The sequence below is a fragment of the Lissotriton helveticus genome, chromosome 10 (genome assembly GCF_964261635.1).
Source record: "Lissotriton helveticus chromosome 10, aLisHel1.1, whole genome shotgun sequence".
Classification (NCBI taxonomy): domain Eukaryota; kingdom Metazoa; phylum Chordata; class Amphibia; order Caudata; family Salamandridae; genus Lissotriton; species Lissotriton helveticus.
Genome location: NC_136071.1, coordinates 1,212,251,827 through 1,212,396,005, shown reverse-complemented (window position 1 = coordinate 1,212,396,005; position 144,179 = coordinate 1,212,251,827). Strand labels below are relative to the sequence as shown.

Sequence of the window (144,179 nt, the reverse complement as noted above, 5' to 3'; positions counted from 1 at the left end):
TACGTAGCGTTTATGGACCTACGTGCGGCGTTCGATCTTGTTCCATGCTCCCTTCTTTGGGATACTCTGAGGAAAATGGGTGTTCCGGGCAAACTGTTAACAATCCTCATAAAGTTACATACAGATAACTTTGCAAAAGTAAGGTGGGGAAGAAATGGAGAATTGACTAAGGCTATACCAGTAAAGAGGGGGGTACGGCAAGGGTGCGTGCTGGCCCCCACTCTTTTCTCCTTATTTGTGAATGACATCCCACCTTTCCTGGCACAATGTAACCACGATTCTCCAAAATTGGGCAATGAGGCAATTACAGCATTGCTATTTGCCGATGACACCATTTTAATATCCCAAACCCCTAAAGGACTACAAAATTTAGTAAATCAATTCTATAGCTACTGCGAAGCAAAGGGGCTAGAAATTAATTCTTCAAAAACTAAGTATATGGCCATTAATCCCCCAAAAACTTTTAAAAAGAACCTAGTCCTAAAAAACACAAAATTAGAGTATGTGGAGTTCTTTGACTACCTGGGCATTAGGCTAGACAGCAAAATATCCTGGAAGAACCAATTATAAACAAGCATTTGCAATGCAATAGGTCTCGCATTAGGAAAGTTTGAGCTATTGGCATTGTAAATGACAATATTTTTGTATGTGTTGGTTTTGAAAATGGATACATTAATAGCATTGTTATTTACAATCCCAATAGCTTAAACTTTTGCAAATGTGACACCTATTGCATTTGTAATGCAATATGTGTTGTGTTGAGAGTGGGAGAGCGGGACAGTGGGAGAGTGGGTGGGAGAGTCAGTGAGTGGGTGGGTGGGAGAGTCAGTGAGTGGGTGGGAGAGTGAGTGGGTGGGTGGGAGGGAGAGTCAGTGAGTGGGTGGGAGAGTGAGTGGGTGGGTGGGAGAGTCAGTGAGTGGGTGGGAGAGTCAGTGAGTGGGTGGGAGAGTGAGTGGGTGGGAGAGTCAGTGAGTGGGTGGGAGAGTCAGTGAGTAGGTGGGAGAGTCAGTGAGTGAGTGGGAGAGTCAGTGAGTGGGTGGGAGAGTCAGTGAGTGGGTGGGAGAGTCAGTGAGTGGGTGGGAGAGTCAGTGAGTGGGTGGGAGAGTCAGTGAGTGGGAGGGAGAGTCAGTGAGTTGTAGGGCTGGATTACATTCCATGGCTTCCAATTAAAATTACCATCGGACAATGAATCCAGCAAATAAGGACTTTGGCTAAACAGCTCCCCCATTACCTGTTAAGACATTTTTCATCAAGTATCACTTGGACGCTCATGGACTGTGTGCTTGTGGCAGCTGTATGGGGCATTTGTTATTAGCATGCATAAGCTACTGCTGAAGGTCTTCGAGCAGTTTCCGGTTTTGCTTTATTATGCCTGAACATTAGTATGCAAACTACTAAAGATATTTCAATGTGATTCTCTCGAGGCTCGTTAGTCCCTTATCACATCCCCAAATTCTCCTACAGACTTTACAGACTTTAACTTAGAGATTACTCTCCAGGTTAAGAGGGAAAAAAAAACTAAACATACACGGCGTTCCTGGCGATCAGAATCACGGCAGTAATGGTAACTGCTTTTGCTACTCGAAATGCGAGCCTTAGCGATTTTATTTAGGAGTGGCTATAATTAAACATAATGCATTTTATTTTTCTTGACTGCTGTACTGACCTGTGAACAAAAGAAACTAATTCTGACTGCCAGAAGAGAGCATCATAGTTGCATCCCAGAATCATGCAAGGTCAATAGCCACTGCACAGTATGCCTTTTACAGTAAAATAACAAGGAAGTGTCAGCACAGAAAAGCGGGCGAATAAAATAAAACACAACTTTTACACATATCGAAGTCCTATGTGCTGACGCGGTGCCCAGGGTGATGTGTCTACAGACAGGAAAGGGTTAAAACGCAAACTCACCGCAGCAGCCCGGCTTCAACAGGAAGCCAGGCAACCTTTGTTGGGACGGGGGCGGGGCCGGACACGCGACCGGAGCTTCCCAGGAGGCAGGCTGCAGTGGCTGGCGCATGGCTCCGGTGCAGAGAGAGGAGAGCCCTGCGTGCAGCCGGCGTCCGCCCGGGAAGCCAAGGAGCGGAGTGCCGGTGTCCCTGTGCCCGTTGACGTCGGAAGAGTCCTGCGGAGTAGAAGTCCCGGTGAGTGGGGCTGCAGCGTGTGTATGTGTGTGTGTACGCGCGCGCGCCTGTGTGTGCGTGCGTGCATGCAGAGGGGTGGGGGCTGGATGTGTCCGGTGAGTGGGGCTCCGTGCTTGCGTGTCTGTGTGTATGCAGAGGGGTGGGTGGGGGGCGGCAGCGTGTGTGTGTGAGCGCCCGCCTGTGTGTATGCGTGCATGCAGAGGGGTGGGGGCTGGCTGTGAGTTACTCTGCGCAAGCGCGGCTCAGACGCGCGCTCCCGCGGTCAAAACTGAGACTGCAAAAGCGCGCGTCTGAGTCGTGTCCACTCTCCTGAATACGGGTCACATTAGGTCTGTAGCAGACACTCTCAATGCTCACGCATTGAGAGTACGTCTGCTCGACCTAAAAAGCAGGCTGATATTTAAACATAGTTCTCTTCCTATTTAAAAAATTCGCGGAGGGAGTGCTTCCAAAGCCATAACCCCGGCGATGGAAGTATTCAAAGCTAAAGTCCAATCTGCAGCCCTATACGGGGCAGAGATATGGGGACCATATTCAAAAAAGACTTTTGATATAGATGAAAATGTGTTCTTTAGGCGCTTGTTGAGATTACCCTTAAGAACGCCCCTAACTCCCGTATATCTGGATATTAATATAAAATGTACAGATTTATTATGTTGTTTAAGACCATTGCTTTACTGGGTAAGATTATGGTCTACCCCTGAACTCGGTGACTATAGACTTGGATTACTGGAAATCAAGGGTTTGGATACATTTAATTCAATTAAATGGCTGAGACACATATCAACTTGGTTCACCAAAATAGGATTATTACATTTTTGGATTACCCACTGGCACTGACATCTAACTGCAAAGAACAGGCAAAAGCTGCTTTTTGGTCTTACGTTAATAGTGGACAATTACATGATCCTGGTATTGGTTCCTTAACCTTAAAGTTTTTGCAATTTAAGGATATAGCCATGTTTGAGCAGTTTATGGATGAGATTGAGCCACCATTGGCTAAAACTGTATATTTACAATATAGATATGGAGTTTTACAATTAAATGCAAACACCTGTAGGTGGGGACAAAGCACAGGAAATGAGTTGTATATTTGTAATCTGTGTGATCTCAAACATAAAGAAGATGAGGCCCATATCCTCTTCTTTTGCCCGGTGTACAAATACCCACGCATGAAATGGATCAAACCTCTTTGTAAAAACTTGGGCTTAAGATCATATAAAGAGGCGGAGAGGATACTTAAATCTACAAACTCTCAGCTGGTAGCTTTTGGAGTCAGTAGGTACCTCTTCAGTGTCTGTTTGATTAGAAAGAAATTTGGGGTTAAAACAAGCTGAAACCATTGCCCCAGGCCGAACCTGTTTGGTCAGTTCCTCTCCCAGTGGCCGAACGAGATAGCATCAAGGCAAAACATGCCATAAATCCTTTTCATCGCACACACACCCTGCCGAATCTTGCTCACACCTGTCCCTGCTCTTTTCTCTCTCACTTGCTTTATGATGGGGAGGTGCCCGTTTTTATTGGGGGTCCACCGATATCTGATGGAAATGTTGGGCCTTGCCGGGTAATTTGTTGTGGGCTGGACATTCTGAGATGTGGGCTTGTCATCATGACTCTGCTTTTTCTTTGTAGTGAAAATATGCGAATAGGGTACTGTAAATCTGAGAATGTTTGCCTGAAGCACAATATTTTGTATAAAAAGAGAAGCCTGGCTTTGTAAGATTGAGCAGTCTCCTGAGAATATACATCCCGTGTTGTTGTACTTCTAGGACGCCTGTTACCTTGGTTGCAGCCAATAAAATCGATCCTTGACTTCACCTAGAAGACTCTGAGTTTCTGTGGTCTAAATCAGGAAAGTACTCAAGGTCTTTGGGTGTGTACCCTGACACCACTGGGTTACCGGTTCGGTACCGGTTCTGAAAAACCCAGGACCTCACAACTGGCAAGTCACGTATTACACAGTTAATTTGTTAGCATGGACGAAGGGGGAGGGGCTAGGAGTGGCATGAGTAGTGTCCAGAGGAGTTAGGTGAAGCTTTGTGGTGCGTGAGGGCTACTGCCCCCGCCCCTCATTGTCTGAAACCTTGTTGGACTCAGACCTGCATATTCAGGGGGGTGGAGGGGTAAGGTGACCAAAATTTGAGAAGGGAAAACCTAGACAGGTCGGACCAAAAATAAATAAAGCCTGCAGTCTTATTTATATATCTGGCCTGTGCCACTTTTTGCATATCCTTTAAAACAAAAACAAAAAAATCAATCATTAAAAAAAGTATGTATGTGTATGTTGTGTGTGTGCGTTAGACCTGTAAATCTCATATACAGGGCCTGACTGGCTTTGGCGGGCACCAGGCATTTCCCCGGTGGGCCTTGAGGGTGGGGGCTGGTTTTGGGCCCCTGCAGGGCCGTTTATGTTATGGGGAGCTGGCAATATCGTCTCCTTGTAACAAAATCGTCCAAAACTGGCCCTAGTAAACAGCTCGCCCCCACACCCAGGGGGCCAGCAGAGCAGTTTGCCAGGGCCAGTTACGGTTCCCAGTCCGGCCCTGCTCGTATATACACACACAGACTTACAAGGCTAGTCTTATGTAGGGTTATCAATGGCTGGACCTCCACCTTGCGCAAACCCCCCTCCACCTCCAACCCCTCCTCCCTACTCTGTGTCTTTGCTGCGAACAGGCAGCGACCTCCTCATGTAATAAATGGTAGAAACAAATACATTATGTCATACTTCAGAGTCTCTTGATAGGAGAGAATATCTAAAAATGTGTCCGCGCAGTAAGACTTGCCCTTGGACCCAAAAACCAGGACATAGATCAGAAATTTAAAAAAGTGTTGGGAAACCTGGACTGTCCAGGGAAATCCGGGACGTCTTGTCTTGTCACCCTAGGGCAGACATCTTCAATCTGTGGGACACGACTATTGCTTGAAATGGAAAAATTGAAGTGCAGGTACAGCATTTCTCTTGAGAAGTGCCGGTACTCTCCCTCTCAAAATAAAAAAGTGCTGGTACTCCGTACTGGACAGTACGGCCCATTTAAAGCACTGGGTGGGACCCCCAGGGGGACTGTGGAGTCCTGGGAAGGGGGTTTCTCATTCCCCAGGCTCCCTTTGCCTGGATTCTAAAACATTTGCTTTAGTTTTGGTTAAGGACAGCCCTCTTGGGACAGCAAATGTTGCTTGTTGAAAGCTTTATCTGAGTCTCCTGTGCTGTGTAAAGGTTTAGTACCAGGGTGCCTGGTAGCCTAAAAGAAAATACAAATGTGCCCCATTAGTTTATCTGCAAGTTTGAAGTGTGCTTAGGATCCCAGGAAACACTCCAAGCTTTGTGATGACAAAGAGTTGTTTTTTTGAGAGGTAGTGCAAAGAGTTAACAACTGCACCGCAAAGTGTTTGCTTTTAATTATAACTGTGCTTACACCGTCCTTAGTACCACTAAGGAGGTGTTGAAATTACAGTTCTTTAAAAAAGAAATTGCAGTACAAAAGCCCTGGTATTCCTAAAATCTACATTTTGGAAGAACCATTTTATTGTATAACTATTTACACATTTTGTATCAGTCTATATTTCACTGTGTGCAATGCAAGTATAACATAATGATTTACATACTCAATGCTTTCTGTCACAGGCTGTGACCTCATAGCACTAAAAATGAACTATTCTCCACTGAACCAACTAAGATTTAATTCTGTGTCACTCTGGTTACACAAGACCTCTGTAGGGCAATAACTAATGGAGGTTTCATAATGTACTACAGTGCATTTCCCCCTGAGTAACAACTGTTTTCATTAATTTTTATATGTAGGTACCTGATTGTGAAAGACCTCAAAAACATAGAGAATATTTTGGGGCTCATTTATGAGAGGCGTGCGTTGCCAGAGCCCCAGTTTTGGACGGAGCATCTGAATCAATCAAACACTCACACCCAGTCCAAGTGCATTGCATGGGTGTTCCCACGCAACACTCATGGTTTTTGATGCTGCCCCGTATTTACAAAATCACTTAAACCTGGGGAAGTACCAAAAATGTATTTATCCCCAGTGAAAATTCTCCTCATGTTTCCTTTTTCCAGGTGTGCTGCATGTTGTCGCTTACATAGAAAGAGGAAACCTTCTCTCAGGATTGTTTTTGTGCAGGATGGTGCGGAAGGTGCCCTTCCTGCACAAAAACAATCCTGCCTATGTTGGCGCGAGGCAGCAATTTGTGCGCCAACACAAGAGGAAAGGACAGGAATGGACAGTATTTCATAAATATGGCGCAGAAAGAAAACTTGCAGCGCTGCCCTAGCCCAATTCCTCATAAATTAGGCCCTTTGTTTTTAGCTACACCTCTGACCATGCCCCCATGCTCACTGACCTTTAGATGGCTAAACACTGTTTAATATTATTTCCCCACTGTAAAAATTATTTTGTGTGGGAATTGGGGGCGTTTATGGGTGTCGATAATGAGGAGTACCAGGTTCTAGAAACTTTTGTCAGGTGGGGGTCCTTACTCCTAAAAAGGTTTGACAAGGGGGTCTCGGCATCAAAAAGTTTGAAGACCTGTGGTCTAAAGGCATCCTAACACCACTTCCACAGCTATGCTACAGCGGCTGGTATGCTACAGCACCCAGAGCATATCAGTTTACAGCAATCAGCTCACGGTTTAGGCACCCCGAGTGCACCGGCACCTTACCTCAGCACCTTCCACTCTGGTCAAAACAGCACTTTCACACCAGGAGGGGTGAATACTTTGCTTCACACTCCCTGTATAGCACACCCTAACCACCCCATAGAGCTCACAGTGTTACTACACTCCTCTTTCCTACTGTTTTCCCCTTTTTCCCCTTACTTGCTTCAACAGAATCACAAAATGTCTGCCAACACTTCCTAGTTGCAACCGTTCGCAGCCAATAACCAGCGAGCTCCTGCTCATAACCCCTCAGCCAATCAGATGGCAGAATTCCCAAATATCAATATCTGTACATTTCCCTATTTTTCCAAAACTACGGAACGGATTTACAACAAATAAACAAAAGCGTGCTTTCTAGACCAAGACCCTTCTCTCTGCCACATTTGGGGTAATTTGGTTCACCCTTTCAACCTGCAGCCTTGTCTAAAGTTTCCTATGGAAACTTCCAAGGAGAAAACACGTTTTGGGACTCCTCCTTTTTTCTCAGCCCCCCCTTGATGAATCACCCCCCAACTTTCAAGCTGATATGAACAAAGAATTAGTTTGGAAAAATTCATGAAGATTCATCAAACAACGCCAAAGTTATCAGCAAAACAAACATTATCTTCCTAGGGAAACTTGGTCCTACCTATAACTACCTACAGGGGACCGCCAGTAGGGAATATATATATGTATATATATATATATATATATATATATATTCACTGAAAAAACCATAGGTTTCAGGCCTTATATAGTTAGGAATTAGCATTTAAAAACCTTTAAAATTCACTCAAAAAACTATAAGTTTTAGGGGTGTTATAGTTAGCTGGACATTTCACTCATACAAAACCATTGAAATTGCTCCTATATAGTTAGTTGTACTAACTATATTTCGCGCACCCGCAATCCACTGCTGATGAAGTTACATATTACATCATTCATGACATGGTCAGTGGCAATTGCAAAAAACAACAAGTGATGGACTGAATGTGGATCAATGTCACACACTCCCCCAGTCAAAAGATCTGGGCCCAAATCCATCGTTTTTTTGCACTCCACACCACCCTGGGTCAGATAATGGCTTTATGCAAATCAGCTCTGACCCTGTTGCCCCATGGGAACAGTCCAGTCCGAACTACAACAGCCATATCTTTCCCAGACCGGAATCAAGCATCCGAGGACCAGACCGGTTTCGAGGTAACACCTCTCTTCAGCCCGGCTAGCTTGACTCCAAGTGGTGTGGAGTGCCTGGGACCCACGTCTGGGCATCCCCAGCGCACTTAGGGCGGCAATTGCAAAAAACAACAAGTGATGGACTGAATGTGGATCAATGTCACACACTCCCCCAATCAAAAGATCTGGGCCCAAATCCATCGTTTTTTTGCACTCCACACCACCCTGGGTCAGATAATGGCTTTATGCAAATCAGCTCTGACCCTGTTGCCCCATGGGAACAGTCCAGTCCGAACTACAACAGCCATATCTTTCCCAGACCGGAATCAAGCATCCGAGGACCGGACCGGTTTCGAGGTAACACCTCTCTTCAGCCCGGCTAGCTTGACTCCAAGTGGTGTGGAGTGCCTGGGACCCACGTCTGGGCATCCCCAGCGCACTTAGGGCGGCAATTGCAAAAAACAACAAGTGATGGACTGAATGTGGATCAATGTCACACACTCCCCCAGTCAAAAGATCTGGGCCCAAATCCATCGTTTTTTTGCACTCCACACCACCCTGGGTCAGATAATGGCTTTATGCAAATCAGCTCTGACCCTGTTGCCCCATGGGAACAGTCCAGTCCGAACTACAATAGCCATATCTTTCCCAGACCGGAATCAAGCATCCGAGGACCGGACCGGTTTCGAGGTAACACCTCTCTTCAGCCCGGCTAGCTTGACTCCAAGTGGTGTGGAGTGCCTGGGACCCACGTCTGGGCATCCCCAGCGCACTTAGGGCGGCAATTGCAAAAAACAACAAGTGATGGACTGAATGTGGATCAATGTCACACACTCCCCCAGTCAAAAGATCTGGGCCCAAATCCATCGTTTTTTTGCACTCCACACCAATGGTCAGTGGCATCACTGATGACATCTCAAATGACATCACTGATGACATCATCCAGTGAATGTGGTTTGCTTCGTTATTTAAATATGCATTATATATATAGCAATTTGCATTGAAGAATGAGTGGATATATAAAATTTAATATTTGGATGGAGGATTTAGTAGCAGTGTAATTGACTGTTTACTTTACAAATATATAGTGTCTCACTAAATATAGTGGATAGTGACTAAACTCTTTGAATATCTGTATCACTTTGTCAGTTGTTGTGTAAACTGGTTCTCCAGTTGGTTACTAGCTATGTGAAAGTCTGTATTAGTTATTGATTAGTTAGCTGAGTATTTGTATGGGAGAGTGAATGTGTGTGTGGTTCGGTGGGGGGTGTGTTACTGCCCAAAGATGTGTGAATAGTTGATTCACTAGATATATGAAGTTAAAACTACATGTTCTAACAGTTGTTTGGATGAGTGAATATCTTTATGGGTGTGGTGATGAGCAAATATATTTCTCAATGGTACATGTCCAACAAACTAGAAAAATAAAAGGCAGTGTATGTGTCAGTTGTTATATATTAATAAGTATACATAAGACTCAATGATTGTATGAGTGACTGTATGGATAACTTTATACTTGTAATAATGATTTTATAATTCACTAAGTATGACTTACTATCTAAATGAATAGATGAAGTTGTGTTTGTATAAGTGTGTAGCTAAGTAAATATGTAAGTATGATCCATTGTTTGCATAAGTGAGTAGGATGAATTCATATGTGAATAGAATGTGTGCTGGTGTGTAATGTCGATTTAGGTGTATAAGTATTTTTGATAGTGTTCTATTGTTCATTGACAGCATGTATGAGTGAATCTACAGGTAAGTGATTAGATGTGTGTATACATCTAAAATCACTGAGTGGGTTTTTAGATACTTGTATTGCTGTAACAATGGATTCAAATATGATACTCTTTATTTTACAAAGAGTGATGAAAGATTTTACTAGTGTATGAAAAGGTGTATGTGATTGTCACGTGGATGATGTCATCAGTGATGTCATTTGAGATGTCATCAGTGATGTCACTGACCATGTCATGAAGGATGTAATATGTGACATCATCAGCAGTGGATTGCGGGTGCGCGAAATATAGTTAGAACAACTAACTATATAGGAGCAATTTCAATGGTTTTGTATGACTGAAATGTCCAGCTAATGTAACACCCCTAAAACTTATAGTTTTTTTAGTGAATTTTAAAGGTTTTTTAAATGCTAATTCCTAACTATATAAGGCCTGAAACCTATGGTTTTTTTCAGTGAATTTCAAAGGTTTTTTAAATGCTAATTCCTAACTATATAAGGCCTGAAACCAATGTTTTTTTCAGTAAATTTGCAAGGTTTTTTAAATGCTAATTCCTAACTATATAAGGCCTGAAACCTATGTTTTTTTCAGTAAATTTCAAAGTTTTTTTTAATGCGAATTCCTAACTATATAAGACCTGAAAGCCCACCAGGAATCTCCAGTATGCGCCAGGGGACTGCATTGCAGAGAGGTGTAATGAAGCCACGCCCATTTTTACACCTCTCTGCAACGCAGCCCCCGTGCATGTTTGAAGAGGGGGAACTAATTCCCCTTGCATACTGGGGCCCCTGGGGGCCAACTAGCCCACCTGGAACCTCCAGTATGCACCAGGGGGCTGCATTGCAGAGGTGTAAAGAGACTATGCCCCTTGTTACACCTCTCTGCAATGCAGCCCCCTGGCGCGTTTGCAGAGGGGGAACTAATTCCCCTTACATACTGGGGGTCCCTGTGGGCCAACTAGCCCACCAGGAGCCTCCAGTATGCACCAGGGGGCTGCATTGAAGAGAGGTGTAATGAGGCCACACCCTTTTTTACACCTCTCTGCAACGCAGCCCCCGTGCATGTTTGCAGAGGGGGAACTAATTCCCCTTGCATACTGGGGGTCCCTGGGGGCCAACTAGCCCACCTGGAACCTCCAGTATGCGCCAGGGGGCTGCATTGCACAGAGGTGTAATGAGGCAATGCCTCTTTTTACACCTCTCTGCAATGCAGGCCACTGGCGCGTTTGCAGAGGGGGGACTAATTCCCCTTACATACTGGGGGTCCCTGGGTCATATCTGCCCAAACGCCGAAATTCCGAACAATTGAAAATGACTTTTCTTGAGAAACATTTGGATTTGGATTATCATGTCCTATACTTTGGAATTTTTGAAAGACTGACTTTGAGGATGCTATAAATTACTCAAGTCTGCCCGAACATCTCGTCTAACATTTGGAAGAAATATCTAGTTAGATGACAACAGGATACCGACATAACTTGAAGGAAATAAGAACGCCCTGAAGAAGTTCTGTTGTACACAGCCCCCTTAAAATAAAATATTTTAAAAAACGGGATCGAGAGGAGGCCACGCCCCCTCCCTGCACCTCTCTGCAAACGCACCCCCTGGCACATTTGCAGAGGTGGAACTACTTCCACTTGCATACTGGGGGTCCCTGGGGGCCCATTAGCCCACCAGGAACCTCCAGTATGCGCCAGGGGGCTCCCTTGCAGAGAGGTGTAATGAGGCCAAGCCCCTTTTTCACCTCTGTGCAATGCAGCCCCCTGGCGCATACTGGAGGTTCCTGGTGGGCTAGTTGGCCCCCAGGGACCCCCAGTATGTAAGGGGAATTAGTTCCCCCTCTGAAAAAGCACCAGGGAGCTGCGTTGCAGAGAGGGTAGAAAGTGGCACCTCTCTGCAGCACAGCCCCCTGGCGCATACTGGAGGTTCCTGGTTGGTTAGTTGGCCCCCAGGGACCCTCAATATGCAAGGAGAATTAGTTCCCCCTCTAGAACCGCGCCAGTGGGCCAGGGGGCTGTGTTGCAGAGAGGTGTAATGCGGTCATGTCCCTTTTTACACCTCTCTGCAACGCAGCCCCCTGGAGCATACTGGAGGTTTCTGGTGGGATAGTTGGCCCCCAGGGACACCCAGTATGCAAGGGGACTTAATCCCCCAACTCAAAAGACGCTACAGTGTGCGTTTGCACAGTGGTGAAGGTAGGGGGTGGGTTTGAGGTGATGTGAGTGCCCTGTGGCACGTTTTAAGTTGGGGAATTAATTGTTCTTCAATCCAGAGGTCCCCTAGGGGGCAACTAGTCCAACAGGTACCTCCAGTAAATACCACCGAGCTGTGTTGCAGAGTGTTGTAAAAAGGGCCCGTGCCCTCTGAACACCTGTCTGCAACGCAGCTCAATGGCGCACACTGGAGGTACCTGATGGGCTAGTTGGCTCACAAGGGACCTCAGGATTGAAGAGGAATGAATTCCCCAACCTAAAACGCGCCACAGGACGTGTTTGCACACATGCTACCTCAGGCCCCGCCCCCTTCCTTCACTATTGAGCAAAATATTCCTGTAAAATCAGCTGAACTACGAATTCCGATTTAATCACCTGTTATCACAAGAGACGTTAGTGCTGCATCTTTGAGCGCACTACTGATCCTGAAAAGTAATTCTAACCATACTTACTGTAACTTGAAATTCCTTCCATAGGCTAACATTGACTAGTTTCACTTGGAAATTTTTCTAAGTGTGGAGTTTTGGAACTTTAAAAAATTCCCCAAAAATCAGCCAAACTACGAATTCTGATTTACTCACCTGTTATCAGGAGAGTCCTCAGTGCTGCATCTTTTAGCCCACTACTGATCCTGAAAAGTATTTCTAATCGTAGTTACAGTAACTTGAATGTTCTTCCTCAATAGTGATGTCTCTACTACTCACTCTCTACTACTCTCTCTCTACTACTTACTCTTTAGTGATGTCATCAGTGATGTCATTTGAGATGTCATCAGTGATGTCACTGACCATGTCATGAATGATGTAATATGTGACATCATCAGCAGTGGATTGCGGGTGCGCGAAATATAGTTAGTACAACTAACTATATAGGAGCAATTTCAATGGTTTTGTATGAGTGGAATGTCCAGCTAACTATAACACCCTAAAAGTTATAGTTTTTTGAGTGAATTTTAAAGGTTTTTTAAATGCTAATTCCTAACTATATAAGGCCTGAAACCTATGTTTTTTTCAGTGAATATATATATATATTCCAAACGTAGTTTTTCGGCATGTCAAGCCACCAAGGACGGCGGGCAAACACGGCCGGGACGCCACTTCCAATTTATGTAGCGAAAGCCAGTTTCAGAGAAATAAAACTCACTGGTGCCGTGGCCTCGATAAGCAGTAGACTTTATTCAAAGCAAACGGGTGCCCAATGCGTTTCGGAGTTACCTCACTCCTTGTTCACAGGTAAAGTTTTACAAGTGCCATTGACATTTAAAGATACAGAGTTCCTATTAGTCATAGACATGGAAAACATATGTTTATCAAACTGGTTTTGTATCATCAAGATTATAAAGTTTGCAGTGATTTCAAAATATATATATATATGTCCTCTAAAAGACTGTAAATACTAAATCAGTCTCATGTTTTATGAAGGCTGTTTCTATGTTAATCCTGCTGAGTGGACTCTAACTTCCAATTTCTTCCTTAAATTGTATTTTTTCTCTTTTCTGTCAGACCTATGAACCATTGAAACTGGACTTAAGGCCAGATTTACTAACATTAGGAATACATATTTCCCTATTGCAAATACACCCAGATTGCAATTAGGAAATTGGTATTTCTAATGTTGATATCAGAGTGAGACACAAATTGACATACCTCATGAATTATCAGTAAGAAAGGTGGAACCAATACCATCACAGGGATGGTGGTCTGCTGAGGTCATCAGACCACCATTTCTATGATTCATTTGAAAAAAAACAGTCTTTATTTTTCTTCTAATGCAAACCATTTTACTTAAAGGACAAATGGATGCATGTAATATGAAAAAATGAAACAGTAGACAGTGGTCCGTGGAACCATTGCTTGCTCTTAAAAAATATTTTGTTTACATTCTCAAAGGAGAAGGTGCTCCTTGTGGACCCATTCCTCTTTGTGGAAGTATTAACGTTTTGTGATCAGAATTCATTTGCAATACAGAAATACATAAGATATTGATTCAGTATTTGAAAGTGACGTCCTAAACATGTCCCTTCCAAATACTGAATCACTAACACAAGTTGCGATTTGGTAACATATTACTGAATTTCAATTTGTGCTTTTGTACTTTTAAAAAGTATTTTTTTGGTCTCAAAGGGCCAGATTCTATAAATCAGGCCATTTCCAATTACGCAAATTCTTTGTACATCTTCTTTGTACATCTGGGCCTTGGTGTTTCCCTACAAAACCTCTAGATTAAGAAAATAAATAGACTATCAAATAACTCATTGTTGAAATATCACTGGGCAGATCTACCCAGATATTTTTCCAAACATCACTCTGTGATCAAGCAATGCACTCAGTATCTCTGTTATTGCTTCTGCATGATGAGAACAGATTCAACTATGCCCTGCCACACCTTCAACACATAGTGCATGACCACAGCCCTTGGCTCTTTGTAACCATGCTCTGCCATGCCTTCCTCTTCAATAAGTTGAGTATGGCACTGTCCACTGGTTAGCCCCAGTTATTGCCATCATGACCAACTCCTGCAACACCTCTCACTTCACTCTGACCGGTCTGCCCAGTGCCAGCATCCAACGCTCTTCAACAGGGGCGGTGTGGTCTCTACCACTGATGTCCATCTTGTATAAATAGCACATTCATTGCCTCAAACCCAGTGCAGCAGCTCTTTCCCTGCATGCTCTGTCTACATGACTAAACTGGACAATATAGTTACCATGTGGTGCATTGATTTGGAACCTTTATGACCTATGACCCACCAAAAAGGCTTTAATCACAACCTCCAGTGCAACAATGAAAGTAGCAGCTTAGTCAGGACCCTACTCTAGGTATTATTGCAATGTGTGGTTATTTATTCGCTGTGTCCTCTTTCCATTTCTCTGGCTTCTTCCAGTTGCATCATTACATGAGGGATCTTCATTTTAAAACTACCTCTGGGGATGAAATCTACTTCGATGATCGAGGGGATCCGCCAACGCACTTTCACATTTTTAGCTGGCATTACCTTGGTTGGGGTAATTCTACAAGAATCAAAGTGGGAAGCTTCCATCGAAGCCCTTCCGGGGAGGAACAGCTCACCATTGATGACCGAGCCATTCTTTGGCACCCCGACTTTAAGCAGGTAATGACTCCTGTCTGAATTGGGAACAGACTTGGAAAAAAGGTGAGAACCATATGGATGTGCAAGAATAAGAATAATCAACAGAGAAGTAATTGTTGCCTCATTTTGAGTTTGTATCAGCAGGTGAATCACAATCTATCACGGTTCAGTTGCCCCACTTAACTCTCAGGGACATATTTACAAGCCCCTAGCGCCACTGGAATGTCACTTTCTTTCATGCTCCAGTGGTGCTCCGTGTACGCCCATATTTAGAAGGCGGCGCTAAGCCACTTTGCATGGATTGACAGTGACTTGCTAATCTGGCCGTCCCCAACACAGTTTTCTGCAGCAAAGGGACGTGCAATGGGTGTTGCTGTGGGCGTTCCCAGCAACACCCAGGGCTTTTTGACACCGCCCCAGATGTACAAGGATCTGTAAATCTGAGGCAGCGCCAAAAATGTGCCTTTCAAAAGGAGGACGTAATGTGGTGTAATCATACAAATCCTAATTTTTGCTCTTTCTATGGACCTCATGTACTATATAATATTTTGATGCACTGCAGCCCAGCAAGACTTCCTGCTAGGAATGTGCAGTATCTGTGAGGGTGCCTGCGTTGATGCATGTCATCCCATTGTGCACCAGTGCAGGGGAGAAGGACAGGAATGCACCACATCTTGTAGATATTGCGCATTCTTACCCTTTTCTTTTGACGCACGGCAGCGCAGCAGGAAGGCTTGCTGTGCTGCAGTGTGTCAATCTATGGTAAATGAGGCTCATAGAAAGAGGTCAAACAATGTGAGTTTTCTACCGGTAGAGCCTAAATGTTCTCAAGTGGCAGAAACCTTTAACCTGATAGCTTGTCTTCCACTTGACCGCCAGCTTACAGTAGCAAATGCCTGGGCTGTATTGGGCAGAATGAAGGTCACAATGTTTGGGCTACCATGTCAGGCTTGGCGACCCATGGCAGGGAAATTGTCAAATGATGCCCACACTCAAGGACAAAATTCCGCAAATTCCAGGACCATTTACTTTATTGTTTTTCATGAAAAAACTCATGAACTATATTATAATATAAAACACAAAAGTTTGTATCTTGCAAGTTCTTATGCCTTCAAAGCAAACACCACTGCAGTGTATGTATGTATGTATAGGTATTCTTATATAGCGCGTATCTGTCACCCGACGGGCATCCTGGCGCTTAGACTATCCTGATGCAGTACACATACAATACATGGTTACACTACCCTGGGAAACAGGTGAGTTTTCAAAGTTTTTTTTAAATAGAGTAAGGTTTTCCAAGCCTCTCAGTCCCAAGGGGAGAGAGTTCCACAGTTTTGCAGCCGCAAATCTAAAGCATCTACCCCCCGTCCGGGACCTCAAAATCCTAGGCACAACCACCAGGTGGGAGGAAGCTGACCGAAGCGGTCTAGATGGAGTGTACCAGGAGAAGAGGTCACGCAGAGGAGGCGGACCCTGCCCATGTAGGGCCCTAAACACCAGGCATAATGCCTTGAACTCAATGCGCTGGGGGACTGGCAACCAATGAAGGTCTCGTAGAGCCTTGGTAGAGGAGTCCGCGCGGCGGCGTGAAAGTGACAATTTAGCAGCAAAGTTCTGCAGCCGCTGTAATTTTCCGACCAAATTGGCCGGCGCTCCCAGGAGTAGTGCGTTGCAGTAGTCAACTCGACTTAATATTATGCTCCGCACTACCTCTGGTCTTACCTGGGGCGGAAGTAGGGGCAAGATCTTGCGCAGCGAGCAGAGCAGTGCCATACAGGTGGACACTGTGCGATTTACAGAGGCATCAAGCTGCAGATTAGTACTAAACACTACTCCCAGATTGCGGACTGACTCTACGGGCGCAGTGGCACCCTGAAAATCTAGAGGCCAAAAATCTGGCGGCAGAGGTCTAGGGACGCGGTCCAGGGAGCAGTGCAGCACCTCCGTTTTTGCACAGTTGAACTGCAGGGAGTTGTTACCCAGCCACTCTGCCGTGGTGTTCATACAGCAATGAAAAGCCTCCAGGGACACTCCATCCTTGCCCTCAAGGGAAAAGATGAGCTGGGTGTCATCAGCGTAGTTGGTGACCGTGATGCCAAAGGATTTAATCAACTTGATCAGGGGGCGGAGGTAGAGATTGAAAAGGATAGGGCTTATGGCTGACCCTTGAGGTACGCCCTGGCCAACCCTTCTGATGTTAGATTTAAAGGGTGGGATGGCCACTTGCTGATGTCTATGATCGAGATAGGACTTCAGCCATTCAAGGGCCAGGCCAGATACGCCCGCCTCCGCCAATCTCCTGATCAATATTGTATGGCTGACCGTGTCGAACGCGGCCGACATGTCGAGCAGCACCAAAAAGGTCGCTCGACCCTGATCGGCCCGCGTTCGCAGATCGTCAAGGACGGTCACCAAAGCTGCCTCAGTCCCGTGCGCTGGTCTGAAGCCAAACTGGGCCACATCCAAACAGTTGTTGACCTCAAGAAAGTTGGAAAGGTGTTTTGTGGCCCATTTCTCATGAATCTTAATAGGAAATGGCAACAGAGAGATCGGTCTGTAATTGGCTGGACAGGCAGGGTCCAAGTTTTCCTTTTTGAGGAGAGGACAGACAACCGCTAGTTTCCAGCTATCTGGGACCTGCGCCGAGCTGAGGGATTGGCAGCAGATGGAATAAAGAGGTGGAAACAATTCTTCCCGGCACAGCTTCCAAAATTTTGGTGGCAACGGGTCGGACGGTGAGCCAGAGGATATGCCATCGCCCAGTGCGCAAAAATCGTCATACGAACGTAGGGGCAAGGTATTCAATTCCGCCGGCGTAGCGCCCTCTTCCACCATCTTGACGCAGTTGGAAAAATGCCCAGTCTGATCCGATGTCAAAGCAAGCTTGTTTAAGATGGTAACAATCTTGTCCTCAAAGGCCTGTGCCAGCAGGTCACAGAGAGCTTGAGAGGCAGGTACAATGTTTTTTGTACAGGCTGGATGGGCCAGATCCTTTACGACCTTGAATAGTGTCTGAGACTTATTTGTCGCGGCCTGCAGAAGTTCTTCCAAATGTCTGGCCTTCGCCACTTTAATCTGGGCTTTATAGATCGCCAGCGTTTGTTTAAAGCGTGCTCTGCATGGTTCCAGATACTGTTTCCTCCAAGCACGCTCAGCTTGTCTACATTGAAGCTTAAGCTGCCGGAGTTCCTCTGAATACCATGGCATTGCCAGGTTTGACTTGGCTCTAATTTTACGCATAGGCGCTAGAGAGTCCAGAGAGGCCGATATCTGTCGGCAGAGTTTCTCATAGCTCCTATCCACCGTCTCTCCCAGTACAAAGCCCTCCAACAATAGCCTAGGGGGTGCGGGCGACACAAGAAGTCTAGACCATTGTCTACCCATTCTGGTGCCTCCCACGTTGCCCCTGGCCGCCTTGCTAGCAGGACAAGAAAGGGAGAAAAGGTGGATGCTCTGAAGGCTTAGAGGTCCCCACCAGGAATGCGGGGGTCTCAAAAGCAAGTGGCAGCACTTTATCAGAGGAGCAGAGAGTGTAGCCTTTGCTGACCCCATGGGTAAGCACATTTTCCACCACAGTCTAAATGCCAGTTGTCATGAGAGCAGGATGGACCACATGCTGATGACGTTGCTAATATAATCAAGTTTACTAACCACGTACAATGGTTGTCGTTAACAAAATAATACACTAGGGGGCATATTACCAAGGGCCAATATCGCCGCTTTAGCTGGACTTTTTCCCACTAATGCAGCGATAATTTTATCGCCCTATTACCTAACTGTCGCTAACACCAGTTAGCGACAGCTTGTAGGCGATTGCGGGCATTTAGGGGCCCACTTTGCATGTCAGCGATAATTATCGCTAATGACATGCAAAATGGGCGTGCCAAGATGTTAGCGACTGAAAACAGTTGCTAATATCGCTATCTCCTATTACCTACAAAGACGTAGTTTTGGAAATATTCGCGCTAAGCGCGAATATCTCCAAAAGCTAACACCTGCCCAGACCAGTTCTTAGCCATGTTATCCAATGGGAGGTGGATAACATGGCTAAAAGCATTGTCACGATAATGTGTGAATATCACTGTATTTCCAGCAATATTCACGCATTTCGAATGATTTTTATCGTTTCTGAGATAAACCTTGATGATAGCAAGGTATCTCAGCGATAAAAATCATTGTAGCGCGGCGATAAAATTATTCCCGTTTACCCTCCTTAGCGATAAATATCGTTATTGCTAGGTAATATGCCCCTAAGTGCCACAAGTACAACCAATTCATGTTGTGACTCTCAAAACACAATTTGCAAGTTGCTAAATAAAAAGTATTGTGTATCAGACACATCTAGCAATTCCCAGTGGGATTGCAGTGACCTATCTCATCCATTTTCATGAGGTAGGTTGCAATTTGTGACCCATTGGGCATGGCCTGTGATCACAGGGATGGTGGGCTACTAGGGTCAGCCGACCACCATGAGTGTGGTTGCTTTATAAATAAAGCAATATTCTTTGGGGCAGATTTATGAAGGCCTTGCGCCGCCGGTGCGTCATTTTTAACATGGGAAAAAGTGACGCACCGGTGGCGCAAGGCCTTCATAAATCTGCCCCTTTATATTTAAATACAGCCCATTTTCCCTTAAGGAAAACAGGATGCATTTAAAAAAGAAAACCAAACAGTGTCCTTTTGCTTTTAGAGTAGGCAGTGGTCCGTGGGACTACTGCCTGCTATTAAGAATATAAATGTGCTACGATTCACTAGGGGGAAGGGGTCCCCTTACTGTTTGCTACTGGCTAGCCACCTACTTGAAGTAGGCAGTAAACTGAAATATTTTGCAGTCGCAGAACAAGTGTACATAGTGGAGTAGTGTGGCTCACTGGTTAGAAGCAGCAGGCCTGAGAGCAGAAGTCAGCCCGGGACCAGGGTTCAATTCCCGACGCGGCAGGGTCGTGGACCTTGGTCAGCAGACTCGATAATTCTCGCTTCAGTGCTTACTCTAATCAGGGGTTCCACTCGGCAACTCTGGGCATTAGCTTGCCTAATCTCCACAACGGCCCCACCAATTCCATGGATGCCTGGCTCCACCTTGGGGACTCCCAGCAAGGGACCATCCCACAGGGAAAGCCAGGACGGGTTCCCCAGAGTTATACAGCGCCGGGACGCCCCGTTGCTGGGGCAGCTGTGCGCTTTACAAGTATACTACATTTACATTTACATTTACATACCCCTGAGACCCATTTTTAAGATGGGACACCCTTGGCACGCTCCTTCCTAATAGCAACTAGCAAACCCTATTTTCCAAGTCAGAAATAGGTTACTGACTTGAAAAATAGGGTTGGTACATGGCAAAAGCCATTTCAGCGGTGGCAAATGGGCCGGATCTCCATTTGCAACAGTTAAAAATGCTCGTATATGTGCCAACTTCTAGTCCTTGCAAATTACTCTTTCAATGAGCCATTTGTAACTGCATACAAATAAACTTAATTACTTAATTTTAAGCTTCAACTATGATTTTTAATGCTTAGCTAATATTTGAGAAACAATTCCTGGGCTATATCTTTAGCTGTCAAGCTTGTGTTTTATGCCAAATATCCAACAATTTGATGGGTGCAGGGAGAGCCCGGACCAGGGTGGGTCTGCTCAGTTTTTTTCAGAGATTCCCCCAAGGAACCAGATCCTCAAATGTTTAGGACACAACAAATTCTTGTAGTTGGAGATTTGGGGGGTTAGAAATTGAGAGTGCATAAGAATCATACTCTTCCTGTGTTTAGGTGATGGCACGAGGATAAGGTCCAGCAACGATCCTATGCGCTATGTGACTGGGAGTAGCAGCTTTATGTTCTGTGCATTCTCTAGAATAGTAGGTGCTGATGGGACTGCTCACTGGCACATCCGGGTAGAAGTCTTACAGATTAAATACAGAGGTGCAGTAGTCTGGTTGACTTCTCACAAGATCTGAGTGGACTGAGACAATGTGGCTCCATGCCTCAAAGACCAACCAATCAGCAACTCCTTATTAAAACACAAAGTTGAGCTCAGCATCTGGGTTGGATGCCAGGCAGCAGCTTTGTCCAAATAAAACAGGGTGGCGAGCCGTGTGGTCATACTAAACATAAACAATAACTACTGCTCTTTGAAATAGAGATGCATGTTATGATATGTTATGATAAGGTTTTGTTATGCTATGTTATGTTATGTTCATCTGTGTAGTACACTAATCACCCATGAGGGTACTGAGGCGCTTGAGCAGACATGTAGGCATGTAGTCCCTGTGGTTTTATTCAAGGTCATAAATGCAAAACAGGGGGTACGTGTTCCTATAGGAAGAAACAATATCAAATATAAAGTGTATATATTAAGAAGAGGGTCTTCCCACATGGAAGTCTGAGCCCTCAAACACCCAGATGGGTATCATGATTCATCATGGGGCTTTGCTCCTCGTGGGGCCAGGGCTGCAATTACGCACAGGCATGACTAGAGGGCTACTTGGAATTAATCTTATGTTTAAGCCGTATAGGTGAGGGGAGGTCTATAAATCTAGGGTTGAGTGTATGTGTGTGGTGGTGGGCCTCAGCAAGGCCTACCAGTGCTAGGGGTTCGCCCTTCTCTGCACAAGTCCCCAGACCAATAGGATAGACGTTGACACAGGAACTGTAATAGAAACAAAAGCTTTATTAAACGTCATGAGGTGGAACTACATTCACACACCACCCTTCGGCAATGTATGAAGTAGCACACTGAATGGAAGGAGCTTTGTCCTTTTATACCCACACAGGGGCTCAAAAGAAGGCGGTAAAAGTACAAAATGCAGGTTTTAGGTACATATAAGTTCATACAAAAAGTGCACAGTCAACAAGTGGGAGGAGCTAACAGCTGCTAATTCAAGTAAACACATCCTGACAGTTACAGACTAGAAGCAGCTGCATGGACAGTTGCAAGCTCAACTGTGCATGTGTGAAGCAGAAGAAGCTAAATATAACCTGTCTCTAGGCAGTTTCCAGGAAGAAACAACAGCAAGGTAGGACAGAGCACATGTTACGCACGTGGTAGCACATGGCAGACAAGATGGCTGCCAAAAATACAAAATGGCTTCCGAAATACAGGATGGCTTCCAAAACACAAAGATGGCTTCAGCTGATGCTAACCCAGATCGGGGGCCAATTTACAACAGACAACCCTTTTAGCATTAGCTGAAGACATTCGTTCATCTGGGGTAATCTAAATATGCAACCTGTACGTCAATGCTCATCAGTTCAGCGACTTCTTTATTTGGCATTTGTTGCGCTTTCATTTCTGCAACATTTCTTTTAGCAGGTGTACAAGCAGTGATGCAAATGGAGCACAGCATGGGACCACATTGTATACATATATAGCATGTAAACAGTATCACCAGTAGTACACATAGAACAGTCAGTAGGTTCCAGCCCCAAGTAACAAGGAGTGTCCACAACCAGTTCAAAAATGTCCATGTACCAGTCTATGGGTGAATCTCTGCAGCAATCGTATGCAATTTAGAGATTGCATCATATACTGAAGGTGAGTGATCTGCAATGAAAACACAACAGCTGCTGCCAATGATGCGACATGCACTACCTCAATCAGCCAAAATCATATCAAGTACCATACGATTTTGGAGTACTATAATCCTCGCAACTTGCAGCTCTTCTGTAATGTTCCCATGTGCCATAGCTGTCTGGTTGGTAACAGCTTCCACAACACGAGCCAATCGGCTTATCTTTCTGATGTTCAATGTAGCACCCACAAAGAAAAAAAAAGCCCTAGTTAAAGTCGACATGTTGTTGTAAAGTGGTGTCAGTTTGGTCAACTCCATCCATAATTATTTACCTCTTCTTTCTTTTCTTGGAAAAGTCATTGTATCATTTTAAGTCCCTGTGATAAGATGCAGGCGCCAGAAACACAGGGTCCAATAGAAAGGACACATAGCAGACCCCTGACCACCCAACAGGTAGTTGATAATATCACTTGTTACCACAGACGAAATACGTATTATCCGATGAAATGAAGCTGCTGTTATTGGTACCTTCAATTGTCAAAATCATAGTACATTAATTTCTCCCCACTGGAATTCTCCCAACACTACTTATACATAAGTCTGCTTTGGCTCTAGTTACAGAAATGACAAAAGGTCCATAGATCTTCATAGTCCTCATATTCGTGAATACATATGGTGCAGAAACATTGTCAGGTTGGTACTCCTCTCATTCCTATTTAGTTCCTCTAGCCTGAGGGTAACCATTCTCATCAGGATAACACTCTTTATTAAGGTGATAATTGATCCATCCTACTGTCATCCTTGCAAAGTTGGCCCTCTCAGAGGCAAACAAAAGTGCAAACCAGGCTTGACAAGAACCATTATGTGAGAATGGAAGAGGAAAAAAGGTGTTCCTCCTTTCTTTTGGTGAACAGGTATCATCCCACACACCCAACAGTCGGTAGTATTCGTGGCATTATGATTACGATGCAACATCTGGATGAATGTGTTGTTTAAGTAGGATTGCCGATGCTTCTGCTCATGGTAGGGAAGCGTGAAATAGTAGTGCTCAACTGGTACTGGAGTAGTGGCGATCAAAATCTTTCAAACAGGAGCCACCTTCTCAACATACCAGGTAATTGCTGCCATAACCACCATAGCACCAACAAACACTACAGCACAAATTATTTTCTTATAACATATATTAGCAACTTCTGATCTCTCGGCAGACATTATCACTTTGTTGTCAAAAACAATCGTTGGAGCTCTAATCCCTGGGCAGCCATTGATTTCTTCACCGAGGGTCAAGACGGGTGTCACTTCGCAGGACTGATCCCCCCCTTGCCACATCGGCACTCTGTTTCACCAACCCAGGGAGGTGGCTCAAAGAGTGCTTTTCAACAATGCAGGCTCTTGCCTTGGTCTCAGTTGGTATCGCGATGCTCCAGTCATCGTGTGGGCAGCTGCAAGCTCAACTAAGCATGTGTGAAGCAGAAGAAGCTAAATATAAGTTGTCTCCAGGCAGATTTCAAGGAGAGTGAACAGCAAGGTAGGACAGAGCACATGGAATGCACGTGGTAGCACAGGGCAATCAAGATGGCTGCCAGAAATACAAAATGGTTTACACAAAGCGGATAAGATAGCCTCTGAATACAGGATGGCTTCTGCTAATGCTAACCTAATCGCTGCCAATTTACAACACTAGCTCAGCCGACACCTAAGGAAACCTAGCAAACCTGTCAATTTTGCAATACTAGAGATCAAGGAGAATCCACGGAGGGGTGATTTGTGTGACTCTCTCCATGTTTTTCTACCCATAAGCCCTTGCAGACATCAAACTCCGACTAAAAACATATTGTCCTCATCTTTCTGTAATGGAAAGTTCTAGAATCTGCTGGAAGCAACTACTTTCCTACCATCTACCATTTAACCAAAAATCCCAATAAAAATGGTACCTAATTGTTATGCTAGGGCTAGTTATCTGTGACACAAACGGCCCCAAAACACAACATGGGCATGTCACTTTTTTCCACTGAAAGCGGACTCGTTTTTTTGCAATCTGCCTAGCCATGGATGTTGGGCACTAGCTCAACCAGCACAAAGGGAAACAGCAATACTGTACATTTTTGCAAACTGTACCCCTAGGATAATTCATTGTTGGGTGACCTGTTTAACTCTCACCAGGTTTTCTTACACACAAGCCCCATAATTATGTTTATTGAATTTATTCTAAAAAACAATACAGAAAATATTAAAATATTGCTGTATATTGAGTCACATTCATATTCATAGCAATGTTGTTACCGTTTGTGGTACCTTACTCTGTTGAACCAAGAAGGAAAAGGGAGAGAGAGAGGTAAGTGGGGAGGAGAGGAAGAAGTGAAGGAAAGGAAGAAGGAAGGGTGGAAGGAAGAAGGGGGTGGGGCGCCACTAACTCAATAATAACTAAGGGGGTCATTTAGATGGCGGTCATCCTGTTGTGGATTGAGACTGCCCGCCATTGGTGCGGGTGTCCCGTTGCTGACATTAGGATGCGCTTGACACACTGGCGGGCGCATCCTGCATTCCTGACATTGCGGCGGGCGGTGCTCTCAGCTCCGCCCGCCGCAATGCCAGTAATGCATGTTGTGCACTTCCATGCACAACATGCAGGCACCGCGCAGTGCCTGCCATGTTGTGCATTGAACTGCCATTTGCACCCCACACCTCCCAGAATACCTGGGGCCCGCAACAAGTCCTCACAAGAGATTCCTGCATGCCTTTCCATGGCGGCACTGCCGCCATGGAAAGGCATGTGTCCGCCCCATCTTAATATGGATGGCGGTGTCTAGCAGACACCGCCACCATATTAAACTCTTTTCTGCCCGGTCGACTTGTCGACCGGGCGGAAAAGCGGCAGATGGTCTTTCCATCCGCCATGGTCCCCCACCATAGTAATATGGCGGGGGAAATGGGTGGCGGACGGGGAAGGATGATTGGTAGATCGCCACCACCATGCGGGTGGTGGCGATTCGCCCCCGACGTCCTAATGGGGCCCTAAGTGTATAATGACTTATAAAGTCCCTAGAAGTCTCTAGTTGTTGCCTCACGAACACTTTTGCAGGCATCATTTCCACCCAAGACTAACAGCTCAGAGTGACCAAAGGCTCCAGAGTGAATATTTCCAACAAAGCACCCTCTTCTGGGGAGGCAACAGTTGCATCACCTCTATTTCTATGTGCGTGCACAGGTATATCTCTAGATGGTACCAGGTATCTTTAGATCTAGATTTTGTAGGCATCAAGTTCCAATAAGTGGATAGCTGTTCCTGACATTAGGCAGCGTCTCGAAGTCATGTCACCTCAAGGGGCAGTGGCCGCCTTTCCCTGTGCTTCGGAACTTGTCACTTTACAAGGAGCAGTAGCATAGGTGTAAGTTTGCACATGTCCAATGGGACATCCATTACATTGCTTACTAATGCAGCCCTCGGCGAGTGGTCCAAAGTAAATCCTGTGATTGCCATAATAGCATCAAAAACCATCTGCCAGAATCTCTGCATGCCAGGTCAAACCCATGCAGGATGAAGGAAACAAGCACTAGGCACAGAACAATACACACAGCGCTCCTCATCAAGCAGGCCCATCTTATGTAGTCCAACAGGATTTCAGTATAGGTGATGCAGGAAATTAAAATGCACCCAGACACAGGTGATAGTTAGGGGAGAGGACATGATATTGAGAGCAGCAAATGTTCCCTTGCTCTTCCGTCAGAAGGCTCCCCAGATCTGCTTACCATTCCCAACGGACACGGGGATGACATACAGGTGTGGTAACCTGCATCTTTCTATAAAGCCTGTTGATTAATCTCCGCAGGAGGGGGTTGTAGGGCTGACTCATGGATTTGAAATGTGGGGGAGGCTTGAGGAAAGTATCGTGCACCAACTTAACTGCTGCCCTAAACTGGTTGTATGTACATATGTCTAGCAAGGTCACATTGGTTCCAAGGATGGCCGGCTGTGGCCCGACAAACATGCCTTCTGGGTATATATCTCCTATGGAAGTTAGCTGCAGAGAATTCAACCTTGAGCGGGTGCCAGCATTGCTCTTGTTTGGTAAGGAGCGGTGACCAATGAGTGGAGCCAAGAGAACACAAATGTTCTTAGTTGGGCTTGCTGAAGGAGGTGGTTCCAGGCCCAAACTGTGCATGCCATGGTGTCTATTCACACTAGTGTGTGTCTAAGGGTCAAAGATAGCACCATATGACGAGAGTATGGTGCTGCATGATCATGCTCATGCATTGTATGTGCCATGTACTCAATTGGAAAGAGCCAGTAGTGGGCAAGCATAGTGCAAATACATGTCAGGGGCACCTAGCCCTCCCTGCTCAAAGGGAAGCATCTACATTTCCCAGGCTATTTATGTGTATTAAATATTTATTGCTCAATTATTAAAAATCAATACAATCATGGAGATTAAAAACAGCAGATTTCTTAAAAGAGAGACGTCAAACATTTCGAACAGATACATTACAGATATTAAAATAACACGCCATACAGGACCACTGAAATCTCATGGAACTTCATTACATATTAGTATTCTGTTCACATCTTAATTATATCATTTCAAATTCTTTATTAGTGATAATGTCTCTATATAAGATAATACCTGCCACAACAACAATCATAGCTATCATACCAAGCCCGGTAATTAAAGTGCTGTTGTGCTGTCCCTTTGAACAAGCTATATTAGTGCAAACACATAGCAAAATATGAAATAGTAAATAGTAACTTAATGCACAAGGTACATCGGTGCCTAATCTCAGTATTGAACTGAGTCCGATTTAAACAACCTACCTGCTCCTATAGTACGGATGAAGCATCATCCTGGATCAATTCCTTCTCAACTATTAGGATGAACTTGACATAACGCACTGTTAGGTTATTGTAATGCCCTAAAAGGCATGCTATCATTCCTTGGTGGAACATTCTCAATCCTGTGTCCTTAAAAGCTGATTTTAACAGTTTATGCCTCTCTTGCGGCGATCTAGGTCATTTACATACAATATGCAGTAATGTTTCAGTGACATAGCCACATAGTCTACAGTGTTGTGATTGACAGTTTTTCACCCATCTTGGCGTCCCATCCTTTGTTGGATAGTGACCAAATCTTAACATGAGAAGTCTCTTCCTCACAACTGGTTTAAAATAAGTGGTTAGGTGTTGTTGGGAATCAAGTTCATTATACGTGTTAATAGTCTACCAGGCATGCTTTTTATGTACAATCGCCTACTGGTCAAATACAAATGATAACAGTTTTGTAGAAAGATTTAAAGTCTGTTATGAAACAATTTTATTTCCACCGAGATTTTCAAATGGTGTGGACTTAAAAGTGTTTAAAATCTCTGTTAAATATAATCTCCAGGTGCTGACTTACTCTTTCTTTTTTAGGTTGAGCCTGAGTCAGCGCGCATGCGCTTCTCCGGCAATCTGCTGTTGTAGAGTATGGAAGAGAAGCCCCGCCCACTCTCTGCCCATATTTGTCATTGGCTTCTGTGTTTGTCCTTCATATATGCAGGCTTCTGATTAAGTAATTGGTTTGTTAGTCCCACCTTTGTACCGCCTTTTCTTTATATGTATCCTGACATGGCTATTGGCCCCTTTACTTGGGTTGTTACACGGTACGTGTTATTCAGTCTTATAGGCAATATTTTCTTCATTGTTTTCTCTTCCTGCAAGCATGACGTGCTTTGCTTACATTCAGTGCCCTGCACCCTTGTTTTAACCTCCGTCTCCATTAGTACCCCGCCCTCCCTGGCCTCATTCCATCCCTGCTCATCTCTTCACTTTTCCACCTACCCCCCCCTCGTCGTTCTTAGGAAAAGCAAAAGTAAGTTCCCCAGCCCATTGGTTAACAAAGTGCTGCACCCCTTGTTACCGTGGTCCGGTGGCGGCTGACCCAAAGCTTGCATGCAATGATGTAAGTAAGTAATTAATTTGTACATGATTAATTAAAATCTTTACAAAACAATAAAACATTGCTATAAATTGTTAAAAATTTCATTTGTGCGCAATTTCCTCGGTTTCCAAGTTTGATTAATGTCAGTTTGTGATTGTCCATAAAATGTTTCAACAGTTGTCAAGCCCTCTTGTGTCTTTTTTCTGCTAAATCAAAAAACTTTTCGACCAGGCAGTTTAATTTTGCTTTGCTGGGGTTAAAGCACAGTTTAACAGCCTGCCTGCATGTCCGGAAGCCATGTAACTTAAAGGAGGGCCATAATAAATTGTACCTCAAGTCCTTTAGTTTAGGACAGATACATATAACATAGACGATGTCTTCCTTGTCAGCTTTACACAGGCGGCACTGCTGCATAAAGTTTTTTCTTACCCAGGGTGGTAAATGCGGGATTACCGGAATTACTCCAAGGCATAATTTTATTTACTTTTCTTTTGTTTTTATATTCATACCAATGTTGAGATATGCTTGTGGCTGAATTCTTCCATAGTCGTCGACCGTGATCCAACCATGTGCTCTTTTTGTTGATGCTTCCTTGTCCTCAAGAGAATTGATGATATGTGCTGATTTTTTTGCAACTTTTTTGAAAGACAAGAGGAGCAAGACCAGTATGTGTCACCACATACAGCTCGCACTCGAACCAAGTATCTAAGATGGTTAATAAGCATTGGAGAATACTAACCAGCGGGACGTTAGACCTAGAGAAACCATTATTTGCCCACAAGAGAGGTAAAAATCTTAAGGACATCCTAGTGCACACACCAGACCACCTAATAAACCCAACGAACAACCCAGGCTACAGGGAATCCAAGGACACAATCCTTGCGGCAATTGTAGTAGCTGCCACCTTACGAAAAAAAGCCTGGCTCTCACCTTTAGAAATGGAAGCAAGTGGGAACAACGCAATTTTACAAATTGCAACAGTAAGACCGTGGTGTACCTCATTACTTGTCCCTGTGGGTTAGAATACGTGGGCATGACCACCAGACCCATAAAAGTGAGAATTAACGAACACAAGAGTAATGTGAGATGTAGAAAATCCACAACGAAGATGGCAGCACATTACCTGGAGAGGCAGCACTGTGTCAATGAGCTACTTTGGACCATTATTAAACAGTTACCCTCTGAAACAGGCCTTTTTGAAAAGGAACAAAGATGGGTTTTCCGCTTGAGCACAGACACAGAAGGCCTCAATGAAGCCATACCATGGGGCCAACTGCGATAACATAATAACCTTCATGAGGTACCTGTGAACCTATGTGATCCTCTGCATCATCATGATCACTGGTATTTGGCTCAGGTTCATGTTAAAATAGCCATATTGCGCAATGACCAGCTGACATTGGCTTTTTCCTACTCTCCATAGCCATTTGCTTAATTAATAGCACTCAAAGGTGCTTCTTGGGCAGTAGTCTTTATTATGTACCTTTACTTTCACATTTATGCCCATTAAAATCTTTAATTCCTTTTTACAACCGGTACGCTGAAATTTCTGATCATGCTGAATGGAGCGTTTCACCAGTACTACAATAACTAACTTGCCGATCCACGATACCAACTGCGCATGTGCAACAGCATAGTCTCAGACCAGGGCGCTTACGCAATAGAACGCCGTTTTCTGAGCATGCACCAGAAACGAACACTGTTCAATGGCGCATTACCGGTGAACGATAAGTATAAAAGCCCGCTAATTGGTAATTTACAGGATACACCAGGGTATATAAAGCACAAGCCTTCCCCACAACGGCACAACCATCGGAGCCGCGTTGAGGGGAAGAAGGCAGATCGTCTCCTGCAAAACCGTGAGTTACCAGCATATCAGACATAAAGGAAGGGTTACCAGTGAATGTAAGTAGCGGAACCTTAACAAGGTTTTCTCATGCCCACAGATCACTGAACTTAGCATGATGGAACCCCCAATAATGCCCTAAAGGCTCATGACACAATGTAACCTAAAACACTAAGTAAGACAATTTATACCTTGTTGTTTTTCATCCACATACTCCATGGAACTTTTGGAACCATTACCAAATCCAACATGTGTGTTATGGTGTTTATATGTGTGTCCTTGTCCTTTTTTGTCACTTTTATCCACAGGGTGTACGATCTTTGGAGGAAATCTGCAACCCTATATATATGCATATTTTTTGTCCTCAAGGTCATTGACACCTATATGACAGTCACAACTACTTAATGAGAAAGGTATTGATTATGTCCTTCTCTCCCTCCAGGTATTGATAAAAACGCCAAATGGGCACAGAGACTACGTGTTCAACAACAATTTAGGTACATAACACCTATAGTTCACGTCACACTTTTTGTATAATACACTTTTACATCTACATCCATGTGAGTAAGGTGGGGATCTTTGTGCATTTCCCGTCCTGAAGAAGGAGTTTCGCACTCCGAAACATGTTCATGTCGACGCACAAAAGAGGTTAATGTACATAATTATACACCAGTAACCTCACACTGCACCCTTTTTAATAATACCAGCCGGGGGCTTAATTAAAGTCTTTTTTACCCCATGAGCCAGGTATTTTTTAAGTATCACTTTCACCACTTCACCACTCACATTTAAGTACCCTACACGCATTCACACATAGTCCACAGAAACTGCTCCCGCATAGTCGTTGGTCGTAGCAAGCCGCATCCCGTAGAGGGGTGCGAAGACCCCGATGATGAAGCATGACACCAAGGGGCCTGTTGGTGTGTGAGGAGTATTTAAACAACACTGTGTGCTCCCCACCATTGTAGGGACCACTACCACCTCCCAAGTGGATTCTATTCTGTTTAGCAAGTACGTTTAGGGAGACTGAATCCACTGTTTCTCTCCCTCCCTCTTTTGTTATTCATATATCCTAAAACTACTACACTCACATTGATAACAATAACATTATATTTTATATTTGTCAACACTATTGTTTTTATTAGTAGTACTGCTTTTAGTGCAATTGTTATGGATGATATAAACAACAATGAGGATGTGGCATTACGTCTGGAGCTGTCAACATTGAGTCACGGCCGGGACACTCAAAATCCTGTGATTCTTGGCAAATCATGTAATCTCCCTGTGCCTAGAAATGAATGAGTCCCTCTATGTCACTCTGTAATGCAACTGGTGGTCATGTAAAGTGCTCTGATATCTTCGGGTCGAGCTAATGCTTCAAAAATTCAAATACATAATAATAACTTTATATGAGACGCTGAATGATCTTTGGGGGCCTAGGTACCCTGACACAAATGGTCTGTGCCTACATTAGGAGGAGCTTCAGTGTTAGAGGGCATTATCATTATTTTCTCCAGATCTATGGACTATCCACACTGACATGCAGATGATGATCTAGAAACACTTTCATCAACCCAGGAACAAGAACCTGTAGAGTGCCATCATGGTTCCTGAGCACTGAGGGTGTGCCACAGATAGGAGTGTGCACTACTTAAAATGTCCTGGGTGATCTCTTGTCTTTATTGCCGAGGTGCAGTGGTTCTGGGCCCAGTGCTGTGCTTAATTTGTCCGCCCATCAGCACTCAACAATAGAACTGTGTGTGAAGCAAGACCAGCGAGAGCAGTCCCCGATCACGAGAGCCAGCCTCTGCCCGGAGACTGGCAGTGCCCATCGTGAATCCCACTCCTCCTGAAACAGTACTTCCTTCTGATTACAGCCCTGCCAATCTGATGGCCGCTGTGCCTCGCATTCCCTCCCCCCAAACTCCCCCGAATCAACACTGCTCTGGAGGGATGAGGTATACTGCTGTAGATAGGACAAGTAGCCTGCTCCCCAGCCGAAGGCAAGAAAAAAGGGGTTGTCACACTGATCAATAGAAACTCAAAGATAAAAGTTGAGAAACATCAACACGACGGCGAAGGGAGACTACTAATAACCCACCTGAAGAGAGGAGACAACACTATAGTGATAGCTAACACCTACGCGCCAAATAGGGATGACATAAAATTCTGGAAGGAAATAGAGAAAAAGCACGAAACAATTGAACACAACCACATGCTAGTATTAGCGGGCGACTTTAACCTGACATTAGATCACACCACAGACAGGCAGTCGACAACACACACCAAGCCCCCAGTCTCACACAACACCCTAAGAAACATATGCAACATGTTCGACCTCAAAGACCCATCGCGGATTCAACACCCCGACATCAGAGACTATACTTTTTACTCCTACCCGCACAATTCCTACAGCAGGCTCGACTATATCCTCATATCAGGCTCCCACACACACTTAATAGAGCACACAGAAATTGCGGCAAGAACAATTTTCGACCACTCTTGCATCACCCTAAAACTAACAGGCAGACACAATGAGAACCCCGCCCGGAAATGGTAGCTTCAACAACGTAGTTTGGTGAAACAGAAAGACAAAGACATCAAAGAACTAGAAACAAAGCACATCAAAGATACCACAAGCTCAGACTCACTGCTACAGATCACATGTAAAAAATATGAGTTCAACAGAATCCTAAGCGAACAAGCGGGGCTATGGATTAATAAGTACAAGCAAATTAACCTCTGCGAAGCAAACAAGGCTGGGAAATTACTAGCATCATACCTGAAGCACAAGTAAAAGCAACACGCCATCTAATCGATCAAAGACGCGAATGGCAACCGCACACACCCAGCACAAAGACATATTGCGCATATTCAAAGACTTCTACCAAGTCCTATACAGAGAAAACACTACATTAGACCAGAGGGGCTCCTGTGAATATCTAGAGAACCTAAAGTTCCCAAAATAACTATAGAAGAAGCTCACTCTCTAGGACAAGAAATCAAAACTAACAAGATCACTCAGGCGATCAACTCACTGAAAGACAACAAAGCTCCGGGGCCAGACGGCTACATAGCAAACTTCTACAAAACATTCCAAATCCACCTAATCCCAATTATGAAGAAAGCTTTCAACCACTGCGAATCAAAGGGGTAAGTAACTGGATCCATGATGGAAGCAAACACTGTAGTCATTCCGAAGGAAGGCAAAGACACGCAACGCCCTCAGAACTACTGCCACATCTCTCTCATCAATATAGACTGTAAGATTTATGCCAAAATACTGGCCACAAGGCTACAAAATCTGTTACCTAAACTCATTAAAAGCATCAAGTAGGCTACCTAAAAACCCGAATGTCTCACGACAACAGTAGGCTCCTATGCCATGTGATCGAACACGCAAACAAAACAGGTAAACCTAGTCGCTGTAACGCTGGACGCGGAAAAAGCTTTTGACGAGTATCCTGGATGTTTCTGGAGCAATGCATGCACACCTACAATCTGGGAGAGAACTTTATTAGGAAGGTAATGGCACTATATAAATCTCCCAAGTCGCAGATAGCAATCAACGGGTCTAAATCACAGCAATTTAAGTTACAGCGCTGCACAAGACAAGGATACCCACTATCGCCATCACTATTCCTCCTCGCCCTCGAACCCCTAATCACAGCCATCACGGCCAACAGCAAAATTAAAGGTGTAACAATCAACAACACCACAGCCAAACTAGCGGCATACGCAGACAACAGACTTATAGTTACGGAAGACCCAGAAGCTTCCATCAAAGCACTCATGGACACCATACAGATATACTCAGCCCACTCGGGGTACAAGTTAAATAGAGACAAATCAGAGTGCCTACCACTAAACATACATACAACCAAAGAGCTTATAATTGACTCCGTATTAGCGTGGCAACCACAGTTTGTCAAATACCTTGTGATACAAACACTGAAATCAACGCTTGAACACAAAGAGAAGATAATAATGGAGAAAATTGAAACACTCCTGAATTCCTGGTCACCCAAATTCATAACGTGGTGGGGGAGAATAGACACCATTAAGATGATGATAACTACCCCTAGTGAACAACCTAGCGGGGATGCTCCCACTCACACTCACAGACAACTTTCACCGCAAGGTAGACCAGATGATAAACAAATTCATATGGCACAGCAAGAAAGCCAGAATAGGTCTTCCTAAACTAAGACTAACAAAAAAACTAGGAGAACTCAATGTGGCAGACGTTAGGACATTCCAAACAGCCTTCATTGCTAGACAGGGTATATACTGGATACTACCAGGACAAACATACACACCGACATGGCTGCAATTGAGAAAGCCATCCTAAACAACACCTGCCCCATGACACTCCTAACACCGAACAAACAGGCAATGCTGAACAACTCCATTCTGAGAAACACAAAACAGGCGCTTCTTAAGATAGACAGAAAACTAGAACACAGTGTCAAACACTCACCATAGGAATCCCTTTGGGCGAACCACAAAATCTAGTACAGAGGAAAAACACTAGACATAGATTCATGGAAACGATTTGGGTTCTCCTTCCCGACACACACGATCACAGGCACAAATATGGTGACAATCACATAGAGATGCTGCAACATGCACCTCCAGACAACAAATGGCATCAGATTTCACGCGAAACATACAACAACAAAAAAAGAACTACATAACCTAAGCGAGATAGAACTATACAACTTCCTGATAATCAAAACAGCAGTGGCAAAAGCTAATCTGTCCAAACATAAACCCACGATCATCCAATATATGGAAAACCTAAACATGGCAGGTCACCAGGTGTCCCATCTATACAAACTCCTCCGCCCCAGTACATCAAAACTAAACACCAAGAGCACCAAACAATGGGAAGCGCAAATAAACATCAATCTCACAGAGAAAGAGACACACTCCCTCTGGGATTACCCTCTCGAAAATCATGATCTCCCCGGTGCTAGCGCAAGCAAAGTTCTGGCTATTACACCGCAGACACTGGACCCCTGCTAGGTTAGCAAGGATGGGCCTCTGAGAAACAGACTGTTGTTGGAACTGTGACTCTGAAAAGGGGGACCTGGCGCACCTCATTTTCGACTGGTCAAAAGTGAGAGGGTTCTGGAAAGAGGACTTCACATTAGCAAACAGAACGCTAGGGTGTACAATAAAAGAATAATTTGCCACAATAATCACAGCAAGCAAAGGGGAAGACAACATCACAAAGCAAGATAGCAGCCTCCTCGATTTCCTCCTAACCTCAGCCACCAAAACTGTCTTTGCCAACAGGAAAGACACTACCAAAGCCACGTTTAAGGGGTGGTTGAACTGGATAACATTCCTCAGAGGTGCAGACAACACAGCACTTAGATACATCCCATGGAAGAACCCCAAAAGAGAGATGTGGTCAAAACTGGATACGTTCCTTGACCCCTACGATCCCCCGTAAAGGCAAGAAGGGTAGAAGGAAACAACATAGTAAAGGAAGGAACGCAAAGAGGGTCTGCCACAACACCTGTGGCAACATCTGCATGTCTTATTTGCATGTTCTGTGTTTTGTGTATAACACGAACCGAGACTCACACTGCAATCACCCGCTTTTTTTTGTGTTTTGTTTTTGGTTTATGTTTAAGTGTAAAAACAGGAAGGGTGTGAGTCCACCAAACTGTAACGCAACTTAACCCCCGTCGAACACTCAGCGAAGTGTCAATTTATGTTAAATGTGATATATGTTGTAATGTACTGTAAAATCTCAATGAAAACAAGTTAAACAAAAAAAAGGAAAGGAAGATGAGGTCACAAAAAGTGATTGAGTTTCACTGTCAGACCCTATTTAGGGGCTAGAGGACAAGCAGGGGTTATTGTGCCTCGGCAAAGGGGGTTGAGGTCATTTCCCTCAGTTGTGATGCGGACCACCCCACTGTGGATTTGCAAACTTTGAACCTCTTCATCACCTGACTTTCAGTGGTAGTGACAGCAAGTAGCTCACTAAGCATGGGCGGATTTTGCGGATCCACGATTCGCGGATTTAGCGGATCCACGGATCGTGGATCCGCAAAATCCGCCTATTTAGCGGATTCAGCGGATTTGCGGATTGGGGGCGGGGCTTCCTCGAGTGTGTGGGCGGGGCCAAACGGACGGGGCTTCAACGCGAGCGCACATGCCTCTTGTGTGTCTAAAAGGTCAGAGCAGCATCGATGGTATATTTGGGAAGAAGGCACATCTGCCCAGCCTCCCAACGCTCACGATTTTTTTGGGGCTGATGCATGAGTCACTGCATTTGCGCTTCAACTAGTTCCAGCGACCAAGTGTGTGTTACTATGCAATCGCGCCGAAGTGCGCAGGGGTCCCTTTAGTGAAATGTCCATCATAGTGGGTAAATGGCGGGAAGACGGTGCACACCTCGAGTGTGTGAGCGGGGCCAAACGGACGGGGCGTCCATGCGAGCATGCCTCTTGTGTGTATAAAAGGGCAGAGACCGATCAGAGCAGCAGATTAATTTTTGGGCTGATCAATGAGTCACTGAATTAAAGCTTCAACTAGGGCACCGTTGAAATAATTTACCATGGCGCCGGCAAGCTGCCAGCGCCTTCCTGCAATAGTTACTTAATTAGCTTCAACAGGAAGCTCCAACTGTTAAAATAAAGCAGGCGCTCGAGCCCCTGCTGTATCTTATCTATTAGAGCTTCCTGTCGAAGCTAATTAAGTAACCATTTGAGGATGGCGCTGGCAGCTTGCCGGCGCCATCGTAAATTATGCAGGCTTGAACTTTTGACCGCAAAATCCGCTCCGATCGCGGATTGCGGATTCTCGGTAAATCCGCGAGAGTTCGCGGATCGCGGATTTACCGAAAATCCGCAAAATCCGCGATCGGAGCGGATTTTGCGCTCATGGGCTCCTCAGAGAGGTAGCTTTCACAGAGGCGACCTTTAATAATTCTTAAACAGATTGTTTTAAATACCTTTTTCCTTTCATTTATATTTAATTTGGGTTATATGTGAGAGCATTAAAGACATTTTGCAGAGAAAAAAAAAACGGTACTTTTCTGAAACCTTTCTTATTACATACTATCCTGGTCTAGTGCAGCAGCCTATTAAATTAATCTTAGCCTAATAATCGCCCTGTCCTTGCGTTCATGCACTCTCATCATTACTGCACACTAATTTTTTGTTAGGTCCAGCTTTGATGACCTGTTACATCTCTTCTGTGGGGTTTGGCACACCCACCAATTGCCATTGGCTGTTGTCTGGGTCATTTACAAATGCTGGCTTGTTACTGGTGCATTTCCTTAAATGTCCCTCCTTTGTGGGCTTAGCTCCCTCTCTGGCAGTTTCACTAAGAGACTTTTTTGTTTGGCCATCACACTGTACAGCGTGTGATGGCCTCTACCCTCTATGCCCTCATGCATTATTTATTTTTTAGGTTGAGCCTGAGCCATCGCGCACGCACTGCTTTGTGAGGCTTCTTGTAAGTACTCTGAACTACTCCGTGTGGGTCTGACTCATCCCACACATAGGATTGGGTTTTGCGTGTGTCTTTTAATAATGAAAGCATGAAAATGACTAAAGGCGGGTGCATGTCCCACCTTCTTTTTTAAAGTTTACTCCCACAGCATTTTGCTCTCAGGAGCGAGCAGTAGCGCGCAGGCCATCTGAAGGCACAGACTGCATCTCCACGCCCGTGTCCAGCCTGGCACCATGCCCCCTCTTTCAATCAGTTGCGTCCCACTCAGGGGTCAGGCAGGGCGGGCTCTGCAAGGCCAGCATTCCGCCATGATGCGGTAGGCGTGCGCAAAGAACAATCCCCCGGTCAGCGCATTATGCAGTCAATTTATGGACTCACAGGCGCAGGGTCTGTTCCAAGTCAGCCTTTTCTGACATCCAAAGTAAGCACAAATGACTTCTGGTTAAGACGGCTCAATGCATAAATGCACCTTTTGCAGGGATGCGCTTGGAAATCTGTAGGTCACGGGTTCACCCCAGAGTTTACAGAGTGGTTCGTCCAGAAGAGTCGATAAAACGAATACCGCTCTGCTGCTGCGGCGCACAGGCCATCCGAAGCCACAGATTGCCTCTCCATGTCCAGCCTAAAAACGAATACCGCTCTGCTGCATAAAACTGTAGCTGTGTTATAAACGCTATGAAGCGCCTAGCTACACAGGAAGGGTTGACTGCGCTAAAAGTGCAGTTATTAATATTATGCAGCACTGAGTCGCAAGACGCAAGATCTTAAATTAGGTTATGCTAGTAAGTATAGGGTGGTATGTCTGAAATGTAGGGTATGCTTATGACTAACTCGATACCTTAATATTTGTGTTTCTTCGGGTTCAAAAAACGACAAAGAGAAATATTGACAGTACACAGTACACAGTCAGTTTGTGAGCCCAATTGAGAGTTTTTTCCCATGCAAGTCGAAAAAACGCTTGGAAATTATCTTTGTGGCACGCTTTACTGTACGACATTCCATTGAAGGTGCTTTTTATCTACGGCTATACAGTGTCAACAGGAAATACGTGCTGGCAGTTATTGTTCACAAAACAAAAACTAGGGCCGAGAGTCGTTTGTGTAAAACTCGTGATTTACAACCTGCGGCGCCGCATTTCTTTCCAGTCCTTGTTGAATGGCCGGAGAGGAGAGGAGTTGGCCGAACGGCTAGGGTTTTGACATATGCAATTTTGAAGTCGCCTCACTAGGTTTTGGGCCCTTGCCTGTCGCGGGTACTTGGGCCTCCCACAAAAATGCGGCACCATTTTTATCGGGAGACCTGGGGGAACGCTGGGTGGTAGGAAATTTGTGTGAGCCCAATGATGCCACGCTTTCCCACACAAAAATGTGTGAAAAAACTGATTTTTTCAGTTAAAATTGAGGTTTGCAGGGGATTCTGGGTAAGGAAACGTTGGGGGATCCACACAAGCCATACCTCCTTGGAAGCCCCCGGGTATCTACTTTTCAGAAATGTGTGGGTTTGGTAGGTTTGCCTAGATGGCCATCGACAACGGGGACAAAAACCCAAGTGACCTCCCTTGCAAAACCAAATTGTTTTGACTTAATTATGTTCAAGTTAATTTTATTGTGTGATTAATAAACATCGTTACAATCTGCGAACAGGTTAAAATTACAAATTTTTGGGCAATATAAAAAAATTAATATTCTGTCACTGTTAAAAGAGACAACACCGATCTTATTTCATCTGATACAGTACATTGTTAAGGTCAAGTTCTTTAGCAAGGTTTTGATAGTATCGTTTTATGCCTCAACGGCCTTCAAGCCTCGATCCGCTCTTTGTGCTGGACTTTAAGAGCTTTTTATCTGTTAAATTTCTTGTAGCCGTTTTGTTGCCTTGGTCATAAATTTAAGTCCACGACATGCCAAGATGGAGGAGGTGCCTCCTAGCCAGCTTGTTACTGCTTGCCGGCAAGTGCGGATCTTTAACGTGATAAAGATGGCCCGTAGGTATCGTCTTCTTAAAGCCAGTAGAGCCGGACATGCACATAACAAGTGCATTAAAGTTTCCTTCTGATCTCCACACAGTCTACAGTGGGGGCTTTCATTTTGGTGTTTCCAAGAAGGTCTTAAATCCTTTGAATAGTGCTGGCCCATTCGGTAAGATACGAAAGCTTTCTTTAAATGTTGACTAAAATGTGAGGCTAAGTATCCCTGTGGGTTTTGATGGGTATAAGTGGTGATTACTGTCCAAGTGGGTGCCGTTTCTTTAGAGATATTTTGTCTTCTAACAGAGATTTCCTTTTCGCTGAACCATTGGCTACCTTACAGAAGTGTACCTGGTCTATTTTTTTTTCCATACTTCTAGTAGGTCCAATTTGGACAAGCAGGTGCTGAGGTAGCTTCCCCATGACTTGGTACTTGGCTGGTTTTCCTGATGATTTATTTCCTTCCAGCAGATGTTATCCATTGACTCACTGGGTGCGGAACGAATTTTATGACAAAGTTTAGCAAAGTTGGACATTGACCGGAATTTTTGGTTTTGTAGGCCAAATTCGAGGCGGACTTGTGCGGGAGAGGCTGATTGTGGCAGGTTAAACACTACTTTGTAGATTTTGTTTTGTAGATTGTTTAAAGTTTTTGCCTCCCTTCCTAGCCACGTGGTTAACCCGTATGACAGGGTAGGAAAAATTAGTGAAGCCATTACTTTTACTAGGTGGGTGTAATTCAGGCCAGCCTTTTTTAATTGTAGTTGTCTATAAGCATAAATTAATGTTTGCGCCTTCCATTTTATTGCCAGAGAGTGCTTCTTTTTTTAATTGCCTTGCCCAAGGGTTATCCCCAAATACTTGTATGAGTCCTGTTCTTCTAAGACTGTGTCGTAGATTGACCATTTAAATTTCAGTTTCTTCCCCTCCACTAGCCGGAGCACTTTTGTTTTTTCTTTGTTCATTTCCAAATTTTCTTGTGCTAAATAAGATGATAACATGTTTATTAGGTGTTGCAGACCTATAGGTGTTTTACTTAGTAGTACTATGTCGTCTGCATACTGCAGAATTGGAACTGAAACATTGCCAAGTTTCGGGGTGTGACTCTCAATTTTTTCTAGGTTACTTCCGATGTCTGCTAGATATAGGTTAAATAGACTGGGGGCTAGGACACATCCTTGTTTTAGGCCGTCCTGGGATTCAATTTTTTCTGTTAGGCTGGACTTGTTCCCTTGTTTTATCTTTGCCCATCTGTCGCTGTACAGACCGATTATTGCGTTTAGTAGGTTATCCGGCAGCCCCCATTTTCCTAACTTTCCCCATAGTCGTGACCTACTTACGCGGTCAAAGGCTGCTTTTATATCAACAAAGCACCCATATAGACGGTGATTCTTTTTTTTGGCGTTCTCCGTTAGTAGTCCCCAGATGGTCAGGTTTGTTAACGTCCCTATCCCTTGTCTGAATCCAATTTAGAAACTAGGGATTATGTTGTTGGATTTTGCCCAATCTTGCAGCTGCTCCAAGAGGCATGAGGCTTAGATCTTAGCTTCAACGTCTATCAAGGAAATCAACCTATAATTCCCCGGATATTTTCGGTCTCCTTTTTTATAAATCGGGTGGATGATGTTTCCTCCCCCCCTTTTCGCCCCAAACTCTATTCCCGATTCCGGGGTCCTGTTGCAGTACTACACCTATGTATAGATCGTTAATGATGCCCCAAAAGTCTCGAGAGTTTGATTTTTTACTCGTAAATACCAGTTTTTCCCAGATCAATTCTTTGTATAATGCCTTCGCCGTCCACAGCTTTTTCTGGTACTTTTTCCTCATACTTCTGATGATGTTATTGTTTGATTTTTGTCCCTGAGTATCCATTCTCTGTTGGATCTTTAACACCCTGGCTATTTTTCTCTTTTCAAGTCTTAAGTCGGAGTTAAACCAGGGTGCAGACTTTACTTCTGTCTTTCTATTTTCCCCTGGTAGAACAGAGTGCTTTTCCTTCAGGTCCTCTATTAGGTTATCCCAGGTTTTTTACGGGGTCTCCGTGATCTAAGCTCCCGAGTTTTGTCACAAAGTTACTGGCTTTGGACTGGATGTTCTTTGTTTCTCCTCCCTTCCACTTTATTTTCCGGAGGTTACATTTTTCACGTTGTTGCAATAACGAGCACAATTTTTCGGCACTGGGAACTGCGACGATCATCTGTGTGATTTGGGGAAAGTCACCCCTACCATGCACTGAACTATTGTGTATTCCTCAATTGAGTTTATTATGCTGGCACTTACAATTGTAAAGTCTATAACCTTGCCGCTCATATAGGTAGGTACCGGCAAAGAATAACCATTTTTTTTACTGTTTAGAATTATTAGGCCCATTGATTTTAAATTGTGCAGTGGAGCTTGTTTGGGCCCATTCAATGCTCCTTTCTCCTGATTAGATCTAGCCTTGTCAGAGCTCATTAGGTTGCAGTTGAAGTTTCCTGATATTATCAACGAGCTTTGTTTGTTGGTTTTTTGCAGGGTTTTGATTAGTTTGGTTAGCGTTCCCATTTTTAAATTTTTTGCTTTTCGATCAGGGTGTATGTAAACATTTATAAGTAGAAGCTGCAGCTGGGGCTTTATTGTGATTTTTATGACTTGCACCCAGTTTAGCCCTTCATCCTGTTCCTCTGATTCCCAGTTAAATGTTTGCAACACGTAAGTTGATAGGCCTCCTCGTGGATGCCCTTAGTTGGACTGTCTCTCTGCTAGTATGTGTTGGTCAGTAAAACCCGGAATTCCAGGCTGGATAGAGTTCCAGGTCTCTTGTAAGAGAATTATGTCTTGTTCGCGGAAGAATGATTGGGTTTTGTGATCCTGCTCCATGCTGCTGAACCCATGTACGTTGCATGAGCATATTTTGATAGTTGCAGGCTTTCTTTCTTCTGTGTGTGGGTCTTGTGTTTGTTCTCTGGCTGAGGTCTTTACGACATTTCTAGGAACTCTTTTGGTTTAGTGTCGTTGGGATCCATGACCAGTCCGGGTTGCTCCAGTGGGGCCCACTTTTGTGTATCTGTTTTTTACAGTTGTTGTTTGGTCCTGTTTTTCATCCTGGGACGAGGCCCGTGCTCCACGGAGGCACGTTTTTAGCTTCAGACTTTGTGGATCCTCCCCCTTTAAGTGGACTAAGTTGTTAGAAAGGGAGTAGGGGTATCTTGGGCGCTTGTGTTGCTTCAGGGTTATTCCCCAGCTCTCGAATGTTGCTTTGTGGGCAAAGATCTTGGCTGCTAGCTCCTTAGATGTCCAGGTGATGACTCAATTTTCAGTGTCTGGATTGGCTTTGTTTTGTTGAAACTCCACTGCTATAATGTCTTGGGAGACTGGTCCGCTTAGTTCCGGGATTTCCTTGATTAATTTTATAACACTTTCTCTGTTTAGGATGTCCTGTCTACCCTTTTTTGCATATTCCGGAATGAAGGTCAGTACTGGTTCGATACTGGTTCGATCTCGTCCAGATCGTTTTTTTGGTTTCCTTCCTGATCAACTTGGAGATCTTTTGTTCTAATGGTCCGAGTGTTTGTGGTTGTGACTTTTTCCTGACCTTTGGTTGCCACGTTCCTCTTTTCCACTGGTTTCACGTTTCCCAGTTGTATGTGTTGCGTAATTTGCTCGTATTCATGAGTGACACTCTGTTGGATGACGCTCCTGTCCCTTCCTCTTGTGGTAATCTTGAGTGGGGTCTGGTCTGTTCCTAGCTGTGCGGGTTTGGTTTCCCTATTTTGCTTGCTTGTATTGTTGACCAGAGGCCCGTGGGCAGGTTTTCGTGCTCTCTTTTTTTGCGCATTTGATAGGGCCGGGCTGACCACTATATTAGCACTTGTGTCTTGAAAAGCTGGCTCTTTTTCGAGTTCCATATTTCGGGGATTTTCCGCCAGTTTTCTCGGAAACTATGTTTGTTTTACTACCCTCTTGGACTAAGGGTGGCTGCGGGTTGTTGTTTGCTCAGCTTCAGTCCCTCGGATAGTATTGATTCTTGTTCATGTGAAGATTCTGCCGTTATCGACTTCTCAAACGAATAGCTTACCCGTTCCGAATGTAGTAGCTCCGGTCTACTGGTGGAGGCATTCAACGAGTCTTTATTCCTTACGAGATTTCGACTTACGTTCTTTGTGAAGATAGGGAAGAGGTGTTTAGTGGCCACAGTTTGCTTGTTTTTTTGTTTCGGCCTTGCCTTCCTAGCTCTCTTCTTTTGTATTTTTGTTAGTTTGTCTTGATGCTCCAAATAAGGGAGGGGCAGTTGTTCGTTTATTTGTACTTCCTGGCTTTCTATTTCACCTTCTTCAACCTCTTTATTTGCGAGGGGGTTGATTTTTCGGACCCCTTCATTGATGGCGTTCTGTTTTGTTCTATGGGATGGGGCTTTTGATGTTTCTTTGTTAAGTTTTTTTTGGGGCTTGCCCGGTTTCCCTTTAGCTTGCTTGAAAACTTTACTGCTCCAAGGATATCTTTTAAGATGTCTGGGAGGGACGCGAGTTTCTCAATTATACTCCCACATTCACAGATGTTTTGTTTGACTTTGTTTGAAAGTTGGTTTATGTTTATGTTTATGATTGTCTGTGTTTGTGACTTTGTCTGTGTTTCCCTTATTGACCAGTAAGGTCATTATTGTATCTGCCTTGGAGCTTATGTTTGCTATATGCTCTGCAATTATGTTTATTGGGTCTATTTGGACCTCCATTTTGTCGGATTGGTAGTTGAGTACTCTTATGGCCTGGTCCAGTGAGCTAATTAGGCTTTTCCCCCAGTGTATGTTGGTTTGTTGACTGCCTCCGTTCCCTAGTGGATGGTCCAGATGTTCAATCCTACTTGACGATGAGATTGAAATTGGTACCGACTGATGGTCTTTGCTTGCGTTACTACCGTCACTGATACTATCGTCAATCAAAATTTTATGAGCGCTGCTGCAAACCGCTAAATTATGCGGAGTTGAAGCCACTGGCCTGCGCTCCGTTGAAGTTGGAAGTGGCGTTGTAGAGTGCCCTGATAGAAGAATCCTCTTTGTTTTTGTTTTGGTTGTTTCCGTCGAATTTAGGACGTTTGGTACTAGAAGGGAATTTTACCAGGCTTCCTCCCCTTCTTGTCTCTGATTTGTCGGGCCGTCTGGTACACCGACTTTGTTCTCATTACGTGGCTCATCTTGGTCTTTGTTGTTTTTATTATTTGTGGATCCAGAGTTAATAAAAATGTTTTCCAGCGACTCCTGTCCCAATGATGCACTAGGTACGGTGGGATTTTGTGTTCACCCTTTGTGTCTTGAATTCTTAGTGGGATTGGGGTTTTGTTATCCGTGCCCCTAGTATGTTCCGAGTTGCTAAGTTGCCCGATTGATTTGTGGACTTGGACCAGAACAGTGTCCGTGTTTTTCCCTTGATGATATGTTTTCTCTATGTTCGCACTTGAGACGGTCGGTGCGGTTGTGCTTTCGTGGGGTGGTAGGTGCTTTGGCTGGTTGTCCTGGTTAAAAGATTCTGAGAGGGCTGGTGATTTTATCTTATTGGGCTGAATTGTGCTCGGGAGGTTTACAGCCTCCTTTGTTGGTGCAAAAATTGCAGAAACTGGATCCTTTAAAAGAAAAGAATTGGTTAATTTTTTGCTGCTGTTTTCCTGAAGTTACGCCGGGGTTGTCTGTTGTTGGGACCGAGCCTCCTAAATCTAACCTCTCTCTTATTCCCTGGTCCGCAGTCTCACCTTTTGGAGATGGGAAGGAGTCCTCTTTGGGAGACCTTATGGATTTGGATTTTTTTTTATTTTTTGCTTAGAACGGTTTGTCGGTTCGTTCCCGATCACATATTGTTGTTGTTGTGTTTCCTTTTTTTTTTTTCTAGTGGCGGAACCTGTAGGCTCCTGTTGGCTCTTTTTGCTCAGTAAGTGGTCCTTTATCTGAAAAGTTTGAATGTTCAAGCACTTGCTGCTTTCCTGCCAAGTTTCCTTTCTCCAGGTTTATGATCTCAGTTTCGGGCTCAGGTTTTTACTGGCCACAAGATTATTGTCTGTTCCTACTGTTCCAGCTGCTGATCTTCATTGTGGTTCACTCTTTAGTGGAGACAAGCAATGAGGGTGGGCAATGAGGGTGGGCCTCTTTTTTTTTTTAATTTCCTATTTGGCTTCTGGGTTGCTTAGTCGGCTTGACCTCCCGTTATTTGCCCCCTATTTCGCTGTTTACAATTGTTAATTTTTGCAAAAACTCATATTACACTGTCAGTGGAGCCGTGTAAGTGCCTTCCTGCTCCAGCTCCAAGCTCCTGGCCTCTTGGTCCCAAAATGGCAATGAGAGTGGCAGATGCTTTCGGGGGGCACCTTGACTTCTTCTGTGATTCTGAGCCAGTGCCACTGCCTAGGGATACTTCAGAAAATTCTCCGTTCTGAATCTGAAACTCAGAGGTTCAAGAGCTCAGAGGTTCCCTCGTCTTTTGGAATGTATTCCAGCTGTGATGCTTCAGCTACGGAGCTCTCAGCACAGCCGAGGCTGCCCAGAGACAGCCGAGGCAAACAAAGCCTACCGAAGCTGCCAAGTGGGCCGCGGACTCGAATGGCGGCAATCCGGCAGCAGCCCCAGCCGCGGCAGAACAACCAACAACCAACAACGGCAGTCAGGCCGCAGCTGAGCCACAAACCATGAGTGAGCAGCGATCAGCGGCAGTGGCAGTGGTGACAGCGGCGGCTGAAGCAACAGAGACCCACTCTCAGGTACCGAAACAATCTACTCAGGGGTTACTTTCAGCTACAGAGTGCATAGATGCACAGATGAAGATGGAGCCCCCCTTGGCTGGGAGGGAGCTGGGAGGGAGCAAGAGGGAGCAGGAGTATGAGCAAGAAAGCGGACTGCTGCCGCATCAACTCCTGTGCTCCTGTGTGATCGCAGCTCCAGCACCGGTCGCAGCTCCTGTGCTCCTTTGCTGCCACAAATTCTGGATACAGCCGCAACCACAGCCACACACTGTACGCTGGCCTCGCCTCACCTCGTCCCTCCACTTCGACAGACTGCAGATCATAGCTCGTAGCTCCTCCTCCTCTCACGCCCAGCAGGCGTCAGGCGTCAGGTCAGTGCGCACTCAGACTGCAGTGTTTATGTGTTCAGTTCTACAGCGTGAGATTTTTGGGACAATATTGCAAGGACATTGTGACAGACATTTTCAACTTTGCAGGACATTGTGGATAAAAAAAAACTTGAAATTCACAAGAGAGACATCACCATATACTCCCATGGTTTAACAATAATATCTACATTTAGTAGGTTATTCTTAGCTGGAATGTACACCTTGACAGAGACACTCAAAAGTCAAACATTCCAGCACAGCTATCTATTCCTCAAACACACACACACATACTCGTAGGATTTGGCACAAGGGCGGGTGATGGTTCAGTACATAAAATTTTATGAACAAGAGATTTCACACAAATGAAATGCTTTGTCAATAATTAAATTCATAAAAAATGAACCAGTGACTCGCAACTCGTGAGCTGTAAAGCCACGACAAGGCACCAACCGTTTTACAGGTCATTCGCGCACCTTTCATACCTGATACACACAAGACCATTCACACCATCCAGGAGCAAAAACAACACATTACAACATTCACAAAAAGGGACAAGGTACACCCTGCTTCAGAAAGAGAAATATTACTGCACAGCCATCTAATCCTCAAGCACACACACATACTGGTTGGATTTGGCACGAGGGTGAGTGATGATTCAGTATATACAATTGTATTAGCAAGTCATTTCACAAAAATGAAATGCACTGTTAATAATTGAAAGAATGAGAAACTGAATCATTGACTCACAGCTCGTGAGCTGTAAAGCCACTTCAAGGCACCAACCTTTTTACAGGCCATTCATACACCTTTTATACGTGTGACACATACGAAACATTCACACCGCCAGCCGCTGGCCCATTACATTACAACACTCACACCAGCAGACAGCGCCATTCAAGGGCCCATCACTTTCACACACCCACATTCCAGACACAGCAACTACACAAAGTGATGGACTGCGTGGAGTGGCGCTCAGTTAGCAGTGTGTGTAGTGACCAACAGAAAGTAACTACTCACACACCACCAGCCGAGCGCCAGTCCACCCACACCACCATCCAAGCACCAATCCACGTACGCCGCAAGCCAAGCGCCACCCCACGCACGCCGCAAGCGAAGCGCCACTCCGCGCATACCGCCAGCCAAGCGCCACCCCACGCACACCATCAGCCATGCACCACTACACACACACCGCCAGTCAAGCACCACTCCACATATGCCACAAGCCAAGCGCCACTCCACGCATGCCGCAAGCCAAGCACCACTCCGCGCATACCGCCAGTCAAGCACCACTCCACGCTCACCGCCAGCCAAGCACCACTACACGTATGCCACAAGCCAAGCGCCACTCCACGCATACCGCAAGCCAAGCGTCACTCCACATACACTGCCAGCCAAGCGCCACTCCACGCACACCACCAGCCAAGCGCCAGCCTACACACACCACCATCACATTTTGATTTTTTTTACAAAACAAAAAAAAATTGGAAATAGATATAAATCTAATAACACAAAATCTGAAACTAAATACATTGCACTAATGCCAACCTTAAAACACAATACAAATTCTAAAAAATACAGACCAGGCAGTTCATTTTACCACTCAAGGATACTCCCAAAAATTATTTTGTGTGTGGTGAGCTCTATAACAAGCAGGCACACACAGCCCAGGGTTAGAAGGACACCCAGGGCAGAAAAGACGAGTCTCCTTCCGCAAACCTCTTCGCCAGAAGACTCTACATCTCCTAGTGGGAAAGTCTTTTGTAGATGTGGGAGGAATGTAATCAGGATAGTGTCGATCTTTCAATCGAGCCACATCCTCCACCACTCCAAATCTAGGAACACTTACTTGGTTCACAACAACAAAGCTAGATATCACACAGTGCTGAAACAGAAGAAATGTCAACTTGGACGCAGAAGAACACTCCTTGAACACAATAAAAGCATTAAAAGTTGCTAAGTTGAAAAAATGGATGGCCAACTTCTTATACCAAACATAAGCCTTCTGAATAGCAGTGTAAGGTTCCAACCTCTGATCTACTCTGTCAACACCACCCATGTGCTTATTGTAATCCAGAATACACACAGGTTTGTGCACATCAGCAACCTTACCCCAAACAGGCACATGTGAAGTACTCTCATCATGCATGGTATTCAGCATGTACACATCCCTCCTGTCCACAAATGTCACAGCTAGTAGTTCTTCACTACACAAGAAACTGCACTGACCCCTCTGAAGTTTTATTGCAAACAAGCTCTTTCGGAAAACCTTTGCGGTTTGAGCGGATTATGCCACATGCAAAAGGGTCCACTTTAAACAATTCCTTAAACAATTCCTTAAACAATTGCATTGCAGTGTGGAAGTTATCAAGGTACAAATGGTGGCCTCTGTTGAACTGCCTTCTAGCAAGATCCCACACAATTTTCTCTGAAACTCCAAAAGTCGACGGACAACCAGGGGAGTCAATAGTGGAATCTTTACCAGTGTACACACAAAAATGAAAAACATACCCTGTCTTACTCTCAGAGAACATATACAGTTTAATTCCATAGTGTGCCCTCTTTCTAGAGATGTACTGCCTAAAAACCAAACGACCTTTGAACAAAACCAAAGACTCATCAATAGATATTTCTTTCCCTGGAATGTAAATCTCTGAAAATCGATCAACAAAGTGATCAAGAGCAGGTCGAATCTTAAAAAGACGGTCACAGTCAGGGTGACTACGTGGCAACGCCAAAATATTATCCACAAAATGCAACATGCGTAGCAAAAGTAAATACCGATCACGAGTCATAACAGCTGGAAATATGGCTGTTGCCATCAAGGGACTGGAAGACCAATATGATGCCAGGTTTGGCTTTCTTACCAAACCCATAAATAAAGTCAAACCCAAAAACTTCTTCAGCTCTTCCAGATTTGTGGGAGTCCATCGAATAGCGCTAGAGTAGGGCCTAAGTTTGTCACTGTTGACCCTCAAAAACTGTTCAGCATACAAATTAGTCTGCTCAACAATCTCACCCAAAAACACATCATCCATATATAACTGAAAATACTGTATAGGCAAAAAGTTTTCACAATCCACTCTACACACTGAATCACCGCTAAAGGCAGGTAACACCGGTTGCACCATGTTAGGATCAACCCAGAGTCCAGCACTTCCAGTAGGAAGACTAGCATCCTCAGGCTTCAATCCAGATGCCTCTTGCACCATCGGCACAGAAGTATCCTCCTCTAAAACAGGCCCTTCATCATCCGATGATTCCATATGGAGAGAAAACTCACTGCCAGAATCTTTGCCTCCCTCCTCTCCCTCAGACGCACTGTTAGTGTCATAATAGGGCTCAGAGAAAGATTCAAGAAGCATACCAACCACCTGCTGAGCAGTCATTCTACTGCTAGCCATAATGATTACTAATAAAGGTAACTTGTCACACAAGTCAACAACAACAATCACTATGTAAAATAAGCAATGAACAAAATTCACCTTTATCAAAAATACCTATACACTGCAAAACAAAACCACTCACTTGCCAGAAGCAGCTAAACTAAACCACCACGTACTCTTCACAGACACAGTATGGATCAACAATATCCCACTAAAAAATAAAGAGAAAAAATAATACACATAAGACAATGCAAAACACATCACAAAGATTTTCATGCACAAAACACTAACTAAATGCCACTATGACACCTCTTACAAAAAAAAAAAAATCATATATTGCAATAATTCTTATTTGGAGTACATACAACAAAAATGTTTTTCTTACCTAAAAAATGCAACTGCACAAAACTGCAGAACAACCACTGCTGAGCAGTCATTCTACTGCTAGCCATAATGATTACTAATAAAGGTAACTTGTCACACAAGTCAACAACAACAATCACTATGTAAAATAAGCAATGAACAAAATTCACCTTTATCAAAAATACCTATACACTGCAAAACAAAACCACTCACTTGCCAGAAGCAGCTAAATTAAACCACCACGTACTCTTCACAGACACAGTATGGATCAACAATATCCCACTAAAAAATAAAGAGAAAAAATAATACACATAAGACAATGCAAAACACATCACAAAGATTTTCATGCACAAAACACTAACTAAATGCCACTATGACACCTCTTACAAAAAAAAAAATCATACATTGCAATAATTCTTATTTGGAGTACATACAACAAAAATGTTTTTCTTACCTAAAAAATGCAACTGCACAAAACTGCAGAACAACCACTGACGACTTTAGACTAGATTTAAAAAGAAGAAACAAAGATTAGAATCACATATACAAAAAATGCACCAGTCCAACCTGCCAAGCTAAGGGGTAGGTGGGCCTAACAGTATAACATCAATAGGGGAGCAACCCTTGCCCTTGAGGCCACCCCCACCAAGACAAAAATTAAAAAAATTCTGGTGTCTAATGGCTTCTGCCCCCCTTGGGGACTAATAGCACTAAACCCATACTGCTACTCTGCCACTCAAAGAGGGCAGAAAAGGCCACAATCATCCTCCCATAAAGGGGAACGACCCATGTCCAGGGACTAGACCCTCAGCATAAAAATAAACCCTGGTGCCCTAGTGACCCATAAAAAAAAAACAGCAGAACTGCCCTTCAAGGTGATACCAAAGGGGAAGATGGACGGAGCGCATGAACAAATCTAACACTCACCCCCAGTCAACTGATCTTGGTTTAATCCGTCATCATTGTTTAGCTCACTTCACCAACCCAGTTCAGACATGGCCATATGCAAATCAGTCTGACCCTGTGCGCTTTCATTGCCCTAAGTTGGCAGACGTGGGTCCCTTGCTCACTTTGCCACTGGACTCAAGCTAACCTGGCTGATAACGGCTGATTAGCCAGTAACCGGTCCTATTATTGTTGTTTTTCTAAAGATTTGACCCCCCGGGGGCAGCCAAAGCCTTACAACATGCCCCCTAAAGGGGAACGACTGTTGTCCAAGGGGTTGCTCCCCAAAACAAACCAAAAAACATTAGGGCTACTCAAAATGGCCCCCAAAAGGAGAGTGACCCTTGCCCAAGGGGCCACTCCCCTGATCTTTGACCCAGTGCATGGTTTCTATACACCCCATCTCTCACTACATACCTTGATGCATTTAGGAATATATGCTGAAGCAGATATAAGCATAGAAAAAAGTTTTTATGCTTGTGTTACGTTGACCCAATTTGGCTTAGAAGCCTATTGGTTAGATTGTGAGGGCTGAACGTCTCTTTTTATTAGAGGCCCACCTGTTGGGCTCATATGTGAGATCTCAAATTCAGCAATAGGTCTCATGGGTCACTCACTGCTGCGTTTCTAGATTTCAAACCATATTGTCAGTTCAAATGCTTCCTATATTTTATCGCAGTTCATGCTGCTAGACTCATATGCATTATGTTCTGTCATGGCACTTTACCGCTCTAGACTTTTTGCTAAAGATGGAAACCAAAAGTTGCTGAAAGCACCTCAGCCCAGTGTGCTGTTACGCAGAGGAGACTCTATCTCACTTATTTTTCTTCTGCCCCAGGTATGCTAGACCGAGAAAGGTCTGGCTCATTCCAATCTACAGATTACTGAGGGTGAGGCAGAGCTCAACGGCACTTAGGGTGCTGTGCATTGACACCAAGGAATCTGCAGTGTGTGTTGTCGACAAATACCTGCACTGGAGCTGGAGTATTAGAGTCAGAGCACTGGGTTAGTAGTATCTTTATGATCATTCAAGGATTGTAAATTAATTTTTATAAGGTCTTTGTAAACTCTGTATAATTGTGACTCCTTCCCGACAGCCCCTTGACCATCCTAATTATTGCCAAATTGATTTTAATGTTTTGTCTTTTCTGTTAATGTATTTCAGATGTTGCACATCAGAATCTTATGAACGTGATCTTTTAGATTCATTTTTAAATTTTAAACGGTTGTTAGCTTTGTACTTTTATGGTTTATTCAACCACATAAAGTATTCTGGCTGATGATGATGATGATGAAGATGATGAATGATTGTCAGTAAGCATGGGCTGAAAATTCGTTCCGCTTGCGAAATGTACAGATTTTTGGCAATTTTGTGTTCCGCGAATCGCAAGAAATTGACAAACAATCTGCAATTCGCAAGTTTGCGAATTTTTTCGCTTGTTAGCACTTCAAAAACACAATCTCACGCGTGCTGCGTTGACTTACCTTGATTCTGAGTTTGCCGAGTTGTTTTCTCCTCCCGCGAACAAGATGGTCGCGCCCAAAAATGACCACATGGGTAAGTTCGCGGTAGCCGCGCTGAAAAAAACCTCAGAATGCTGAAAGGGATGTACGTGCCGCTGACACCCTCAATGGAGGTATGTCATGGGGTGGCGTGGCGTTACCCCCAGTGTTCTCCATATGGGTGGTGCCAGGACAGCCTGGATTTCTCCTCTGCACACAAGCACTGTGGCTGAGGATGGCTCCAGACCTTTGGGAGATCCCCTTCATCTCTACTCCCCCCAAGGACGTATTAGCTGACTGTTACATACACAAATTAAATTGTAAAACTACTTCAACAGTTTCCTCCTTCATTTGATTACGATTTTAATTATTTTTGGCATTCACAAATACTTTCAGAGTAATCCAGAAACTGATTGTCGCACTGTTGCTAATATCAATGTAAAAATCCCATCTTTGAATGAGAAATTGTGCATATGCATTCATCAGAAAAATCCTGAGGAAGTGGAAGCGTACTTTCTCATTTTTTCATTTACTCTATGCAAAAAAAAAATTTCCTAGGGCAAAAATACTTTCTCAATTTTGGGGTTGGTGCGTGCAGATTCACACTTTGCAAATGGATTTCCACCTGCCCGTGACAGATGTGTATCTCCACCACTTACCAGTGGGTTATGGATCAGCAAAATCTTGTCAACCCCTTCAAACAAGAATGTTTACTCTGAAGAAATTCTAATTTCTAAAGTATTTTTACACTTCATAAGGGTCTGTATATGTAAACTACACCTACACATGCAAATAGGTCTGTATATTGACAGCCCTGTTCCTCGTCCTTTGGATGCTGGGTCTCTTAGTATTGTCTTTTAACCTGTGGTCCTCTGACCTCCTGGCTATTTAATAATATGGCATGTACCCTGTGTTTCTTCCTCATGAAGACCCTGACTCTGGTATATCAAGTGCCCTTTATTATTTCCTCTCTGTTTCACTGATGTTATCTCATCTTCCTTTCTGGATCTCTCACACTAACATTATCACACCTCCCCTGGCTCTCTGGCCATCGGATACCTCACACTGAGTTATCACATCTTCCTCACATCTCATTCTCTCTGGACCCTCACACTGATACTGTCACATCTGCCCTGTATCTCTCACTACCTGGATCCCTCACACTGAAAGTATCACATCTGCCCTGCATCTCTCTCTACCTCAATCCTTCACACTGATACTATCACATCTGCCCTGCACCTCTCTCTACCTCAATCCTTCACACTGATACTATCACATCTGCCCTGCATCTCTCTCTACCTCGATCCTTCACACTGATGCTATCACATCTGCCCTGTATCTCTCTCTACCTGGATCCCTCACACTGATAGTATCACATCTGCCCTGCACCTCTCTCTACCTCAATCCTTCACACTGATACTATCACATCTGCCCTGCATCTCTCTCTACCTCGATCCTTCACACTGATGCTATCACATCTGCCCTGTATCTCTCTCTACCTGGATCCCTCACACTGATGCTATCACATCTGCTCTGCATCTCTCTCTACCTGGATCCCTCACACTGATAGTATCACATCTGCCCTGCACCTCTCTCTACCTCAATCCTTCAAACTGATACTATCACATCTGCCCTGCATCTCTCTCTACCTCGATCCTTCACACTGATGCTATCACATCTGCCCTGTATCTCTCTCTACCTGGATCCCTCACACTGATAGTATCACATCTGCTCTGCATATCTCTCTACCTCAATCCTTCACACTGATACTATCACATCTGCCCTGCATCTCTCTCTACCTCAATCCTTCACACTGATGCTATCACATCTGTTCTCCATCTCTTCCTCACTGGTTCCCTCACACTGTTGTTATCACATGTGCCATACATCACTCACTCCCTGGATTCTTGGAACTGATATTATCACATCTTCTCAGCATCTCTTCCTCCCTGGATCCCTCACACTGATGCTATCACATCTGCCCTGTATCTCTCTCTACCTGGATCCCTCACACTGATGCTATCACATCTGCTCTGCATCTCTCTCTACCTGGATCCCTCACACTGATAGTATCACATCTGCTCTGCATATCTCTCCACCTCAATCCTTCACACTGATACTATCACATCTGCCCTGCATCTCTCTCTACCTCAATCCTTCACACTGATACTATCACATCTGCCCTGCACCTCTCTCTACCTCAATCCTTCACACTGATACTATCACATCTGCCCTGCATCTCTCTCTACCTCGATCCTTCACACTGATGCTATCACATCTGCTCTGCATCTCTCTCTACCTGGATCCCTCACACTGATAGTATCACATCTGCCCTGCACCTCTCTCTACCTCAATCCTTCACACTGATACTATCACATCTGCCCTGCATCTCTCTCTACCTCGATCCTTCACACTGATGCTATCACATCTGCCCTGTATCTCTCTCTACCTGGATCCCTCACACTGATGCTATCACATCTGCTCTGCATATCTCTCTACCTCAATCCTTCACACTGATACTATCACATCTGCCCTGCACCTCTCTCTACCTCGATCCTTCACACTGATGCTATCACATCTGCTCTGCATCTCTCTCTACCTGGATCCCTCACACTGATAGTATCACATCTGCCCTGCACCTCTCTCTACCTCAATCCTTCACACTGATACTATCACATCTGCCCTGCATCTCTCTCTACCTCGATCCTTCACACTGATGCTATCACATCTGCCCTGTATCTCTCTCTACCTGGATCCCTCACACTGATGCTATCACATCTGCTCTGCATCTCTCTCTACCTGGATCCCTCACACTGATAGTATCACATCTGCTCTGCATATCTCTCTACCTCAATCCTTCACACTGATACTATCACATCTGCCCTGCATCTCTCTCTACCTCAATCCTTCACACTGATACTATCACATCTGCCCTGCATCTCTCTCTACCTCGATCCTTCACACTGATACTATCACATCTGCCCTGTATCTCTCGCTACCTCAATCCTTCACACTGATGCTATCACATCTGTTCTCCATCTCTTCCTCACTGGTTCCCTCACACTGTTGTTATCACATGTGCCATACATCACTCACTCCCTGGATTCTTGGAACTGATATTATCACATCTTCTCAGCATCTCTTATTCCCTGGATCCCTCACACTGATGCAATTACCTGCTCCCGCTGAACCTTTGACATCAGCCTCTTATTTCTTTCTTCTCTGATCTCTCACATGACAAACTATACAAATTCCTTCTCAGTCCGCAGGATGTGTGATAATGTTGCATGTCCCCTTTGTTTCTTCCCCTGTTGATGTCTCACACATCTCCATCTCTTCCTCTCCAGATGACCCCTACCTCTGTGTGCAGTGAGAGATGTCCTCCTGGATACAGGAAGGTCCCTCTATAAGGGAAACCTGTCTGTTGCTATGCCTGCGCCCTCTGCTCAGAAGGAGAGATTACCAACAAGAGTGGTAGGTGATAAAGCATTGCGTGACAACCAATGATCCTTTTCAAAGACCCAAATGAGAAGATGTTCAATTTGTTCATAAGTGTGAGTTACCTTGGCAAATAACCCTCTTCATTTGAAATATTAACTTTGCATATCTTCAATATGTCAGTCACATGGAAATAAAATTATTACAACAGAATGATAGTATAATTTTAGGATCTGACAAAGCTAGAATTAGTCCATGGTCATCAATTAAACCACACCTTTCTTTCTTTTTTTCACTCTCCCTCTCCATTCTCCCAACCCAATAATAATAATAATCCACATTTGTAAAGCGCGAACAATCACCGGTAAGGGTCTCTAGGCGCTGGGGGCCGTCGGGAAGATTAAGCAAGCTATTGCCCAGAGTCACCTGGTGCTGGGCTAATCTGCCGCCGGGGATCGGACCCCGATCCCCAGATTCCACCATCAGTCACCCTGGCTGCAGTGCCACACCTCTCTCAATGACGGCTTTGAGGTGCGGCCACTGGTACAGTGGCACTAGGTGCCAATGTCAAGGAAGTGCCCTCCGCATGGCAGACTGAACTGAGATAAGAGGATCCTGCAGAGATATTTGTGTGAGCATAATTTTCAGGGGGTATTTATAACAGAATGACAACTGTCGTAGTACATGCACTCGAGGGAGTGATCTTAGATTTGTCTATCACAGTTTTGACTCATGATATAGTAGCATATAGGGTTAATGTTCCTGCTGAAATGCACAAAATGTGACATGCAGATCACAGATTAGTATTTTATGTAGATAGCTTACTGGGTTATCGCTTTTATCACATAGATCCTTCTGTACTTGGAGTTTAAAAGTGACAATCCTTCAGATATAACTCATTGAGCTATGAACTGGCCTCAACATCTTGCATGCAAATAAAAAGGCAGAGGATTAGATCATTATAGTTTTTCTTCTCAATCTTTTGTTATTCCATGATTGCTGAAAAGGCATCCTTTGGGGAGCAATGCAATTTTATTAGCTTGAATCCTCGATCATGTGTTACATTTATGGGCAGATTTAAAATGACTTTGTGCCTGGTTTGCTTCAGAAAAGTGATGCAAACCTGGTGCAAAGTGTTGTTTTGGGGCTTACAATGGTTGGCACATTGACCTTCCCCTGCACTCTCCCATAGATTTTGATTTCCATCTACTAACGTTGGTATGAAGGGATTGACATAAATAAATTACACATCCATGAGACAGACATAAAGTTTAAAGAACCTTTCAAACTTTACATACGTGCTGCACAGTACAACTCACACACAAAGTGGTAAAGGGTTGAACTTTGTCAAATATAGAATTTTGTGCTGGATGGTCACGCGTCCAGTGTAAAACCTAAGTTTGAAATCACCTGAACTCCCTTGCACCATGGTGCAAGTGTGTGTGCATTGGTGCAAGGCAGCCTAAAGTATGCAAACACTGGAGGAGAGAGCAACAGCATCATATCTTAGTGCCCCTTCGTTTCTCCGAGGCCAGCACTGTAAATTGTAATGCCTACCTGTGAGAAAGTCATCCTTTTTGCTCCAATCAGCCCCATTGCTTGATTGATACTGGTGGTAACTCCCTCTGATTGTGCCCTGGTCCATGCTAACCAGATCCAGGGCCAGCAGTCTGTGTCACCCTTAGGTGCCCTAGGGATAGGGTGCCTTGCAACTATAAATAGGAACATTATATAAGAGATGTTTTCTATGCCCAGGTGTAAGAAAAACTGCTTATTTTTCCATTGTAGCACAAGGGCTCCAAAGGCTAACATAGAATACTTTAATAAATTATAACTATTGATAGAAGCCAGCTAAAAATGTACCTAAAATATTAAAATGATTATTAGAATAATTCCAACAACTTGCCATGGTTAGATTTAGTATAAGTACCACAGAAGATTAAGTTATAGAAATATGTTTTATGATGTACTAACAAGCCAGCCTTCCAGCAGTCTCTCCTGATTGGCCAGCCTTCCAGCAGTCTCTCCTGATTGGCCAGCCTTCCAGCAGTCTCTCCTGATTGGCCAGCCTTTGACAGGCTGGTCCACATTGCTCTGATGAGGTGTGAAGTAACCTGAGCTGGGACAAAGGGCATCCGGTAGGAGGAGATCTGCAAGCTGCAGAGCAAAAGCCAGGGTGGGCGTGGAGTAGCTAAATTGGTCTTAAAAGTGGGATTGATAGTTAGGACAGGGCACAAGCTCACACTCACTTCCTGCACCCCAAGCCAGACAGGAGCCCCAGTAATTGAATTTGAAGAGGGGCTGGAAGGGAAGTGTTAAGGAACTTAGCCATGCCTGTGGTTTGGCTTAGCCAGATATTAACCTCCAGAGACAATTCTCCATTTTGGATTTTTAAGAAATAGTGTTTCTGGGACAAGAATATGCCACACATCGGTGGAAGTGATCATACCTGAGGGTGGCACCCTGCACCCCATTGATCAGTAGAGCCCTCCTGCTTATCACCCAAAAACACTGGATAAATATGGGAGAGCTGCCCAGCAACTTAGATCCCTGCTTAAAACTACAGGAAGAAGAAGGACTGACCTGCTGCTAGTCTGGCCTGCACCAAGAGGATTGCACTCTGAATGACTGCACCTGCTGCAAACTTTTGGAACTATAGATTTAAGGTCTTTACCTTGCTTTAAAAAAAGAAGGAGTGGACTCCCTGAAAGCAACATGTTAAAAGAGCTCCACATGCATCATCTCCAACAAGAAGAAACCAGCTGACAACTTTCAGCTGGACTTTAGATGATCTGGCCAAGTTCATTGTGGGACACATAGTAACAACATCCCATGGAGCAACTCAGAGCTTCTGGAACCTTGGATTGGTGTTTCTACACTTCCATACCCCAAAAGTTAATTCTGGAAACATTTCCAAAAGTTTGGAGAAGATTAGAACATTTTTGGTAAAAATCACCATGATGGTGACCCACCCATCGACGGGACTCAAGCCGGAGATGTTGTATTACAACCTGGCCTGATATTCACAATTGCCCCGCTGAAGCTCCGAAATTGTTTTTTATTGCTGAGAAGAGTTCATTAACTCGAAACCCGGCCTGACAAGGTTCCTTGCTTGACGTCAAGAGAGACGCTAAAAAAAAGTGACATAGTCAGAAGGTAAAAACTTGACAGGGCTCTACTGCTAAGTTGTAGTCCTGAAACTTTGACTTTGCTCCGGTTAAGCACAACCAGAAGTCCCAAAGTGGTGCTTTTAGCTTTTAGGCATTAGAAAGTCTTTATTATTTAAAAATCAATGTCTCTGTTTCCCTAATTGGGATTTTGTTGTTTTGGTGTCATTTTAATCATAAAATGATTTCCTATTTTTATAAATTGGTGTTTGGTTTTTCTTGTGTGTTGTCCCTTACTTATTTAACATATTGGTGTTTTTAAATGCTTTACACAGCGCAGAGCAGGAATATTGCCGGAGAAATATTGTGGGACATTAATATTGCCGCAGAAATATCGTTTGGAGAAAATATCGACAACAAAAATATAGATGACAAGAATATCGACTGGCAGGTAAGTAATATCGATTACAGAAATATAGTTGTAACAAATATCGATTACAAAAATATAGTTGCAATAAATATTGTTCACAAAAATATAGTTGACAAAAATATTGATTTAATAATAATGTTATGTATTTTAGTGTTTTTATTAAGAATATTTTGTCATTTTATTATATGTTTTATAATTTATCTAGTTCTGCAGCGGGTTGTGGGTTTATAGGGGAATAGGGTGGGAATTAATTCAATAATATAAAATTAATTGATTAATTAATGTGTTAATTTATTAATTAATAATAGTTTAATAATTAGTTGTTAATTAATTTCAATTAGTCAATTAACAATTAATTATGAGAATTGTGTAATTAATTTTAGGCGTGTGTTGTGGTGTTTATATGTGTAAATGGTGTGAAGGATGGTAAATAATTATTTTTTATTGATGAATTAATAAATAATAAATAAATTTTCATTAATTAATTAGTAGATTTTAAATGTAATTGTGGAATTAATTCTAAGTCTGTGTTGTGTATATTATAATGCTAAATAATGTGTAAATAATTATTTTTTCTTATCTTTGTTAATAATAATATATTTACATTTACATATTAATTATGTTAACATTGGAAATTACATTTACTAGAAATGTTGATAGTTTTGTTTTTTATTGTTTCGGGTTCCCACGCTTTCCCTACTGTTGCACTTACTGGAGTGGCAATAGTATTTTTTACCCCTACGCTATCCAACGCTTTCCCTACTGTTGCACTCACTGGAGTGGGAATAGTAATTTTTACCCCTCCGCTATCCAGCGCTTTCCCTTCTGTTCCACTCATGTGGAGTAGTGTGGCTCACTGGTTAGAGGCAGCAGGCCTGAGAGCAGAAGTCAGCCTGGGACCAGGGTTCAATTCCCGACGCCGCAGGGTCGTGGACCTTGGTCAGCGGACTCGATAATTCTCGCTTCGGTGCTTACTCTAATCAGGGGTTCCACTCGGCAACTCTGGGCATTAGCTTGCCTAATCTCCACAACGGCCCCACCAATTCCGGGGATGCCTGGCTCCACCTTGGGGACTCCCAGCAAGGTGTGGTAAATAAATAATTAAATACCTGTGCTATTTTTGACAAGATATACTAATAACAGATAGCTCAATAAATAAGAGTCAAGATTCGAGGTAGCTAGAGTTTGCAGGTTTTAATCAGGCATAAAGGACAGCAACAGGACAACCTGCACGGGAATAGGATGGCAGCTGCCTGGGGGCAGGATCGGGACAAAAAGCGCAACTTAAATAACAATGTACAACATATATATAGTAAAACAATTGCATTGCAGTACATTCAGTAGGCGTAGCAGTGGGTGGGGTTTGTAGCAGTCGCGAAAGATAAGGCAGAAAGTAGGTGTGACAAGAGGCGTGTACATAGACATGTGATGCAAACGTAACAGAATATGTCATAAATGGGGCGGAAACATGGAGGGGGCTACCTAAGGAGCCGGGACCTCTGACCTAGAGGTGCGCGGAAGCTGACAATGACGTGTTACCAGGGAGAAGCTGGGGGCTATGACTTCTGCACTAGAGGAGGAGACGAAAGTCTGGAGAGTCAGAGCGACATGTACCTAAACATTATCTAGTATCTGATGTTTAGAGAACATGTTGATAGAATCCAAAAGTTATCAGGGCAAAGGCTAACAGACACTAAGACTGGTGCATGCATTATTCTACATGTAGTGCGTGTTGAGGAATATTAAATGACCATTAATACAGTATTTCTCTTACATGGAGACGTAAAGGCTAGACGATGACTGAAACTATTGATGCGATTCAGTAGCTTAGGAATGCAGAGAAGGAGAGCTGGACTGATAACTAGAATCATAACATACTCTTGGCAGACTGGCAGGCAGAGCCAGTCCGAGCCGGGCACTGAGAGGCAGGAAGTAAGTGAAGGGTCAGGGATACAGGTGGGGGCTGTATCGCTCCTCAGCGAGGGTTCAGGAGACAGGAGCTGAATCTGAGTCCGGGCCCTTTTGAGGCCTAGAAACGGGGACTTTGACTGAATTAACGTGCACACTGGGAAACGTGGCAACATAACTCGACATAGGCCTAATATTCGTTGTATTCACGAAGACTGGGAAATGGCATACTAGAGTTGGACACAACTGGAATTGCGTCTTTAATCGATCATAAGGGAGTACATATGCATATTAATCATGCACATATAACATAAGATGGGGAACACGTAGGGACACAGAACATGGCAAAATTTACTTTTCCACATTCCCTCCTTGTCACTACGTTTCCATCAGGAAACATCAATATTCATGATACCATCTATCATTTCATACAGTATCATTTGCTCGTCTCGAATTGTCTTGGAACGGGATTTAGGACTAGGACTAAGACTAGGAATACAGGATGTAGCACAAATGCCGCAAATCGCAGGGCCACATTGTAAACAGAGGCAGCAACTGAAAATGATCATTACTGCTATACCTAGGAATGACAATACTTTCCATCCCCAGGCAGAAATTATACTCCAGAGCCAACCGGACCATGTCCAGGTGCCTGGATTCTGGTGTAACTGATGGGCAATTTTATGAAGTCTGGTTATAGCTGAATAAACAGACGGCGCGTTATTAGGAATGAAAATGCAGCAACTAGATCCGATGACTCTACATGCCCCGCCCCTATCGGCCAGTATGACGTCAAGGACGAGACGATTTTGCAAAACTACAAATCTCATAGCAGATTGCTCTTCGGTTAAGTTACCTAGAGCAGAAGTAGTCTCATTCACTACTGCTTCAAGGGTTCTGGTTAACCTACGGATTAGCTTACTATTCTGGACAGGGCCTATAAAGAAGAAGAATCCTTTATTAAAATCTTGATACTGTTCTAGAGTAGTTTCAGTTTGATCGACAATCGGGGACTCGATCTCCCTTCTATGGCTAACGTGTACTAGATGTGTGTTTCTATGATAATCGGATGGGGCTAGGAAAACTGGTGGCAGTAGGAAGGCAATGTAACAGGTTCCATCCCAATCGAGGGGCAGACGAACATATGCGGTCTGACCACAAACAAAATATGAATGACGTGAGGCTTTGAAAATAGATTTCCCACTGTCACTATACTTGACAATAGTAGTACAATCACTATGTCCTACATGTGCAGAACCATTCTTTCGGACACATAATTCGCCTTTGACTGGTAGTACTGATATAGCAGGTAAATCTGGAGTAGTATCAGACTGAACATTCAGGACCATAAAATTGGAAGAATAATTACCTGAATTATAAACTTCATTTTCTAGATCTAACCCTGTTCTATGGGAAAGACCTTGCTTGTCTGGAAAACATGTACTATTCAGAAGGGACATATCAGTTGAGGATGACGTTAACGTGGACCATGCTCCACACGAACCATTATGTGAAAATGGATAAGGAAAGAGTGGCAGAACTCCCTTCGGTGTCTGGAAAGGGGGGAGTCGACCACACACACAACAATTAGTGGCATTGCTGGTCTGGTGTGAATAATGTAACATACGGATGAAGGTATTGTTACGCATAGCAAGACGATAGGATAACTCGTGAGGAGGCAGATCACTAAAGGTGTGCTCTACTGTAGCATTAGAAAACATAAATGCAATGCATAACTTGTGCAGGTAACCATCAAACTCAAAAATAGAAGAAAACATAGGAAAACGATACATCGGATAGAGTTTTGACTAACTCTCTCACTATGGGGGTCTATCTTATACATGTCAGAAACCTGTCTAACCGTTTCACCCGAGGGGGACTTAGACAATTAAACTGGCTGACTTATTTTACTAGACCGGAGTTTCAACTTATACTCCTGCTGCGGAGTTTTCTCTAACAGGGGAGGTTTGGAATCAAAGTTTGTAGCGGGACAGTCCTTGAGAATAGGGCAGTTTTTAAAGTTCTGGCAGTCCTTGGAAATATTCCTGGAAAAAGTCTTAGTTTGCAATCCATGGAACTTCTTGACGTGAGACAGGTGGACCCACCCCTTACGGCCCTCCAACTTCACGGCCGTACGGGTGGTCAGAAGGACTAGCTTCGGTTCTTTCCAGCGAGGCTCCAGCGGACTTGAACGATCAAAATTGCGGACGAGGACCAGGTCGCCTGGTATGACCTCATGCGGTTTCACCTCGGTATTGTCTGGAAATGCGGCGGCAACCTGTGAACGACAAGAGTGGAGGGCAGACATCAAGGAAGCTAGGTAATCTGTCAGCATATTACTGGAAACATCTGTAATACTTCGGGGTCTAGGTGTACCCCACATATTAGGGGGGCGGCCGAATACGACCTCGTAAGGGGACAGACCTGATCTGGAATGTGCAACCATGCGCATATAAAATAGGGCGACTGGCAGAGCTACTAGCCAGTCTACACCTTTCTCTTTACAGACTTTTGCAATGCGGATTTTCAGGGTCTGATTATGTCTCTCTACGAGACCTGCTGCTTCAGGATGGCGTACACAATGAAACTTCCACTGGTACCCTAACAGAAGGGAAACGTGCTTCATTATCTCTGATAGGAATGGCTGGCCGTTGTCTGAATAAACGACCCTAGGGAGTCCATAACGAGGGAAGAATTCACGAACCAGCTGCTTGGCAGTGGTCGCGGCTGTGTAATCTGGAACTGGATATGCCTCTGTCCACCTGGACAAAGCGCATACAACTACAAGGACATACTTGAAACCTCAACATCGCTCCATCTGAATATAATCCATCTGGAGGACCTCAAAAGGGTGGTCAGGAGGCTGGAATCCCCCTTGTTCCACCGGGACACTTTTACCTGGATTGAACTGACAACATATCATACAGGTACGGACTTTCTGCTTGGCTGCAGCTCGTAAATGCTTGTTGAACCAAATGTTCTGGATACTGTCTAACATGGCTTTTTCTCCTAAATGTGCAGGACTATGTGCGGTATTAATGATGACTTGAACCATTGAGTCGGGGAGAAACCATGTGGCTTTTCCCTTCGTCAACCATCCCTGATCTGTCTGGACCCCTCCTTGTTCGGACCATTTCTTGATTTCTTCGGGAGTAGCATGTGACTGGATATCTATGACATCTTGAGTGGGGTCCTTAACTGTCATACATGTAGTCGGATCCGGAGTGTATGTCTGTGTCGTGTTAACTGGAATGTCTGGGGTCTGAGCTGTGAGCTTGGCTGTTTGATCTGCTAGATCATTACCTTGAGAAATAATGTCAGTAACTTTCGTATGTGCTTTGCACTTCATGATAGCGATAGCTGTCGGTAAATGTATTGCATCTAACAGAGCTTGAATAAGGAGACCATGCTGAATCTTGGTTCCATGAGAAGTCATAAAACCTCTTTCTTGCCAGAGTACTCCGAAGTTGTGTACAACTCCGAATGCATAACGTGAATCTGTGTATATGTTAACTTTCAGGTTCTTGGCACGTATGCAGGCTTGGGTCAGAGCAACTAGCTCTGCTGCTTGAGCGGACAGAGTGTCAATGCGGTGTGTCTCTATAACTTCAGTGTCAGTAGTCACTGCATACGCGGCTACTAGTTCTCCCGTACTTGTTCTCATACATGAACCATCCACATAAAGTGTCAGGTCGGGATCTGGTAATGGAATATCTGCCAGGTCTTGTCTTGGCTTTGTCATGGTGTTAACAACTTCCACACAATCATGTCTGGCAGGATTGGAAGTAACTGACGGTAACAGTGTAGCAGGATTTAGAACGTTGCAGCGTCTGATTTCTATGTGTGGTTGGAACAGGGTCAGTTCATAACCTGTTAAACGTGCAATTGTCAAGTGCTGAGTCTGGGTTCGGTTCAAAAGAACTTCCACGGAGTGTGGAACTTGTACTGTCAGGGAATGCCCTAATACTATGGAATCAGTTTGTCTGATAGCTAGTGCTGTGGCTGCAACTGACTTGAGGCACGCAGGCAGAGCCTGGGCTACTGGATCTAGTGTGCTCGAAAAATAAGCACAAGGCTTGTATTGTCCTGCTTGATCTTGTGTGAGAACAGATAATGCTGTACCTTCATGTTCAGTAACAAAAAGTGTAAAAGGCTTACTGTAGTTCGGTGTTGCTAGAACTGGAGCTTGACATAAGGTTTCCTTTAATTCATTAAAAGCAAGTGTATGTTCAGATGTCCAAGGGAGGACAGTCGATACGGCTGCCTCCTGTGTCGTTAACTGTATCAGTGGCTTGGCTAGAAATGCATATTGAGGAATCCATTGTCTGCAATAAGAAGTGAGGCCGATAAAAGCTCGTACCTCTTTCTGGGTCTTGGGCTGAGGAAGACTCGCTATTAACTGGATACGGTCAGGTGTCAACTGCCTACCCCTCTTGGACAGTAAGTGGCCTAAATAGATCACTTGCTGGACACAGAATTGAAGCTTCGAAGGGGACACCTTGTGCCCCATCTCGGCTAGGAAATACAGAACTGTAAGTGATCCTCGCTCGCAGTCACGTTCAGAACGGGCTGTGATCAGTAGATCATCGACATACTGGAGCAGGGCAGTGTCAGTTGGCATGTGAATATTGTCTAGTTGTCTTTTAAGTGCTTGACTGTAAATGCTAGGACTTTCTGTGAAACCTTGAGGAGCTCGTGTGAATTTATAGCTCCTTCCATTTAAACAGAATCCGAAAAGGAACTGGCTGTCTGGATGAATGGGGACACTGAAAAATGCATTTTTAAGGTCTATGACTGTGAAAAACGTAGCTTCAGAATCAATGGCTGTCAATAGGGACGAAATATCTGGAACAACTGTGTACTGGGGAATGATACATTTATTAAGTTCTCGAAGGTCAATCACTAATCGATATACTGGAGGTGCATTTGGATCAGTACGTTTCATGACTGGAATGATAGGAGAATTACATACATTGGAGTCAGTTTCTACAACCACTCCTTGAGCAATGAGCTCGTCAATAATTCTGGATAAGGCTGCTACAGCCTCAGGTGGCAATCTGTACTGTCTGATTCGTGGTAACACTACACCTGGTTTCAGAGTCACACGATGGGGTGTGATTTGCATAAAACCAACATCAGTTGGACCTTGTGCCCATAGATGCTGCGGGACATTCAATAATCTTGGATCAAAATCACGTAATACATAGTGACCCTTGAAGTCACGTAAAAACAAACGTATTCCTTCTGGGGAGCAACAAATAACTGCACCTAATTCTTTTAATGTCTTAATACCTAACAAATTTTCTGGACATGACTTCGTAAGTAACAGGTCAGTAGTTCGGGACAATGGACCGACTTCTAGAGTAACTGGTTTAGAAATCTCGTTTACAATAGGCTTTCCTGAAAATCCAAGGGAAACATTTCTTGAGCCTGAGAGCGGAGCCCCTGGAACGTCGTCATGACTTATAGTAGTCCTATTTGCCCCTGTATCAATCAGAAACTTTCTGTCTTTCCCTAATACTTGACTGTGAACATAGGGACCCTCTTGATCTACAGGTATCTCGATGAGAGGCAAGCCTACCTCCCTCTCTAGGCTGTTTCATGAATACTGCTGGTACTCTGGATACTCGGACTGTGCATACTGGTACATCTGCTGTGTAACATGCTGTGTTGCAGCTATAGGCTGCGGTACTGTAACTGTCTGTGGTGCATTCTGTGGTGACTGAGAAGTCTGTGAAACTTGTTCTTGTCTAGGCGGACGTGGTCTTTCTTTAGTCTTACCGGTAGCTATGTTGTGTTTCAGAACTGCACACTCGTTTATAAAATGACCTGGTTGTTTACAATAATTGCAGGTCCCTTTAACAGGAACTGCAGGATGACTGGCTTGATTCGTACCCCTCTTCTGACTGTCTTGAGGAATAGATTGTGCAACTAATACTTTCATTTTCGTGTCTTTCATACGTTTCCTTTCATGGTCTTGCTCTTCTCTTATTCTATTCTGGTGATACTGAAGCATCTGAAGCATTTGGGACGGAGTATTAGCTTGCCAAGTACTTTCGACTTTCAAAACTCGGTTTTTAACTTGTGGACTTGAATTCTCGACTAGTTTAGTAACAAAAAGATGAGGGTATGACTCACTACTCGTCTTGAGACCACTGTTAATGCTAAAGCATTTCTCGAATCTAGAATAAAAATCACTAGTATCTTCGTCTGGTTTCTGTTTACAGGCTGAGATTGCATCCCAGTCTTCCTTTTTCGTGGCTAGTAATCTTGGCAAAACTTGTATTAACAGTTCGGGTAATTCTTTACATTTACCTCCTAGACCGGTACCTGGTACACGTGTATTTTCTTCAGCTTCTAGAGCTGCCCAATCTATCTTTTTCTCTCCCACCTCCCATTCTTTTTCCTTGAGTTTTTCATATGTGCCCGCGGGCAACAGGACCTTTAACATTTTAATTATATCTGGATACGTGTATTCTCCCATACGGAGCATGTCTTTTAATTCACGGTGGAACCCTGCTGGATCTTTGTCGTGACAGGGAATTAATTTCTTCATCTCTAAGAGTTCCATCTTTGTAATCGGGGTGTAAACAAATACTCGTTGCATTTCACCAGCTGGTGTCCTGACTGGGTGTACTTCTCGTAACGGATGCTGTCTGTCTATGTAAAACGGTTTACTTTCTGGAGGTGTGACGTGAACAAAATGCGGATTCAGGAACGTTCTATATTTGTGGCGCTGTTCTAGAATGATACTAACTAAATCGGTACCTAGACCTTTCCATCTATACTGGAGTAGCTCGTTCAGAACATCATGTAACGGACCTGGATCGGAATGCTGACCCTCATACAGTGTAATGAGGTGCTGGATCATATACATACCCACCAGTCGTTGCTCGGCTGGGGGCAGTTTCAGAAACATTTGTGCCACTATTTCGTCTGGAAAAGTGGTAGAATCAGTAGCCCATCGGACTGCTGATCGGGCTAGTTCTTGTTCATGCATAGTACTAAGTTCACTATAACCGATTCGTGATTTCAGAATGTGATCGGTAGCTTGAAATACTTGTTCTAGAGAACCTTGTTCTGGTGCTGGAGGAGGAACAGTTTTCTTGTAGTCTAGACGTGAATGTCGGTCGGAAAGTCTAGTTCTACCTACATACGCTATTCTGGTGGGATTCTTGTCGTCTACCTCTTCAGTAGAAGAGTCATTTTCTTTCTCGCTTACTAGTACTTCTTTGCGTTGTTCGTGTAACCTTATTATTTCCTTACGTATTTTCTTGTACATACTCTCTATACTACTGATGGTTCTGTGTTTACCCTCGGCTATATTATCACTCCACCTTGTCAGAACTTTCATTTCGGTCTGATCTTTAGTCGGATAATCTTGTTCCCTTATTAAACAATTAATTAGAAACTTTAATAACATGAGCTGAATCTCAGCTTTCCTTAGAGAGAAAACTTCTCCAACACTTTCTGGGTCTGTTCCTGTACGAATGAAACGATATATTCTGTCTAGATCTTCTTTCATATTCGGCAGGGTGTCCAAATACTCGGTCACCCGTCTTACACGCAATGAATATATAACCATACTATCATCACCTGAGACTGGATCATAACGACATTCGGTAAGAGCTCGCCTGATATCTGCGATGGACTGGTGTTTGGGCGTACGCTGTAACGCACGTTCATGTAATTCGGCTAGTATTACACGCTTGTGTGGCGGCGGGGTTCCCGGGGGACCTCCTCCCGCGGCCCCTAAACTGGAATCGTTGACTGATACTCTTCGTGCTGACAGAGTGACCAGTGTAGCGGGTACTTGTAATGTAGGCTGGACCGGGTGTACCGTAACAGGTGCTGTAACAGGTGCCCCGGTGACTGGAGGAGCAGGAATTACATTATTTACAGGAGCTGGCGGAACAGGATTTGCATATTCTGGGACTGTGTCGTCCAAATAGGACGAGAGAAAAATATCAGCTGCGGTCGGTTTGTGACGTAGCTTGGTCGGAAAATTACTGGATGCCTCCGGGGTTGCTTTTGGCAAGCCCTCGGCAAGAAGAGGGTACATACCCTTAATGAGGGCATTCCTCTGTCTGTCTGACTGTTCGGTTTTAACTCGTTCACCTATTTCAATTAATTCCCTTTCTTGGGCTCTTTCAGAGGATTCTCTACTTAATTCTGACTTTCTGATTTCTTTTTTCTGTTCTTTTATGAGATTCTTTGCGCCATAACTCGATGGCATCTTTCTGTGACTGTCTGGCTTTCTTTTTCCATAATACTTCTTCTACTCGCATGATGCACTCGGCATCCCATGTGCCTGATACAGGCCATCTATATTTCTCTTCTAATTCCTTAGTGTACTCGACCCATAAATCTAGATACAATATGGCGCTTATGCCATGCTTTTGATACATAATATGACCTGGACTGTCCCTAGGCGGGACAGGGACTGCTTCCTCGAGCAGCCCTTTTCTAGTTTTTAACTGATGTAACTTGGAGAACAGAGGCATGGCTGAACTAGAGTCTAGACACAATACAATACACAATGTAAATGTATGAACACGATAATTACTGGAAAACAACACATTCATACCACGACATTGAAAACACATTGAAATGACATTTAAAATAACGGTTCGGACAAGATACTACCTGAAATACTGAGAACAGAACACATGAATTTTCTCGAGAACAGAACTGACTAGAATTACTAGATGCACTGCTGAAACAGTACGAAACTTACCGGTCTCATAAAGAGACACGTCAGGACCCGCATCCACCTAAGTGGACACTTCGTGTTGGATCTGTGTACCCAAACCCACGGACCAGAGACAATTAGATTGACCCTGTCTAGATACTACCCCAGCAACGGTACTCACCGGGCAGCAAGAACGGAAGGCCTCGGACTGGACTTGACTGCTACGACGACGGACGGACGAACTTCGGACTTCAGTTACGGGTGGGCCTCCGGATACCTCGGACCTTGGACTCTCGGCTTGGGCTCTGGTCGGGACTCGCCGCGTTCCTCCACCGCCTCGTCTGGATGCTGGACCGCAACCTCCGTCTCCTCCGTGGGCCTGAGGGATACTTGAAGCAGAAATATCTGCCACTGCGCAGGATGGTTCCGTCACGGCTGCAGAGGGTCAGGGGGCTGGCGTGGCTTCTCCGGCGCGTGGGGAAAGGGCAAGTCCCTATTCGGGCGCCATTATGTGGTAAATAAATAATTAAATATCTGTGCTATTTTTGACAAGATATACTAATAACAGATAGCTCAATAAATAAGAGTCAAGATTCGAGGTAGCTAGAGTTTGCAGGTTTTAATCAGGCATAAAGGACAGCAACAGGACAACCTGCACGGGAATAGGATGGCATGCCTGGGGGCAGGACCGGGACAAAAAGCGCAACTTAAATAACAATGTACAACATATATATAGTAAAACAATTGCATTGCAGTACATTCAGTAGGCGTAGCAGTGGGTGGGGTTTGTAGCAGTCGCGAAAGATAAGGCAGAAAGTAGGTGTGACAAGAGGCGTGTACATAGACATGTGATGCAAACGTAACAGAATATGTCATAAATGGGGCGGAAACATGGAGGGGGCTACCTAAGGAGCCGGGACCTCTGACCTAGAGGTGCGCGGAAGCTGACAATGACGTGTTACCAGGGAGAAGCTGGGGGCTATGACTTCTGCACTAGAGGAGGAGACGAAAGTCTGGAGAGTCAGAGCGACATGTACCTAAACATTATCTAGTATCTGATGTTTAGAGAACATGTTGATAGAATCCAAAAGTTATCAGGGCAAAGGCTAACAGACACTAAGACTGGTGCATTCATTATTCTACATGTAGTGCGTGTTGAGGAATATTAAATGACCATTAATACAGTATTTCTCTTACATGGAGACGTAAAGGCTAGACGATGACTGAAACTATTGATGCGATTCAGTAGCTTAGGAATGCAGAGAAGGAGAGCTGGACTGATAACTAGAATCATAACATACTCTTGGCAGACTGGCAGGCAGAGCCAGTCCGAGCCGGGCACTGAGAGGCAGGAAGTAAGTGAAGGGTCAGGGATACAGGTGGGGGCTGTATCGCTCCTCAGCGAGGGTTCAGGAGACAGGAGCTGAATCTGAGTCCGGGCCCTTTTGAGGCCTAGAAACGGGGACTTTGACTGAATTAACGTGCACACTGGGAAACGTGGCAACATAACTTTACATAGGCCTAATATTCGTTGTATTCACGAAGACTGGAAACTGGCATACTAGAGTTGGACACAACTGGAATTGCGTCTTTAATCGATCATAAGGGAGTACATATGCATATTAATCATGCACATATAACATAAGATGGGGAACACGTAGGGACACAGAACATGGCAAAATTTACTTTTCCACAAAGGGACCATCCCACAGGGAAAGCCAGGACGGGTTCCCCAGAGTTATACAGCGCCGGGACACCCCGTTGCTGGGGCAGCTGTGCGCTTTACAAGTATACTACAAGTATACTACTCACTGGAGTGGGAATAGTAATGTTTACCCCTATGCTATCCAGCGCTTTCCCTACTGTTGCACTCACTGGAGTGGGAATAGTAATTTTTACCCCTACGCTATGCAATGTTTTAACTACTAATGTTTTTATGCTGTTATTAAATGTCTGTATTATTTTTTTTAATAGTTTAATGTGTTAATTAAATATAGAATATATTATTTTATTTTAAATTATTTATATATGTTTTTATTTTATTTTTATATAATTAATAACGTTTATAAATTAAATAAAGAATAGTTATTATTTAATTAATTTATTTTAAGTTATGTTATTTTTGAAAGTCAATATTTTTTACATCTATATTTTTGAGTCGAAGTTATTGTACTTACGTGTTTAAGTTTAGGGAGTCGATATTTTTGTTATCGATATTTTTACATCAATATTTTTGTTGACTATATTTTTGTTTTTGATATTTAACACCCTACCCTTTACACACCTATCGCCTAAGTTTTGCCTGCCTGCTCATAGCCGTCTTATAAGGGTTGAGCAAGGGGATAATTGTTTCAGACCTTGATTGGACCTTATATTGTTATTGTGGACGTATTACTAGTGGTAGGTACACCTACCTACACCTACTAATAAACTACATTCCAACAATACCATGGTGGATGACACGTGACTTCTATATATTTTAGTAATTATTGTTTTAAGTGACATGTCCTATTCATTGGTTTACACACTTTTATGGCTCTCTGTATATGATGTAAAGCACTATGATGGTCTACATTGGAAAGATTAGCGCTAGAAAATAAATAAATGCCAGGTAAGGGCTAAGGAGAGATGGGGGCACCATTGGCAGGTGGCATAGCATGAATTTATGAAGAAAAAGGGTATGGCGGTGCAAAAACAAAAATTGTTGCACTGGGCGATACTAATGATGATGCTGGCCCTATTTTAACTGAAAGACCTTCTCTCCCTTTCATTCAGTTTTCAGGATCATGGACCTCTCACCAGACCCTCTTCTCCTGTCACCCTCTTCCTTTCTGTTTTCTCGGTGCAGTGTGCTTTTGTTGTTCCTTCTGTCCCCTCCTTGTAACACATCTTTTGTATGCTATCTTTGTCAGTCTGTCAGGATCCCTCTCTCTCTCTCTCTCTCTCTCTCTCTGTCTCTCTACTCCATCAAACTCTGTCCCTCCTACCCTCTTTCTCTTGTCCCCAGTTGTCTCTGTCTATATCCATCTTAACCATGTTTTCACTTTCTCTCTTTTTCATTCCTTTTACTCTCTCTTCCTTCACTGCTTTGTCTCCATTTGGGTCTTTTGTTTCCTCTATTCACTGTTGTCTTCCCTTTCTTCTCCCAATTCTCCTGGGTTCCCGTTCATTCTGCTACTCTGTCTCTCTATTTAGTGCTCTCCTCCTCTCTCCATTGTCTGCCTTTCTCTTCATCTATGTTTTATCTCTTCTGTCTCTCTTCTGAAGCCGCCTTTGCCACAAGACTCCCCATGCGACCCTCTATATATATGAGTAGGAGACAGAGGTGAAGTGTAAAGACACAGAGGTTTGAATAAGAGGGGGAGAGGCAAACAGGAGAGATAAACTAAGAGAGACAGAAGGGGCGAAGAAAAAGATCAGACAAATATTTTGATACTCAGGTCAATCAGACCAATTCACAAGCTGCATTTTGTAGCACAAACAATAGTACTACTCACATAATACATAATACTATTCACCAACCTACATACAGAGGCCTACGTCTCTGTCTCTCCTAATATTTAAATGCAGAGATCTCTCTCTCGTTGGATGAGATAGCCATAAACATACATCTATGCGGCATATCACCAAGCAATAGCGATAATTATCGCTATTGCTTAGTTAGAGACAAAAATTTACCGCTGAGCTGCGGCGATTTTTATCGCAGATAAACCTTGGTATTACCAAGGTTTATCGCAAATGCGATAAAAAACGGCCGCAATGCATGAATATCGCTGAAAAGTCAGCGATATTCATGCATTACCGAGCTAATGCTCTTAGCCATGTTATCCACCTCCCATTGGATAACATGGCTAAGAACTGCTCAGGGCAGGTGTTAGCTTCTGGAGATATTCGCGCTTAGCGCGAATATCTCCAAAAGTTGGTAATAGGAGATAGCGATGTTAGCGACTGTTTCCAGTCGCTAACATCTTGGCACGCCCACTTTGCATGTCATTAGTGATAAATATCACTGACATGCAAAGTGGGGCCCAAGATGGTCGCTATCTCCTACTAGCTGTCGCTAACTGGTGTTAGCGACAGCTAGGTAATAGGGAGATAATTTTATCTCCGCTTTCTTGGCTTTTAAAGCCAAAAAAGCGGATATAAACCCCCTTGATAATATGCCCCCGAGTTTGTTTTTTTTTGTGTCCTCTATCCACTGTTGTCTTCCCTTTCTTCTCCCAATTCTCCTAGGTTCCCTTTCATTCTGCTACTCTGTCTTTCTATGTTGTGCTCTCTTCCTCTCTCCATTGTCTGCCTTTCTCTTCATCTATGTTTTATTTCTTCTGTCTCTCATCTGAAGCCGCCTTTGCCACACTATTCCCCATTAGACCTTCTATACATATGAGCAAGAGACAGAGGTGAAGTGTAAAGACACAGAGGTTTCAATAAGAGGGGGAGAAGCAAACACCTATGGTATCAAGCAAAGAGGAGAGATAAACTAAGAGAGACAGAAGGGACGAAGGAAAAGATCAGACAAAGATGTTGATACTCAGGTCAATGCAGGCCAATTCACAAGCTGCATTTTGTAGCACAAACAATAGTACTACTCACATAATACATAAGACTTTTCACCAACCTACATACAGAGGCCCACGTCTCTGTCTCTCCTAATGTTTAAATGCCGAGACCTCTCTCTCGTTGGAGGAGATCTCCATAAACATACATCTATGTTTTTTGTTGTAAATGTGGATTAGGGGCAGGGAGCAATTACTAGAAAATGGGGAATACTTACTACAAACTGAGAGGGGACTAGAGAGGGTTAAGGAGGAGTTAAGGGAGGCTCAAGGATGGGCTTTGTGAGTGACAAGCATTAACCCACAAAAGCGTAAGGCCATTGCTATTCCCAGACCTAGAGTAATCCCAGCACCACGCACAGCCAACCACTGGCACTGCAACACTCCTAGAGAAATAATAGAGGCAGAGACTTAAAATAACACTATACAGCAAATACTGTTAAAATAAATTATTGTGTTTTTAATTTTTATAAATATGTAATTCTCAATATAAACCTTTTTCCAAAGTGTTGTACACATATGAGGTACCACAAACACCTTATACTCTGCCCATGTGGTCAGGGTACTTCTACCCTGACCCCTTCTATCACTCCCATTGTTTAATTTCAGCTCCCGGGGACCGTGACCTGTTACATAACATGGTGGCCGCAACTTTCTTCAGAGGTTGCAGCCAGCCAATCACAGTATTCCTGTTGGTCCTCGAATTTGTGATTCATTGCAAAATAGGCCCAAAGGATTTGTGCCTATAGATATATACATTTATTTTTTCATTAGTATATCAAAGACGCAATATTTATTTTGTATTATTATAAAATAGTTTAAAAACAGTTTAAATGTAATAATAAATGTAACCTCAATTATTTAGAAAATGCATTGATTTAAATACATTTTCTCTATTTTCTCTATAATTTTTGGTAATTTTTACTACATAATAAATACATAAATAAATATAAACATGTTACTTTTGGTAGGATTTAAAAAAATACATTTATTAAAATGCATCTTTTGTAAATTTAATATATTTTAATTAATTAAATATTTAGTTCAAAATTGACCTAGGTTTGCTGTAGTATCACTTTATTTTGTTTTACTGAGAAAATACATAGTTAACATTAAGTTATATTAATAGCATGGGAATATGTTTTAGATGTTTTTTTTTAATGTTGAATATATTTTTTATAAATTTCACCCCACTTTACCATAGGGAGATATCCGCCCAGTGGTTAAGAATTCCGCCTATATGTAAAAAGTTATCAGTTGTGACTTTCCACTTATAAAATGAAGCTCTTCCTCTGTGCTTCATGGAGTTGGGACACATAAGTCTACACCCGTGGGGCCGATTACGATGAGTCTCGTAAAGGCTCTGAAAGACAGTCGGACCCTTCAGGGCCGCATCATAATGGGTAGCTTGGTTTTGGTACTAGGTGATCAGAAAGTAAACCAGCTGGTCATTCCTGCTGGCCTCCATCAATCAATCAATCAATCATTTGTAAGCGCACTACATACCCGCGAGGGTCTCAAGGCGCTTAGGGGGGTGGCGCTACTGATTGAACAGCCAGGTCTTGAGTATTCTCCTGAAGGTCAGCAGGTCTGTCGTAGGCTCAGTGGGAGGGTGTTCCATGTCTTGGCGGCAAGGTGGGAGAAGGATCTCCCACCGGTGGTTGTTCTACGGATGCGCAGGCGGTGGCGAGTGAAAGGTCGGCGGAGCGTAGCGGGCGGTTGGGGATGTAGAAGGAGAGCCGTCTGTTGAGGTTGGCTGGGCCAATCTTGTGGAGTGCCTTGTTTGCGTGGGTGAGGAGCTTGAAGGATATCCTCTTGTTGACGGGGAGCCAGTGCAGGTTTCTCAGGTAGGGGTGATATGGCTGTGGGGTGGTAGATCGAGGATCAGTCGTGCCAAGGATTTTTGGATGCGTTTTAGTCATTTGATGAGCTTGGTCGGGCTCCCGCGTAGAGGGTGTTTCCATAGTCGAGTCTGCTGCTGACGAGGGCCTGGGTGACTGTCTTTCTTGTATCTGTCGGGATCCATCTGTAGATCTTGCAGAGCATGTGGAGTGTGTTGAAGCAGGAGGAGACGGCATTGACTTGCTCGGTCATTGAGAGCGTTGAGTCGAGGATGATTCCCAGTTTGCGTGCGTGGTCGGTGGGTGTCGGGGCTGCCCCCAGTGCTGTCGGCCAACAGGAGTCATCCCAGGCTGTAGGGTTGGAGCAGAGGATGAGGACCTCCTTCTTGTCTGAGTTCAGCTTCAGACGGCTGGTCTTCATCCAGTCGGCGACAGCCTACATTCCTTCGTGGAAGTTGGCTTTGGCAGTGATGGGGTCCTTGGTGAGGGAGAGGATCAGCTGAGTGTTGTCGGCATAGGAGATTATGTTGAGGTTGTGCTGTCGGAATACGTCTGCGAGCGGGGCCATGTAAATGTTGAACAGCGTCGGGCTGAGGGAGGATCCCTAGGGTACGACGCAGATGATCTTGGAGTCTTTGGCACGAAATGGGTGGAGGCGGACGCTCTGAGTTCTGCCTGGGAGTAAGGAGGTGGTCCAATCCAGAGCCTTGTCCCGGATCCCTGAAGCGTAGAGGCTTGCGCGTAGTGTGCGGTGGCATATGGTGTTGAAGGCGGCAGAGAGGTCTAGGAGGATGAGTGTTGCGGTCTTGCGGTTGTCCAGCAGGGCCCTGATGTCGTCGGTGGCGGCGATGAGGGCGGTCTCGGTGCTGTGGTTGCTGTAGAACCCTTGACTCGGAAGGGTCTAGGATTATGTTTTCTCCGAGGTATAGGGTTAGCTGTCTGTTGACGGTTTTCTCAATGACCTTGGCCAGGAAGGGGAGCAGAGAGATGGGCCGGAAGTTCTTGAGGTTCTTGGGTCTACCTTACGTGTTTTGAGAAGGGCATTGATCTCGGTGTGTTTCCAGATCTCTGGGAAGGTCGCGGTGTCAAGGGAGAGATTGATGATGTTGAGCAGGTGGGGTGCGATGGAGCTCCTTGCTCTGTTGAAGGCGTGGTGCGGGAATGGGTCTGACGGAGAGCCAGAGTGGATTGAGCGCATGGTCTTGATGGTGTTTTCGACACTCACGCTGGCCCAGGCTAGCAAGTGGTCGTGGTCAATGGTGTATGGAGGGTCTGTTGTGTTGCTGTCTGTTGGGGCTGTCTGGGTGTTGAAGCTGTCATGGATGTCTGCTATCTTGCGGTGGAAGAAGGTGGCGAGGGAGTCGCACAGGGCTTGTGACAGCGGGATGTTGTTGGAGCTGGGGTTGGAGAGTTCCTTAACGGTGTTGAACAGCTCCTTGCTATTGTGTGCGTTGTTGTCGAGGCGGTCTTCGAAGGAGGTCCTCTTGGCAGCCCTGATGAGGTGGTGTTGGTTGCGGATGGCGTCCTTGTGTGCTGTGTGGCTGCTCAGAGTTTATTCACTGTGCCATTTCTTCTCTAGTTTCCGACTGGCTTGCTTGGAAGCGAGGAGTTCTAGGGTTAACCAGCTATCCCTCTTGCTGGTGTCTCTGTGTGTGGGTTTCTTCAGTTGGGCGAGGGTGTTGACGCTGTCCTCGATCCAGTGTTTGAGGCTGTGGGCAGCGTCGTCGGTGTTGGAGGGTTCAGTGCGTGGGCTGAGAGCAAGGTTTGCATGTATTTGGTCTTTGGTGTTTTGCACCAGCAGCGGTGGGGGATTTGTTGGGTACGGTGGTGTGTGGTGGGTTTCTGGAAGGCGAAGTGGATGCAGTGGTGGTCGGTCCAGAGGAGTTTGGTGGTGTGGCTGATTAAGATGTATGGCCTTGAGGAGAAGACAGGGTCGAGCGCGTAGCCGTTGGAGTGGGTGGGTATTGTGGCAAGTTGCTTCAGTTTGAGATTGGCGAGGTTATGGATCAGGGTTGTGGAGTTGTTGTCATTGTTGTTCTCAAGGTGAAAGTTCAGGTCTCCGAGAGGATGTAGTCGGTGGAGGTCAGGGCGTGCGTGCTGATCAAGTCGGAGATGGAGTCGCTGAACTCGGGGTGTGGTCCGGGGGGTCGGTAGACAGGGGTGCCTCTGAGGGTGGAATTAGGGTCTTTGTGGATCTGGAAATGCATGTGTTCGGCAGTGCTGAGTGCATCGTCGGTGCTAGTCGAGACCCTGATGCTGTTCTTGTGGACGATGGTGATTCCTCCTCCGACTCTGTTGGTGTCGTCTCTGCAGGTGATCTTGTAGCCATCTGGGATGGCTATGGCGATGACGGGTGTGGAGGAGTCATTAAACCAGGTCTCTGTCAGGAAGGCGATATCCGGAGAGGTTCTGTCGAGCAGGTCCCAGGGCTCAACGGCATGCTTGTGTGCAGAGCGGGTGTTCAGTAGTATGCATCGGAGGTGGTTGGGATCTTTCTTGGCGGGTGGTTCGTCAGCTCTGAGGCTGGTGTAACTGCAGTTCCGGCAGGTGAAGGGACTGTGTGTGCATTTCGGGGCAGCCTTGAAGCAGGGGTGGCTCTGTCCGGAGTTGAGAGTGTGCAGAGTGCTGGTGTCGTAGTGGCGGCGGTCGTCTTGGTGGGTTCAGGGCCAGGGGTTCTAGCGCTGGGCATGGTCCAAGCGCGGACGGGAACAGACAGGCTTGCCTTAGGCGCACCTTCGGCGCGCCAGTGGTGCGACCGTGCAGCGGCTGGCATATATGGGGAGGTGGGAGGGAGGAGCAGCTGGGAGGCAGGGCAGCGAATGGGCAGTGGCCAGTCAGGGCCACAGGAAACGCAGCGGAAAGGACGTTGAGGGACACCAAAGGTAACAGAAGAAAAAGGGGCACAAAATCGAGGGTAAAACGAGTGGCACAGAAGGCAAAAGGGCACAAAAAACGAGTGGAACGGAGGGCAGAAGTGCACAAAAAACGAGTGGAACAGAAGGCAAAAGGGGCACAAAAAACAAGTAGAAAAGAGGGCAGAAGGGCACAAACAATGAGGGAAAAACGAATGGAACAGAGGGCAGAAAGGCACAAAAAAGAGGGAAAAACGAGTGGAACAGAGGGCAGAAAGGCACAAAAAGTGAGGAAAAAACTAGTGACACAGAAGGCAGAAGGGAACAAAAAAATGAGTGAAACAGAGGGCACAAAAAACGAGGGAAAAACAAGTGGAACAGAAGGAATAAAGGCACAAAAAATGAGGGAAAACAGAGTGGAACAGAGGATAGAAAGGCACAAAAAACGAGGGAAAAACAGTGGCACAGAGGGGAGAAGGGCACAAACAATGAGGGAAAAACGAGTGGAACAGAGGGCAGAAAGGCACAAAACACGAGGGAACAATGAGTGGAACAGAGGGCAGAAAGGCAAAAAAACAAGTGAAAAACGAGGGGAACAGAGGGCAGAAAGGTACAAAAAATGAGGGGAAAACGAGTGGAACAGAGGGCAGAAGGGCACAAAAAACAAGGGAAAAACGAGAGGCACAGAGGGCAGAACGGCACAAAAAATGAGGAAAAACGAGTGAAACTGAGGGCAGTAAGGCACAAAAATTAGGGAAAAACAAGTGGCACAGAGGGCTGAAGGGCACAACAAAACGAGGGAAAAACGAGTGGCACAGAGGGCAGAAGGGCACAAAAATGAGGGAAAAACGAGTGAAACAGAGGGCAGAAAGGCACAAAAAACGAGGGAATAACAAGTGGAACAGAGGGTAGAAAGGCACAAAAACCGAGGGAAAAACAAATGGCACAGAGGGCAGAAGGGCACAAAGAAAAAGGTGGAACAGAAGGCAGAAGGGCACAAAAAACGAGAGAAAAACAAGTGGCACAGAGGGCAGAAGGCCACAAAAAAACGAGTGGAACAGAAGGCAGAAGGGCACAAAAAAACGAGGGAAAAATGAGTGGAACAGAGGGCAGAAGGGCACAAAAAACAAGGGAAAAACGAGAGGCACAGAGGGCAGAAGGGCACAAAAAGTGAGGAAAAAACGAGTGAAACTGAGGGCAGTAAGGCACAAAAATGAGGGAAAAACAAGTGGCACAGAGGGCTGAAGGGCACAACAAAACGAGTGGAACAGAGGGCAGAAGGGGACAAAAAACAAGGGAAAAACAAGTGGCACAGAGGGCAGAAGGGCACAAAAATTAGGGAAAAACGAGTGAAACAGAGGGTAGAAAGGCACAAAAACCGAGGGAAAAACAAGTGGCACAGAGGGCAGAAGGGCACAAAAAATCCAAGTGGAACAGAAGGCAGAAGGGCACAAAAAACGAGGGAAAAATGAGTGGAACAGAGGGCAGAAGGGAACAAAAAACAAGGGAAAAACAAGTGGCACAGAGGGCAGAACGGCAAAAAAAACAAGTGGAAAACGAGTGGCACAGAGGGCAGAAGGGCACAAAAAAATGAGTGGAACAGAGGGCAGAAGGGCACAAAAAACAAGGGACAAACGAGTGGAACAGAGGGCGGAAGAGCACAAAAAATGAGGAAAAAACGAGTGGAACAGAGGGCAGAAAGGCACAAAAATTAGGGAAAACAAGTGGCACAGAAGGCAGAAGGGCACAAAAAAACTAGTGGAACAGAGGGCAGAAGGGCACAAAAACGAGGGGAAAACGAGTGCCACAAAGGACAGAAGGGCACAAAAAACAAGTGGAACAGAGGGCAGAGGAGCACACAAATTAGGGAAAAACGAGTGGAACAGAGGGCAGAAAGTCACAAAAAACAAGTGGCACAGAGGGCAGAAGGGCACGAAAAAAACAACTGGAACAGAAGGCAGAAGGGCACAAAAAACGAGGGAAAAACGAGTGGAACAGATAGTCACTCGGCCGCGCAGCGGACGAGCGCAGCGGGCGCGCCGACGGCGCGCCGAAGGTGCGCCTAAGGTAAGCCCATCTGCACCTGTCCGCGGCCAGCCGGCCGGGGCCAGGTGCACTCCACTCTGCCCCTTCTACCAGGCCCTGACCTGACCCTTCTGCAGGCTCACTGGCCCCTCAGTACCATCACCCAGTCCAAACTTCATTCTTTTGGGCTGCTCTGCCCAAGACGGGTTTTCCCTGAGGTGGCTCTTCCTTTACCCATGGATCCCCTCCCTAATATCCCACCGTGCCCGATCCCTCCCCCCTCTCTTACTAAATCGACTGTCAATTCTGAGTTTACTGTATGTTATTTGAACACTCGCTCCTTACCCAAGCATCAGCTGGAAATATTTCAACTTCTGGACTCTGACAGGCCTGACCTCTTGTTCATCACTGAGACATGGCTCAATGAGGAATCCTCCCCAGATATTCTTGCTGCGACCCTGCCTGGTTATTACATTCTCCAGGCTAACAGGGCCTCAGGCAAACCAGGTGGTGGGGTGGCAGCTATCATCAAGCACCCCACCCGCTTTTCCTCATTGGCTGTGGATGATATCAGCTTGGTTGATTGTCTTGTTCTTAAACTTGAATCACCTGTAGCACCACTTGTTTGCGTTTTGGTTTACCGGCCTCCCCAGTATATGCCTAACTTTCCATCCAGGTTCGGTGACATGCTCTCCCAATTGGCCATCAACAATTCCAAAGTTCTAATTTTGGGAGATTTTAACTACTGGCCCTCTGATGATAAAAAGAGTGCATGTTCACTGGCCTTCACTGATCTTATGACAGGCATTAACGGTGTCCAGCATATTAAGTCGGCCACCCATGTAAAAGGTCATATACTGGATCAGGTATGGACTACCAACTTAGACATTTCCACCCCCTGCATCCTCCCCTGCCTCTGTTCGGACCATTCTATCATTACCTTTTCACTGACTATTGGGTCAAACCCCATTCGGACACCTGAGAGCAATCTTTCAGCTAGGAGTTGGAACAAAGCTGACCGCAGCAAATTCATATCCTTGCTCAAAGCCCCCCCCCCCCCCGGACTGCGACTCCTTAGAGGCCCGGGCTCTCGGTCTACATCGTTGGCTTGATTCAGCCTGCGATATTGTAGCCCCTTATAGACAGGTTAGACTCAAGCTTCCTCATGACGCGCAAAGATGGTTCTCTGATGACCTTAAAGATAAGAAACTTAGACTCAGACAAGCGGAGCGTCGCTGGCGCCACAACTACGCCGCTGATAATAAGTCGGCATTCACGTCCCTGCTCAAAGAGTACAAATCAGCCATCTTACAAGCTAAGACTACCTATTTCTCAAAAAAGATTGTTGATTCTGCATTCTGAGGCCAAGGATATCTTTTCTATTGTTGAGGAGTTATCCCATCCAGACAGGGTAACCATTAGACCCCTACCCTCGCAGGTGCTTTGCGACTCCTTAAATCAGTTTTTTATTGATAAAATTACAAAAATTAAACATAGCATCTCCCCTTCTGACACTGTCAACCCTTCCCTTCCCATCGTCACCTTATGTACCCCCAATACCCAAGTGATCACCGAAATTCCCCCAATCACAGAGGATGAATTTTTGATCCTTCTGAACAAAGTGTCCTCTGGCTCCCCCACCGACTGTTGCCCTCCTCATATTTTACGTGAAGCCTTCTCCGCTCGCCCTTCTCCCCCTTTGACACTGTTGAATGACTCCCTGAAACGAGGCCTGGTTCCCAGCTCTTTTAAATTCGCAGAGGTGGTGCCTATCCTCAAAAAGCCCAATGCAGATCCCTCAGTCATGAGCAATTTTCGCCCCATTTCTTTACTCCCCTATCTTAGCAAAATTATTGAATCCCATGTCACCAACTCTCTCAGCCTCTTCATTGAGCGCTCACAGTTCCTCGACTCCCAATAGGCGGGCTTCAGACCCGCCCATTCCACTGAGTCGGTTATTCTCTCAGTGATGGAGGAGCTGCGGAGGGGAGCCGACTCTAACATAAGTCAGGCCCTGGTACTCTTGGATCTGTCGGCCACCTTTGACATGGTTGATCATAAGATCTTGATCGACCGTGTCAGGGAGGCAGGCATCCAGGGCGTAGCCCTTAATTGGGTTCGGTCCTTCTTGAGCAACCGTTACCAGGCCGTTCGTCTCTCCCAGTTCTCCGCGGAGAAAGTTGGGATGACATGTGGTGTCCCACAGGGCTCTTCTCTTTCTCCCCTCCTTTTTAATTTATACCTGACCCCCCTTATCCAGTCCCTACGTAACAGAAATGTCACCACATTCAATTATGCGGATGACATTCAGCTGAGTTTCGACATCAATTCATCAGATCAATCTGTTCACAACTTCCAGTCTACCTTATGTCACATTAGTGACTGGATGGGGACAAACCATCTTAAACTTAACCCCGACAAGACCGAACTGGTTCTTGTCGGGGGTGCCTCTAACCCTTGGAGGCCCCATTTTTGGCCTACAAGTCTAGGCCTGCCCCCCATCCCTACAAACTCCGCAAAAAGCCTTGGGGTGATCATCAGCAGCGATCTCTCGATGAGACCCCAGATCAATGCTGTGGTCTCCTCTAGTTTCTTTCACCTATGCAAAATCCGGAAAATTGCGCGCTTCCTTACCACCCCGGCTCTTACCTTGACTCTCCTGGCGCTAGTCATTTCTAGAATTGATTACGCCAATTCTCTTTATGCTGGCATTCCTTCTTACCAATTGAACCACCTCCAGCTGGTTCAAAATCAAGCTGCACGGCTAATCTTTCATCAGCCTAGATATCAGCATGTGTGCCCCCTCCTGAAGACCCTCCATTGGCTCCCGGTAGCAGAACGCTGCTATTTCAAACTGGGCTGTATTCTCTTTAAAGCCCTAGCTGGTCTTGGCCCTTTTTTCATCTCCTCTCTTCTTCATCACTACGCCCCCCCGCAATCTTCGTTCCTCTCATCTTGCCTTACTCAATGTCCCGGTTTTTAGGCGCAAGAAACATGGTGGGCTTAGATTCTCCTTCCTGGCCCCCACCTTCTGGAATGCTCTCCTTTTAGAATACAGACTCACTGTTTCCTACCCCCACTTTAGGTCCCTTCTGAAAACCTATTTGTTCTGCAAGGCTCATAATTAAGCCCCCCTCCGATCTGTCCCCACACGCTCACAGCGCCAAGAAACCGTTTGGTGGAAGCTGCGCTTTACAAATACTTTTACATAACATAAGAGAGGGCAGAAGGGCACATAAAACAAGGGAAAACGAGTGGCACAGAGGGCAGAAAGGCACAAAAATGAGGGACAAACATGTGGAACAGAGAGCAGAAAGGCAAAAAAACTAGGGAAAAACAAGTGGCACAGAGGGCAGACGGGCAAAAAAAACAAGTGAAAAACTAGTGGAACAGAGGGCAGAAAGGCACAAAAAATGGGTGAAAAAGAGTGGAACAGAGGGCAGAAAGACACAAATACAAGGGAAAAACGAGTGGCACAGAGGGCAGAAGGGCACAAAAAACTAGGATAAAACGAGTGGCACAAGGGGCAGAAGGGCACAAAAAACGAGTGGCACAGAGGGCAGAAGTATTTACAACAAGGGGTGGTGAGGGACAGAGTCTCTGAATTAAGCAGAATACTCTCACCCAGTCAAGAGATCAGGGCTAGATCCAACACCGTTTTTTGGCTCATTGCACCATCCCAGTTTCAGAACCTGGCTGTATGCAAATTAGTCTGTCCCTGGCCCAGTGCATCATGGGAACAGGGCAGACCAGACTACAAAAGCCAATTCTTACACTGGGAAGGAAACAAGCTTCCGGGGACCGGTTTCTGGCATTACAGCCGTCTTCGGCCCGGCTTGCTTGAATCCTGATGGTGCAATGAGCAAGGGACTCATGTCTGAGTGTACCCTTCCACGCTTAGGGTGGACACAAATATTTACAACAAGGGGTGGTGAGGGACAGAGTCTCTGAATTAAGCAGAATACTCTCACCCGGTCAAGAGATCAGGGCTAGATCCAACACCGTTTTTTAGCTCATTGCACCATCCCAGTTTCAGAACCTGGCTGTATGCAAATTAGTCTGTCCCTGGCCCAGTGCATCATGGGAACAGGGCAGACCAGACTACAAAAGCCAATTCTTACACTGGGAAGGAAACAAGCTTCCGGGGACCGGTTTCTGGCATTACAGCCGTCTTCGGCCCGGCTTGCTTGAATCCTGATGGTGCAATGAGCAAGGGACTCATGTCTGAGTGTAACCTTCCACGCTTAGGGTGGACAAAAATATTTACAACAAGGGGTGGTGAGGGACAGAGTCTCTGAATTAAGCAGAATACTCTCACCCAGTCAAGAGAACAGGGCTAGATCCAACACCGTTTTTTAGCTCATTGCACCATCCCAGTTTCAGAACCTGGCTGTATGCAAATTAGTCTGTCCCTGGCCCAGTGCATCATGGGAACAGGGCAGACCAGACTACAAAAGCCAATTCTTACACTGGGAAGGAAACAAGCTTCCGGGGACCGGTTTCTGGCATTACAGCCGTCTTCGGCCCGGCTTGCTTGAATCCTGATGGTGCAATGAGCAAGGGACTCATGTCTGAGTGTACAGAAGGGCACAAAAATGAGGGAAACACTAGTGGAACAGAGGGCAGAAAGGCACAAAAAACGAGGGATCAACGAGTGGAACAGAGAGCAGAAAGGCACAAAAAACGAGGGAAAAACAAGTGGCACAGAGGGCAGAAGGGCACAAAAAAAACAAGTGGAACAGAAGGCAAAAGGGCACAAAAAACGAGGGAAAAACAAGTGGCACAGAGGGCAGAAGGGCACAAAAAACAAGGGAAAAACGAGTGGCACAGAGGACAGAAGGGCACAAAAAATGAGTGGACAGAGGGCAGAAGGGCACAAAAATGAGGGAAAAATGAGTGGAACAGAGGGCATAAAGTCATAAAAAACAAGTGGCACAGAGGGCAGAAGGGCACAAAAAAACCAAGTGAAAAACGAGTGGAACAGAAAGCAGAAAAGCACAAAAAATTAGGGAAAAACGAGTGGAACAGAGGGCAGAAAGACACAAAAACAAGGGGAAAACGAGTGGCACAGAGGGCAGAAGGGCACAAAAAACGAGGAAAAAATGAGTGGAACTGAGAGCAGAAAGGCACAAAAACGAGGGTAAAACGAGTGGCACAGAGGGCAGAAGGGCACAAAAAATGAATGGAACAGAGGGCAGAAGGGCACAAAAATGAGGGAAAAACTAGTGGAACAGAGGGCAGAAAGGCACAAAAAACGAGGGAGTAACGAGTGGAACAGAGTCTAGAAAGGCACAAAAAACGAGGGAAAACAAGTGGCACAGAGGGCAGAAGGGCACAAAAAATGAGTGGAACAGAGGGCAGAAGGGCACAAAAAACAAGGGAAAAACGAGTGGAACAGAGGGCAGAAAGGCACAAAACATGAGGGAAAAACAAGTGGATCAGAGGGCAGAAAGGCACAAAAAATGAGGGAAAAACGAGTGGAACAGAGGGCAGAAGGGCACAAAAAACGAGTGGAACAGAGGGCAGAAAGGCACAAAAATGAGTGAAAAACAAGTGGCACAGAGGGCAGAAGGGCACAAGAAAACAACTGGAACAGAAGGCAGAAGGGTACAAAAAACAAGGGAAAAACGAGTGGAACAGAGGGCAGAAAGACATAAAAAACAAGGGAAAAACAAGTGGCACAGAGGGCAGAAGGGCACAATAAACAAGTCAAAAATGAGTGGAAAAGAGGGCGGAAAGGCACAAAAAATGAAGGAAAAACTAGTGAAACAGAGGGCAGGAAGACACAAAAACGAGGGAAAAACAAGTGGCACAGAGGGCAGAAGGGCACAAAAATGAGGAAAAAATGAGTGGAACAGAGGGCAGAAGGGCACAAAAATGAGGGGAAAATGAGTGGAACAGAGGGCAGAAAGGCAAAAAAAATGAGTGAATAACGAGTGGAACAGAGGGTAGAAAGACAAAAAACGAGGGAAAAACAAGTGGCACAGAGGGCAGAAGGGCACAAAAAAACAAGTGGAACAGAAGGCTGAAGGGCAGAAAAAACAAGTGAAAAACAAGTGGCACAGAGGGCAGAAGGGCACAAAAAACGAGTGGAACAGAAGGCAGAAGGGCACAAAAACGAGGGAAAAACGAGAGGAACAGAGGGTAGAAGGGCACAAAAAACAAGGGAAAAACGAGTGGCACCGAGGGCAGAAGCGAACAAAAAATTTAGTGGAACAGAGGATAGAAGGGCACAAAAAACAAGGGAAAAATGAGTGGAACAGAGGGCAGAAAGGCACAAAACATGAGGGGAAAAACAAGTGGAACAGAGTGTGGTATTGCGTTCAAATCAGGCCTACATACTCTGCTAAACTCTCGAACACCTTAGTATAGAAGTTGGCACGGACACTGGAAAAGGTAAAAGACAAGTTTATTAAGACCCCATGGGGTGGTGATACATTCCCACAGCACCCTTCGGTAATGTAAGAAGTAGCACACCGAACATTGGTGCGCGACCTCTTTTATACAGTTTAATAGTAATAAAAAGATAGGCGGTTACAAGTTACACATTTTAGGTACATATAAGGTCATTTTTGGAACACAGCCAACGTGTGGGAGGAGCTTCAACAGCACTGGTCAGTTAGTATGAACATTCCTGAAGAGTGACCAATTGGTACGTAATGCGCATGTGCGCTTGACCAGTTGCCGAGCAGACTAGTGACCATGGATATCGAGAAAGGACGAAAGGGCACACTGACCACGAGGCAGCGTGTTCATAGGAAACGGAAGTCGGAGGGATTCAAAATGGCCCCCGTTCGTTTTGGTCAAGTTAACAGAAAAAACCGTGTAGCTGTGCTAAACGCTAACTCAGGAGCTGCCAAAACACGACAGACGGCCCTTTTAGCGTTTAGCAAAAGCTACCTCATAGTGGGCGTAGTCAGAATGTTCATCCTCAATGTTAATAGCCATTATTTTCAATACTTCATCATTGATCAGTTTCTCTTGCTTGACAATAGCTCGTTTGGACGGAATACAGGCTGTGATACATACAGAACATAATGTAGGGCCACATTGAATACATAGACAAAGGAAAAATAATACTCCAATAAAAACACAGAGAATCGTTAATAATTTCCAACCCCAAGTACTAAGCAGGGTCCAGAGCCAACCAGAAAAGGTCCATGTTCCATTTTCTGGGTGGATCTCAGCAGCTATCTTATGTAATTTTGTAATCGAATCATATACAGAAGGTGAGTTATCTGGTACGTACACGCAACAACTACTTCCGATGACGCGGCATGCTCCACCCCTATCAGCTAATATCACATCTAGAACCATTCGATTCTGGAGCGCCACAATTCTGGTAATTTGCAATTCCTCAGTAATATTCCCTAAAGCAGAGGCAGTTTCATTGGCAACGGCTTCCACTACACGTGTAAGCCGCCTTATCTTCCTGCTATTTAATGCAGCTCCCACGAATGAAAATAACCCCAGATTGAAATCTACATATTGTTGTAAAGTGGTATCAGTCTGGTCTATTTCATCAAGATCTATTGTTCGTTTCACTCTATTCAATATGAAATCATGGTACAAAACATAATCATTATGATACATGGGAGGAGCAATAAACACAGGTGGTAGTACAAATGCTACATAACACGTTCCTAACCAACCCAATGGTAGACGATGGTATCCCTTATTTCCACAAATGAAATATGTGTTACGTGAAGCTACAAAAGCAATTCCAATCGGTGTATCAAAGGTAAGTGTAATATTACATTCACTGCGGCCTACAGGGATTGTACCTTTATTTCTAATACACAAATCTGCTTTTGTATCGATAACAGTTATTATATGCGAGTTCGTCACATTTATAAGTCTTTGATTCGTATATACACGAGGTGTAGAAACATTGTCCGGACGATATTCTTCCCATTCGAATTTAGTTCCTTCAGCGTGTGGATAGCCATCTTTATCGTTATAGCATATTTTATTCAACCGAAAAAGTAATCCACCTTTCGTTGGCCATCGCAGAGTAAAAAGAAGAGTGTACCAGGCATGACAAGAACCATTATGAGAAAACGGAAGAGGAATGAGTGGTGTTCCTCCTTTTTTCTGGTGTCCGGGCAACATTCCACATACCCAACAATTGGAAGTGTTGGTCATATTATGAGTATGATGCAAAATCTTAATAAAACTGTTATTCAAATAAGTCTGCCTATGCCTTTCTTCATGAAAAGGCAGAGTGAAATGAAAATGTTCAGACGGACTTGGAGTGGTGGGCAGTAAATGTTCTCGTACAGGAAACAACAGTTCTATAGTCCAAGCTAATACTGCGATCACCACTATGGTCAAGACAAACAAAACAACACCAAGAATTCCCCTCTTTCGTGTCGAAGGAGATGCCATAGTTCATAAAACAATACTCTTCAAAAACAACACTAAGCGGGAAAAATAAAACCGATGGTTCTGAACCGAGGCTGCCGTTGATTTGTTCTCCGGGATTCAAGACGGGTGTCGCTACACTGGGCAGAACTGATCCCCCCCCCTTGATATTCCCGGCTTCCGTTTCACAAACCTCAGAGCGGTCACCAACCAGTTTCAAAAAACACAAAAGGAATCTTATTTCCTGGGGCGTAGATTGTACTTCACTTTATCAGAAACAACGTGGTCCGGGAAGGCTCCCTCCAATTCATCAGGCGTGACAGCTGGGCTCTTTTCTGTATCCAAAATCTTTCTGTAGTCGGATAGCACCGCAGGGCTCACCAGATCCGGAGAGACACGTCGGCAGTGCGTTGAATGAATCCACCGCTTCTTGTTGGTGACTCTCACAGCAGTTCGCGTAGCCAGCAGCACTTGCTCAGGGCCATGCCATCTCGGTTCCAAACTGCTGGATCGCTCAAATATTTTGACCATCACGTGGTCCCCAGGACGGAGATCGTGAGCCTCACCAGCGGAGTTATCAGGGAGCGCCTCTCGAACCTGTTGATGAATAGAAAGCAAATCATTTGTTAATCGTGCCAGATAATCGTTCATCATTATACAAGGCATATCATGTATCAAACGAGGTTTTGGAACTCCCCAGATATTCATAGGCCTTCCAAACACTACTTCATAGGGTGTGAGGCCAGACCGAGAATGGGGCACTGATCGAATGGACAGCAATGCCAGAGGCAAAGCGTCCGGCCATTTCAGAGATGTCGATGCCACTATCTTTGCTAGCTTCAGCTTCAGAGTTGCATTATATCTCTCCACTAAACCTGCTGATTGCGGATGAAAGACAGCATGGAATCGTTGTTTGATTCCCAATCCTTTCAGGACATATTCCACTACTTTTCCAATGAAATGAGGGCCATTATCACTCCACATAAGTTTACAAACACCATAGCGCGGGAAGTACTCCTTGAGTAGCACCTTAGCTGTTGTCAATGCTGTATTGTCTTTCGTAGGGTAAGCCTCAATCCATTTGCTGAAGGCACACACCACTACTAGGACATACTTGAGATTATTACAGCGCTCCAGCTGGATGTAATCCATTTGTAGTACTTCGAATGGTGCAGTAGGTGGAACAAACCCACCTTTAGGAGTATGAGTCCCTTGTCCAGGATTGTGCTGCAAACATATCAGACAGGTCTGCACTACTCTCTTAGCCGTGCTAGCAATGTCAGCATTTTCCCAAACTCGTGTAAGCAATTTAGTAATTGCGAGAGCTCCAATGTGTGCCAGTCCATGTGTCATTTGCACCATTGTTTGTAAATAGGCCATGGGTAGTTTCCATCTCTCCATATCTTTACTACGCCAGCAACCCTCATCATCCAATACTCCCTCGGTGGCCCATTTCACAAGTTCTGCCTCTGATGCTGACTTCTGTATATCGAGTATTTCTTCTCTAGCATCATGCCACCGCTCAGCTTGTGACTTTACCACATACATGGGGAAATTATTTTGCAGCATAGCGGTCTCTCTCGCAATGCGATCTGCAAAAGCATTGCCCTGTCCTATTTTGTCCGTCACCTTTTTATGTGCACTGCACTTGACTATTGCAACTTTCTTTGGGCATAACAGTGCATTCAGGAGATCGCGTACCAATTCTCCATGCATGATGTGTACTCCGTGTGAAGTCAGGAATCCTCGTTCCTTCCAAAGTAGGCCAAAATCATGCACTACTCCAAAAGCGTAACGACTATCCGTGTAAATGTTCACACACAGTCCAGCACTTAACTCACATGCCTTCGTTAAGGCTATCAACTCAGCCGCTTGAGCCGATTTTTGGGGTATCCGTGCTGCTTCTACCACAGTCTTAAGTGTCGTGATCGCATAAGCTGCGGAAGTCGTACCATCTGGTAACCTCACGCACGATCCATCAACCCACAGTTCCCCATCTACATCTGGAAATGGCGTATCCTGTAAGTCGATACGACCCTTTGTCTGCTCCTCAGTCAGAAAAACACAATCATGTTGTTCTTCCTTCTGGGTCTCAGCAACAGGATCCGGCAGTAAAGTAGCAGGATTTAGTGTCGCACATCGCTTTAGTGTGATGTGCGGCGCCAACAATGTTAACTCATATCCTGTCAAACGGGCACTGGTTAGATGCTGCGTTCTTGTTTGATTCAGTAACGCATCTACCGCATGGGGAACTAGCACCAACAATTTGTGTGACAAAACTATTCCCTCACTTTGTCGTATCGCAACTGCTGTTGCTGCAACGGCTCGAAAACATCCGGGCAATCCTCGAGCCACAGGGTCGAGTACCGCCGAGAAGTATGCACAAGGCCTCTGTTTGTCTCCGTGTGTCTGCACTAACATTGACAATGCGCACCCATCCTTCTCGTGTACATATAATGTAAAGATCTTCGTGTAATCAGGTGTACCCAACACTGGTGCAGAACAAAGAGCTTGTCTCAATTGCTCAAAAGCATTCTGACATTCATCCGTCCATTCAATGCGAATCGGTGTATCTTTAGACAATAATGCCAACAAAGGTTTAACGACATGTGAAAAACCCAGTATCCATTGCCTACAAAAAGACGTCAAACCTATAAAGGCGCGAACATCCTTCTGAGTGCGAGGGACTGGAGTATCTAGGATTGCTTGAATTCGATCTGGTGTCAATGCACGGCCCTCCTTAGACAAAAGATGACCGAGGTAGGTCACCTTTGGTCTACAATATTGTAGCTTTTTCTTCGAAACCTTATGATTATGTTTGGCCAGGAAGGAAAGCAAAGAAAAGGTACTCTTCTCACATTGTTCTGGCGTGTCTGCAGCTAGTAAAATATCGTCTACATATTGAATGAGAACCACTCCCTCTTGTAAGTCAAAAGAATCAAGCTGTCTTTTTAATGCCTGACTATAAATGCTAGGACTTTCAGTATAGCCTTGAGGAATTCGACAGAATCTGTACGATTTATTATTTAATGTAAAGCCGAATAGATATCGACTGTCAGGATGTACAGGGATCGAAAAGAAGGCATTCTTCAAATCGATGACTGTAAAAGTAGTTGCCGTCGATGGGACCAACGTAAGCAACGTGGTGATGTCAGACACCACCGGGTACTGAGGCACTACTATCTTGTTTATTTCCCTCAAATCAATAATGAAACGGTAAACCTTGGCATCTGTATCTCTTTTAAGAATCGGTAAAATTGGGCTATTGCAAACATTGTAGGGGACTTCCTCAACTACTCCTGCCAAAATCAAATCGTTCACAATGTTCATCAAAGCAAGTTCTCCTTCTCTGGAAATCTTATATTGTGGGACACGTGGTAGAGACACTCCCTCCTTTACAGTAATACGTACTGGAGGGATTAGCATCTGCCCTACATCCGTATCGGAAGTGGCCCACAACGTTTTCGGTAAGGAGGCCAGAACTTCAGATTCATGGACAAAACACACTCGCTCTAATTCCGGGTAATTCTCATTCAACACAACTCGCACTCCTTCTGGGGCACAGCGAATAGTAGCTCGAAAGTGTTTTAACATATCGAGTCCAATAATATTATCTGGTGTATTTGGAGACAACAAAAAGGGACATGGGGCAGCAAATTTATCAACATGAAATGCAACTGGTTGAGACAATGGGCTAGAAGTAGGTGTTCCATCGAACCCTATTGCTGTAATTACCTCGCCAGACAGGGGAGCCCTTGGAACCAAGTGTTTGGACAAAGCGCTACGAGTAGCTCCTGTATCGACCAGAAATTGATCAGTAGAACCCAGAACATGTGCTTCTATGTATGGACCCCTCTGATCAACTGGTACCTCAACCGATTCCACACCCCATCCTACGCAATCCTATGCGTAATGCTCATCCTGTAGTTCAGCAGGACCACCCTCATTTATCTGATATTGATTGCGATTATCAAACGTATTATAATCAGACTGACCACGACCCCTTGCTCCATATCCTCCACGATCATTCGTGCCAGAACCTCCTCTTGACCAGCCATAATAATTCCTAGACCTTCCACTTCCTCGTCCCCTCAAATTACGCTGCTCTCGAAACACCGGACAGTCTGCAATCCAATGCCCAAACTGTTTGCAGTATGCACATTGATTCACAGAAATGTCAGAACGAGGGGGAGGAGCATTACTATATGATCCTCGCCCTCCTCTACTGTTTCCTCTCGTAGCCTGAACCTGAGCTAACATTACCTTCGTTTTCAATTCCTTCGCCTTCTTTTCACTACTTTCTTTCGCCTCCAATTCCTGTCTTTCATAATATTGAGCCATAGTCAATAAAGAAGCAGGGGTTGCTGTGGTCCATGAACTTTCACTCGCTTTCAATCGTTTCGCAATCTCCGGTAGGAGATTAGCCACGTACTTATCAACGAATAAGTGCCTGCCAGTATCTTCTGTCAATAATTGACCACTGTAATCATGGAACGCTTCCTCGAAGCGAGAGAAAAAATCAGAAACTGATTCATCCGCTTTCTGCTTACAAGAGGCTAATATAGTCCAATCAATCTTTTTAGCAGGAGCAAGAGTCTTTAGTTTTGTTAGTATGGCCCCTGGAAGGTCTAATATTAATTGACACGGCTTACATGCTGGTTCTCTATTTAAATCAGCCTGAACAAGATCTTTCCAAGTGGCCCCGAGAGTCGTGAGGTCATCAAACCTACGAATCGCTCTCCACATATCGGGGGGCAATATCAACCCGAAAAATAGATCAATATCAACTAACGTCATGATACATGAAGAAATTGCACTTTCAACATTTTCATAAAAAGCCGCAGGGTTTTTACGGGGATCAGGTAAAGCATTCTTAAGCGCCATGACATCTGCTCTATTCCAAGGCGTATAAACCCAATTATATACAAAATACCCTTTCGCGTCTTTGGATCCTTTATCATCATCTGTGCCATCCCCTTTATGAGGGACATATAAAGGCGCAGCTTCTCGCATAGGTCTAACATTAATCGCAGCGATCTTATCTGTTTCAAAGATAGGGCATTCTTTGGATATCCCCGTCACTCCGGACGTAGACGAATTCTTCGACTTTTCCAACTCCCGTAGCCGTGTCGTCTCATTACGCAGTTCAAGCAAACGCTTGAAGAAGTCGTCCGCATCTGAAAGAACAAAAAGACCTTTACGAAAATTCTCACGATCCTTGGATATCTCCTTTGGTTCTAACTCGAGAGAATATTTTCTATACCGCTCAACAACTTCATCTCCAAAATGATCTAAAAAATACAGTCGTTCCTTATCAGACCACTGTTCCATTTGTTTAGTAACATCAGAAACAGTAACAGTATTAATATTTAGCTTTCGCGCAATTGAGCGCAATTCCGCAGCTCGTTCCGTATATAACCTGGTACGCTGTGTTCGATCACTATCCTCGTCCGAGTCCTCGTTCGGAGCCGTAGGTACGACGTACGGAGGCGGACAACGATCTAGTAAGGAAAAATCATCTATTTCATTAGTAAGGACCGGATAAAGAGGACGCCTGATAGGGAATTGACCATTAACCTGTAAATTTCGTTCTCGTCTCTCCCTCTCTTTCTTTTCCTGTAATTCCTTCTCCTGTAGCTGTAAAGCTTTGTCATGTGCAGCCTTCCGCTGCACTTTCTCCGCCAAGGCTTCCTCACGCTTCGCTCGTTCACGCACCTCTTTCTCCCACATACGCACACAATCAAACATATCTTGTCTAGACCTTCGCTGAAACAAACACTGCTCTACATACTGTACCTTTCGAAGGTCAAACGACCCATATAGTGGCCACTGTAATTCACGATCAGTTTTAGTATACTTATGCCATAATGTACTATACATTATGGGTGGAATACCGAATTTGACATACATTTCACGATTTGGAGTCCCCTCTGGGGGAGCCGGCTGTTTTGCACTTAATCGATAATTGGTACCATTTTCAGAACAGCACATCCTACGGAGTGTGCTAAAAACAGGCATGTTTCAAAAAGTACCACGAAAACGTGATACTACAAAAAAAATGCCACCTAACACGGTGCACTGTTCAAATCAAATAAATCAGAGAAATATCCCTACATGCCTGCCTATGTGAGGTGCACTTCACATATTCAAATTCAAATTCAAAGATTCAAACGTTAGCTAACAAATTCAAATTCAAATTCAAAGTTTCAAAAAGCCACAGTAAGTGTCAGTAGACTACTTCACCACTCAAAAGCTTACCAAATATTTTCAAACGTCCAAAGTCCAACTGCCAAGTTCTGTGGTCAAATCAGCCAAAACGGCACATCACGACAATCCAAGATCAGAATCTCAGTCGAGGACCGGCGCCACCTGGAAGGTCAGATCGGAAGGAAGGGAAAACACACCGTGGGTGCCGGGACTCGGGTCACTCAATGGCAGCGATCGCGTCCATGGCGAGTTTCCTAACCTTCGTCACGACCTCTCCTTCGGGCATCCGAGTCGCCGATGAGTCCCTTCGTGGTCGCCAATTGTGGTATTGCGTTCAAATCAGGCCTACATACTCTGCTAAACTCTCGAACACCTTAGTATAGAAGTTGGCACGGACACTGGAAAAGGTAAAAGACAAGTTTATTAAGACCCCATGGGGTGGTGATACATTCCCACAGCACCCTTCGGTAATGTAAGAAGTAGCACACCGAACATTGGTGCGCGACCTCTTTTATACAGTTTAATAGTAATAAAAAGATAGGCGGTTACAAGTTACACATTTTAGGTACATATAAGGTCATTTTTGGAACACAGCCAACGTGTGGGAGGAGCTTCAACAGCACTGGTCAGTTAGTATGAACATTCCTGAAGAGTGACCAATTGGTACGTAATGCGCATGTGCGCTTGACCAGTACTAAAAATAGCCTGTTGCCGAGCAGACTAGTGACCATGGATATCGAGAAAGGACGAAAGGGCACACTGACCACGAGGCAGCGTGTTCATAGGAAACGGAAGTCGGAGGGATTCAAAATGGCCCCCGTTCGTTTTGGTCAAGTTAACAGAAAAAACCATGTAGCTGTGCTAAACGCTAACTCAGGAGCTGCCAAAACACGACAAGAGGGCAGAAAGGCACAAAAAATTAGGGAAAAACAAGTGGCACATAGGGCAGAAGGGCACAAAAAACGTGGGAAAAACGAGTGGAACAGAGGGGAGAAAGGCACAAAAACGAGGGAAAAACAAATGGCACAGAGGGCAGAAGGGCACAAAAAAACGAGTGGAACAGAGCACAGAAGGGCACAAAAACGAGGGAAAAACGATTGGCACAGAGGGCAGAAGGGCCAAAAAAACGAGTGGAACAGAGGGCAGAAGGGCACTCAAATGAGGGGGAAAAAGAGTGGAACAGAGGGCAGAAAGGCAAAAAAAACGAGGGAATAACGAGTGGAACAGAGGGCAGAAAGGCAAAAAAACGAGGGAAAAACAAATGGCACAGAGGGCAGAAGGGCACAATAAAAACGAGTGGAACAGAGGGCAGAAGGGCACAAAAAACGAGGGAAAAGCGAGTTTAACAGAAGGCAGAAAGGCACAAAAATGAGGGACAAACATGTGGAACAGAGAGCAGAAAGGCAAAAAAACTAGGGAAAAACAAGTGGCACAGAGGGCAGACGGGCAAAAAAAACAAGTGAAAAACTAGTGGAACAGAGGGCAGAAAGGCACAAAAAATGGGTGAAAAAGAGTGGAACAGAGGGCAGAAAGACACAAATACAAGGGAAAAACGAGTGGCACAGAGGGCAGAAGGGCACAAAAAACGAGTGGCACAGAGGGCAGAAGTATTTACAACAAGGGGTGGTGAGGGACAGAGTCTCTGAATTAAGCAGAATACTCTCACCCAGTCAAGAGATCAGGGCTAGATCCAACACCGTTTTTTGGCTCATTGCACCATCCCAGTTTCAGAACCTGGCTGTATGCAAATTAGTCTGTCCCTGGCCCAGTGCATCATGGGAACAGGGCAGACCAGACTACAAAAGCCAATTCTTACACTGGGAAGGAAACAAGCTTCCGGGGACCGGTTTCTGGCATTACAGCCGTCTTCGGCCCGGCTTGCTTGAATCCTGATGGTGCAATGAGCAAGGGACTCATGTCTGAGTGTACCCTTCCACGCTTAGGGTGGACACAAATATTTACAACAAGGGGTGGTGAGGGACAGAGTCTCTGAATTAAGCAGAATACTCTCACCCAGTCAAGAGATCAGGGCTAGATCCAACACCGTTTTTTAGCTCATTGCACCATCCCAGTTTCAGAACCTGGCTGTATGCAAATTAGTCTGTCCCTGGCCCAGTGCATCATGGGAACAGGGCAGACCAGACTACAAAAGCCAATTCTTACACTGGGAAGGAAACAAGCTTCCGGGGACCGGTTTCTGGCATTACAGCCGTCTTCGGCCCGGCTTGCTTGAATCCTGATGGTGCAATGAGCAAGGGACTCATGTCTGAGTGTACCCTTCCACGCTTAGGGTGGACAAAAATATTTACAACAAGGGGTGGTGAGGGACAGAGTCTCTGAATTAAGCAGAATACTCTCACCCAGTCAAGAGAACAGGGCTAGATCCAACACCGTTTTTTAGCTCATTGCACCATCCCAGTTTCAGAACCTGGCTGTATGCAAATTAGTCTGTCCCTGGCCCAGTGCATCATGGGAACAGGGCAGACTAGACTACAAAAGCCAATTCTTACACTGGGAAGGAAACAAGCTTCCGGGGACCGGTTTCTGGCATTACAGCCGTCTTCGGCCCGGCTTGCTTGAATCCTGATGGTGCAATGAGCAAGGGACTCATGTCTGAGTGTACAGAAGGGCACAAAAATGAGGGAAACACTAGTGGAACAGAGGGCAGAAAGGCACAAAAAACGAGGGATCAACGAGTGGAACAGAGAGCAGAAAGGCACAAAAAACGAGGGAAAAACAAGTGGCACAGAGGGCAGAAGGGCACAAAAAAAACAAGTGGAACAGAAGGCAAAAGGGCACAAAAACGAGGGAAAAACAAGTGGCACAGAGGGCAGAAGGGCACAAAAAACAAGGGAAAAACGAGTGGCACAGAGGACAGAAGGGCACAAAAAATGAGTGGACAGAGGGCAGAAGGGCACAAAAATGAGGGAAAAATGAGTGGAACAGAGGGCATAAAGTCATAAAAAACAAGTGGCACAGAGGGCAGAAGGGCACAAAAAAACCAAGTGAAAAACTAGTGGAACAGAAAGCAGAAAAGCACAAAAAATTAGGGAAAAACGAGTGGAACAGAGGGCAGAAAGACACAAAAACAAGGGGAAAACGAGTGGCACAGAGGGCAGAAGGGCACAAAAAACGAGGAAAAAATGAGTGGAACTGAGAGCAGAAAGGCACAAAAACGAGGGTAAAACGAGTGGCACAGAGGGCAGAAGGGCACAAAAAATGAATGGAACAGAGGGCAGAAGGGCACAAAAATGAGGGAAAAATTAGTGGAACAGAGGGCAGAAAGGCACAAAAAACGAGGGAGTAACGAGTGGAACAGAGTCTAGAAAGGCACAAAAAACGAGGGAAAAACAAGTGGCACAGAGGGCAGAAGGGCACAAAAAATGAGTGGAACAGAGGGCAGAAGGGCACAAAAAACAAGGGAAAAACGAGTGGAACAGAGGGCAGAAAGGCACAAAACATGAGGGAAAAACAAGTGGATCAGAGGGCAGAAAGGCACAAAAAATGAGGGAAAAACGAGTGGAACAAAGGGCAGAAGGGCACAAAAAACGAGTGGAACAGAGGGCAGAAAGGCACAAAAATGAGTGAAAAACAAGTGGCACAGAGGGCAGAAGGGCACAAGAAAACAACTGGAACAGAAGGCAGAAGGGTACAAAAAACAAGGGAAAAACGAGTGGAACAGAGGGCAGAAAGTCATAAAAAACAAGGGAAAAACAAGTGGCACAGAGGGCAGAAGGGCACAATAAACAAGTCAAAAATGAGTGGAAAAGAGGGCGGAAAGGCACAAAAAATGAAGGAAAAACTAGTGAAACAGAGGGCAGGAAGACACAAAAACGAGGGAAAAACAAGTGGCACAGAGGGCAGAAGGGCACAAAAATGAGGAAAAAATGAGTGGAACAGAGGGCAGAAGGGCACAAAAATGAGGGGAAAATGAGTGGAACAGAGGGCAGAAAGGCAAAAAAAATGAGTGAATAACGAGTGGAACAGAGGGTAGAAAGACAAAAAACGAGGGAAAAACAAGTGGCACAGAGGGCAGAAGGGCACAAAAAAACAAGTGGAACAGAAGGCCGAAGGGCAGAAAAAACAAGTGAAAAACAAGTGGCACAGAGGGCAGAAGGGCACAAAAAAACGAGTGGAACAGAAGGCAGAAGGGCACAAAAACGAGGGAAAAACGAGAGGAACAGAGGGTAGAAGGGCACAAAAAACAAGGGAAAAACGAGTGGCACCGAGGGCAGAAGCGAACAAAAAATTTAGTGGAACAGAGGATAGAAGGGCACAAAAAACAAGGGAAAAATGAGTGGAACAGAGGGCAGAAAGGCACAAAACATGAGGGGAAAAACAAGTGGAACAGAGGGCAGAAAGGCACAAAAAATTAGGGAAAAACAAGTGGCACATAGGGCAGAAGGGCACAAAAAACGTGGGAAAAACGAGTGGAACAGAGGGGAGAAAGGCACAAAAACGAGGGAAAAACAAATGGCACAGAGGGCAGAAGGGCACAAAAAAACGAGTGGAACAGAGCACAGAAGGGCACAAAAACGAGGGAAAAACGATTGGCACAGAGGGCAGAAGGGCCAAAAAAACGAGTGGAACAGAGGGCAGAAGGGCACTCAAATGAGGGGGAAAAAGAGTGGAACAGAGGGCAGAAAGGCAAAAAAAACGAGGGAATAACGAGTGGAACAGAGGGCAGAAAGGCAAAAAAACGAGGGAAAAACAAATGGCACAGAGGGCAGAAGGGCACAATAAAAACGAGTGGAACAGAGGGCAGAAGGGCACAAAAAACGAGGGAAAAGCGAGTTTAACAGAAGGCAGAAAAGCACAAAAAATGAGGGAAAAACGAGTGGAACAGAGGGCAGAAAGGCACAAAAAACGAGGGAAAAACGAGTGGCACAAAGGGCAGAAAGGAACAAAAAAACAAGTGGAACAGAGGGCAGAAGGGCACAAAAAACAAGTGGAACAGAGGCAGAATACAGAGTACAGAAATACAGGGGCAGCTAAGAACAGAAGGCAGAATGGGCAGATAGGAACGGGCAGTGGGGAGTAGAGAATAAAAAACCTGGCAGAGACACGGGGCAGCGAGCGGTACTGAAAGAAACACCGTGCTGAGAGACACAGGGACAGCAAGGGGAACAGAGGGAGGAAAAAGGACACGGACCACGAACAGGCAGTGGGGGAAGACAGACATCAGTCACAGACACAACAATGAAATGCAGGCAATACAATAAAACAATAAAGCGGAGGATGAACAAACCTACCTACGGCCTACCACTAGCCACCAGGGATGAGGCGCAGGTGGTAGCCTGTGGGTGGTGGAGGGCCTAGAACTTCCTCAGCAGGGGTAGCTGGGGCAGGGAGGCACAGGCAGTTTTGTGCAGAGGGGGAGCAACCTACCTGGTGAGGTCAAGGGTCATGTCTTCCGAGAGCCAGTATGAAGACAGACAGTAATCTCAAGGGTTTTGAGAGTACGATGCACAGTTTTCAGCAAGGTTATCATGCCGGCCTGTCCAACATGGAAACCATATCAGAAATGTTTGTAGGCCCACAATGGGGCTCCCTGGGTGTGCAGACTCCTGTTGGGGCACAAAGAGGGCACCGATGGTGCCCCCCTGTTGCTCCCTGCATCCAATGGCAGGCACCCGTAGGTGCTTGACACGGGGTGCAAGGATGAACCACACCTCCCATTTCCCATGGGAGCATGCATTATGGCCTGGTTTACGGCCATAATGCATACTCCCATAGTGAAATGTTATAATTTGACAGAACAGTGTTCAGTTGCGTCCTAATTACGGAAGTGGGACCGCTGACCAGGTGTCTATCATTCCCAGGACCGAGTCAGTGTTGGGCGGAATGCATTCCTCCTGACATCAAAATAAGGCCCCATGTAGTAAATTTACACTTGAAAATTGTTAAAAGCCAAAATGAATACATTTACTACAAAGTGTAAGAGTACATTTCAATGTGTGGATTTTCTCATTTGTGAATTTCCTACATTTGGTTATTCACCATTTCCAAATGTAATATTAATACATAATAATTGTTAAATAGCATTAAAGAAAAGAAACAACCTAGCAATTTTATTTTCAGTTACTTATAATACATTGATCAGAAATGCAGTCCTGTCCAATTCGGCTCCGACCAACTTGGTTTCTACGAATGCCGGTCTGAACCAAGTTGCAAAGATCAAGTCCGAATGGTTACAATCTATCGTAATTGGTCAGTCAGAAATTTTTCCAAGTCTGACTGAGCATTCCCTTGAGCCCCGATAGTCGCTTTCATTCTCTTCTGAGTCCTTCATCAAGGCCTCCTTTTTGTTACTTGGCCCCCAAAATCTGTAGCTCCCGGATGTCCGCAACCACATTCACTCATTCCGCCTCTGCCTGGGATCTTATTGGAGCAAACGCTGCTCCCCAAGGTCTTCTCTGCCTCGATTTTTGCCCCCACCCCCTTTGATTAGTATATTGTTTGCCTCGATCCGGGAGGTGGTGGCAACCCCACTCCCAGGCTTCCGCAATCGTGTGGAAAAAGAGTATTTACGGTTGTGTGGAGGTGTTGCTTTACCCCACAGCAATTATTTTGTTGTTTTTGGATGGCATTGCCATAGTTGGGATAAACATTCACTTTGGCATCATCCATTTGCCAGGGTCTGTGTGTCCGTGCCAAATGCAGGATACGCTCCCTGTTGTGGAAGTTGTACGGCAATGCCACTATTGATTGAGATGGTTTGGCTTGTTTAATCATCAGCATTTTGGCTGCTTTGCCTTTGAGAACCTCCTTGGGGAGACAGTCGTCCACAAACATGCATGCCTCCAACTTTAACTCTGGGACTCCAACTCTTCTCACATTGTTCTGTCTTGGACGTCCTTCTGCGTCTTTGTCATTTTCCTAAAGTTGGGCAACTGTTTGGAGAAGGGCCTGGAATTCTGAATCGCTGCCCTTAACCCGGGGCCCCAGTTCTCCCCGGATTTGTTCTGTTCCAACCACTCTCTCCACCCGTTTCTTGTTGTCTGTCCTCAGGAGACCAAGATCCCAGGCAAATGCGTTCTTCTTCTTTTCTGGGGCTAGTTTGGTATTCTTAATTGCTGGATAGTGGCTGTGTGATTCTTTAGTCCATTCTCCAGTGGACTACATCCACCCCTGCTTGTATGGGAGTCTCGGAGGGTCTGACATGGGACCCATATTCCTTGGCTTTGGGGCGACTGCCTCCCTAGGTCTCTGGGGCATCCCTTGGTCATCCATCATTCAGGGTGGGTTGCAGTGTGAGGTCTGATGTCTGGTCAGACTTCGTCTTCAGGGCCACCTTACACAAGGGAAGAGTGGGTCTTCTGCCCCAACCAGGGCCTCCCTTCTTGACCCCCAATGGGGCCAACCATGTAGCTGCAATGTTTCCAGTGCACGCCCCAAAAGGACATCAACCCACAGCCCCTCTCAAAGGCACAAGCACCCTCCTCATACATCTTAGATCCACAGCCCGTCACTGCATCAGTCTCAGCTCCAGCTCTCATGATACCCAGTGTCTCCCCTCTTTTGCAGCTCACCTCCTGCTCACAGGCAAGAGGAACAAGTGTGCTTCAGGGGAGCTGCTCTGTGCTCGATCCAGGTCCTTCAGTACCCCCATGTAGACACCACCTGAGCGAGCCTCTTCACATTGCTCAGAAGTGCCTCTTTATTTTCCTCGTTTTTTGACAACCTCTCTAGAGGTCATTCTTCAGCCGGTCGCACTACAGGGGGGGTCCTTCCCTGACTTCCCAGAGTCTACTGGGCTCCAGTTGGTTCCTTCGATGGCCTCCTGTGGTCTGCATCAAATCATGGGCCCCACAGGCCCTCAAGCCACCTGGATGTTGTTGTGCTGTTTACTCAGTCAGAGCCCCACATCTCAGGGTCCCCCCAGCCTCCACTGTCCTCCTAGACCAATCAGGGTTCTTTAAGTGGCACAGGCACCCAACCGGGCCCCCACACTTTGTACATTGGTCACCACCTTTTGTCTTGGCCTCTCTCCTTGCTAATTTGGATCCTGCTTTTGCCTGTTTCAGTGGCCCCCTCCACTGTGCTTACAGATGCCTGCCACTCTGGGGCCACATTGTGGAGGGGGGCTTGTATATCCAGGATGATGGGCCAGGCCATGAACAGAGCTCCTCAAAATGCGTCATTCCTGACGGCCATCTTAGCCTTGCCCCCATTTGCTACTGTTTTGTCACTTTAGGGCAGTAGGACCCTGTTGTGTCACCACTAGGGCAGTAGTAACCTTAGGCATTTCATTTGTGAATAACAATGGTCTTATTTATTTGTGGGTGGTTGCTGGTATTAGCATGTTCATTAATAAACTTCTCCTTACCTCATCCTAAACCCCTCCTTGCTCCTCCCTAAACTACTCCCATTTTACCTGCAGTTATTCCCTATTTTTGCACCGCTCCCAGGTTCCCTTTTACATTCAATACAAAGGGCCCAATTCTGATGTCGGACGGGCCGGAGTCCATCTGACATCAGTTGGGGACTGGAACCGAATGACCTCCCGTCTTCGGTTCCCGCCCCGCAAGTAGGGTCGGTCACAATCCTGTTGTTTACAATGGGAGCATGCATTCTGAACGGAATGCATGCTTTCATTGCAAAGAGCAGAGGTGCAGTTCATCCCTGCAACCAAGAGGCAGGCACCTCAAAGTGCCTGTCACCTGGTACAGGGATCAAGAGAGGGTCACGATAAGTGCCCTCTAGGCTACCATTTTGCGGCCTTGCACCCATGGGGGTCCTGCTGGGGGCCTTCAAAGTCAGATTTCCAAAGCCTTTCTGTGTCAAAAAGGCCAGCACAGAAAGGCTGGGGGAATTGGCCATCGTAATCCCTCGGCTGGAAAGAGCCGACCGAGGGATTACTGAAGGCTTCCGAATGGCAAACGGTGTCTCTGAGTCCGTCAGAGGTCATTCGGAAATTCGATTTAGATTCCTTTCTGACCGACCCTATCAACATTGATCGGTTGGAAAGGAATCCAACCAGCCGATTATGATGCGGTCTGAAGGACTCCAACCAATGGTCGGAGCCGTTTCTGCTTGCATCATAATCGGGCCCTTAGGAGGAAACACATGCATGTAAAATATACAACAGCTGGTGGTGGAGATTTTGAACTGAAGGTTTTTGACCTGCAATGTGTAGGAAAGAAGGAGTACTACAGTAGTACTACTTTATGTACTACAAAGTGCAGTTTATGAAATAGACCCCTTGGGTGCCCTTCTCTGAATGTAAATGGGAGCATCATGCTTGAAGAAGGCAAAAGGAGGGAGTGTACGACCTGTACAAATTATTTGCCCCAGGATATTCAGGATAGTGCCCCTTTTCTACCACACACACTCTTTTCTGCATTACGGTACAGTACCTTGCACACTCAGGGCTCATACATCATTTTTTTCAGTAGAGTAAAGTATCTTACTCACTCAGGCCACAGATCTCAGTTTCTGCACTACTCTACACTACTGTAGACACTCAGGCATAGAACAGTACAGTACATTGTACACTGATTGCACAGATGTTGGTGTCTGCAGCACAGTATGGTACTGTGCACACTCAGGGACATATCTCACTTTCTGCAGCACAGTGCATTACCGTGCACACTCAGGGCACAGATATTCAGTTTAAAGGTCAAAGATGAGAGCTCCTAAGTTGCGGACATGTAACTGGAAGGTCATTTACGGAACATCTTAAATGGCAATCAAAGTCCTCTTCACATATGTGGCCCGGCTGCATTAAACTTCCCGTCTAAAGATAGACTTTAGATCTAAATTTAGGGACATATTTACAATGCCACTGTGTGGCTTTTCATAGCCTTGTAAATGTGCATTAAGGCAATGCCTTACTCTGCCTGAAAGGGACGTTCCATGGGTGGTGTTGTGGGTGTTGACACTGCCTCAGATTTACAACATAGCGTAAATCTGAGTCAGTGTCAAAGCCAATGACTTCACAAAGCAGATGTAACAAGGAAAAATGTGTTCATTCCTCTTTTTTCCCTCTTTTCATGTGTACTATATTCCAAAGCATACATAGAACGGTAACAATGTCCCCTTTGATGTCCCTTCCTGCTCAAAAATGATCATGCCAACAACACAGACTCCCTTACACCATTGTGAAAGGGTGCATGCATTGGTGCGTGGCTGCAGGTTGTGTGCCAGCGCTGACAGAAAGGACAGGAATGTGCTACATCTTGTAGATACGGTGCATTCCTCCCCTTATCTTTTGCTTCAGAGCAGCACAGCCAGAAGGCTTGTGGCGCTGCCCTATGCAAAAAAAAATGAAACATTTGCCTCAGACTTAAGGTCTTACGTTTGAATTCAGATGTAGATTTAGACTTCAGGTCTAAACGTAGAATTGAGGTCTAAACGTTGATGTCAGGTCTAAAGATAGACTTTAGATCTAAACTTAAACGTCAAGTCTTAAATTATCAGAAGAAAACTTTGAGGGTGTGATAACTATCCCACAAACATGTGCTTGCACTGGGATTGGAGTTCAGACCTACACATGCAATCAGAGTCTAAATGAGAGTCGTGGACTCTCAAATCTGAGGTCAAAGCAGCCCAGCTGATCAAGATTCATTCCTCTCTGTAACACTCACCGAAGGCGTCCCCGACCTGAGGCGGTCTGACAGCAACAGAAGAACAATAAGAATAGCACAAGTCAGTCAAATTACAATGCTGATATGGTTTAGAAAGTCCACTTGTGTTTGAGAAGACAACATTCTGGCAACAAATCTATGGATTGCAAGTGTACATTTCCTCACAGCCTAAATACTATTTTGTTGTTTACGGTGTGATATTTATCTATTTATAGTTCAGAATTTGACAGTGGAAACCTTAATTAGAGAGCAAAGAGCTGTGCATGGAGGTATTGGGATGCAAGAACAGAGAGGGGAGACATTTCAAGATTGTGTCTATACTGCAGAGGAGGGGTCTTGAAGTTAATGAGACTTATGTAAGATCAGGAGATTAGATTACAACATTGAGAAATTCACATCATGTAGCATAAGGGGCTGCATGCCCAACCAGCATCACCAGGGTAAATTCAATAAGGAGACTTTTTCCAGGCAGGGGCCAGACCCCTACATTACAGGTGCTGCTAGATGATCCCTTCTCTAAAGATATTCTTTTATTAGCTGAGGAATTGCCTCTGTAAAAAGCAGCATCTTCCTGTTGCCTATGTGCAGGACACATTGAAGACTAATACATACATGTATGTAGACAGGATGAGTGTAGCCACACGCTTTCAGCCAATCACATCAAAAATATGTTAGTACTACTCCTAGGTTTGTGATGAATTTAATAAGATATTCAAGGGTTGTAGGGTGCTCCTGCAAGCTTCCAGTTGATCCCCTGCCTGTCCTTCAGGACAACTCTCTGAAGATGCCGGGTCAATATGCTTTTTACTAATGACTTGCAGGGCCCAGTGGGCATGTTCCACAGACAGTACACCCGCACACAGGTACACATCTAGCCATAGGATATGTCAAAATAACTATAATGTGTCACATTCCACTCATCTCTCCCAACATGAAAGCATCTTCTGTAATACAGAACAATTTTCTTTTCCTGCAGATATGGCAAACTGCTTAGCATGCCCTGAAGATCAGTGGTCCAATCAGAAGAGAGATGCCTGTATTCCACGGGTGATAGAGTTCTTGGCCTATGAGGATCAGCTGGGAGTTGCATTATCCTCCATTACAAGTTTCTTCTCCCTCCTCACTGCTGGAGTGCTGGGAGTCTTTATTAAATACAGGAACACACCTCTGGTTAAAGCCAATAACAGGGATCTCAGCTACATCCTCCTCGTCTCCCTCCTGCTGTCCTTCCTCTGCTGTCTTCTGTTTATTGGACGTCCTTCAAAGACCTCCTGTCACCTCCGGCAAACTGCCTTTGGGATCATTTTCACTATTGCTGTTTCTTCAGTTTTAGCCAAAACTATCACAGTGATCATCGCCTTCAACGCCACAAAGCCGGGCAGCAAGCTCAGAAAGTGGGTGGACCCACGAGTGTCCAGACTTTTGGTGCTCTTCTGCTCACTGGGGGAGGTGGTGATATGTGTTGTGTGGCTCCTCAGCTCTGCCCCATTCCCAGACATTGACACCACATCAGAAACTGGGAAGATGATCTTACAATGCAACGAGGGCTCTGCTGTTGCCTTCTATGCTGCGGTTGGTTATATGGGATTCTTGGCTCTCCTGAGTTTTGCTGTCGCCTCCATAGCTAGAAAGTTGCCGGCTACTTTCAACGAGGCCCAGTTTATCACCTTCAGCATGCTGGTGTTCTGCAGCGTCTGGGTCTCCTTCATCCCGGCATACATGAGCACCAAGGGCAGGTACATGGTGGCCGTGGAGATCTTCGCCATCCTGACTTCCAGTGCTGGATTACTGGGCTGTATCTTCATCCCCAAAATCTACATCATCCTCCTTAGGCCCGAACTCAACACCAAGGAATATCTAATGGGGAGACAAGGGACCCTCTGAGACTTTCAGGACTGGGATAGTTGTATCTCACAATACTGAGTGACAAATTATCGTTCCGCAACAATATCAAGTGTAGAATATTGGATAGCACTGCATCATCAAGTTAGGCATATATAAGTGTGTATTTAGATTTACTATTCCTAACTTCACATCTATGGGCCTAATTTGGATGGCGGGCATTACCTGTCACTTGGTACAGGGATCTATTTGGGGGCAACATAGGTGCCCCCCACACCAAAACAAAAGGCTCTGGGGTGTCGGGGGGCTTGTTACCAGGCTGGTGAACCTCCATGGATAGACTGACAGGGAGGGATCATCCTAATCCAAACAGCTGTGCCTGGTGTGCAGCGCCACCATTTTAGGGATTGGGCGGCCTCCACCGCATCGGTGGGCTCAAGGAGCCCGTGGGGTTCATGACAGTTGGGATTTCCACCCGTCTGCACCGCGCCGGCCATCAAAATATGGCGGGCGTAAAAGCTGCATAGGATGGCAGGGAAACTGCCACGGACAACCTATGGTGGCTGTGTTCGCCCCATCCTCATCAGCCCCTAAGTATCTTGACAACATATATATCATCAAGGCACATCAGTGTGGAGGTAAAATTATTAAGGGGAGATTTATAAGGGTTCTAATCACCCTTGGGCCACTCAAGTGGGAGCAAGGGCCATGTCATTTATAGGTGGGATTCATCAAGCCATGCAAGGCCACCTTCCATGGCCCTGAGTGGCACCATAAATCCAAAGCGACGCAACTCAAATCGATGCGTTGCATTACTCTGCCCTGAGAAAGGGGTTCCATGGGTGGATGAGTGGTTGTTCCCAAGTATCCACCCATGGATTTTGAAGCATTCCGAGGTTTACCAATACTAGTAGACCTGGGAATACACCAGAACTGCCACTCCTTCCAGGGTGAGGCGAAACAAGGAGAAATATCTGTGTATCCCCCCGTGGCTTCATCTTTAATGTGTGCTGTACTCGGCAGCACACACAGAAAGAGGAAAATTCCTCAGGGGAATGTTTTTGTGCCGGGAGAGTCCCTGCTCAACACACAGGCACCCTTGCACCATGGGGCAAGGGCGCCTTCATTGGTGCCAGCCAGGACATTGTGTGCCAGTGCAGAGAAATGACAGGAATACACCATATATTGTTACGTGTGCCACATTTATGCCCTGACTCCATCACACAGTGCAGTGCAGCACTGATATCTTCACTTACCAATGTACTTACCTTGACATTACAGCTGCAGACGCTGTCCTGACTTGATATTTTTGCAGGCCAATATTCTGCACTCAGTTTTGTGGTAGAAAATCCACCAGAGCCCAACGTATAAAAATCAAATAGGTGTCATGTTGTTCTGGTGTATTGTCACAGTTGATAACTTACACACAATTAGCTTTGTATTGTACACAGCAAAGTTTTACTGACTCGAAGATGTGATCCTTATTGAATACGTTATCAGCTTGTTGTTCTAGTGATCAAAGCTTTACTGTTGAGAGCAATGATTTTGATTTAAGTAAATGTGTGCCTAACATTATAATTCTGCGCTAAAAGAAATACACTGCACTTGGCAAAACTATATTTTGCTGTGCTTGTCAGAACTAGGTGCAAACTAGGCCTAAACTCCATCTTGAATTCTAAAGCAGCCATGATGTGTGTTTTCATTTCTTCTCTCATCACATGTGACAAAATGTGCATCATGCGTTGACATGCTGTTATTTAAGAATGCCGGAGGAAGAATTTACTTCATTTCAAGGCTCCTACTGCCTGTACTCCTGCAGTGCCCTTTACAGTTTGGAACTTGATTTGTACTGAGACATCTCGTTGCATTAGGTAATATTCAATTAGGGGTTGGTGTTGAGATGGTGTTAAATGATACAGCATTACATTTTGTATTCTATTTGTCACCTTATGCTAACAGTGTGATTTTCATTGTGAAATTTGTTCCACAAATAGTTGTTTTGGAGGTGTGACGCCACGGCTAGGACGACTGTCTCTGGAATCTAGGGATCACGGTTTGATATTCGGTACCAGCGGCAGGTTAGCCCAGCATCATGTGACTCTTGGCAATAGCTTGCTTAATCTTCCGATGGCCCCCAGCGCCTAGAGACCCTTACGGGTGATTGTGCGCTTTACAAATGCGGATTATTATTATTATTATTTGGATGTGAGCTTTGTCTGGTTTGCCCTGACTTTAGGGATTGGACCCACGCTTGTCTGTCTCCTGGTTTTGACGTAGAGTAGTTTACTCTGAGAATTTACCTTCATGTCCTTCTCTGCATTTGTCTCAGCCTCATGCTAATTGCCTGTATTGATTTATCATGCATTTTGACTAACTATTAATTGTGGCTTCTGTATCGCACTTTATTAGTAGATAAACCTTCATGGGTTAAAGCCTTGTTGTAGGTTTATTCAATCAACAATGCTGATTTATTTGCTGCCACACTGGTATCTGTTGGGGACATTGACTCATATGTTCTTGAGATTAACACCATCTCCCGTCCTGCACAGGTGCTGAGTCTTAGATTATCTGATAAGATGGCGTCAACACTTTCTTAACATGAGGTCCATTAGAGTCCACCTTAACTGCATATTGTTGCAGGCGGATGGCATGGGTTGCAGCTGTAAGTAGAGGTTCAATGATGTTACAAAAGCATGAGACACAGCTATCCAAGGGGAGGTACCACCTGTGGTGCTTCATAAACCCAATAGAAGCTCCTTCATCTGAGCCTGCCTCAGTGAGGTGCTGAGTTGCCCAGCCTTAGGGAAGCACAGTTACCGCTTGATAATACAACAGACCCAAGAGGGCATTGAAATCACAGCCTCCTCTGCTCTTTGCTGATGACATTGGGGTGAACATCAAAACTGGTGACAAGTCAACTCATTGTGGCTGCAGAGTGTGACAACTAGTGTCCAGCTATTATGTAGTCTTGCGCTTCAGTGTCACAGCACCTGCTAACTCCACTGCGGCTCAGCTACCATGACCGATGCTCCATTCAAAGAGCAAGCTGGCAAGCGCTGCCTGATGCTGACCACAAGCCACACTCAACCATGCACATGCGCTGGAAGCAACATATCCTGCAGTAAATGTAAATGTAAATGTACATGTATTTATATAGCGCAAATCACCGACACGGTATCTAAGCGCTTGCTTAGGGAACCCGTCCTGGTATTCCCCTGTGAGATACCCCAGCAGGGTATCCACAAGGTGAAAGCCAGGCATCCCGCCGCGAGGGGCCGTAGTGGAGATTAAGCAAGCTATTGCCCAGAGTCGCAGAGTGGGACCCCGTGAGTCGAGTAGGCACCGGAGCGAGAATTGTCGAGTCCGTGGAATTTTTGAGCCCGAGACCCGCCGAGGCGGGGAATCAAACCCTGGTCCACGGCCGATCTCAGCTTCCGGGTCTGCCGCCTCTAACCACTGAGCCACGCTTCTCCACTAAGTGACAGAGACTCCCAACTGCAGTGATTACACTCACTGTGCATGAGCAGTCACTCAGGGGCATAAAATTAGTGCCACTTTATCGGCAGGAAACTGCCGCTAAAGCGGCGATAATGGGCTTGATAATATGTCCTTGTAAATTCCCATAGCAGCCCAGGTTCTGGTGTTAACCTGGGCTTCTATGGGAATTCACAAGGGCATATTATTAGGCCCATTATCGCTGATTTAGCGGCAGTTTCCTGCCAATAAAGCAGCGATAATTTTATTGCCTGTTCTTGATAATATGCCCCTGAGTTTGTAATCAAAGCAGACTTACAATGGGTGGACCAGCAGACTCCCAGCCTGGCTACCACCAGCGGTAATTAAAACAGTGGCACTGTTGATGTTGAGAGCCACACATAAAAGAGATTAGCAGTCTCTCCCTCTCTCTCTCTCCATTCCTCTTTTCATTCTCTCTCTCTCCATTTTTCTATTCTTTCTCTCTCCATCTCTCTCACTTTCTTTTTTCTCTCCCTATGTCTATCTCTCTTACTCTCTCCCTCTCTCTATGTTTTTCTTTTTCTCTCTCTCGCTCCCACTCTCTTTCCCTCTCTATCTCTAACCCCCTGTCCTTCTGGCACTGAATGGATCACAAACAAGTGAAATTATCCTTTGCAAAGGACCCCTCTCTACTCAATCAAACAATCAATAAAATCTTTATTCGGTTACATATAAATAACTATAAAAGCACACAATAAGAAAACATATTAAAATTTACATGGGTATAGGGCATAGGTATGGGTGAATTTTAATAGTTGTTAATGTAAGGGTATGTACTTGTACCGTAACCTTACTCAATTCAGCATTAAGTCTCTACTCGCTCAGATTGCGCAAACATTTGTTCTTAAAATCTTTCCTGGAGTGCCTTGCCATAGTGGGCGGATCATCATAAAATTCTCGATGGCCAATATTGTATAAAAACATTTTAACATCAGACAGCCATCTAATATTTGCCAATCCATCTAGGCCCACACAATCTAATAAGATCCCATGGTTAAACTTGGTTTCCTCTGCTGTCCATATCCTATGCCACAACAGAACCAGCTGAATCTTAAGGATATCTTCCAAATATGGCAAACCTAGTTCGGTGTGGCATATGCAAGAGGAGGTACCATTAGGGACCATTAATAAACATCTCAAAAATGTGTTTTCAGCTACCTGAAGGGAGCTTACATCTGCATGACCCCAAACACCCGCTCCATATGAAGCTACAGTAACACTTTTTGCTTTATAAATATTCAATAGTTCCACCGTGGGGCATCTGCCTAGTTTCCTACTAAAATTTGTGAGTGCAGATAGAGTTTTTATGTACAGTAGTCTCCTTATTTTTTACAGCCTTCACCCATGACCCCGTACAGTCAAATAAAATTCCTAATTAGGAACATATCTTAGTATTTTCAATCTGTTTCCCCTCAATGAAAATTGGTCTGGTCTTAATACATAAAGCTCCACAATTCATAATAAATGTTTTAGTTGAATTAATAGTAAGTCCTTGTTCTGCCATAAAATTCGTAACACTGGATACAACTCTTTGGAGTCCTAATGGTGTGCGAGCCATCAGGACCGCATCGTCAGCATATAACAATGCGGCAATAGGGAATTTACCAGCCACAGGCAGGTCGTTACACTCCTTGACTAAAATCTTTTCAAGGTCTTTGATATATAAGGTAAAGAGGAACGGGGTGAGGACGCAGCCTTGCCACAGGAGAAGTGTGGCTCAATGGTTAGAGTGGCAGACCCTGATGCAGTGGTCTAACCCGGGACAAGGGTTCAATTCCCCGCCTCGACGGGTCTTGGGCTCAAAAATTCCACGGACCTGATCATTCTCGCCTCGGTGCCTATTCTAATCATGGAGTCCCACTCTGCAACTCTGGGCAATAGCTTGCTTAATCTCCACAACGGCCCCCACAACGCTAAGGATGCCTGGCCTCCACCTTGGGGGTGCCCAGGAGTGAACACCTCACAGGGAAAGCCAGGATGGGTTCCACAGCGGTATTCGTACAAGCGCCTTGAGACCCTTGCGGGTGAGTAGTGCGCTATACAAGTATCAATTTACAATTTACATTACACCACGTCTTACATTAAGATGACCTGTGCATTCCCCGCCACCCGAAATCGAACCCTAGCCTTGGCCCCTAAATGTAACTCTCTTAGAAAGGAAATTAAAACTGCTTCAACACCCATCTCCTCTAAAATCAACCACAATTTATCGTGCCTCACACTGTCACATGCGGATGATAGGTCGACAAATGCCAGATACAGGGCTCCCCTTTTTGCTTTAACATATTTATTCAGAATAATGTCTAAATTCAGACCTTGCTCAACAGTACCTAGCTTCTTACGGAAGCCAGGCTGCAGGTCACTTAACACGGACCTTTCCTCTGACCAGTCCTGGAGTCTAGTTAATATTACCCAGCCCATCATTTTCACCGTTGAGTCCAACAGAGATATCGGACGATAACAGGCCGGGTCAGACCTATCTATTTTTTTAAATATTGGTACCAGAATGGACTCGTACCATGTCGAGACAAGGCCGACAGAGATACAGGCATTAAACACTTGTGTCAGCAATGGGACCCACGAGGTGGTATTAGCTTTAAAGATGTCGACAGGGACACCATCAGGCCCAGCTGCCTTTCCGCCAATACTTGAAGCAATGGCTGAGTTTACCTCGTTTAGCTCAAAGTGGAGCAAATTTCCTAAAACCATAAGCGAATTACCTGGCTCCACCTCAGTGTTTTTACTGTCATATGACCCCGAGCATAGCTCATCATACAACTTAGAGAAATGCTCTATCCACTGGTGCTCTGGAATTGCCACCTCAATAGTCGTGACTTCTTTGTCCCTAAAGAAAGGTGCATTAACTGCCTTCCAAAAGCTACTAGAATCTCTTGAACTGCAGGCTTTGCGTAGGGTTATCCATGCATCTGCTCTTAGCTTGTCTCTTCTCCCTTTTAGTGCACATTTATATTGGCTCCGTGCGTCTCTAATCTCGTTCCTATCCATTAATTCCCTGTCTAGGGAATTCTTAAGCTTTTTATAGGCCTTAGTACAATTTGAGTCAAACCACCCTTTTTTTCTTTGATTCTTTTTCCTATTATTTGCATTGACGGTGAGAGCCTTTTTTATATAATCTGTGATGTGGATAAAACCATCGACAATATTGTTTCATTTAATCTATTGCCATACCTTGAATGCTGAAAATTCAAGGTGTTGGTGGAGAAGTGTGGCTCAGGGGTTAGAGGCGGCAGACCTGGAGCCTGAGTTCAGCCCTGGACCAGGGTTCAATTCCCCGCCTCGGCGGGTCTTGGGCTCAATAATTCCACGGACTCGATAATTCTCGCTCCGGTGCCTTCTCGACTCACGGGTTCACACTCTGCGACTCTGGGCAATAGCTTGCTTAATCTCCACATCGGCCCCTCGCGGTGGGATGCCTGGCTTTCACCTTGTGGATACCCTGCCAGGGTTATCTCACAGGGGAATACCATGACGGGTTCCCTAAGCAAGCGCGGAGATGCCCCAGGGTAAGTCATGCGCTATATAAGCTTAATACATTTGCATTTACAAAATGAGAACAAGAAGTCTTGTTATCATATGTGATTCCACAATTCCCTGTGTCAGTGTATTGACAAAGAGAGGTGTTGAAGTCACCCCCCAGACTATGATCAGATCTTTACTGCCTACCTCTTGTAGATATTGCAAGTGGGAACATATAGCTCTTACAATCCCGTCAAGTTGAATAAGCGGGACATTATTATATTAATTCACCAATATTACTGTGCAACTTCCATTTACCCTTAATCTAAAATCTGATAAAACAATCCTCAAATAACACATCAATTTTCTCAAAGTTTACTAAATTAGAAACATAAGTGCAGAACCCCCTTTTAGCCCTGCCATGTAAACAGATTATCGCAGGTGTATGTAGGGTTTTATAGCCGTTGATATGAATTGGATCAACCACCCCTATTTTCTTCAGACTTATAAAGTCGAATTTCCGGATAAACTCCTCCCACAAGCTGTTTGTCACCTTTGATTTTAAGCCAGCAATGTTCCAAAACATAAAATGACGTTCCCCCAGTCCTTTTTCACAACCATTGTACTCCAGAATTTCCTCAATGCTTAATCCCAAAAAATGATCCTCCATTATAGGTGGCAATATTGGAACAGGCATAGTTAATAAGGACATTCAACTTATAGCACTAATAGTAGCTATATCTCCCCCCGGGAACTTATCTGTGGGCATGAAGTAGTCACAAGGGAGACAATTGGGTGGGTAATAGAATACACTGCCACCGCTAAAGGTTCAAAGGACAGTCAATCACATGCTTCTAGGCCTGACAGGGGAGCAAACCTATTGGTGTGGTTAAAGTCAATAAGACTGCCTGGAGGTCTTTTAAATGTAGGTCGATTCCCCCTAACTTGCGTAATGTGATGGTACGTTCTATAAAAGAACTCCTATGGAAACAGGAAAATTTTCACTGTATGACATCCTAGGTTCCTACTCCCCAAAAGCTCCAATAAAAATCTGACAACATGCCCATTGTTAAAGTTAGCTACTACACAGTCACTCCACTCTTCCTTTTTGAGGTGTCCAACCCATGGGGCACGTCTGCCCATAATCATTTGGTTGCAAATGTCCCAGCCCCATATCCCATCCACCTTCAATTGTGCAGTGACCCAGTGCATTGTTTTGGCCATTAACTGTTCTGCTGATTCTGTCTTCCCTTAACATAGGATTGGAATGTTCTTTAGAACCACTATGAGAGGGACAGTGGCTGGTGGAAGATGAAGGGCTTTCGGTCCATTTTCATCTATACTATATGTAAATTGTAAATTGATACTTATATAGCGCGCTACTCACCCGCAAGGGTCTCAAGGCGCTTGTACGAATACCGCTGTGGAACCCATCCTCGCTTTCCCTGTGAGGTGTCCACTCCTGGGCACCCCCAAGGTGGAGGCCAGGCATCCTTAGCGTTGTGGGGGCCGTTGTGGAGATTAAGCAAGCTATTGCCCAGAGTTGCAGAGTGGGACTCCAAGATTGGAATAGGCACCGAGGCGAGAATTATCAGGTCCGTGGAATTTTGAGCCCAAGACCCGCCGAGGCGGGGAATTGAACCCTGGTCCCGGGCTAGACCTCTGCATCAGGGTCTGCTGCTCTAACCATCGAGCCACACTTCTTCACACTATAGAACAAAGGATTATGCACGGTTGGATAATCGCAATCTAGAGGGCCATATGCAGTGGCAGGTTGGTTACCTATCCCATGATTAGAATTGTGTCGCATTGGGTAAGTAAGTATCCCACCACAAACCCTGCTGCCCTCCTCCCTAGGGGTGCTTGAGATGATCTGAGCAAAACTCACTAGATATGTTTCCTAAATCACCCACTTGTCTGCCCGGTGGAACTGGGTCAACAGCAGAGACTATTCCTGCTCCAACATTAGTACCAGATGGTATGGGGATTGTATTAGATGATAAAGGGATTGCAAAACTGGACTTCGGTATAGCCAAGTTTGTTAGTCTGTCCTCAATCAACGTAAGTCTCTCCAGGATCGGGGTCAAAGATGTCAATATTATGTCCCCCAGTTTAGTCAGCAAAGCTTCATAAGGTTCAGAAGACAGAACACCAGGTGAATCTTGGTTCGCAACTATATTGCCAAGGCTTGTGGGCAGGGGGATTGGTGACGAGGGATATCCAGTCCCACCGTTCCTGTTACACATTGGCCTTTTTGCAATTTTCTGCCTCTGCGGGCCCCCTCCCCTCTTCCTCTTTTTGGGCACTGGTGATGACAAATCCATAGATGGAGGATTATGTTTAGGTGCCAATCTCGTGGCAATACGTGAGGATGTACCACTAGATGCACCTTCACCCGCATTCTCCATGCCCAGTGGATTAACTAAGTCTTAAGTTATTATTGACAAGTCCAAGGGGATTAGTGGCAACTGAGTAGCTCCTCTCGTTGGATCATGGAGCTCAGTTTTAAGTACCGGTAAATGCTGTGGCGTACCCGCAGATTTCAAACCACCCAGCGACGAGCGTTTGCCTTGTGGGAGATATAAAGAGAGACAACGCTCGGTCAGTGCTATTTCATGGGCGAAGACCGAGTTAGCTCTGACCAGGAATCGATCTAAGGTCCCAATGACGCTCCTGCCAGGGAACACAGATTTGCTCTTCCCCTCGCACGGTCTCAGTGTAATAACGACACGTCCACAACAAGGAATATAAGGAGCAAGTAAACAAGGAGAGACGGATTCCCTGGATGATGAACAGCAGTAAACCAGGAGTACATAGGTATCCACTTACCTGAGCAGACGCAGATGTTAGAGAGGAGTCCAGCCCGGCCTCTTCTGGCCTCTAACGGTCTCAAACGGGCCCACCCTTGGCCCGGGCTTGGCCCGGCGGCGTCCGCGGGCATCCCGCGAGTCAGGAGCCCGGGAACCCTTTTGAGTGCCTCCTGACGCTTCATTTTGACGTCAGCGGCGTGCACGCCACAGGTGAAGCTGGGAAATGGAGTCCCTGGGGTCTGCGATGGTACACTAGCGGTGGCAGCACACGAAACCAAGAACACAGTGGCAGCTCAGGTTAGAACAGACTTGGTGGCAGTGACTCCAATGTAGCAATCAGCTCCCCTCTCTAGCGAGATTTGGAATTATTGATAAAGTGCATTGCTAAATAAAACCATTATACCAAATTGTATTATTTAAAACATCACAGTAAGATATTTCCATGCTAAAAATGATAAATGCTTTCAGTGCAATAATTCTTCATAAGAGATCAGTATGGAAAGTCTTTCCAATGGGGTACCTACTTAATTTCCTGTGTCGCTTTTTCATGTTTTGCACTCACCAACTAGCCTTTTGGCGTCACCATAGACGAATGTGCAAACTTAACAACCCTTATGTTCAAAGCGGTATTTTCAGGGTTGAGGGCCTGTATGAGTGCATGTCTACAAGTTTCAACTCCGACTTGGTTAAAAGAACCTCTTAATAGGTTTTTTCTTTAGGCAGTTAACGTTGGACAAATAGTTAGCAGGTGAACAATCAGCTCTGTACTCCCCCCCACCCACAGCCTGCATTTGTCCCCTTATGTTGTCCTGGACCAGACAGGGATCTGATCCCAGGAGGACTGGTCACCAAAAACCATCTACGTGATTGACAAATTCAAATGAAAAGGAAATCCTTGGCTGTTGTAAGACTGAGGTTTTAAAACTTTGTTGGAGTTAAAAACTTGTCAGGTGTGCTGCTTCATGGCCAGAGTGCTTTGTTGTCCTAAAAGGGAAGTGCATTGATACTTCTCTTAAACTATTTAGACAAGATTTTCAAGTTCCATATGTTCTTGCATGGAGAGATTATGTTACATCGTTTAGATAGACCTATAGCCCCTCTTTTGAATTTCCTGAATTTATTTTCTGACAGACCCGAGATGTAACAGTATTGTTATCAGCCTGGCGATAGGAGTGACAGATTTTCAAGAAGGGTTTTTTAACCCCTTCGACGCTCATGACGAGCTGGGCTCGTCATGCAGTAGCCTCCTCGCACGCTCATGACGAGCCCAGCTCGTCATGAATAATGGGAAATAAGGATATCCAGCACAGGGGAAAAATCCCCATAGCATTCAAAAGGTTAATAGACTAGCAATGCCTTGTGAGGCCACATTCAAGGAACACCTGGGCCTGTGATGTGTGGTTAGGCAATCTAACAAATGAGCGGCAGGTCTTAACTGTTATTAGATCTAAAAAAAACATTTTTTCTCCCACAATTTTGAAGCCATATGCAAAGGTGGACAGAAGTTTGGTTACCGTCACCTTCTGCAGAGGACCAGGAATGGGATCATGCAAGGTTTTTGAGAACTGCCAAAATCCTGATGTTAAAGACGCAGACTTTAGCGCCATGCTCTCCCTCTGTGGGATGGAGGACCCTCCAGAATCAAATCCCTCCAAGATATTTATAATGTGAGGTGCACTCAAGGTGCGATCCGGCTATAGACCAAATATCAACATTTCTTCGTGAAATTTACTGCTTTAGTTTTAGAGAAGGTCCCTTCTGTGTTCAAAATATTTTTTATTTAGTTGTTGATAACAGCAAACACACCAAAACGAACTACAAAAAGGTACACATGTTAATCCAATACAACAATATGTAAGTAGATACACATTATAATTTATAAATAAGCATCAAGAATATTTTTTAAAGTACCTATGACACAAAAATCATATCACTGTAAAAGAAATGAAAAGGACAACATCATAATTCTATATCTGCAGCTTTATAGATCTACTAAGTTAAGTGTTAAGCCTAACCATAAAAAGTTATACTATACTAACACTTACTAACAATTCAAATTCAGATAATCATCAATTGGTTTCCAAACATTTTGATAATTCAGAGTATTAAGAATGATACCAGATAATGTAAAATTACCACCTCTTCTAGTAAATATTATCCAACCCATCACCTATGAACTGATTTTAATAAGTTATATTTCCAATTAGTAGTAATGGACTTTAAAGCTTTGGAAATTAAGAAATCAAAAGGTTTGTTGTTCAGCAGAGTCATTTTAGTGGAGAGAGAAGAGGATGTACAAATAACTATTGAATATGATAAAGTATCTGTAACATGCAATATATGAGTAATTATCTGCCAACCTTCCTCCCAGAACTTCTTAACAATATAACAATCATATAACATACGCCTTAACAAACCTATTTTTAAAGAACAGTTCCAAACAGTGGAAGAATTTTAAAGTTTTGTATTATATAATTTTAAGGGAGTCTATAGACAATTAAAAAGTATAAAGGAATTCGTTTTTTTATAAAGTTACAGGCAACCATCCCGAGACAGAATTCAACCAAATCTTCCTCCATATAAGTGGCAACAAATCCAATATTAAGCCCTCTTTGTTGCAGTTAAAGTGTTCCAAGATGTTTGTAATTTCTCCATGGCGAACATGGCTCCTGTTGCATGCTTCTGAATGCCATTCCCTGCTGTTGTACAAACTGTAGTAGGAATAGTAAATATTAGTATTCCTAAGTCCAGCGTGCCCACTACAGCAAGTCGTAGTAATGACTTGCAATGCAATGGTTCGCGTTAAAACAATGTGGTCATTGTAATGACCACGTTGTATTGGAATGCATGAAAAGTGCATACAAGCGCAGTAAAGAGACATATTACTAGGGCTGGGCTGACATCCATGATGACCGGCCCATCTGCATCCTCCTCTTCTTCCTCCGTAACCCTATGGCTTTCAGTAACCTTCCTTTTCCTTAACCTTTCCTCATGTGTCCCAGACTGAGACAGAATCCAGGTGCAATCTTAATCATCAAAAGGGGGTCTTGAAGAAGAAGATGGTGGAGTAACCCTCCTTATTGTTGCTGGAGATCTGGAAGACTATGGGACCTTCTGAACGAGTGGCATCTTCCACTTCTTAAGCATGAATCTCATTCTCCTTAACTGCTCTTACTTCGGGATTAACTACTATTGTTGGCTGTGGCTGTTGCTGTCCACTTGTCTGAGTTTCTTGGATTATTGGGTATTACTTTGGGGAAGAGATAAGTCCATTTCAGCGTCCCTGCCTGATGGTGTTGCCGTGATCAGGTTGGCTGCCTCTGTGTCTGACATAGGCTTGGACCTAAGTTCGGTAGGTCCGCTGATGCAGGGGTGCTGCTCCCAGCTTGCTGCTCAGAGGCAAGTGTGGCAAGCACACATTTGCCAAAAAACATCCTGGCCGGCACGCCAGTGGTGGAACTCAGCTTCTTCTTTTCTCCACTTGTCACTTTCTTGGAAGCATATTTTCTGGTCCATCTTGAAGCTGTCATTTGGCAGTGGTTCTTAACTTTACAAGCTGAAGAGATGTCTATGGTGTGTAGTCTCATGTCACTTTGTGCACAGTCTGTCAGCACTGTGGGTGATATTGTCTCTTGTGCACCTAAAAACAAGCAAGAAGAAATCAGTGAAACATGGCATCGTTACAATTGTATTAGTATAATTTAGTGTGGTTACTTAAGTTATAAATAATGAACAATAAAGTGTTGTTTGTGGCGTTTTAGGTTCCGATTGAATCTTACCGATTCATGCCATTATATAGGTACAATTCACATTGCCCTAATATAGGCACAGAAATCAAGTCCTTATTTAGGCATAGCCCATGCAGACTAAATACAGGCATGGCTACTTCCACCCGTACCAAACGTCACAAAGATTTCTTGGAAAATCGGCTTAAGCAGTAAGAGAACTTCCTCTTGCTCGAATAAGATTTATCCAAGAGCTCATGTACTTTTCAAAGAACAACTATTCCCTTGGCGCTCTTTCTTGATGTTATTATGCCCGATTTACCGTCAAACTATGGCATTCCTAAACACCTTCATGGTATAAATATACCTTCACTTCATCTAGCAAGACACGGTGGCTCGGAGCAGTTCGACTATCTACTTGCCCGACGCAGCTCACTACAGCAAGTGCAGAAGGAAGACGACCCTCCAGCTGACGCACTGATCAAGAAGCTGTCTCTTCTCCTGCTGAGAATCCAGCTCCAGTGTTTCCAAACTCTCCTTGTGGGGTGTTGGGAAATCGAGTCCCGAGACTGAGATACCAGACCTACTTTATTCTAAACAAGGTATGGAGCTGATTAGAACCTAGAGAAATCTTGGATAGATTCTTGGCAAAGAAAACTAAACCTATGCTACACAATACTTACTTCTTCCCTCGTACTAGACCTAGGTTAGGTACATTGGGGTAGGCGTATTTTAGAAACACCAGTTGAGTATTTTAGTCTATTTATTTATGTATGTATTTTTATATGGCTTAGAAACCATACAATGCTCTTACAGTATTATTTTATAATATTGTTTACGCTGTATGCCTTATACTTTGCAGTCTGCCTAACGATTGTAGCAATTCACTTCTCTTGCATGAGAAAGAAGACTGTTCAATACACCTATTATTGAAAACGCCAGTCTCTCTACTTCTCTGCAACTCTGTAGAAACGAAGCATGCACAATTGACTGAGTGAAATACTTATCTATTGTTTCCACGACTCTAGAGATATATTTCTTATTCTTGGGAAACAAAGTTGTCATGTTTATGCAGTTGTCAGAAACTAATCCCTTCTTGTGAATTCGAGAAAGTTTCTAGTGACCTCTGAGCTAGCAGGCACTCACTATGAAGTCTAGTATATTCGATAGAGACCTAGTCGACCTTAGTCCTACGTCCAACCTATAGGATATTCTATTCCAATGTGCAGAGCCTATTGGGAATATAGGAACTACACTGCATGGCGCCCAACATTTGGTAAGGCACTAATTTAATACTAGACACTAAAGTAACTCAGTTGTGCTTTTCTCAGAGACCCCTTTTTCTTGTAAAATACTCCAAAAGACGTCTCCAAGATGGCAGCAAGGGATCCTATAACATCAACAGACATAAGAACTCCTTGCCAAATATTGACCTGCCACCAGAGTCCATACCCTATGTTGCTGTTCTTACAGGGGTCCCAGAGCTAGATGAGGGCCGGGCTGAATCGTATTTGGAACTAAAAAATAAAAACGATTCACTGGCTGAATATAAATAGACCCCTCACATGCACAGTCAAATTTTGTTTGCACGGAGAGTGAGTTGGGTGGGCAGAAGAATGAAAGACATAGCGGGTGATTGTATAATTATTAATTTTCAAGATAGCAGGGTGGCCAGGTACATTTGTGAAAGGTCCTCTCATACTATGAGAACTAAGATACAGGTTTTTGATCTAAATTATTTCTATTCCAACACACTGTTTAAAGAGAATTTAGGCCTCCAGCCAAAGACAAGTGGCAGGGGACCAAGTTAAGGCAACGCCTGTAACAGAATGGGAAATGAAGAACAGGGGTTTGTGTCGAATATCCCCCTCAATATTAGATTTAGATTGCTAGACTTGGTGGACTGACTGCCTACACACAGGAATAATAAGCATAGTGATACTACCCTGGATGTGAGGTTTGAGTGCATAAAATCCAATGTAGCCCGTAGCAATGTAATAAGGCCCACAAATGTTGGTGGGGAAGAGGCAGACCATCTGACAATGGCTGGCAAATCAAATAGTCCTATATCAAGTCGAGGGATTCCTATACTGGATGTACCCAGGCCTGGAGATAAGAACTTTGCGCCCCCTGCAGTTATAGATAGAAGGGAACAGATGGTGACCGCAGAGAGCGAACAACTAGCAGGCAAACGTCGAAATAAGGATGACCTGGGTAGATCAGGGACAGACACAAATATCACAGTAAACCCAAGCCCTATACCTGTGACACTAGAAAAAAGTAACTCTCTTAAGTTATTATCCTGGAATGTTGCAGGGCTTGCGTCTAAGGTGAGAGACTCGGATTGGTTAATGTTTATTAAAGATTACTCTATAATTTGTATAGAAGAATCATGGGCAATGGAGGAACTACATATAGTCGGTTATAGTACATTTCATACTCCTGCTAAACCTAGCGTAATGGGACGTAATAAAGGGGGTTTATACACCTATGTGTCTAACCTTATGGGTGATCTGGTAGTGAAAATTGAGAATGATTCAGAATTCTACCAGATAATGTCAGTAAGTCCTGGTGGCAAGAAGGGAACTTTTCTAATAAATCTCTATAATAATATCTTGAAAACAGAAATTACTAAAGTATTAACAGAATTATGCCGAACACTGAAAAATATAGAATTTTTTTATATACAGATATCCCGGCACTCTAAAGTAACTGTTTGTGTCTACATTTGTTCAAAAAGAGACATTCTATGTGTCAATCCAAATATCACTGGCAATCAACAATTTTAGGTTCTCAAAGAGATTTAATTCCAAACAATGTATAAAACATCACAATTTTTTCAAACAGACATTAGGTAATACTTTAAAAACAAAACATTCATCAGAAAAGACCAAGAAAGGACAAATGTTCTCTAATTGTAAGGGACTGTGGGCAGTTTTTATGTTCTCTTCATCCTGGTCCACGAAAGACAACAGCCGACACGTGTTTCGTCACGTCATGTGACTTTCTCAAGGCGTTCAACTCCAAGGAAATAGAATATTATGATTTTGCTATGATTCGTAGTTTTTTCTTTTACAGCTAGGGTAGTAACCATAGATTTTGTAATAGAACGTCAGGATCCTACCAATACATACTGGGGATTTCAGCACAAAGTTTTTCAGTGACCATTTGATTTTCTGATAGTACGTCCGAATCCCCCCAATATATTACGCGGATGCCTGCGTAGGACCAATTCCACACCAAAGAAATCAATTTCCTGTTCTACAGCATGTAATCGCAAAGAAAGCGCATCAATGGCTAAATTCAATTGTCATTGAACTGTGTCGCCAAGGTCAGTGCATGATCAGGCCTTCTATACCACAACATTGATTATTATTTAAAGCATATTCCCATAGATGGAGAGACAAAGTAGGCTTTGATAGGCCGTATTTCATTAGTCAATGGACAACTGGCGTGTACTCCCCAAACTGCCTCCAGGACGATTTTTGGATTGACACATAGAATGTCTCTTTTTGAACAAATGTAGACACCAACAGTTACTTTAGAGTGCCGGGATATCTGTATATAAAGACTGTGTTCCATAGGGATTGCTTGGCAAGAACTATGTACTTGAGCATCTAGGTAGTAGGGTGCATATTTATCCAGAGAGGCACCAACTCCAGATGTTTATCTAAAAACTGATGAATCTTTGAACCTACCACTTCTGGGTCCCCATGTGATTGTATTTGTATATGAGGTGCGCCTCCTTTGCATTACTTCCAGTGAGTTTGTATATGACAAATATAGAAGACCATCTGAGGGGTGACATGCGCTTAATATGGTCCGGTGATTTCAATTGCTCACTCTGCCCATATAATCATCTGGACATCTGTGGCATGGGTAGAGATAAAAAAGATCCTCAAACACATTTCTCTCACACTACTGTGGGGGATATGTTAAATGACATAATTTTCCAATTTGACCTGGGTTTCGCTAACGACCTATGCATACCGTCTGTACCATTTAAACCCACTTTCATAGGAAGGGGTTGTAATACAGTAATTGATGTTATTCTCATGTCAAAATGGTACTCTTCGAACGTCCACATGTGTAAAACTACCAAAATAGTAATGAGTGACCACTACCCAATTTGTTTATATTTTTATCTTGCTTGGGGCAAATATACCTCCAAGGAAATACAAGCAACGTATAACCATAACATAAATCTTGCTAGGACAAATGGTTATGCTATTAACTGGGATAGAGTGGAACCTATGGTTTTCCTAGAAACTTTAGTAAAAACAAATATGCGGATTTCGAGATTTGTCTTTCGCAAACGGATGACAATGCATCAGTGTGTGTAGCTTTCCTTAGGATTACAACAGAAATACATGATCTTCTCACTAGCAGGCAAAAACAGGCCACGAATAAGGCACAGGGCTAGTTCAATAGGGATTGTAGTAAAGCCCATGCTTACCTAATGAAGGTCTTAAAAAAAGAAAACAGAAACAAGGAGGAACTGAGGCTGGCCAGAATTGATTATCAACAAAAAATCAAAAAGCGCAAGGCCCAGCAAAAAATGGAAACATGGCAGGCGTTACACCAGGCTTGTATCATAAAGGATAATACCACCTTTTGGAGTGCTGTTAATGCGCCCTTTTTTGTAGATAGGGACACTGAGATTATTGACGTGGCAATCACGGAAGATAAATGGGTCAACTACTTCAAGGATCTTTATAAGGCTGATGCACTACCTCAGAGCGAGGGAACTGTTATCATGCTGGGAGAGGACAAGGCTCAAATAACACTGTTTCCCTTGAATATTATTATTTCCTATGAAGAGGATCTAATAGCAATTAAAGAGAGTGCCCTGGGGAAAGACGCAGCCCCAGATGGCGTGCCAGTAGACGTTTACAGGTCTAATACGGAGTTATGGGCCCCGCTCCTAACCAAGGTTTTGAATAGTTGTAACAGATATAGATTTATCCGTACCTGGTCAGAAGCCATCGGGATTCCCATTTCTAAAAAGGGCGACAGAAATGAACCCAACTGTTACCGTCCCATTTCCTCACTGGAGTTGTTAATGAAGGTGGCGGGGAGGGTCATTTTAAATAGATTGCAATCCTGGGTGGAAGATACAGGTTTACTTTCAAGGTTCCAATATGGGTTCAGGTCAGGGCTAGGAACCATTCAACGGGGACTAAACTTAGCCCTAATTATAGATAAATATGTTTTAGCTAAAAGGGAAAAACTTTTTTTAAAGTTTGTCGATTTAAGTTCAGCTTTTAACTGCCTAAGCCATGATAAACTGTGGAGTACCCTAAGAGAAATGGGCATTGATCCAAACCTGCTGTTATTCATTAAGGAGTTATATAGGGGAGCGGGGGTGAGGGTCTGGTATGGGAAACGGGGAGAGTGTACAACTAAATTTAATATTAACAAGGGAGTGAGACAGGGTTGTATTCTCGCCCCGTTCTTGTTTAATCTCTATATAAATAGTGTAGGCCCTTGCTTGACCGTGGACAGGCAGGACTATCCTATGATTGAGAATTAACCAGTCCCTATTTTACTACATGCGGATGATGCAGTTATCATGGCGCAGACACAGATAAGTATGCAAAGAGCTGTAACAAAATGTGCAACCTTTATGATGGAGAAAGGCCTGAAAATAAACAAAAGTAAAACCTTTACTATGTGCTGTGGGATGAAAAAAGGAAACACATGTACAAATTTTATTGATAAGACAAAAATAGATACCACAGACAGATTTTCCTATTTAGGTATTCATTTTGATTAAACGGGTTTGTGGAGATCAGCTGCAAATGCAAGAAAACTATGTTTCTCTAGAGCAATAGGTGCAGTACGGAATTTTGCTAATAAATTGGGTTTCCGACCAGTCCCGGTGTTGGTGGATATTTATAAGTCCAAATGTGTATCTACCGCGACATACGGGGCAGGGCTCTGGGGAATAGTTGATGACCAAAAAATTCAGTATTGCGAGAATGAATTTTTGTGCTACCTTGTTGCTGTCCCGGGCTCCACTGCCACATATGCATGCCATAGGGAACTAGGTCTCCCCTATATTTCAGATCTTATTAAAGTTAATCCCCTTCTTTTGTGGCACAAAGTGTGGCTCCTCCGTTGATCCCAAATTTAATAGAGATGTGATCAAAGACTGTCTTAAATTGGAAGGGGTGTCTAGGATTTCATGTATTAAATACGTAAAAGAATTGTTCTATAATATCGGAAGCCCAGAGTATTTTGATTCTCCAAATTGTTTAGAGACTATTACTAGGAAGAACTTGAAACTAATATGTTTAAATTATTTAGAAAATCAGCGCTGGCTTTCTGAAAAAGTAAAGCCTTCAGTTATGGAGAATCATTTGATGCTGCAGTGTAACGGTATCCAGCCTTATTTGATACATGTTCAAGGATGTTACTCACGCATGTTGTTGACTCATTTCCATGGTGCCTCTTTTTTTAGAATGATTACTTTCCCAGAGGTAAATTCATGGTCTAAAAACCTCCTGCATTGTCCGTGCGATGATGTTTCCACCCAATCTATGTTACACTGTATACTCTTCTGTAAATTGTATGATTTTCCCAGGAAAAGATTTTTAATACCCATTTTAAAGAAGTGGGAACTTAGACATGTAGAATGGCATATTTGAGGTTATAAATGTTAGAGAATGAACTGGTTATGGTTGCTGTATCGTCCTTTTTAAAAACTATTATCAGATATAGGAATACAATGCATTAATTCTCTTACTAAATGAGTTCACCATTCCTGTAAAAATAACTTACCTAGCTTTTTATTTTTAATAATAAATTTGGCTTAAGAAGGATTTTGTAGGATACTGATCTAATGAATATGTATATTTTACTCTATTTATTGTGCTTTTATGGTTTTTATGAAACAAAATCGAATAAAGCTATTTTTGATTTAATTTGATTTCAGTTGGAAGAAAAATTCTATGTATTTGTTTTTTTGGTTATTTCAACGTTGAAGGATACAGTGTTCCGAAATATTGTGCACCTTATCTTTGTTTTCTTGAAACTTGCTCTGCAAACTTTCAGTCACCAAAATGAACGACAACACCGAGAATGGTGGAGCTGCAGCTTATCCAGCCTTACAAGCTTTTGACATAACAGGTTTTCAAGGGACCAACGTGGATGCTATTATCATCCCATAACATTTCAGGAAAGCCGTCACTATAAAACATACAAACACTGGCCTATCATCTAGAGGTGGTAGGGTAATGTTTATGATAGAGGCATGCGAATATCATCAGACAGTGGTATTCTATTCATGCATTATCTTCCCTGAAGCAAATCCAGTAACACATGTGTTTCATGTCCACATGTCGAGGATGTTGAAATTCCATTAGCATACCAAGAGCATGCGCTCTGGTTAAAAGGTTCCCTACATCACATAAATCACATTGCCAGGCTCGGTCCCACCAGGAAGACCAGGAGCAACATGGCCGGTATTATCCAGCTATACACCACATCCTGCTCTTGAAGAAATTTCAAGTTCAGAATTACTAGTTCATAGAAAACAACTAATCAAAATCCATAGACAATTGGTGCAATATGTCACGCGGACTCTAACAGTACAACCTCCTATAAGGGTTCCACAACACATCACTTACCAGGGGAACACAAATAAAATTACACCACAAACTATACAATCTGTCATTGGTAACTTACCCGCAAAACGGGAACAAATTCCATTCTGGATAGCTAAAAAAATTACTCAAATCGAGGCAGTATTTTCTGATACTACCCCTCATGAGAAACACAGAATTCTAACAATCTGTTTACCAATGGGGATCGCACCACACCAGGAGGAATGCGACACTTGGGGTACAGTCTTTGCTGCAATCTACACTAAAATACATGGTGTTCCGTCTATGGCGGTTATACCAGAAGTTCTAAAACAGATTAAAAATGAATATGGAGCAGAGCCTGCTTTAAATTTAGGTACGAAATTACTGAAGGATTTCAAACAGGTCTCAGCAATAATATTAGCTAATATTAATGGTGAAGCAGCGTCCGTGGTGATCCGCCAGAAGTTAAGAGAATTTGATGTAACTGAGCAACCTTAAGAACTAGCTAGAATAATTGAAAAAGTCCTATGAAGAACTAGGTAGAGACAGTTTGGGTGGTAAACCAGTGAAACCCCACCTGACTGAATGTCCTGAAAAGGTCTTTATTAAAAACACTCTGACTCTTCCTAAAAAAGAGTGGGAAACAGACTCCTAAAGAGAAGCGTTCTCAATCCAAAGTTAGGTCTCCTCAATAGGAGCCCTCTGTTAAGAGGTATAACCTCAGGAATAGGGATAATTTGAGAAAACCTGATAGATATCAAGATACTGATACACGTTCCTTAGATATCTGTCAGACTTCATCACAGAAATCCAAAAGAAGAGGACGGTCAGAACAAAAGGAAGAATGCGTGAAGTCCAAGGATGATCAAAACGTTCCAAAAAATAAGAAAACTCAATTCACCCAAAAAAAGGCGTCAGGTCTAAAAATCAGACATGCCAAGGATCTTGAGGACAGAGCTCAAGAACGGGGAATGGGCTCTAACGATGTTCGACAGCGTAGCAGAAGTCACCATAGCTTGCAAGAACTTGAAGGATCATCTGGAGACAGTAGACTTGAATGAGTACATCCAAGTTGAAACTGCAAATACCAGGGTTAGTGTCCCACACAAGCTATATGAAGTAACACTCCAGATGGAGGGGGACATAACAATAAAAATAAGAGCACTCCTTTGGGAAAAGCTCTCTAAGGGTTATGACATTCTTCTTGCTGAACAAGACTGCCACCTGAATTTGTCATGAAGTGCCCACATGGTGAAAAAATAATTAGGCCAGCCTTCTCCAACCATATTCCAATTCATAAAAAATATAACTATGCCAGGAAATAGGCAGGAGCCCAGGCTCCTGCATTATATAAAAATTATGTAGGATGGGATGAGGATTCTCCTCGTCATAAAATCCAATTGAAAACTCAACCAACTGCACAAAGGCAGTATCCAGTTAAGCAAGAAGCTAAAAAACAGGTCAAGGAGATATTAGATCAACTTGAATATCAAGGAGTGATTGATAGATGCACCTCGTCCATGAACAATCCTTTGTTTCCTGTCTCTAAACTAGACAATACATATCGTCTAGTTTTGGACTACAGGCATTTAAACTCTTGTTGCAAAACTTTTTCAGTACAAAATTCACACAGGGCAGCATTAATGAATAAAATTGTACGTAAAAAATATAAAACCACATTAGATATTTCTAACGCTTTCTTCTGTCAAAACATTCTCAATTATGGGAACACTCATTTTTGTCGTCTCCCCCAGGGATTCAAACACAGACCTATGGTTACTAAAACTCAGTCTCTAGGAGGCAATGAATTATGAATGATGCTATAACAACATGTGGTGAACATATGTATGGTTGAAGACAGTTTTGAAATAATTGTTCATTAATCACTTTAACTTGGACCTTCTTCTTTGTACTTACTTACTGACCCAGGTCCAAGAGTTTTTCACGGCACACCCCGTTAAAAACTCAATGCATTCTGACCAGGGTCATGCGTTTAGCTCCGAAGCTTACAAGGAGGCCATGGCTAATTTGGTCATTGCATTGCGGTATTCTAGTCCATTCCATCCTGAGGGAAATTCGGTAGTGGAGAGAAAAAAAACAGTATATAAAGCAATCTATAACAGCTAGGGTACTAGGCTCGGGTGACGTGTGGGTCAAACATCTAATAAGTGTCCAACGTAGTCTTAACAATCTGCCAAGAAGTTCTCTAGGGATATCACTCCATATGAAATCCTTTTTGGGACTAGAATGATTGTTCAGGTCCTCGATCATCCCACTTCAGTGGTAGAACAAAAACACTTTGATATAAAAAATCTTTGTCTGTTTTGCAGGACATAAATGAAATACGATCTGCACAGAGTAACGTACTCTTGAAGCCAACAATCACTGAAGACAAACCACCCATCCTAGCAAGACCTGCCTGGATTCCAAAGATTGGGAATCTGGTCAGAGAAAAGATCACGGACAAGAAGGAATTTGTGCCTTCTTACAGTACCTGTCCTAGCAGTCCACGGATCTAGAACAGTATTACTTCCGCCCCTTGCTGGTAAAAAGGAGAACAGGTTTGTGCCAATCGACCTGGTCAAACCACATCATGTGGCCGATCATAAGTAGTAGGCCAAGTGGACTCCAAAGATGTAGCAGAAGCCCTTATCTGGCTACTGTCCAAGAGGTTCAAACTTAGAGACTGATCACCTTTGAGCATTCTGCAGCGCAAAAAAAAGGACTGTGCAACAAAGCCATGGAACTTGTACCTCTTGAAACCCAAATAACAGTTTGTTAAGAAACACCTGTCTACAATGAAATTGCAACAGATTATACAAATGTAACAAGTGATCAAGGGGTTCCAGCGATTTCAATGAATCCTAATGCAGTCCAAACAATTGACAGAACTGCCTCTGGCTATTTTATTAACTTCAATACGTTTTCCGAGGATCCCAGCGAACCTGAAACTACGCCAGTAAAAATAACTTTTAAAGAAAAAGCAACAGAACTTTTTCAGCACCTCGAAAAAACGTAAATGGTTTTACCATGGATTGAACTTTGGAATGTGTTGGGTGTACTTTTTCTTTTACTTTGGTTGACTCTTATATTTACTTTGGTAATACTGATAATTGGAAGATATGTTAAAAAGGACACAGCAAGTAAGACCATCAACTTACTCCTCAAGCCACACAAATCATCTCATCGTAAACAAAGAGACTTGTCATCAGTGAATATCACAGCCGTTCCTATACCTAATGGTATATCTTGGGACAGAACTGATTATGACATCTTTGGTCCTGCAGAGCTGTTGTAGATTTCACACCAATTCAAGGTTTCCTTGAGTGACTTTGTTTCATCTAGTACCTTTTGTGATGAGTGGGACTTTGAGACTCCTACGCCACCAAAGGGTAGCTCAAAAACATTTTATACCAAATTTCCGTACTTTTCATTTTTTTTTTTATATATCTTTTTATTTTAACAGTAAGACAAGAGTAGGCATTACAGATATCGAGTGTCAAACCATACAGTGTGGGAAAGAGACAGACGGGGGAATTATATATACGAGAATCATCATAAGGAGCCCACGGTAAATCGCGACTATACACAACAGTTAGGAAGAATAAACAGTCTATCATACGATCAAAAACAACCCCACCCCGTCCTCCCCCATCCGCAATGAAACAGGATAATTAAAGCCAATATAGACACCCGAGCAAGAAGGATCCGTGGTGAATAAACAGCCCACATCTCGGAAAAGGAAAAAGGAAAGACAAAAGGGGCCATAAAACAAAACAAAGGAAAAATAAAAAACCCTCCCCTAACCCCCCACCCTGCACCCCTGCAATGGCTACGGCCTAACCCCACTAGCAGCGTGCCTATCGCCCAAGAACTACCCTAAAAGAAGGGAAAGAGAGAAAAAGTGGAGGAGGAGAAAACCAAACACACTCCCGGTCTCCCATGCCCCCCGCCAACAGCTACCACCCCCAGACGTGATAAAGCCAACATTCAGCAAAGTATACAAACCAGTCGGGGGAGTATAGTCAATAGCCACCCAACTCCCGTTACACTAGAGGCACATCCCCAGCATTGCTGAAAACCATAACATCGGATCAAAACAGTAGAGTTCAGCCCTGGCCAGTACGATCTGATTGAGAGTCTCCTTCCCACGAGCCGCCATCTTGAGAAAAAAGGCAAAGCGTCCATGAAAGTTCTCGTTGGTGCAGTGGAGTCGCATGCAGGATAAATGTTCACGAATAAAACAATGAAATGATTCCGAAAACAGCACGTTTTCCAAAAAGTCACTGAAGAACTTGTGAGCACACTGGAGAGCGTTCATGGCTGTAGCACAAGGAAATAGAATCGAACAGGAGATGATGGCACGAAGCACAGGCTTGAGAGTCGTCAATTCGGAACCGCCAGGGCTTAGGAAATCCGGTATCGGCACAGGGACCTCGAGTCCAGATGTGCGGTGCACCGCTGGTACAACAGCCAGCGGAGAACTCAGCAAAGAGTCATCTTTCGGTTCCAGGATACTGTCCACTTTTTCGATCAGTGTCCGGAACACAGCGCTAGTATGCGAGTGGAGCGACTCAATGGCGGCCATGATGGCCCGCAGCGATGGCCTGCCTTCCATCCGCTCCGTCCCCTCTCAGTAGGCGGCAGAGCCGGATTGGAACCCCGGAGGCCGGCTACTCCGCTGTAACATGCCACGCAGGTAGATGTCAAGCAGTGGGCGCTCCTCATATAGCAGAACACACCTATGCCATCAGCGAGGGCCCCGTCCCGTCAACCCCGGGAGGTCAGCAAGGTCTTCGGGCACCAGACCCCCACCACGGCATCCGGTGGAACACGCTAGTGTGTCCTCGGTGCAGATCAAGCACAGGATCGTCATCAAAAAGCAACAATTCACGGCAAACTTCGGGAGAACGGGCTCAGTCCAGGTCTCACGGCCGTTGTTGATCACTTCCAGACCGGATAGGTTAGAACTCAAGGTCCCGGCTTCCATACGATGTTAGGCCGAGAATGGAGACACGGCGTATCTTCCTCGACCGATGAGGTAGAAAACTCGGGATTGCACCGTTAGAAGCAGCAAAACTTCATGAACAGGGGAGTCAGGTGTGAAGTCAGGATTGACGGCAGGATAGTAGAGCTGTGGCGGAGGTCGGCGGAGCCGGGAGCTTACACTGCCATCTTGGTTGCTAGCGTAGCTCCTCCCACTTTTCAGGTTTTAATGTTTCAAACCCTGAATCATTTTACTTTAAAAATGTTAATAGGACAGGAACAAAAACTATGTTGACTAATACTAAGCACATTTATTCTGCAGCCTTTTATGCTCAGCTGTCTTTGTTAGGTTTTGACTTCTGGAAAGACAACATTGAGACAAAAACTGTCTGGGGCACAAAAGACCGGCAGGTGCAGGGATTAGAAGCCTTATTTAGAGCCTACATTATCCCTGAACAAATAATGTTTTTAATGACACTGTTCAACAGACATCTTGTCTTGGGTTAGCCAAGATAAAAGATTTAAATAAACTGTCTATACCCAAACCAATACCTGATAGTAACAACACTTCAGAGGGGGAGGTCGACGTACATAATATTTTACAACAAAACAGAACAGATCCTGATTGGAAAAAATGGTTAATCTGGCCCACAGACACAAACAAGATAGATACCTGAAAAAGACACAACGGTTCACATTCACTAGGCCAGACCCACGATATGTCCATATACAACATCAAGGGATAATAACATCATACAGTGGAGGGAAACTGTGCCTTAAATGGCTACACAAATCTACACTAAAGGAAGTAAAACAACACTTATCTTTACTTAAAGATGGCGCTGATCTGAGGGACTTCTTACAAGTACCGACTAAGCCGCATTATAATCGTTTCATATATGCTGGTATTTATGCTGGTATAATGAAGCATGGACAATTACGCAAAGAGAGACTACAGAACGTTTATGAGAAATTGATCGTATTAATTTAGAGAAAACTCTCTCTGTAGTTGACAATGGGTTAACAACTCTGTCATCCAGAATATATTCTTTGGACAGCATAGTATCCTCTGCCATAGACATTATGGAACAGGACATGGTCATGTTGCAACATGGTCAATTGCAACTGCGTTCTATAATGCTATTAGGCTGGACGTTACAAAATCTTCGTTCAGGCTATGTGCCTTGGCGTCTAATCAACACCACGTCATTGTTTTCTGTATTTAACCTTACAAATCTCACTGGCACAGAGGGGAGCAAACTATGCGGTGCTGAGCCTTGAAAAACTGGAAAGATTGACATTAACTGTTTCTGAGAAACCAGCAACAGAATGGATAATACACGGTACGATCACTCTGCCTGTTACGATTTTCCATTTTCAGTATTGCTTAAAACATTTACTAGCAGGCCTGTATGAAAGGTTGGGTAAAGAATACATCAAGACATCCTGGGCTTTACCTTATACGCACGTATGTTGGAGTGGGGGGAAAGAAGTGTTTCTTAGTGGTACAAATTGTGAAAACGCACTAAGCGGTTCTCTCGTATGTCAGGGTATTAATTTGCACTGGGCCTGTGATGGTTCCTCTAACAACTTATCCTGCCACCTGCAAGGTTCACCAGCTGCGGTGATTGATCCGATTTTTAGGCAACTTTCTAATGGAAGTTATTTAATATTGAATGATCACAGCTACTGTGGCATGTTGCCAGGAATAGCCTATCTTGTAACTGTGTCAGCCAGGTTCACTTGCTGTATGCAAGCATTGTTTCCTAAAACCAAGCCAGACGGGGAATCGCCATAATGGCCTTCACTGAACATCTCTTCTATACGAATTGATACTTTAAGTAGACTAAAAGCCATTCTTGAACAAAAAACTGTGACACTGACCTCAGCCAAAGAGACTTATGATCTCTAAGTTGCAAGGACTTCTGCAGAGATACATGCCCTTTTAACCACAAATTGCCCTATACATTTCTCGGAAATGTTAGGTCATATCTTAAAAATGTCTGATATGAGTGGTATTGTACATGTATTCAAGACAGTTTTTTTTGGGACTGTTAGCACCTTTTCAAGCAGTCCTAGGAATATTTCCAAACTTTGTGCACTGGGTGTTTGGCGGACCGCCTCTCATTTTGGGACTTGCAGCAGGGATAGTTTTTCTGCTCCGATGTGGCAAGACAAATCACCAGCGATAACCAATTCACCGTGGAGAACACTCTTCTGGCCTTGAGGTGTTGTGAGCGCATAATCCAAATTCTGGGATTAACTCATTTAAGAGAGCTGAATACCACATGTTTTCTATCATTCATACCAATCTGACAAGATTGCATCTTACCTGTTCTACAATGCCTGCTATGTGGAGAGGAATGCATGCTAGACATCTGTCTGACACTCCCATCAGTCATGCCAACGGAAGTTGATACTTTGCTTGGACCAGTAACGGCTCATGCACTGTGTTGTCCCCAGCGGCTACCAATCCTGATGACGGCATTTGTTAAGATCTCACAGACAAAACATGCTACTGCTGAGGTACGAGAGGAAAGCGGCACACAGGTACCTTCCAATCCGAATATTGCTAATGCGGCAAGCGCTGACGGCGATGCTTTGCATCTGTGTACAATTGATCTTCTTAACGAGGTAATCCAACTTTTACCTACAATAGTCGATAAATTCTTTACAGACTTAGAAGACTTGATGTTTTCCCCAAACAATAACACTGACTTTTGAGTTGGCACACATGGTTCTGAGAGACTCTGAATTCGACCTTCATTTTTCAAAAACAAGCGTTCGAACTTTGAAACACTTTTTTGCTATGATTAACTTTTTGTTTTCCAAATTTGTATTTTTTTCATTTTTTGGCACACCAGAGGCATACCTGATATCTCGCCATCGGGCAGAGCCGTGAGGGGAACGGCGGCAGGCAGCGCAAGACGCCGGGAGGCAGACCGGACGGACCACACTCCCCAGCAGCCTCCGGGGCGGCAGCGCGACCGTGACGCGCCAAGAGCGCCCGGAGGCGCCAGTAAAAGGCTGACCCCCGGGAGCCCAGGGGGGAACACCAGAGGCATACCTGAGATCTCGCCATCGGGCAGAGCCGTGAGGGGAACGGCGGCAGGCAGCGCAAGACGCCGGGAGGCAGACCGGACGGACCACACACCCCAGCAGCCTCTGGGGCGGCAGCGCGACCGTGACGCGCCAAGAGTGCCCGGAGGCGCCAGTAAAAGGCTGATCCCCCCTCTCGCCCCGCGAGTCGCGCGCGGGAGCGACCGGGAGCAGCCCGGGACAAGGGCGGGGCCGTCTGTGGCCGTCAGGGGCCAGAAGAGGCCGGGCAGGGCCACCCCCTTTTGGTTCGACCTGTGAGTACTTGTAGGTGAATATTCGTGGAAATAACTCGTTTTATAAACAATTAATCATTTGAGACCTCTGATTAACCCCATAATGTCAGTCCAAACAACTTTACCGGACAACTATTTGTTGAAAGTAGTTTCCAGAATCAATAGTGACAGAAGGAAATCTCTGGGGAAAACTACTGTTTCAGACTCCCCACTGATTGCATCTGCGGATCTTAATAATGCTGATATCATCGCCAATGAGACAGACATTGCAGTGGAGCATGATAATATTGGTGATAATGTTGATTTAACTACGGCTCTAGACAATTCGATAAGGGTGGAAGATGACCCATGTGAGAATCCTGGGGGTACACCCCAGCATCCCGTTAGGGCTACTAAATTCATGCGAGCCTGTAGGAAAACGGTACCTAAGCGGGGTAATCACTCTACTAGAAAGAATAAAAAAGATGCCATACACAAGGGAAGCGCTGAGGAAATAGGGTCATTAGTAAATGACAATTTTGTTTCCATTAAGCCCGATCAAATTGATTTGCTAGTAAGTACTATCAATAGTAAATTTAATATGGTGGTAGAGCCCCTGTTAACCAAAATTGATGATCTGCGGGCGGAAATAGTAAGACTAAGGGCCGTGGTGGACCAGCATGCTGATAAATTGGAAAAATGTATACTAGATATTAAAATACCAGCGTGCTTAACCTCTGTCTCTACAAAGGATAGGGTGCAGTCACAACCACGACCCATAAACAATGCCCCTCCCACTAACATTAGGGAACAATTACCCAAAGAGCTACCTGCACCTGCACCAACACTTACTATGGCCCAGGAGGCAGGCAGACCTTCAAGGCAACAAATTGCTGGGTCAATAGGCACAATGTCGGGTACTTTACAGAATGATGTTAGACCTATATCAGTTCCTAAGAAAGCCCCGGTACCAGCGGTATTACCTTTACCTGCTGCTTCAGGGGGAACTAACGGGGTACCCATGCGGATTTGTAGGCGTCCAGTAGACCTCCCACCCGATTGTGTACCCTACGTTGTGGTCCTAACTAATGTCCCGATCATAACCCAGGTCCCTACTACTCAGGAGTCAGCGGAATCTTTAAAGAATAAAACAATCTCCTGGCTAAACCACCACTGTGGTTATCCAGTTGGCTACTCTGATCAAATTATCTCTATCAGAAGAGTCAACTGGATTGGTAACACCAAAAAGACATGTGGGGGTGACTGTGTGATTATCAATTTCAAGCACCCGCAACATGTTGCGACTGTTTTGCTTAGAGCAGCCTCAATCACGCAGGCAGAGACAGATTTTGTTGCCAGACCACTGGGCTATCTTTACAATCATCTTAGCAGGCCGCATTCTGTTAATTGTGGAGAGGGGGTTATGAGCAATTTTACTTATCCATCTTTTGTAAATAGACCAGTGTTGTCTAATGTCTGTCCTGGTTTTCAGGATGGTACATTTACCCCGCCGATGCATACAGTGAATCCTGTGACATGCGGGAATAAATTCATAACACATACCCCCAACCCATTTATAACCTATGGTAGTACCCCTTTGCCTGTTAGTGAGATGATCTATCAAGTCCCTATCCAGAACAGGTATCAGTCACTGAGCTTTTTAGATCAAAATGATTGACATGAGATTGACTTTTCTCGGGGTGATGCAAATAGCATTAATTATGGAGAAGAAACTATGTCTGTAAATGAATTGGATGATAATGTGATTGTAGATTGTATGCTGATAGGGGGAGAAGTCCCAAAACCAATGTATAACATAGAGCTTTTTAACAAAGAAAATAACATGCCCATACATAGAGATGAACCGCCTATTGTCAGCCATGAGAGTGATAGTGTAACTTGTTATATTGCCAGCTGGAATATTGCAGGCTTAGTGGCCAAGGAGGATATGCTAGGATGGAAAGATTTTGTGAACTTATTTGATATTCTTTGCCTTCAGGAAACGTGGTGTAAAAACTTTAATGGCATTGATGGTTTCGTATCCTATGAACTTCCTGCATTGGCCTCAACCCATGGTAGAGCTAAAGGAGGGTTGTTGGTGTTGATTTCAGTCAAATTACCTATCCTGGTGAAAAAGTATATAAAAGTGGGGGCTCATTGACAAATTTTATGGCTAACACAAGAAGCGGGTAGAAATATACTTTTGATTAATTTCTACAATAATATATTTGATGGCACTAGACATGTTGCAATCAATGAATTAGACAGGGCATTGAATAATTGTGTTAAAAATTTTAATGGAGTTTTTGAATTTATTTTTGTGGGGGATTTTAATGTCTCAGTATGCCCATTATCAGCTCAGAAGTTATGCGGTGTGTACAACCGTTTGGGGGATGCTGATGATCATTTCCCCCATCACCCCTACGGAGAGACCCTGAATAACTTTCTGATTGATTATGATATGGAAATTATGGAAAATGCTACAAACGATGCGGGTGAAAATATACCGACTTTTAAAGGAAGGGGCGCTAACACTATTATTGATTTTATATGCATGTCTTCAACACTTATCCCGTTATGTTCAGTGCCCAAGGTGGTTGATGTTATGTTAAGTGATCATAACTGTTTAACAACCGAAGTAACAATATGGAATAATGTCTGTATACGTGAACAGGGCAGTATTGTTAATATCGAACCGCATAGGCAGAATGGGTATAGGTTGAGGTGGAAGGGAGAAAAAGCGGACATAACATCTGAATCCATCATTTCTAGTTGTCTGATGGAAATCACGGCAATTTTAGAACAGGATGAAACCTCGGCTGCTAGTATTGACCACTTCGATAGAATTAATTCAACCATCATTTGATGCTCTATTGCCCGGAGGGATCTTAAAGAGGCTTTAGCAGTTAAACCAAGAGATAAGTGTCTGGTGATCCAACTTAGGCAGGATTATAATTTGATCCTTAAACGCAGAAAAACTGAATTACAGCAGGAAGCGTGGGACAACCTTACACAAGCAGCAGATTTGAAGAATTGTACTCTGTTTTGGTCTATGGTGAATAGCCCATTCCTAAAAGACGAAAGGGTACCAGAACTCACATCAAATGTGAGTATGGAATCTTGGATCCAACATTTCTCCATTATTTTTGACTCAAGTAATAGACCGGTCTCCAATGGAGAAGGGTGGCCCATCATAGCCTTGAATATTTCTATAGATGAGGTTATGGTTAGCATAAGAGCCAGTAAGGGAGGGAAGGCCCAGGGACCTGATGGCGTACCCATAGACGTGTATAAGACCGCACCGGAGATTTGGGGCCCATTGTTGGCTAAAACCTTCAATGCAGCTATTTGCTGTAAAATACCGTCTACCTGGGAAGAATCAATAATCTTCCCTATTTATAAGAAAGGTGACCGAGGCGACGCCAAAAATTATCGACCAATATCCTTACTGGACTCATCTGTCAAAATTATGAGTCGGGTCCTTTTAGTAAGACTAGAGTAATGGGAAGAAACTAATGAGATCTTAACTAACTGCCAGTTTGGATTAAGAAAAGGACATGGCACCATTGAGCAGTGTCTGAATCTAGAGCTCCTGGTAGGGAAATATACACAGGCCAAAAAAGGGTCGCTTTATTTTTGTTTTGCTGATCTAAGCAGCGCTTTTGATTTGGTAGACCATGCTATATTATGGACCAAACTGTTAGAAATGGGGGCTCCTGAAGGTATAATATATTTCCTGGCCCGCCTGTACGAAAAGCTCAGCACCAGTGTTCGATATGGATCTAACGGGGAGTGTACGACCAAGTTCAGGATCGGGAGGGGAATTAGACAGGGGTGTGTTTTAGCACCCCTGCTTTTCACCCTCTTCATAAATGAGGTAGATTCTGTCCTGCAGACTGTCACGGCGGATGCCCCTAGAGTTAACAATTTAAATATCCCTGTGTTACTCTATGCGGATGATGCCGTGCTACTGTCCAGGACTCCCCTGGGTCTTCAACGTCTGATGGACTGCTTTGTGCAGTTCATCAAAAACAGGAAACTGGTGATTATTAAATCAAAAACATATGTGATGGAGTGTGGGCCTGGACGAGCTAAAATGAAAGGCAAATCCCATTATTTTATTGATGGTGAACCGGTCCAAACAGTTGAAAATTTCTGCTATTTGGGAATTACTTTTTCAAAAAACGGTAGCTGGGATACTGAACACAAAGTTGTTAAAACAAAGATGATTAGGAGTGCTAATGGGGTCTTTGTTTTTGCCAAGAAGTTGGGGAGTAGACGAATAAAAGACATGCTAAAAATCTATCAAGCTAGATGTCTTTCTGCAGCCCTTTATGGGGCTGGTGTATGGGGTGTGTCACCAGCGGGGAGCCTTCAGGTGGAGGAGAACAATTTCCTGAAAAGGCTCCTATGTTTACCCAAATCTACCTCCAACACCTTGGTTCATAAGGAAATAGGGATTCAAACCCTAAGTGATATGATCATGTTAAGACCCCTATTATTGTGGCGCTCTATCTGGCTGAGCGATGGCACCTCATTGAACAGAGCTATTATTGAGGATTGCCTTTCCTTAGATCAGCATTTAAAGATCCCTTGGATTAAATACATTATTGAATGCTCCCAAAAGGTTTTTGGGCTTAATGTGATCAATGATCCATACAGTACCTTGGATATCTCCAAATTAAATATGAAAATAACTTTTTTGAACTATTGCAACGAAAGGCAATTTTTGAAGGATTCTAAACTATCCACATGTATACTGTACAATAGCATGAATGATTTTATTGGATTTCATCCGTATTTGTCACAGGTAACCAGAGTTTTGCATCAGTTTGTACTAACCGGAATGGGGATGGGAACAGTACATTATCTTATTGGTGTCCTAATATTAAAATGCGCCCTAATAGACCCTGTGCATGTGATAATAAAACGGAACAGAGCACGAAGCACTTTCTTTTATCATGCGAACTGTATAGTGAACTACGGAAACTCTTCCTAAAGCCGATGTTGAAAAGATTTGGAGTGAGAACAATTGCAGACTCTATGAAACTGCTTTTTAATCTACATCATCCGGACATTTGCTTTTTTACTGCTACATTTTTGCTTAAAGCAATTAGCGCCAGGAAAAGTATGTGTTTTTAACCATTTTAAATATTTATTCCACCCCCCTCAGGATAATATATGTATTATGTGTTTTCTTTTAATGAAATGTTTGTATCTGCAACTGTATGTGCTTTTATGGACATGTTTTTTAATGTTCCGAATAAAGCTTTATGAATTGAATTGGCACAAAGATAACTGCTTAAAGTAGAACTAATCATAGAGAACTAGACATTCTTTGAAAAACTTCCAAAGCACAATATTTGACCTTGTCCACATTTAGATAAATTATATAATCTGCCATGAAATGGTCTCGACCTTTTTTTTCTGTATTTAAGAGACATTGCATAAAGGTATTTTTCATGATTCATTCGGACAGCATTTCAAATGTAGAACTATATGTTTTGAATGAAACATTGCTTTAAATGCGTACAGCACAAAATGCTCTTTTTCGTGTACAGCCAATACAAATGCATTGTTATGTATTTTGGGTGGGTTTTAACACATCATATTTAGATATGTTTTATTGTATTTAGAACTTAGCAATATTGTACATAATAAAGTGGAGTGGGTGTTGTGTGGCGTTTTAAGCTCCGATTGAATTTTCCTGATTCATGCCCTTATGTAGGTACAATTCACATTTCCCTAACATAGGCATAGAAATCAAGCCCTTATTTGGACATAGCCCATGCAGACCAAATACAGGCATGGCAACTTCCACCCGTACCAAACGTCACAACGATTTTTTCGAAAATCGGCTTCAGCAGTTAGGGAACTTCCCCTTGCTCGAATATTGATTTGCCAAAGAACTTGTGTACTTTTTAAAGAACAACTA

At 44.4% G+C, this 144,179-nt stretch overlaps 1 pseudogene; it reads left to right on the top strand.

Annotated features, from left to right (window-relative positions):
* Nucleotides 1-46,363: 46,363 nt before the first annotated feature.
* Nucleotides 46,364-108,872, top strand: LOC144784218 (vomeronasal type-2 receptor 26-like; annotated as a pseudogene).
* The last annotated feature ends 35,307 nt before the right edge of the window (nucleotides 108,873-144,179 follow it).